General features: G+C 44.8%; 3 protein-coding genes across 11 annotated transcripts in view; 1 reads left to right on the forward strand and 2 right to left on the reverse strand.

Moving 5' to 3' along the window:
- Nucleotides 1-5,622: 5,622 nt before the first annotated feature.
- Nucleotides 5,623-69,957, reverse strand: LOC118396450 (dual specificity protein phosphatase 8-like). 5 transcript variants are annotated; one of them, XM_035790676.2, is made up of 7 exons: nt 69,611-69,957; nt 57,375-57,841; nt 42,978-43,116; nt 11,062-11,222; nt 10,578-10,737; nt 10,068-10,191; nt 5,623-9,393 (listed from the first exon to the last, which is right to left on the reverse strand). In XM_035790676.2, the coding sequence occupies exons 2-7, from the start codon at nt 57,609-57,611 to the stop codon at nt 8,172-8,174; spliced, it is 2,043 nt and encodes a 680-aa protein (XP_035646569.1). In that variant the 5' UTR covers nt 57,612-57,841; nt 69,611-69,957; the 3' UTR covers nt 5,623-8,171. The 5 variants fall into 5 exon arrangements, with proteins under 5 accessions (XP_035646569.1, XP_035646571.1, XP_052321450.1 ...); XM_035790678.2 differs by lacking the exon at nt 69,611-69,957 and adding an exon at nt 69,163-69,297; XM_052465490.1 differs by lacking the exon at nt 69,611-69,957 and adding an exon at nt 65,542-65,676.
- Nucleotides 69,958-71,352: 1,395 nt separating this feature from the next.
- On the reverse strand, nt 71,353-105,661 carry LOC118396109 (tyrosine-protein phosphatase non-receptor type 5). 3 transcript variants are annotated; one of them, XM_052465492.1, is made up of 14 exons: nt 105,444-105,661; nt 96,697-96,802; nt 93,566-93,851; nt 92,684-92,806; nt 91,871-91,963; nt 80,795-81,054; nt 80,405-80,597; nt 76,986-77,070; nt 76,775-76,854; nt 76,375-76,512; nt 76,156-76,266; nt 75,522-75,682; nt 74,759-74,872; nt 71,353-74,564 (listed from the first exon to the last, which is right to left on the reverse strand). In XM_052465492.1, exons 3-14 carry the CDS (start codon nt 93,842-93,844, stop codon nt 74,471-74,473), a joined length of 1,731 nt encoding a protein of 576 aa, XP_052321452.1. In that variant the 5' UTR covers nt 93,845-93,851; nt 96,697-96,802; nt 105,444-105,661; the 3' UTR covers nt 71,353-74,470. The 3 variants fall into 3 exon arrangements, with proteins under 3 accessions (XP_052321452.1, XP_035646123.1, XP_052321453.1); XM_035790230.2 differs by lacking the exon at nt 105,444-105,661 and adding an exon at nt 105,218-105,351; XM_052465493.1 differs by lacking the exon at nt 96,697-96,802.
- Nucleotides 105,662-122,014: 16,353 nt separating this feature from the next.
- Nucleotides 122,015-144,179, forward strand: part of ptprja (protein tyrosine phosphatase receptor type Ja) — a 64,649-nt gene continuing 42,484 nt past the window's right edge. For 2 of the 3 annotated variants that reach the window (XM_035790680.2, XM_035790681.2), the window contains exons 1-3: nt 122,015-122,335; nt 143,682-143,697; nt 143,905-144,117. In XM_035790680.2, the coding sequence (XP_035646573.1) occupies nt 122,258-122,335; nt 143,682-143,697; nt 143,905-144,117 (307 nt within the window). In that variant the 5' untranslated portion in view covers nt 122,015-122,257. The remainder of the gene's footprint in view (nt 122,336-143,681; nt 143,698-143,904; nt 144,118-144,179) is intronic. The other variant, XM_035790682.2, reaches the window with a different exon arrangement.

Below are 144,179 nucleotides of genomic sequence, written 5' to 3' on the forward strand. Positions count from 1 at the left end.
TCCATTGCGTTACCATTAAAAACGTGAAAAAAAAACGTTTTTAATCTCTGTGAATAATGTGATACGCTTTCGCCTGTTATATTTGATTTAGATTTATAAGGGCGGGGTCCAGTTTACCAGTCGGGTTCTGGTGAGGATGCAGTGTTGGAGGCCAAACCGTCTCCTTCCTGCTCCTCTGCTGTTCCTATGGGGGGGGGGGATTGTCTGTTCTATGATAGGGTGTGTGACTGACTCTGAATTGATTATGACCGAGCTCTCTCCGTAGCCTGTAGAGGAGACGGTGTGCACTGACTCTTTCCCCTGTGATTGGAGAGAAAATGACCGCACCCGCAAAATGTTCCTGTGTGTGGCACGGAAATTGTATCAATGCTGGTTGGGTCTGGAGACAACCCCAGTGTCCACTGTGCACCATTCGGAAGAGAATGCTCCCTTACCTACTACAACAAAGGCCCCAGTGCCCACGTATCGCCAAAAGGTTAGTGGACAGTGTTCAGGGCCAGGGCAATTTTTCATCTGCCTCGAGGCAACTTAACTTAATTGCATTTACCAATTGAATGTCAATTTCTTTGTTTTCTTTGTTTGGAGAGCACGTGTCCGGTTTCTCTATCATGTTTAATGTTGTGTGAATGCGTGCTTTAGCGTGCATAGATATACCTGGCCTGCATGCCAAGAATAGGGATGGCCAAATGTATTTAAGTGCCTATTTGGTGATGCTCTATTTAGTCATATCTGAGCCTGGTAGCCCCACCAGCGCCGTGCAAATAAATCCCACACTCACTTTGCACCTCTACCTGCCTGCCTGCATATATCGACGTTCTCGTGGCCTTTTCAAACGTCCGAAGTCAAAGTCTATTTCTAGTGATCAGGCTGCGCTTGCACACACACACACACACACACACACACACACACACACACACACACACACACACACACACACACACACACACACACGCACACCAGCAGCTGGCTATGATGGTAGTCGTGGACAGACCAAGTACACATAAACGATACCGTAGAACAGCATTAGTTTCCGGTGCTTTGCACAAATCACGATTTCGCAGGTGTTAGCGTCTTCTGAATTTCGGAAGGGGAGGGGACACAAGGCCGTAACGTGCAAAGAGAGACAGTGGGCTCTTCCTTCCAGTTCCGATCGTCGTTGTATCTCTTCTCTTAACAGATATAGACCAGAACTTAATCGAGGAACTGACCAATTATGCTAGACTTTAGTTCTCTGTTAACCCGAGATTAATAATGCATCACCCCTGCCAGTCTTCTTTCTGTTGGTTGCAATTTAACCTGTTGCGACGAGCAATCCCGTATCCGGGATCGTAATTATAGCCTCAAGCTCATTACCATAACGCAACGTTAACTATTCATGAAAATCGCAAATGAAATTAAATAAATATATTGGCTCTCAAGCTTAGCCTTTTGTTAACAACACTGTCATCTCAGATTTTCAAAATATGTTTTTCAACCATAGCAAAACAAGTATTTGTGTAAGAGTATTGATAGCTAGCATAGCATTAAGCCTAGCATTCAGCAGGCAACATTTTCACAAAAACAAGAAAAGCATTCAAATAAAATAATTTACCTTTGAAGAACTTTGGATGTTTTCAATGAGACTCTCAGTTAGATAGCAAATGTTCAGTTTTTCCAAAAAGATTATTCGTTTAGGAGAAATTGCTCTGTTTTGTTCATCACGTTTAGCTGAGAAAACCCCCTGAAAATTCAGTCATCAAAACGCCGAACTTTTTTCCAAATTAACTCCATAATATCGACAGAAACATGGCAAACGTTGTTTAGAATCAATCCTCAAGGTGTTTTTCACATATCTATTCGATGATAAGTCATTCGTGGCAGTTTGGTTTCTCCTCTTAATCACATGGGAAAATACATGCAGCTGGAGATTACGCACCAATTTCGACGGAGGACACCAGGCGGACACCTGGTAAATGTAGTCTCTTATGGTCAATCTTCCAATGATATGCCTACAAATACGTCAAAATGCTGCAGACACCTTGGGGAAATGACAGAAAGTGTAGGCTCGTTCCTGGCCATATAAGGAGACATTGGAACACAGCGCCTCAAAAATCTGGCTCACTTCCTGTTTGAAGTTTCATCTTGGTTTCGCCTGTAGCATTAGTTCTGTGGCACTCACAGACAATATCTTTGCAGTTTTGGAAACGTCAGAGTGTTTTCTTTCCAAAGCTGTCAATTATATGCATAGTCAAGCATCTTTTCCTGACAAAATATCTTGTTTAAAATGGGAAGTTTTTTTATCCATAAATTAAAAGAGCGCCCCCTATATCCAAGAAGTTAACGCTCATTGAGACATTATTGTGCTGAGCAGAAAAGGCTGGGGGCCAATTGGAAATATGTGTGCTCCGAGAAGACATACATTTCTCCAATTCGTTCATGGTTTGGGTTTCGCTCTCAGCTGACTAAACATTCATACTGTGCCCTAGGCGGAACTTCTCTGAAACGGCAATGATATTACATTTTCAAACTGCGCCATTTTAAATGCGTGCCTCAGTGCATACACACAACACATTAGATGTTACGATCAAGTCGGTAAAAAGTAACATTTGTTGATGTTTCAATGGAAAGTGTTCTGAAATTCCTGACGTCATGAAACCAAAATGGCTATTGTCTCATTCAACCATTCAATTCATACAGAGATGCTTGTAATAACATGGTACCTTATGTCAAACTTGCTGAGGGCAAATGTTTTTTTCTCTCTCTCTCTCTCTCTCTCTCTCTCTCTCTCATGCACACTGAAATATACACACGCATGCAGACGGACACATACACAGAAAAAACATTCGCACGCACGCACACATACACACACCTATTCTCTCATCCTGTGAAGGTAATCACTATTCAAACACATCACATCATGGGGAAAACACCGCACCCATCCAACCATCCTCCCTTCGCTGGAAGCTGGAAGATAACGAGGAACAAGGAAACAGAGGAGTTTCACATTTGGCCAGAGGTGTGTGTGTGTGTGCGTGCGTGTGTGTGTGCGTGTGTGTGCGTGTGCGTGTGCGTGTGCGTGTGTGTGTGTGTGTGTGTGTGTGATCAAAATCGGATCACATGCACATAAAACAGTACAGTGAAATGCTTACTTGCAAGCCCTTTCCAAACAATGCAGCAATAGCAAGGTAAGGGTAAATAATATAAAATAAATAAGAGAAATAAGAAAAGTACCATCATTTCAATGTGCAGGGATACTGAAGTAGTGAGATATGTACATGTCAGCAGAGGTACAACAGTGGCTGTTAGCAGGATAAATAATAATAGTGTGTGTGTGTGTGAGAGAGAGAGAGAGAGGAAATGAAGGGATAACACTGACAATGAACCAATGTCAGAGAGAGAGTGAGAGGAGAACATAAATTCCACAGTGACTTGGCCGTAGATCCACTCTCTATTCCCACATCCTCTCCCTCCCTCTCTGGCTCTCGGGCTGTCTCTCCTCTTTCCTGTGGGACAGAGCCATGGAATTCACCTTGAACCCTTTCACATCCTGACTATGATTATAACCCTAGCACTACACCTTGCCAGGTTTTATTCTATTGTTAGAATGTGATGTATGTATGGGCACTATGTGTAATGTAGATGGGCTCCATTGACAGCATCTATTTGGTCTATATCTACAGTACCAGTCAATAGTTTGGACACACCTACTCAGTCCCCATCTGTACTCCCTGTTCACCCACGACTGCGTGGCCAAACACGACTCCAACACCATCGTTAAGTTTGCTGACGACACAACAGTGGTAGGCCTGATCATCGACAACGAGGAGACTACAGGGAGGAGGTCAGAGAACTGGCAGTGTGGTGCCAGGACAACAACCTCTCCCTCAACGTGATCAAGACAAAGTTGCTATAGGAAAAGGAGGGCCGAACAGGCCCTCATTAACATCAACAGGGCTGTAGTGAAGCGGGTCGAGAGTTTTAAGTTCCTTGGTGTCCACATCACCAACAAACTATCATGGTCCAAACACACCGAGACAGTCGTGAAGAGGGCACGCCAAAACCTTTTCCCGCTCAGTACATCACCGCCTGGTATGGCAACTGCTCGTTATCTGACAAGGCACCCCTGTTAATTTAAATGCATTCCAGGTGACTACCTCATGAGGCTGGTTGAGAGAATGCCAAGTGTGAAAAGCAGTCACCAAGGCAAAGGGTCGCTACGTTGACACTTTTTTTGGTTACTACTCTGTGTCTCACAAAGCCATGTCGGTTGGGACCAAAAATCTCAAATTTGGACTCATCAGAACCAAGGACAGATTTCCACCAGTCTAATGTCCATTGCTCGTGTTTCTTGGCCCAAGCAAGTCTCTTCTTATTATTGGTGTCTTTTAGTTGTGGTTTCTTTGTAGCAATTCAACCATGAAGTCAGTACCTCCAGGCTCTGATCAGGCCCTACACCCAAACAAGGGCACTGCGTTCATCCACCTCTGGCCTGCTCGCCTCCCTACCACTGAGGAAGTACAGTTCCCGCTCAGCCCAGTCAAAACTGTTCGCTGCTCTGGCTCCCCAATGGTGGAACACACTCCCTCACGACGCCAGGACAGCGGAGTCAATCACCACCTTCCGGAGACACCTGAAACTCCACCTCTTTAAGGAATACCTAGGATAGGATAAAGTAATCCTTCTCACCCCCCTTAAAAGATTTAGATGCACTATTGTAAAGTGGCTGTTCCACTGGATGTCATAAGGTGAATGCACCAATTTGTAAGTCGCTCTGGATAAGAGCGTCTGCTAAATGACTTAAATGTAAATGTAATGAAGGCCTGATTCACGCAGTCTCCTCTGAACAGTTGATGTTGAGATGTGTCTGTCACTTGAACTCTGTGAAGCATTTATTTGGGCTGCAATCAGAGGTGCAGTTAACTCTAATGAACTTATCCTCTGCAGCAGAGGTAACTCTGGGTCTTCCTTTCCTGAAGCGGTCTTCAAATTTCTTTACATTTTCCGGATTGACTGACCTTCATGTCTTAAAGTAATGATGGACTGTCGTTTCTCTTTGTTATTTGAGCTGTTCTTGCCATAATATGGACTCGGTCTTTTCTCAAATAGGGCTATCTTCTGTATACCACCCCTACCTTGTCACCACACAACTGACTGGCTCAAACTTATTAAAGATGGAAAGAAATTCCACAAATGAACTTTTAACCAGGTACAACTGTTAATTGAAATGTGTTCCAGGTGACTACCTCTGAAGCTGGTTGAGAGAATGCCAAGAGTGTGCAAAGCTGTCGTCAAGGAAAACGGTGGCTACTTTGAAAGATGTATTTTGATTTGTTTAGCAACTTTATTTTTGGTAACTACATGATTCCATATGTGTTATTTCATAGTTTTGATGTCTTCACTATTATTCTACAATGTAGAACATAGTCAAAATAAAGAAAAACCCTTGAATGAGTAGGTGTGTCCCAACGTTTGACTGGTACTGTATGCGTATTTCATGTGTTGTGGTGATTGTGCAGCTAAGACGTTGAAGACACATTTCCCTTAGGGATAAAGACAGTCTGGTCATGGCTTTGTTTTGTCCTACAGCTGTGCACCACCACCCCAAGAAGGACTCACGTAAAACCCCCAAAAAGAGAGTCAGAGAACAGTTCATATTTTTGTAATGTTTGCATTTTTGTCTCATTTTCACAAAACAGGTACAGGGGAAGGAAAAGCCTTTCAAAGGAACCTGAGGTATTTTGCGTCAAGCAGCCTAAGGTATCAGGATTTTCTTTTCAAAACTTACCTAAACTCATCAATGTTCTTAGATACGTTGCTATTTACACAACATAATAATAATTATATAATAATAATAATAATAATAATAATAATACATCAATACCAACAATTATAGCAATCGGGACAGCCTGCATCTTCTCTTAACATGTTTTAAAATAATTATAACATCTTTTAAAAAATAGAGAGAGTAGAAGGAAAGGCTAGGAAGAGAACTGAACACAGGAAATCCAGGTCTGACCTTACAGCAGCACAAAGGTATAGGTCAAAGGTCAACGTTCGCCATAGAGAAAAGATAACCGAAGAAAAAGAAAAGAAACACATATACGTACATCATAAATAAATAGACAATCTCGCACCAGGAGAGCAATAGCATTCATTCATTCACCTCTGAATCACAACAAATTCCATTCGAGTTTCATCCCTTCCATTTTGTTTTTTTTATCATACCTTTGGAAAACAAGAGTGAGCGCGATAGAGAGAGAGCGAGGGAGTGAGGGGGACATGCATTGTGCTGATGTGCCAGCAGTTGTGTATCCTGCTCCGGGCTTGGCTCACTGAAAGATCCCCTGAGAACAAACGAATGGTGGCGGTGTATCTTCGTGTGTGTGGAGGGGGTTTGTTTCAGCTTTGGGCTCCTCTCACATCCCAACACTGTGTGTGTGTGTGTGTGTGTGGGTGTGTGGAAACTAGCCAACAGAATGAGTCTAGCACTCTTAGGTGGATGTCTCTAATATTGTCAAATGTGTGGATCTACTTGCATATACCAGTAGTTGTTGTCCGTAGCCCTCGAGAAATCAACAGTCCTTCCTACAATAATGCTGCTCTTTAGAAGAGCACTGGGTTGAATAAGGTTCTTCAGTCTCCTCACACGAACAGTCTCCCAGTAGATAACCCTAATAACTGTAGGAGCCCACGATCACAAAAAAATAACATCATAAATACACACAACTGAAGAGTCGACACAGTGAGCACAAGACGTGGAAAATATGTATTTCAGCGTCTTTACAAGCCAAAATACATGTTTTTGTACGTCTTTTCAATGTCTTTCAAACGTGTTGTGCTCATAGGGAAGTAGCTAGAAACCCCTCAGATGACTGTTCTTCACCATACCACGCGTCTGGTTATATCACCAGGGGTTCGAGCGTGTTGGTGCCCTTAGGAAGTGGATGGGATACTTGTTTTTGAAGAGAGTGACAGAAAAGTGCATTTTAATGTCAGATGAAACCCAAAATAAATCACTCTCCCTCCAAATAATGAACATCACATATTGCTTGTAGTTTTGTGTGTGTTGTTGCATGTGTATGTGTTTCATAAATACCATTCAACAAAAACTGAGATTAACAAAGGAAAAAGTCCACAAAACATGATTATTTCTCATTACCAGAATGAACAGATAAAATAAATTAAAACTATGAGAAAAACAAATGTTGATTAAAAGTCCATTAAAATTGCTATATATATTCATATAGTATTTGTCTGTCTGTCGGCCAGCCACTCTGGAGCATGCTCAGTAGAGGCTGGGAGAAGGGGGGGCATGGGTGGGGGGTATACACAGGGGGGTGGGGTGTGTGGAGGGAGACATGCGTGTACAGAACGCCACTACAGGGAGGTCGTAACTTAGACCTAACCCCTCCCCTCCCCACCGCCCCAAACCTCAGTCACGTCACACCGTTTAACACTGGAAATAAGGGAGCAGAAGAGGATTGTGGGGAAAATACACTGTCAGTCTTTATCGGTCACCATGAGTCCTCGTGGACCATGCTGGGCTGACACGCCAACATGGAGGATCCTTCACTGTTTTGATGCAGTATCACCGGTATAGTCACTTAGTAGACACTGAATGGTATCTCACTGCAGTGTGATGTGCTGTGTTTCTGGGGTACGTAGCGCTTTCAAAGTCTTTTTAATGAATGGTGGGGCAGACTGAGCCATGCTGGGGTTCACTGGGGCTGAAGTCAAGCTTTAGGAGGAAACCGCTTGGCTATACGTCTCAAATGACACCCTATAACCTAACTAGTGCTATACTTTTGGTGACATTTGTTCAAAAGTAGTGCACTATATGGGGGATAGGGAGCCCTTTGTGACTTGCCCCAGGGTCCCTTTTTGTCTAGCTGACACCATACAGAGGAAATAGTTCATAGTTCAGTGTCAGGCCCCACAGCCTCCATCTTCCCCAGAGTTTCTCTCTTTAGAGCTTAGTTTGGTAGTACTGCAGATGTACAGTAGTAGTAAATTGACAGTTGAACCTCATGTCTAGTCACAGAAACTCTCTTTCCATTTGTTTGTCTTCTCAAGAGTTTGAGTCTTTAACACGGTCTGCGTAGGGATTATAAATCTCCCCCCTATGTCCTCCCCCCTCAGGTCCATTTGCCCCCCTCCCTGGGCGAGCAGGTTGTGGTCCGGAGTCCGGTTTGTCAAGATACCTCGATGATCTCCATGCTCCCGGAGAAGCTAGACTGCTTCCCAATCTTCCCTAGCTCCTCCCGGGAATGTGTCTCGGAGATGCCCTCCTCAAACTCCATCTGACAGCTGCGCCGCTTGAACTGCTTGTCGTTGCTGTTGGAGCCCGTCCCATTAGCAACGGTCGTCGAGGATGACGACGACGCTGACGACGACGCCGTTTTGTCCCGCGGCACTTTCTCCCGTAGCCGCACCCCTTCGCTACACCCGAACGCCACGTAAGCTGAGCTGCTTCCGAATCGCACTTCCACCCCTCCTCCACCGCCGCCTCCGAGTTCCATCCCTCCTTCCCCTACCTCTTCTGTCCCAAAGTACCAGGGGGTGTCGGTGGTAGGGGTGACTGGGGTGGTCGCCTGGACTGTGTCTCTGTGTTTGGTCCACATGGTCCCAGATCCCATGGTGGGCAGGGAGAGAAGCATGGAGCCCTTCAGGCTGTCGTCCAGGCTGGGGCTCTTGTGGACGGGCAGGGAGCGTCCCAGAGCCAGGCTGAGGGACTGGGGGTGTGGGAGGTAGGAGTGGACCGGGGAGTTGCTTGTGGATCCAGCTCCACCAGATCCAGAGCCGTGCTTGGCTTTCCTCCTGGGCCTGGACAATGAGGGACCTCCAGAGCGAACGCCCCCTTCACTGGGACCCCCGACGCCGAGACCCCCGATGCTACCGCCGCACCCCGGGGAGGGGAAGGGCGACTCGGCTGAGCCAGGGCTGTCCGGGGCGGGGGAGAACTGGGGACAGATGCCGTTGACAGGGGGGCTGTCCAGTTTACACAGCTTGGGCACATCCTCGGAGTGTGTGGGCGCTGCCAGGCGTGGGCAGTGTGGGCTGCTAGGGGAGTACACAGACTTGATGTCCAGGGAGAAAGAGCGCTTCAGCCGGTTAGTGTCCAGGATGCGCTCGGCTGACAGGTGGAGGCCGTTGAAGCCCTGCTGGAGGGAGGTCGGCGAGGGGAGCTTGGGTTCTGAAGGGGTCGGGGGCTCTGCTAATGAAAAGTCATGATGACCGTTGACCTCTGAACCTGAGCTGACCCCGTTGACCTCTGAACCCTGGGATTGACCTTTGCCCTCAGAGGTCTTGTCATCCGACAGCGCTTGGAGGAGCCGCAGCCCCTTCTCGAACTCCAGCAGCTGGCCCAGGAAGTTGAAGTTGGGCGATATCGAAGGCCGCCGGTCCTTCACAAACCTGGTTAGGGGGGAAACAAGTGAGCGGAATGTTAGTTCCAGTTAGAGTTGGGGATCCAGTTGCAAAGTAAAGCAAAACAAATATTTTGTAAAGTTCCTCGAAGCTACTTCCTGTGTGAACCTAATATTGATTGTTGGGTTGCATGCAGGGATACTCTGTGATTCTATCACCTTCCCCAGAGTCAGGTGAACTCGAGGATACCATTTTTCTGTCTCGGTGTCCAGCATGAAGGAAGTTAGAGGTCGTTTAGCAAGCCAATGCTAACTAGCATTAGCTAGCAGATACCCATAGACTTCCAGTTATTGCGCTGATGCTAGTTATTAATTGCGCTGGCGCTAGTTCGCAATTTCCTTCAAACTGCACACAGAGAAATAAAAATGGGATCCATTGGTTAATTTGACTCCGGGGAAGTAGATAAAGGGGCTCATCGCCAAAATCCTGAAGTATCCCTTTAAGTAGCAGGTTAACCCCCAGATGAACTGGTGTGAACTAACTGAAAAGATGATCCTAGGTCTATGTTCTCCAGACAACACCGCTAGTTCCTATTGTACACTTTTGTACAGTTCCTCTGGCAACCATAACAATTTCATTTCTCACGACTGGGGAGTAGAGTTGACTGTCTAGCGTTTCCTCAAACACTTGAGTCGCCTTTTTAAAAGACGGGGAGAGTGTACCTGTAGGCGTCATCCGATGACAGGCCCATTGTCTTCATGATGTATGCGATGGCGATGGTTGCCGAGCGTGAGATTCCAGCCAGGCAGTGCACAATGACTCTGCAGTTTGACACCTTGGCTTTGTCTGTTGGGAGGGGGAACAAACACGTGTGAACACACACAGCTGTACACAAAACCCAGGAACAGTTAGTCAGAACAGAGAGTCCCGAGAGAATGGAAAGCCCATTGAAAACGATCCGCCACTTCCTGTTCAGCACTGGGGGTCGTTGCCATGGCGATTAACATGGCTTCGGGAGTGTCGCTATTGATGCAGTTTATTGTACGTGTTCAAGTACCACTTGTTAAAGCAAGGAGAATTGTATGGTGCTGTACATTGTGACTGTGATACTTTGAATATGAGGGCTGTTTCACTATGTTCTGTGACATACACTACCGCTCGGGCTACTAGCGCATATTACCGTTGCATATTCTCCCGCACATACAAAAGACACACAGAGAATCTTGACTTACCAATGAATTCATTGGTTTTCTCCAGCCAGGGCAGTAGCTTCTCGCAGTAGTTGTCGTTGACAGGGATCCGCATGAAGTGGCTCTCGCTGATGAAGTCCGGCTTGGGACAGGTGTTACTGGCATTCAGCACGTACGTGATGCCATTCTGAACCATCAGGTCCTACAGACAGACACGACGAGAGACACAGACGGGGGGACTGTTAGGAAAGGCAATAACAAACCAAAAAATGGACAGCAAAGGTAACACTTCATATTTCTGCTCACAGTCCCTCTACTCCGACTCAGAGTGTTCAATAGTCACATGTATTGGGGTTGCGGGTGTAATTGCAGGGGTTGCGGGTACATGCAGGACTAGTGAAATAACATCATGGAAATGGTCATGTAAAACAATATGACTATAAATAGCACTACAGACACAGCGACAACTGTGGCCGTGATGAATAAACACATGTCCATATTCCCCCCTTCTCTGCTACGGGCTCACCTGGTTGAGGACGTCTTTCTGCGACCCCAGGTAGAGGTGTGGTAGGATGCGTGTGGGGCCTACGTTAGCTACAGGCAGGCAGGGCTGGGATATGCTCATAGGCAAAGCTGGCTTGCCCTCACACAGCCCGGGGAAACAGGAGGAGAATGCAGCAAAGCCCCCTACAGGAGAAGAGAGAGAGAGGGACAGAGAGAGAGAGAGAGAGAGGGACAGAGGGACAGAGAGAGAGAGAGACAGGAGAAAAAATATCAGTTATACTCTACAATACAACTTTCCCCAAAAATTGGCAAAACGTTTGGGCGCCAATGCGTTTGGTTCAGCCGCACATACAGAACTCACGCCCCAATACACAGCATCTCTTAGTGCACTGAATCCCCTCATGTTACAAACGTGTGTTCCAACAACGTCGCCTAACCATTTGAAACTGTGGACATATTGTAGACAACAGTTGGAGCTAGAATGCGAGATAGTGCCTCAGCTCCCAGATCAGTAGGAAAAATGTCTCTGTCGCATCTTTGACTGTGGGTTAGTTTGGCTGCTGGGCGCTGAGGAATGTGTGTAGCTGGCCCTTTAAGAGCAGGCGGATCCACTTTTGGCCTGTGTGTGCATTAGTGTGTGTTAGAGACTGTGTGTGTGTGTGTGCAGCTCTGTTTCCTGCATGAGCTCATGTCCTGTAGCAGAGAATTGCGTCAGGGCTGGGGAATGAGAGAGGCCACAGGTGCAGGGCCAGCACAGAGGCCCAGTAACACCCCCCCCCCCTCCGACGACCGCGCAGTACACGCGCACACAGACGCACACTTGCACGCACACAGCATACAAACGCACACACATGCGCGTCCAGTGTGCACACAACCGCGCGGTACACAAAACACACAGACTCACACACACACACACCACAGTCATTTGTACAGAAGCCTGCATACACACGCAAAACCACACAAAGACAATCTTACACAATCTTGCTCACTCTCGCTTTCCAAGTCTGACTCACACACACATGAACAAACACACACTCGCTCATCATTACTCTGCATTACCACGGTTGTATAACTTCTGGGCGGGGCTAAGGGGGGAGGGGAGGGGGGTGAATGACCTCGCCGAGCAAAGGAAAGGTGGGAGGGAGCGAAGAGAAGGAGGGAGAGACGGAGGAGTGCTTCAAGGAAACCCTGAGCCCCAGCCCAAGGATTAGAACCTAATCTAGGTTCAGCCCTGCCTGCCCCAATCTGGCCTACTGCCACACACACACACACACACACACCAAAGTGCTGCTGTGCTGAATATGGGTCGTAGCGGAGTCAGTGTGAGCAGAGTGTATTCTGACCCACTGATAGGCAGGCAGACATAGGGCTATATCTGGCGCCCGTCTCTTTAAGAGTAGAGAGGATTGGGAGGAGGGCCTGCCTGTTTCCAGCTATTAATGGCAACCCGGGCAAAAAAGATGACATCACCTCTCCACACGCAGTCGGGCAGGCAGAGAGAGAAAGGCCGCAAAACAAATGAAGAAAGAGAGGGACAGAAAGAGTACGCTCTTACTATGACTAAGGGAGTCCCCCCTTCCCTCAATTAGCACACTTCCTTTCAGCAGTAGTCTACGCCTGCACAGATATAATAACTTCTGGAATATTCCTCACTCCGAGCCACCCCCATCCATATGCACTTTATTCACACGGCATAGAACAGAACAGTGGAAGGAAGGAGGGAAGGAAGGATCTCTTTCAGGTTGTTCTTTGAAGGCTATCTTCCTGGTCGTGCTCATGCTCTCTCACTCTCTCTAAGCTCCTCTGACCGAGGAAGGAGTGTGTTCCTGAAAAACAGGAAAACCCCCACGTCACGTTAAGAAACATTTCCTTTTTCATTTAAGAGGACATTTGTCAGAGGGTTGTTGAGAGGATCAAGTCAGCATGGGACAGTGGGTGTTCAATAGCTAGTGCTGCCTTCGTGCAAAATGACCTACTCTCCTCCTGAGGTACAGAGAGCAGAGATAACACAACAGGATTGTGTGGCCGTGGGTCTATTGAGGGCTATTACGTTTCAGCAGCGTTATGTCAACGCCTATCAAACACACACACACACACCACTGAGCTGTCCAAAGGTTTTACCGTGGGCCTGTGCGGCGTTCGTTGGCTCTCAGTCAGCACTGATAACACACACTCACTCACTGTCACCGGTCACCTGACCTTCAGACTTAATGTTGCTACGGCAATCACACGGGGACGATGTGGCCCGACCGCTGGGCCTATTGTCCCTGGGGTGCTGTCACTATGGGAAAACTCACCATGCGCCCACACACACATATACAGAGTGCCATCATACACACACTCTTGAGAACCTGATGATGTGCCAGAGACATGCACTCACATCCTCCCAAAAAGTACCAGATGACACATCTCTCCATTCCAATCCAAACCCATTGAAAAACAACCATGACACACTCTGGTCCAGCTGACTGATGCGATGACATCATAAAGTCAACTGTCCGTAAGCGCGGAGAAACACAGTCACAGACCAGGTCTGCTTCCCAAATCGCGCAGTATTCCCTATGCAGTGCACTACTTTTAGCCCGGGGCCCAAAGTAGTGCGCAGTATTCCCTATGCAGTGCACTACTTTTAGCCCGGGGCCCAAAGTAGTGCACTGCGTAGGGAATAGGGTGCCATTTTGGATGCACTTCACCTCAGGCAACAGCCTGTTCTGGTCGGGGCTCCTGTTCCACTTTAGTTTCTGGCTAAGACAACTGCTCTAGGACCAGTTGCCTGTTCCCCCAGGGTCTCACCTTCCCCATTATCAGCTGAATAGCTAAACTGACCCTGGCTGTTGAGTAGCCACCTTTCAGTCTGGTAGCCAACTCACTGGGCACGGGGAAAAGAGGGCACTGTGTCGCTCGCCATCAGCTTCGCCAGCCAGTGTCGACTTCCTTCCTCCCGCTCTATTATGTCATGTGTTTTATTCTCTCCTCTCTCGGAGCGCCCCGGCCCTCCCTTGTTTGGTATCTCTCTCCCTTTCCCCCTTTTGTTTCTCCATCCCTCCACAGGGAACTCTGAGGGAGAAGTAGAGTAACGCACACAAATCGACACGCCACCCCATATGAATGAAGTTCATAGAGAAATACGTGTCAATGAGTGTAACATAACATCTATCAATGTTGAAGAGTTGAAGAAAGAAATGGAAAGCTTGTGTTTGTAGCAAGGTCATGGGGACAAAGGATCCCCCCCCCCACAGAACACATGGCGTGTGTGTTGCCATATTTGGAAAGCAGCACACACGCTTTTCCACCAAAAACAAATCACATTCTCCATTACTACAAAACAGTCTCAGTTATGATAAAAAGGTCTGTTTGTATGGCCTGAAATCACTGAGATATTGACTGAACACAGAGAGAGAGAGACAGAGAGAGACAGACAGAGAGAGAGAGAGAGACAGAGAGAGAGACAGAGAGAGAGGGGAGAGAGAGAGGAGAGAGAGAGAGGGGAGAGAGAGAGGAGAGAGAGAGAGGGGACAGAGAGAGAGACAGAGAGAGAGACAGAGAGAGAGAGAGAGAGAGAGGGGAGAGAGAGAAAGAGAGAGAGAGAGACAGAGAGAGAGGGAGAGACGAAGAGAGTGAGAGAGAGAGGGGGAGAGAGAGAGGGAGAGGGGAGAGAGAGAGAGACAGAGAGACAGAGAGAGAGAGGGAGAGGGAGAGAGAGAGAGAGACAGAGAGAGACAGAGAGAGAGGGAGAGGGAGAGAGAGAGAGAGAGAGAGAGAGAGAGAGAGACAGAGTGAGAGAGGGGAGAGAGAGAAAGAGACAGAGAGAGAGGGAGAGACGAAGAGAGTGAGAGAGAGAGGGGGAGAGAGGGAGAGAGAGAGAGGCACACTATATTGGTACTATTGATTGGCGCTCAAACCAACCCCCCAGCATTATGTCTTACTGGAGGGGAACACACACACGCTGTGGTATTTGAATGACTGTTGTATTACACTGGGTTGAACTACACTCCAGTGCATTTTTTGAAAGCTGTAATTGGTATTGTCAAAATACCCCAAAACGTTTATATACCATATATTTCTACACAATATATTTCGTGGCCCCCTTTCACACCCTACATTAGTATCAAAAGTCTGATAAGAGCGTCTGCTAAATAAACGGAGTATACATGTATATGTAATATAATAATAATAATATGTAAAAATAAATATATTACATATAAATATATGTAAAAATGACATTCGCAAAACGTGCTCAGTATTACTCTGACAAGCTCCGCCCCGAAACGAGGCCCGTGACAATGACAATACCCAGTGATCCAGAGTGGTTTTTCTATTTTAAAATCCTCCATACATGTATTTGAATTAGGTACAATACTTTGCAAAAGCAGTTCATTTTGGTTAAATACTTCAGGGTGTTTTGTAGCTGTATTTTGTAATTGACGCCCATCACCATGCACACGCATGCACGTACACTCCCCCTCCCTTCTCCACCCCGGGGGAATTGATTTGTCTGAATGACTGCCCTCCCTCCATCTCCTCTCTTCTATCATTCATATGGGGGGAGACATGACGCCATCCTCTGTGCCCCTCCAGCTGTCCCCTCTGCTCTGTAGGGGACATTAGCATTTCAATGTGTGTGCCCCCCCACCCACTATGACATCATTGCACACATGCCCCACTCCACTCTGCTCCACAAAGAGTCTGCTAAAGCAGCAGGGGGCCAAGCGTAGCCACTAGATCAGCGTATCACAAAGGACAACAAGATTGCAATGTAGCAGATTGAAGGGCAACCGGTATCAATCCGTTTGTGCCTATGTTATGTTTACGGTAGCGTTAGCATGTGGCTATGTGTGTTTGAGTGTAAGTAGTGGGGGTGGTTTGTAGCAGCCAGGCAGCTTACTTCCTGAGCACAACACAATCTGAGAATAACCACTATGACACTAACAACACCTCTATTGAATAACAATAATAATTTGGTGGGTGCCTGTATTTGTCCTTTTTCACACATGTACAAGTGTGTAGTAATATATTGGTACTGGACATTTTTTTTGTGCATATCCCACTCTCCCTGAGACACCCTCGGAGAGTGGAGTCACGGCCAAAGTCTGCCATTATCAACGGCGACCCTGGAGCATAAGGTTTAAGTGCCTTGCTCAAGGCCACGTCGGGCAGATTTTTCACCTTGTCGGCTCGGGGATTCCAACAAGCAACCTTTCGGTTTACTGGCCTGACGCTCTATCCGCTCGGATACCTTCCGCTCATTTTCAACAGGAGATGACAAACGTGTAATTGTCTCGATCTTGACTAACGAGTTTGACGGCTCCTGCCTTGAAGCCATTGCACAGCGTGAACAGGACCAGGTGTGGAGTGCTGGGCTCACGGCACTGAACCAGCTCACGGCACTGAACCAGCTCAATGCACTGAACCAGCTCACGGCACTGAACCAGCTCACGGCACTGAACCAGCTCACTGCACTGAACCAGCTCACGGCACTGAACCAGCTCACGGCACTGAACCAGCTCACTGCACTGAACCAGCTCACGGCACTGAACCAGCTCACGGCACTGAACCAGCTCACGGCACTGAACCAGCTCACTGCACTGAACCAGCTCACGGCACTGAACCAGCTCACGGCACTGAACCAGCTCGCGGCACTGAACCAGCTCGCGGCACTGAACCAGCTCGCGGCACTGAACCAGTTCACGGCACTGAACCAGCTCACGGCACTGAACCAGCTCAAGGCACTGAACCAGCTCGCGGCACTGAACCAGCTCGCGGCACTGAACCAGCTCACTGCACTGAACCAGCTCACTGCACTGAACCAGCTCACTGCACTGAACCATCTCACAGCACTGAACCAGTTCACTGCACTGAACAAGCTCACTGCACTGAACCAGCTCACTGCACTGAACCAGCTCACTGCACTGAACCAACTCGCGGCACTGAACCAGCTCGCGGCACTGAACCAGCTCACAGCACTGAACCAGCTCACAGCACTGAACCAGCTCACTGCACTGAACCAGCTCACAGCACTGAACCAGTTCACTGCACTGAACCAGCTCACTGCACTGAACCAGCTCACTGCACTGAACCAGCTCACAGCACTGAACCAGCTCACTGCACTGAACCAGCTCACGGCACTGAACCAGCTCACTACACTGAACAAGCTCACTGCACTGAACCAGCTCACAGCACTGAACCAGTTCACTGCACTGAACCACATGCAGAGCATACACACTCTCCAGCACATCTAATATATAGCTACACACACACACACATAATTCATGTTGGAAATACACAAACTGTACATTATATCAGTGCACACTGTGCAACACACACTACACACGCACGCACGCAAACACACAACACACACACACACACACACACACACACACACACACACACACACACACACACACACACACACACACACACACACACACACACACAGTGACACCTCGGCATTGTCTACTCCTGCTGTGTGAAATGTGTAATATAAAACACCTGGCTTCAGTGCACACACAAATCGATAAAACTGTCAATGCAGAAGAGAGAGAAAGAGAGGAAAGAGAGAGAGAGGCAGAATGTTCAGAGAAAGGGGCCTTTGTGATAGTTTTACATGTCAATGACCACAGGCAGAGAGAGTGAGCACTATGTCACGCTGCAGAGCTGAGCTCTCTCTCATCGCTTTCTATCCCTCCGATAAATCCCTCTACTCTGCTTGTCCATCTTATATTTCATTCGCTTTCTTCAAGCCTCTGCGAATCCCAGACTTCAAGGGATGCCTGGATCTCCAGTAAGTCAGCCATAGCCCCAAACCTCAATACTGTTTTACCCACCTAAACCCCTACCCTTATACCTTGTACAGTTGTACACCACAACCTCTGCAACATACCCCTTGTGCCCCCAGCTCCCCCATTGTCCAATACCCCCATGTGAGGGTCCCCCCCCCCCCCCCACCCCCCCACAAAGCCCCCCACAAACCCCCCAGCCTGGGTCAGTACACACCTCGTAACTCCCTCCCTTCTTTGGTCCTGCGGACTCTGATCTTCAGCCTCCTGTCTGACTCCTGCAGGACAGGCCAGAAACAGTCCTCCGCCGGGGCTATGACCACGTCCAGAGGCATCGCCCTCAACACGCTCAACATACACGCGTTCTGGTGTGCTCAGATCTGGTGTACACTGACTGGACGTCCAGACCGGGGGAGTCCCCCAGGAATAAGTCGGCAGAACGGGTGAACAAACAAATCACTTCCCGAAAAAGGTCCAAAACTCGACACCACAAAGTCCCGAGTCGTCACTACTCTACACACTGGTGGTGTCGACTCAACTCAGACGGTCCCCAAGTCCAAGGAGCAGAACCTTAGTCCCAGAACTCAAGAGAATGGACGGAACCCGCTAACAGAAAGCAAGCTACTCCCAAACATCTGTAGATGTACTGTCCACAAGTTCCACAAGCCAGTTCTAGAACTCATTCAGATCAAAATCCACCCAGAATGAGATGTATCCTATAATATCTAACAAAGTCATAGAGGTCCAGCAGTATTTTGAGGAATAATTAAATAAATAACTATGGAGAAAACAAATGGTGGTCATGTATCTCTATCTCTCTCTGTCAGTCCTGTGCTGTATTGCCTGCAGTTCCTACAGTGTGTCTCTCCGTGCCTTCTCTCCGTGTGTGTGTGTGTGTGTGTGAGCCCACAGCCAGAAGAGCAGTACCCTATTGTTGTGCTGCTTCGCTCTCCCAGTCTCTCATTCGCTCACACTCCTCCCTCCTCCCTCTCTTCCTTTCCTCTGTATAGAGGATGACGTAGTTGTTCGCTCTTTCCTCTCGCTCTCGCTTGCCCGGGGAGGGGGTGGGGGGGGGTGAATGAGCTCACTTGCCGACCCCCTCCTCCTCTCCCTCCCCTCCTCCCTCACATGGTCCCTCCCTCCTCCTCCCTTGCTCCCTCCTTCCCTCTCTTGTGGAGCCAGCGCTCTGTCATAGCTAATGTCGAAGGCATGTAACCACATTCCTTACTCACCAGACAAATATGTGGCTACCTCAGGGGCCTAGCGAGCTGGAGCAGAGAGAGACAGCAACTACTGCTCAATGGGTTTTAGCAAAATACACTGTGTCTCCGTGTGTTTAATTAAATAGTGTGTGATTTATAATGTGCAGTGTGTGTGCATACAACAAGTAGGAGATATCACTCCCTCTGAAACACATCACTCAATCTGCCTTAGCAACCCACACAATCAATGTGTGTGTGTGTGTGTATGTATATATATACACACACACACACACACACACACACACACACACACACACACACACACACACACACACACACACACACACACACACACACACACACACACACACACACACACACACACACTAACATTCGAAAGTTTGGGGTCACCTAGAAATGTCCTTGTTTTTGAAAGAAAAGCACAATTTTTGACCATTAAAATAACATCAAACTGATCAGACTTTACAGAAGCCTCACAAGTCCTCAACTGACAGCTTCATTAAATAGTACCCGCAAAATACCAGTCTCAATGTCAACAGTGAAGAGGCGACTCCGGGATGCTGGCTTTCTAGGCAGAGTTCCTCTGTACAGTGTCTGTGTTCTTTTGCCCATCTTTTCTTTTTATTGACTAGTCTGAGATATGGCTTTTTCTTTGCAACTCTGCCTAGAAGGCCAGCATCCTGGAGTAGCCTTTTCATTGTTGACGTTGAGACTGGTGTTTTGCGGGTACTATTTAATCAAGCTGGCAGTTGAGGACTTGTGAGGCGTCTGTTTCTCAAACTAGACACTAAGGGACTTGTCCTCTTGCTCAGTTGTTCACCGGGGCCTCCCACTTCTCTTTCTATTCTGGTAAGAACCAGTTTGCGCTGTTCTGTGATGGGAGCAGTACACAGCATTGTACCAGATCTTCAGTTTCTTGGCAATTTCTCGCATGGAATAGCCTTCATTTCTCAGAACAAGCATAGACTGACGAGTTTCAGAAGAAAGTGCTTTGTTTCTGGCCATTCTGAGCCTGTAATCGAACCCACAAATGCTGATGCTCCAGATACTCAACTAGTCTAAAGAAGGCCAGTTTTAATTGCTTCTTTAATCAGAACAACAGTTTTCAGCTGTGCTAACATAATTGCAAAGGGTTTTTCTAATGATCAATTAGCCTTTTAAAATGATAAACTTGGATTAGCTAACACACCGTTCCATTGGAACACAGGAGTGATGGTTGCTGATAATGGGCCTCTGTACGTCTATGTAGATATTCATGAACAAATCTGCTGTTTCCAGCTACACTGTATTTCCAATTAATTTGATGTTATTTTAATGAAGACATTTAAAAAAAATCTTTCAAAAACAAGGTTATTTCTAAGTGACCCCAAACTTTTGAACGGTAGTGTATATATACTGTATATACATACATATACAGTACAAGTCAAATGTTTGGACACACCTACTCATCCAAAGGTTTTTCTTTATTTGACTATTTTCTACATTGTAGAATAATAGTGAAGACATCAAAACTATGAAATAACACATATGGAATCATGTAGTAACCAAAAAAAGTGGTGAATCTTGAAAGTAGCCTCCCTTTGCCTTGATGACAGCTCTGCACACTCTTGGCATTCGCTCAACCAGCTTCACCTGGAATGCTTTTTCCAACAGTCTTGAAGGAGTTCCCACATATGCTGAGAACTTGTTGGCTGCTTTTCCTTTACTCTGCGGTCCAACTCATCCCAAACCATCTCAATTGGTTTGAGGTCGGGGGATTGTGGAGGCCAGGTCATCTGATGCAGCACTCCATCACTCTCCTTCTTGGTCAAATAGCCCTTACGCAGCCTGGAGGTGTGTTGTGTCATTGTCCTGTTGAAAAACAAATGATAGTCCCACTAAGCCCAAACCAGATGGAATGGCAAATCACTGCAGATCTGCTAAGGCAGATTGAGTGATGTGTTTCAGAGGGAGTGATATCTCCTACTTGTTGTATGCACACACACTGCACATTATAAATCACACACTATTTAATTAAACACACTGAGACTAAAACATCACACCTCCTCCTCCATGCTTCACGGTGGGAACCACACATGCAGAGATCATCCGTTCACCTACCCTGTGTCTAACAAAGACACAGCGGTTGGAACCAAACATCTAGAATTTGGACTCATCAGACCAAAAGACAGATTTCCACCAGTCTAATGTCCATTGCTCTTGTTTCTTGGCCAAAAGGAAGTCTCTTCTTATTATTGGTATCCTTTAGTTGTGGTTTCTTTGCAGAAATTTGACCATGAATGCCTAATTCATGTCGTCTCCTCTGAACAGTTGATGTTGAGATGTGTCTGTCACTTGAACTCTATGAAGCATTTATTTGGGCTACAATTTCTGAGGCTGGTAACACTAATGAACGTATCCTCTGCAGTAGAGGTAACTCTGGGTCTTCCTTTCTTGTGGCGGTCCTCATGAGAGCCAGTTTCATCATAGCGCTTGATGCTTTTTGTGATTGCACTTGAAGAAATGTTCAAAGTTCCTGAAATTTTCCGGATTGACTAACCCACATGTCTTAAACTGTCGTTCTCTTTGTTATTTGAGCTGTTCTTGACATAATATAGACTTGGTCTTTTACCAAATAGGACTATCTTCTGTATACCCCCCCTACCTTGTCACAACACAACTGATAAACAAATGCATTTGTTTCACCCTTTTTTTGGTTACTACATCATTCCCTATGTGTTATTTCATAGTTTTGATGTCTTCACTTATTATTCTACAATGTAGAAAATAGTCAAAATAAAGATAAACCCTTGAATGAGTAGGTGTTCTAAAACTTTTGTCCAACATTTTTGCCACCCGTGACGAAGATTATTATCATTTCAGTAATTTATCCATGATTACTACAAATTTAGATTACTGGCTAGACTAATTTACCAATCTTACAATTGTTAGCTGACATGAGCTAATTGAGTAACAGTCAGTGATTGAAAAAACAAGCGATAAACTGCTGATGCCAACCAAATTCTGAAATTGCACCTTGTGAATTCTACTATTCTAGATGAATCCACGGACCTACAAAAGGGGGGCCCAGTTGCCCTTCCCTGTCTTAGCCATTCCTCCATGCATCATCTTTCTAGATCTTTGATATCCCTTGTGTGTACTTATGGACTTACCTCTTCAATTCAATGCACAGGATTTCAATGGGGTTCAAGTCCGGAGACTGTGATGGCCATTGCAAATTGTAGATTTTGTGGTCAATTAGCACTTATTTTTTGCAGATTTTGATTTGTGCTTAGGGTTGTCTTGCTGGAAGATCCACTTCTGGCCAAGTGTCAGCCTCCTAGCAGAGGCAACCGGGGTTTGGGCAAAAATGTCCTGGTACTTAGTAAAGTTCACGATGCCGTTGACCTTAACAAGGGCCCCAGGAACAGTGGAAGCAAAATAACCCCATAACATCAAAGATCCACCACCATATTTTACAGTAGGTATGAGGTACTTTTCTGCATACGTTTCTGTTTTTCGACGACAAACCCACAACTGGTGTGCGTGTTCAAAGATCTTCATGTCATCTGATCATAGCACCGCCTGGAGCTTGCTAAACGGCATTGGCACTTGGATTGGAACCGGTGTTATGTTCATATGACATGAAAATAGAGCTCTTTGGCCACGCAGAGATCTCTCCCGATGTCTCATAAAACATTTGAGAAAAAGGCTGAGTGGCGTTATCCGGGTGCTGGAGTTTTGACCCCCCTCACCCTCACCATGTGAGTGTGTGTGTTGAAAAGGGATGTTAATTAAACAGTGTGTGTTTTAGAACGTGCATGCACTGAACAATTTGTATATGTCCTTCATTAGATAGTGTGTGGGTTGTGTATCACGTACGAGTGTTAAAAAGCTTAGTCTGAGTGTGGAATGTATCAAACGATGTGTGTGTGCTTCAGAGAATATTTACACGCATATATGTGTGTGTGTTGCAGACAGATTCAAATACTATTTATGGTATTTCAACTACATTTTAAAGTAAGTATTTCTATATATGTATTTTGAAAGCACAAGTAGTTGAGTATTGGAATGTATTTGGAAAGTATTGGCAAGTATTTTAAAATACTCAAATACACAGTATTAAAAAAAAAAGTAAATTACTCCCATGAATTTGAACCAGATCTGTTTGGTATTTGAAATAATGTATTTGGAAAAAGACTTCTGCAAATATTTTAAAACAGTGGGTTATGTATAGTATTTGAAAAAACTTCCAAATACTTCCAATAGAAACATTATTTGAGAAAACTCAAATACACAGAAAAGTATTTAAATATATAATGAAAGAGAACATGTTAACGTGTTTTGAATTCCAGTATGATTACATCATCTTGTGTAAAGTGTGTTGCCTGTATGCAAAGAAAGAGATAATGGGTATATGCGTGCGCGATGAGTAATTGCTCCACATTTCCTGCTCTGGCCCTTATCTTAAGCGCCTGTGTTTGCACGCACACACCAGTAATAAGCCACAGTCAGAGCGATCTCAGAGCTTTACTTTTGCATCACAAACGTTACCTTGATCAAGTTAAAGTTGACCTTAATCATACAATTCAAACCTCTCCTCGTGGACCCCCAGATGTCTCAAATGGTTTTTGTAGCCCTTAACTAGCTCGCCTGATTCACCTAATCAAGGGCTTGATAAGGAATTGACAAGTTGAATCCGGTATGCTACTTCTGGGAAATATCAAATACATGGAACGGCTGTGGGAGGAGAGTAGCGGTTCGAAAACCCCTGATCTAGATGATCAAACTAATGCCAGCTGCTATCTGAATAGGTCTATCGGACAATTTTCTTGGATCACTATATCTATTTTGACAATTGGATTGGTCCCCTCTTCCACACGGAACCCCACTAATCTACCGACGGAAACGCACGAGGTGGCTAAAAACAGACCTCCATCCTCTGCCAGCTTGCTACCCATGGCACGGCTAGCTGTCTAAATCACCGTGACCCCAACCAACCTCACTACTCACTAGACCCTTATGACCACTCGACTAAGCATGCCTCTCCTTAATGTCAATATGCCTTGTCCATTGCTGTTCTGGTTCGTGTTTATTGGCTTATTTCACTGTAGAGCCTCTAGTCCTGCTCACTATACCTTATACAACCTTTCAGTTCTACCACCCACACATGGGATGACATCACCTGGTTTCAATAATGTTTCTAGAGACAATATCTCTCTCATCATCACTCAATGCCTAGGTTTGTCCCCACTGTATTCACATCCTACCATACCTTTGTCTGTACATTATACCTTGTAACTATTTTATCTCCCCAAATTATCAATGAACCTACCAGGTACAACCTCAAAGCCATAAACACAGGCACCCTCATAGATATCATCCTAACCAATTTGCCCTCTAAATACACCTCTGCTGTTTTCAACCAAGATCTCAGCGAACACTGCCTCATTGCCTGCATCCGTAATGGGTCAGCGGTCAAGCGACCTCCACTCATTACTGCCAAGCGCTCCCTGAAACACTTCAGCAAGCAGGCCTTTCTAATCAACCTGGCCGGGGTATCCTGGAAGGATATTGACCTCATCCCGTCAGTAGAGGATGCCTGGGTATTTAAAAAATGCCTTCCTTACCATCTTAAATAAGCATGCCCCATTCAAGAAATTTAGAACCAGGAACAGATATACAGTGGGGCAAAAAAGTATTTAGTCAGCCACCCATTGTGCAAGTTCTCCCACTTAAAAATATGAGAGAGGCCTGTAATTTTCATCATAGGTACACTTCAACCATGACAGACAAAATGAGGGAAGAAAATCCAGAAAATCACATTGTAGGATTTTTTATGAATTTATTTGCAAATTGTGGTTGTTGTATGTGTCGAGCTGCTTTGCTTTATCTTGGCCAGGTCGTAATTGCAAATGAGAACTTGTTCTCAACTAGCCTACCTGGTTAAATAAAGGTGAAATAAAATAAATAGTCTTCATGTAGGATCACAGAACTGTAAATATCCTACTATGTTGCAGTGAAAATGGTTAACTGAATGAGCTACATTGTTCAGTTTCGTTTGTGGCCTGCTAATAGTTGAGGTTAGGATTGGGGCAGGTCAGACTGGTCCCAGATCTGCGATTAGAGTCCAGTTGTTCCTCAAGTGGCTGAGCTCACCTCATGCTATAAGGCTGTGAGTGAGTTAGTGAGTGACTACAGTGATAGAACTAGCAGTAGGTAAACATCTGTAGTCCACGTGGTGAGTGAGTTAGTGAGAGACGACAGTGATGGAACTAGCAGTAGGTAAACATCTGTAGTCCACGTGGTGAGTGAGTGAGTGAGTGAGTGAGTGAGTGAGTGAGTGAGTGAGTGAAAGAAGAACTAGGTCAATTGGAAATAGGCCATGCATCTTCTTGGAGAATTATCACTCATCACACTCACCCCCTCAATTACACGTACAGTTGAAGTCAGAAGTTTACATACCTTATCCAAATAGATTTAAACTCAGTGTTTCACAATTCCTGACATTTAATCCTAGTAAAAATGCCCTGTTAGGATCACCACTTTATTTTAAGAATGTGAAATGTCAGAATAATAGTAGAGGGTGATTTATTTCAGCTTTTATTTCTTTCATCACATTCCCAGTGGGTCAGAAGTTTACATACACTCAATTAGTATTTGGTAGCATTGCCTTTAAATTGTTCAACTTGGGTCAAACTTTTTGGGTAGCCTTCCACAAGCTTCCCACAATAAGTTGGGTGAATTTTGGCCCATTCCTCCTGACAGAGCTGGTGTAACTGAGTCAGGTTTGTAGACCTCCTTGCTTATACACTTTTTCTCAGTTCTGCCCACAAATTTTCTATAGGATTGAGATCAGGGCTTTGTGATGGCCATTTTAATAAATTTCTCCACAACTTTGGAAGTATGCTTGGGGTCATTGTCCATTTGGAAGACCCATTTGCGACCAAACTTCAACTTCCTGACTGATTTCTTGAGATGTTGCTTCAATATATCCACATAATTTTCCTGCCTCATGATGCCATCTATTTTGTGAAGTGCACCAGTCCCTCCTGTAGCAAAGCACCTCCACAACATGATGCTGCCACCCCCGTGCTTCACGGTTAGGATGGTGTTCTTTGGCTTGCAAGCCTCCCCCTTTTTCCTCCAAACATAACAATGGTCATCATTTAAAGGCACAGTCAATTTAGTGTATGTAAACTTCTGACCCACTGGAATTGTGATACAGTAAATTATAAGTGAAAAAAATCTGTCTGTAAACAATTGTTTGAAAAATGACTTGTGTCATGCACAAAGTAGATGTCCTAACCAACTTGCCAAAACTATAGTTTGTTAACAAGAAATTTGTGGAGTGGTTGAAAAAATAGTTTTAATGACTCCAACCTAAGTGTATGTAAACTTCCGACTTCAACTGTATCTATCCAACCATCTGGAAATGATATCAAACTCAGTTGGTATCATAGGTGGCACTCCCTATTGGCCATCTAGTGTCACTTTTGTCACCAACACTAACTCACCAGCCACCAACTTAGTGTCCATTACGTTCATGTACATTTCTTTGAGCAGCAAACTAAGTGATCCTCAGTAGATTAACATAAATATTTTTTGTCCTCTCTCCCTTTCTCCTCCCCTTACCCACTCCCCCCTACTCTGCTCCCCCCAGCAGGGTAACAAGACCCAGAATAGCAGGTGTTTAATTAGGGGATTGCAGGCAGGGTGCTAAAAACGCCAGGGAATTGCTTTTATTTACTGCACACGTGTGTGTGCCTGCCTGGCCATAAATAGGTGTGCTGGTCACTCTGTCCCCCCCCCTCCCCTCCCCAAGCCAGACCAGCTAAGACTGGGCTTTTATGGGAGAGGGCCTGTTACTGGGACAACACCACAAAGTTTATACACACAGAGAGAGAGAGCGAGATGGAGACGAGAGAAATAGATAGAAGAGGAGTAAAGGCCTTATGGGAACATAGAGACCAATAACTTACAAATAAACATCAGGAGCGGTTTTGAAAGCGTGTTACTTCCACCAATGCGTTGAAAATGTCTGTTGAACCAAAAAAAAACGTATTTTCAACATCTTTTCCATGCCTTGGGCTCATAGGGATATTGTTTCTTGGTGGTTGAGTGAACATAACCAGGGACCGATAAAGACAATTCTCCTGGCAGTTGTAACAAACATGGTGTTGTTCCTTTAGTGGATCACAGGAGACTACATAAAACACAACACCCTGCTACAGTATTTCCACCAATGCAATGCGAAGGTATATTTCCCTCTGTTTGTTATTGGCTGAGTGATGGTTTCCTTCCTCTTCTAGTTAGGCCTTAGTGAGCAGAGAGAGGAGAGCAGAGCTATGACCTGTTCCTCATGCCATGAAGTTTGTTAGGTTGTGTTAGCACAGCAGGGCTAGGATAGATTGCCGGCTAACGAGCTGCACCACCTGCCTGCCTGTCTCACACCCACAGCCCACACACTTGACAGGGAAGGCAGGGAGGGAGGGGCAATAGAGTACAGTACATTTAGGGCTCGTACAGACAGAGACAGATCAAATTGTGCATGAAGGACACACAAATCTCTCTCTCAAAAGTTGCAACTTCTAACGCTCCTAAAAGTACGTTTGAACAGGGTTGAAAGTCTGAAAGGATATGCTTTCTATGAGAAAGCACGCAGTGGCAAAACACGATGCGTAACTTACTTACAGCAACAAGTTCAACAGTCAAAATACACGACCTATAGCCGACGTGCAAGTTCTGTGAACGTGAATATAGTGTGCCGGTTTACTATTATGTGCTCTCTCTCTCTCTCACCTGTCTCTCTCACCTGTCTCTCTCTCCTGTCTCTCTCTCCTGTCTCTCTCTCCTGTCTCTCTCTCCTGTCTCTCCACAGGATCATCTGTCAGGATACCAGCGGAAAGAGACATCACCTCCAGGCCAGACTACACAACAGGAGGCAGGCGTCCACAACAGGAGGTGTGTGTGTGCAGATATCAGGGGAAAGCGCCATCGCCTCAGGGTAGACTACAGAACAGGAGGGGGGGTAGGTTAATGAAGGTTAATGAAGTGTGTGAAGTGTGTGTGTGTGTGTGTGTGTGTTGATAGGGCTGGTTGTCAGGGGATCAGTAATAGGGCTGCTCCATCAGTGACGTAATGCCAAACAGGAGAACAGAACACAGCTGCCATGCCTGGGGGGTGAGGTAGTCACTGGGGGAGGAGGGAGAGGGATATATGGGGGGAGGAGAGATGGTGAGGTACCATGAGGATAAGGGAGAGATAGAGGGGCGAGAGGGGGGTTGGTGAGGTAGTCCTCCATAGAGGGGGTCGGTATACTGGAGGGTAGTAAGGACAGTAATCTGTGTGTGTGTGTCTCTGTGTGTGCAATACTAAGACAGTAACCCTGGGGTGTTGGGACGCACTCTGGTGGTTAAGTTGTGTTCTAGGATGCGTCTGCTTGATTGATGCTAGACCCCCTCCCCATCTAATCTACCCCCCCATGAAATGGACCTTGGAAGCAGACTGCACAAATATACAGACGTAAACTCCATCAACCATGGGGCAAGGGAGGATGAATCACACACACACACACAGACACACAGGGGGTAGGGAAAGCCATCACACACTCTGTTGGGGGCCAGTCAGGACCATACTGCCTTTCATCAGCCAGATGAGCTCCTTTAAAATCCCAGTGTGAGGTGTTCACTGTGTATGTGTCGTATGTTTGCATTTTGTGTTTATCCCCATTAGAGTTTGTGGATGGGGGAAGGTGTGTGTGTGTGTGTGTGTGTGTGTGTGTGTGTGTGTGTGTGTGTGTGTGTGTGTGTTGTGATGGGGTGTGTGTGTGTGTGTGTGTGTGTGTGTGTGTGTGTGTGTGTGTGTGTGTGTGTGTGTGTGTGTGTGTGTGTGTGTGTGTGTGTGTGTGTGTGTGTGTGTGTGTGTGTGTGTGTGTGTGTCTGTCTGTATGCTTACCATATGATAATTGGGGATGGGTTAACGGCCAGATCACCCGTGATACAAGTCAGTATTTGACGTTCATCCATGTCTGAGGACATCGGGAGATGACGTGGAACCCGGCCACTAGGGGCAACAGTGAGCTCTGTTACCTTCAAGTAAGTTTCAGGGATGGCAGATGTGCATAAGCATCTGCCTCTGGTGCCAAAGGTTCCATGTTCAAATTCAGCCATAGAAAGTTGTTATTATAGATTTTTTTTTAATACTTTCCCAAACCTTAACCATTTGGAGTTAATGCCTAACCTTAACATTTCTGAGTTAATGCCTAAACATAACCAAAATCTCTCGTGCCAAAAATTTGACGTCTGAGAAACAAGGATGAACGTCTCATTCTGACGTGAGACTGTGAGAACTTGTTGTGGTTAAATGGTTTACGTCGCTGTGTGTGTGTGTGTGGTTCAGGTCTGATTTCCCTAGAGGAGACTGGCTATCAGGGTGTGCTCTAGCATAACGGATATGGTTTATTCATTATAATGCTCATAGGAAGCTGTAACACACTGGTCACTAAGGGAGAGAGGCAGAGGTTGATCTAATGTAAATATTAATTGGCATTTCTACGATGGCAAATATTGATTCAATCGATTATGGAAATATGGCTTAACGGTTGTGGTCCGCATGGAAATAAGACTCTTTCTTTATGCTTTTCTCTTTCCGTCTTTCTCTGACAGTGTTCTTTAAGTTTACGACCTCGCTGACTATGCCAGATGGAGGGATGTCTGCACACACACACACACACCAATGAGTGTGCTGACATGGTCGGGATAGACTTGGGCTGAAGCCAGGTCAGACTAGTGTTAATTAGCTCCTATCAACGCTGCAGGCAGCTGACAGACAAAGAGGTCCCAGAACAGAACTTACTGTGCTACAGGCCACACAGGCCCTTCTGCTCCTCTAGTTAGTTAGTTAGATAATCTATCATGGAAACCCTACCCAATAGGCTCTCTCTGGCTCTCGCTCTCTCTCGCTCTCTCTCTCTCTCGCTCTCTCTCTCTCTCTCTCTCTCTCTCTCTCTCTCTCTCTCTCTCTCTCTCTCTCTCTCTCTCTCTCTCTCTCTCTCTCTCTCTCTCTCTCTCTCTCTCTCTCTCTCTCTCTCTCTCTCTCCTCTCTCTCTCTCTCTCTCTCTCTCTCTCTCTCTCTCTCTCTCTCTCTCTCTCTCTCTCTCTCTCTCCTTATTTTCCTCTCATCTTCTCTGTTTTTCTACCTGATTCTCTTTTTCCTTACCCCCCACCCTCTCCCCTCCCCCCAGGAGGGCTGTGCTTTGGGTGGAGATGAAGACAGTGGCCATCCCTGTGCCCTGGGTTTAGGGTGTGCTTTCCTGTCATGGCAGCCCCTATAGAGACAGAACGGCATTTGGCTCTGGTTGTTCTAAGTCTCCGGTCACATCCACCCAGCAGTGAGTGACATTATTAGCAGAGTGCCCTGACAGAGAACAATGGAGCCAGAGGAGTCGGACCTCTATGGCCCTGACACACACACACACACACACACACACGGCATCTCCCTCTCCCACTGTGGGGGACCCTAATGTCACTTCGCCACATCTGAAACAGGAAGTGGTTGCACAACCCTTACGGAAAGAAATACATTTCAAATCTATTTTAAATTAGCCAAATCAATGTCCACTGAACAAATATATAAACGCTACCTGCAGTAACAGCTCATAAGGAAATCAGTCAATTGACATAAATTCATTAGGCCCTACTCTATGGATTTTGCATGACTAGGAAAACAGATATGCATCTGTTGCTCACAGATCCTTAAAAAAAAGATATGGATGTGGATCAGAAAACCAGTCAGTATCTGGTGTGACCACCATTTGCCTCATGCAGCGCAACACATCTCCTTCACATAGAGTTGGTTAGGCTGTTTCTTGTATTTGTATTTATTATGGTCCCCATTAGCTGCTGCCAAGGTAGTAGCTAATCTCCCTGGGGTCCAGCAAAATAAAGGCAGTTTGATTGTGGCCTGTGGAATGTTGTCCCACTCCTCTTGCTGTATATTGGCGGGAATTGGAACAAGCTGTCGTACACGTTGATCCAGAACATCCCAAACATGCTCAACGGGTGTCTGGTGAGAATGCAGGCCATGGAAAAACGGGGACATTTTCAGCTTCCACGAATTGTGTACAAAATTAAGTTGGAGGCGGCTTATGGTAGAGAAATGAACATTCAGATCTCTGGTAACAGCTCTGGTAGACATTCCTGCAGTCAGCATGTCAATTGCACTCTATGTCAAAACTGTGGCATTGTGTTGTGTTAAAAAACTGCATATTTTAGACTGGCCGTTTATTGTCCCAAGCACAAGGTGAACCTGTGTAATGATCATGCTGTTTAATCAGCTTCTTGATATGCCACACCTGTCAGATGGATGGATTACATTGGCAAAGGAGAAATGCTCATTAACAGGGATCTGAACACATTTGTGCACAACATCTTAGAGAAATAAGCTTTTGTGCTTATGGAATATGTCTGCGAAAATGTCTCTTCTCGGCAGAGTTGCAAAGAAAAAGCCATATCTCCGACTGGCCAATAAAAATAAAAGATTAAGATGGGCAAAAGAACAGACACTGGACAGAGGAACTCTGCCTAGAAGGCCAGCATCCCGAAGTCGCCTATTCACTGTTGATGTTGAGACTGGTGTTTTGCCGGTACTATTTAATGAAGCTGCCAGTTGAGGACTTGTTAAAAAAAAAAAAAAATTCACCTTTATTTAACCAGGTAGGCCAGTTGAGAACAAGTTCTCATTTACAACTGCGACCTGGCCAAGATAAATCAAAGCAGTGCAACACAAACAACAACACAGAGTTACACATGGAATAAACAAACATACAGTCAATGATACAATACAAAAAGTATATATACAGTGTGTGCAAATGAGGTAGGATAAGGGAGGTGAGGCAATAAATAGACCATAGTGGCGAAATAATTACAGTATAGCAATTCAACACTGGAGTGATAGATGTGCAGAAGATGAGTGTGCAAGTAGAGATAATGGGGTGCAAAGGAGCAAAATAAATAAAATAAATAACAGTATGGGGAAGAGGTAGTTGGATAGGCTATTTACAGATGGGCTATGTACAAGTGCAGTAATCTGTGAGCTGCTCTGATAGCTGGTGCTTAAATTTAGTGAGGGAGATATGAGTCTCCTGCTTCAGTGATTTTTGCAGTTCGTTCCAGTCATTGGCAGCAGAGAACTGGAAGGAAAGGCGGCCAAAGGAGGAATTGGCTTTGGGGGTGACCAGTGAAATATACCTGCTGGAGCGCGTGCTACGGGTAGTGCTGCTATTGTGACCAGTGAGCTGAGATACGGCGTGGCTTTACCTAGCAAATACTTATAGATGATCTGGAGCCAGTGGGTTTGGCGGCGAAAATGAACTGAAGGCCAGCAAACGAGAGCATGCAGGTCGCAGTGGTGGGTAGTGTATGTGGCTTTGGTGACAAAACGGATGGCACTGTGATAGACTGCATCCAATTTGCTGAGTAGTGTTGAAGGCTATTTTGTAAATGACATCGCCGAAGTCAAGGATAGGTAGGATAGTCAGTTTTACAAGGGTATGTTTGGCAGCATGAGTGAAGGAGGCTCTGTTGCGAAATAGGAAGCCGATATTAGATTTAATTTTGGATTGGAGATGCTTAATGTGAGTCTGGAAGGAGAGTTTACAGTCTAACCAGACACCTAGTTATTTGTAGTTGTCCACATATTCTGAGTCAGAACCGTCCAGATTAGTGATGCTGGACGGGCGGGCAGGTGTGGGCAGCGGTTAAAGAGTATGCATTTAGTTTTACTTGCATTTAAGAGCAGTTGGAGGCCACGGAAGGAGAGTTGTATGGCATTAAAGCTCGTCTAGAGGTTAGTTAACACCGTGTCCAAAGAAGGGTCAGAAGTATACAGAATGGTGTCGTCTGCGTAGAGGTGGATCAGAGAATCACCAGCAGCAAGAGGGACATCACTGATGTATACAGAGAAAAGAGTCGGACCGAGGGTTGAACCCTGTGGCAGCCCCATAGAGACTTGTGAGGCGTCTGTTTCTCAAACTAGACACTCTAATGGACTTATCCTCTTGCTCAGTTGTGCACCGGGGCCTCCCACTCCTCTTTCTATTCTGGTTAGAGCCAGTTTGTGCTGTTCTGTGAAGGGAGCAGTACACAGCGTTGTACGAAATCTTCAGTTTCTTGGCAATTTCTCGCATGGAATAGCCTTCATTTCTCAGAACAAGCATAGACTGATGAGTTTCAGAAGAAAGTTATTTGTTTCTGGCCATTCTGAGCCTGTAATCGAACCCACAACTGCTGATGCTCCAGATACTCAACTAGTCTAAAGAAGGTCAGTTTTATTACTTCTTTAATCAGGACAACACTTTTCAGCTGTGCTAACATAATTGCAAAGGGTTTTTCTAATTATTGGATGAGCTAACACAACGTGCCATTGGAACACAGGAGTGATGGTTGCTGATAATGGGCCTCTGTACGCCTATGTAGATATTCCATTAAATAAATTATCCGTTTCCAGCTACAATAGTCATTTACAACAGTAACAATGTCTACACTGTATTTCTGATCAATTTGATGTTGTTTTAATGGACAAAAAAAAATTGCTTTTCTTTCAAAAACAAGGACATTTCTAAGTGACCCCAAACTTTTGAACGGTTAGTGTGTATTTATATATATATACTGTACACACACACACACACACACACACACACACACACACACACACACACACACACACACACACACACACACACACACACACACACACACAAATGTACATCACAATATATGCTAAATGCATTGGAAGATGTATTTAATGTTTCAAAATACATTCTGAAATACATAATGTATTTTAACATGTATTTATCAATATATTTGGTTCATATATTTTCAAATGTCTAGTGAAATGCAGTATGTTACATTTGATTGTAATTGTAAGAAATATCTGATTCCATGACAATGTAAAACCTGGTCTCAGCATATGGCAAAAGGTGTCATGCCAATTAATTTGTTATGTTGTACTCTGCTTATAAAGATTAAGCTTGAACACTGCCAGTTCAGTAGTGTTAATGAGACTGCCATACAGTACCCGTCAGAAGTTTGGACACACCTACTCATTCAAGGGTTTTTCTATATTTATATGATTTTCTACATTGTAGAATAATAGTGAAGACATCAAACCTATGAAATAACACATATGGAATTATGTAGTAACCAAAAAAGTGTTAAAGAAATAAAAATATATATCATATTTGAGATTCTTGAAAGTAGCCACCCTTTGCCTTGGTGACAGCTTTGCACACTCTTGGCATTCTCTCAACCAGCTTCATGAGGAATGCTTTTCCAACCGTCTTGAAGGAGTTCCCACATATGCTAAGCACTCCTCTTCCTTCACTCCACGGTCCCTCCCTCCCAAACCATCCCAAACCATCTCAATTGGGTTGTGGTAAGGTGATTGTGGAGGCCAGGTCATCTGATGCAGCACTCCATCACTCTCCTTTTTGGTCAAATAGCCATTACACAGCCTGGAGGTGTGTTTTGGATCATTGGAGGTGTGTTTTGGATCAAGGCAACCCTGTTTTTTAAATGCATTCCAGGTGACTACCTCACGAAGCTGGTTGAGAGAATGCCAAGAGTGTGCAAAGCTGTCATCAAGGCAAAGGGTGGCTACTTTGACACTTTTTTGGTTACTACATGATTCCATATGTGTTATTTCATAGTTTTCTATGTCTTCACTATTAATCTACAATGTAGAAAATAGTTTTAAAAAACTTTTAAAATACTGGAATGCGTTGGTGTGTCTAAACTTTTGACTGGTACTGGTAGTACAAGTAATACTAAAGAGCTCCATTGTTATCAGTCACCATTTCATTACAATATGATTTTAGGTGAAGAGCCACTTACTGTTGTATTTTTTTTTTCTCTCTTGAGATTGGAAAACATGCTTATCATGAAATGTAACATTTATGAACATTTATGACAGAATGTTAATATTACGTGAAATAAAAAGTTATAAAAAAATAAAATAAAAAAAAGTTTCATGAAAGGATATCACCGTCAAAGTTTTGGGCTTGGTTGCCAAACAAATCATCTCCATTTATCAATACGTAAAGAGTGTGCGTGTTTTTTGTGTGTACTGTATATGTGAGTTTGGGTATGGTTATGTCTACTGTGTGTGTGTGTGTGTGTGTGTGTGTGTGTGTGTGTGTGTGTGTGTGTGTGTGTGTGAGAGACAGAGAGAAAGGAGGAGGGATATGAGGAATGATGACGAACTGCAGCATTCCTCACCAGGGTCCTTGGGCTTGACAGGAACTCCAAATTTAGCCTGCTGTTTCCGCGGTGATGGAAAATCTCCCGCCTTTATCAGGAAACCGAATTCCAGGAGGGTCAACGGGAGTGTGTGTATTTAACATGTATTTACAATACCAGTTCCTCTGTGTGTGTGTGTGTGTGTGTGTGTATGTGTGTGTGTATGTGTGGACTATATACTCACAGTACTCTATGAATGAACTAGTGAGTTACAATCCTTTCTACATGCCCCACATCTTTTTTGGCCAAGACACTCATCTCCGTATGGTGTAAATCCATATGCTCTCTCGTCTCTCGTACAGTATGCCGCTACTCTGACTCTGGCATGCACCAATTCTGGGAAGACAAGCCTGAAATCATCCCCACCATGGATGAAGTGTGTTCCAGATGGGACCAAAACGATCCGCTGGCTACTGCATAAACACCATGGCAACCACCCAAGTAAACAAGGAAGGGGTTTTGGTGGCATGCCAGAGATAAAGTGGATCAAAGTCAGGCATGAGGGCAAACAGGAATCCGCCATTGTTCTATGGAATGACGCAGTCGCGACTAAAGTGGTAGAGAATGAATGGAATCTAATGGACCCGGGCCAGGCCAAGGTAGAACAGGGCTGGATGTTCATCTAGCCTCATTCTGCTACTGTTATTTTCCACTGAAGATGCACGCCAACCCCGACGTGAACATCGCCTGGCCTAGACCACTGTCCATGTTTTAGAGTGTATAGCAGCAGTCTGTTCAACAGTGGCATGTCTAAATCACATTGTCACGTGGCTGTTGAAGCAAAGCGCGAAGAAACAGACTGTGAGCGGGAAGGCGGGTGAAGGGTTTATGTGTCCAAGTGTGTGACCGCTGTGTTTGTTCATGTGTATGCATCTAATGTAAAGCATGCGTGCCTACTGCCCGTTTCTCTGTGTCTACGTGTGTCTCCCTGTGCGTGGCCCCTTTAAGCCAGTGGGGGTGTGAGGAAGAGGGGGAAGAGGGAGAGCAGGAACACAGCTAGACCACGTCACGTTGGAAACATTTGGCAGCAGCAGACACACACACACGCGCTGGCCTGCATGTTTTCATGCTGCAGTTTTGAGGGGGAAAAGGGAAGATGACATCAAGCACATCATGTGAGGCCACGAAGACGGGGGATGATGAGAACACTGGCAGAAACACAACACTGTTACATAAAACGTACAGGGGACGGTTGGGGAAAACCAGGACCTCTGGGGTATGTGTGTGCACACAGGCGAGTATTTGTGCCCTTGCATTGTATGTCAACCACTGTGTCTGTCTTTGTGACTGTTTGTAGCCATAGAGTATGCAACTCATGTACGCAAGTCTGTCATTGTGTAAGGTATTCAAGAGAGGTGATGTCATTGGCATTCTTACAGGTCATCGGTTTGACCTTTCCGCTCCTCGGGCAGGGGCTGACTGGGGTGGGGTCAGGTGTGTGTGTGTGTGTGTGTGTGTGTGTGTGTGTGTGTCTACGGGCCAGGGGTGAGAGTACACAGGCCACTGGCGCCAGATGTGACGACCGCAGGAGTCTGAAGAGAAATATTGGAAGGAGGAGCGGATGAAGGTAAGAGAGGAAGGGAGGAAAGGGGAGGTGGAGGAGAGTGAGCGGGTAGGAGAGGTATAAGAGGAGGGGATCATTAGAGGAGAGGAAAAGGGGAGCTAAGAGAGGAGGAGAGGGAAAGACACAGAGAGACAGAGAAAGGGGGAGGGAAAAGAGGGAGCAGGGGAGAGGGAGAAGGTCATTGAGTATAATGTGCCAGACCTCCCTCGGGGAAGGTGAGCTCACCTCTTAATGGCACCACTGGCTCCTTCTCAATGAAATCATTGATCGGCCAAGAGTCCCCGGTACGTAATGGATACGGAGCAGATAGGAAGCGAGGGAGAGTGGAGGGGTGAATGGGGAGAAGGGGAAGGAGAGCTGGATGAGAGGGGTGAGGGAAAGAGAGAGAGAGAGAGAGAAAAAAAGGGCAGGACCATGACCCCTGGCAGCCAACCATCAGGTCACTGTGACCTCAATGACCTCAACTGTGACCAATCAAAATACAGCGGTGAACATAAACAATCCAATCCCATACGTCCATTTCAGGCCACACACACATCCAATCGCTGTTCAGCTTGGTACTCCATAATGTAGTGAGTGTGTTAGAGAACATTTAAAATGTCTACGCAATTCAATAGCAAATTATGCGCCAAATGGAAATATGCTCAATGTATTACAGGGGAGCTAAGAGTGGTCTGGGATTATTATTTGGCTATTGCTTCCGATTGGCTCAGTGGGTTAGAGCACTGCCTGTGGAACACCAGGGTCGTGGGTTCGAATCCCACATAAGCCATGTGCTGAATAGAAATGCTCAGATTTGGCCACATTATTCTGCTCCTCAGGCCGTCCATAGCCACAGAGATTACCACCCAGTACTGGGAACGAAAGAGAAACATAAAGCCTTCATTCTGAGAGAGCTCAGGCAGGTCATGCTACAGTCCGACATTAAGAATGACGTCTACACACAGACCGTCATTCATCAGGATGGAAGGAGGTGAATTACCTCACCTCCTCAATAGGTCTGTCTAACCAACACATACATGCACACACACAGACCTCCTTATGTAGTGCACTGGAATGTCTCTGAACGGCTGCATTGTGAGAGTCTGCCTCCCACGATTACCTCACTTCCTCAGCGTCTCTCTCACACACACACACACACACACACACACACACACACACACACACACACACACACACACACACACACACACACACACACACACACGCAGGGGCCGCCGCCCAGTTGTATAACAGCACAACTGGATTGACCTTTGTACTGTAGACTGTGCAGTTACACCCAAACCTGATCTCATCAAAGCCTAGAGGCCCCCACACTGCGGCTTCTGTGTGTGTAAGCGGTATCTTTCATTACCTAATATCTGGCTCAAAATGGCTGCCACTCTAGCCAATGAGAGGGCAGATACACGGCTGAACAACAGGGCATAGAGATATATAGAATACTTATTTTTGTATCTGTGCCGTTATAGCATCTGTGAAACCATTTTAAAGTAGTCAATTTTCTACTTCTTCATTGGCTGCTTGCTCCCAACTTTTCCAAAGTTGTAGAAATGCCATGTGCGTCCACTTGTATCAGTGCAATTTAAACCAACTCACGAAACCAATGCGAAAATGTATATTCGTTCAAATAAGCCTCACGAAGTAAATAAGCAAAAATATATATTGGGGACCAAATTCGACACTAGTTGACCTCCCTACAGTTCGTGGGCTTATATTCGTGGCCAGATTTTGGGCAGAGTAAAGCCTCTCGTTTCGCCACTTCCTCTCTGGTGATACACATTGGTGGATGTGGAGTAATGATCACACACAATGTAAAGCGCTTTGGATGGATCTGGCATGCAGCACAGATTTGATGATCACAATCTATTTTCCATTCCATCCTCGTCGCCAGTGTAGGGCATCTAGGCACCTGCTCTCTCTCACTTGCTTTACTGATCTCTCTCTCTCTGTGGCCCAATGGTATGTAGCTTTAGTAATCCTGGGGGGAAAAAAACACTGGCAGATGGCACTAGGAGAGATTAGGAACAGTCACTGCACATCTGTAGACCGCACACACACACACACACACACACACACACCCCTGCATCTCTCTCTACCTTTCTCTCTCTCCGTACCTATACGTCTACCTCTCTCTCTCTCCGTCCTCTCCCTTCCTTACCCACTCTCCACATCTGCAGAGCTTGCACACCTGACAGCTGGACCTCTGCCTCGTTCTCTCGCCATTCTCTCCTGTTCTCGCTCTCTCTTCACACACTCATCTCCAGAGGGTGCATTTCTCAACACTTACATCTCTACCTTTCTCTTTCCTCGATCGTTTAATCTCTCGTTGTGCATACAAACAACCCCCCCCCCCCCCTCTCTCTGTCTCATAACAACATCAGGATAAGAGCTATGCTCCAGTGCACTCTGTTCTCAGTATAGCCAACGTGAGAAACAAACAAGCTGGGGACCTTAACCCACTGGGGACTGGACTGGCTCTGGCTGGGCTGTGTATGTGTGTCTGGCACTGCCTGCGTTCTACTGATGCTAAGCTTTCCTCTCTCAAGCATGGTTCTCACACACTCAAGAGCACGCACGCACGCACGCACGCACGCACACACACACACACACACACACAAATACTGTGAAGAGTCATCTGGCCATACAAGTAATCTTCTTAGTGAGTAAAAAAACAACCCTATGGGGACTGGACCTCACATGACACTCGTGACATCATCCGCAACATAGGGAAGGAAGCACTTACAGCATAGATTAGATCCATTGATTGATTTGACTTCTACGTCTGCACTTAAAGCACCATTCGCGGTTTCCAGCCCTCCCAAACACCACCTCCTATGGGCTCCATAAAGTCCCAAGCTGTTATGAACTATTCTGTTATGACAAGCCTGAGTAGGGCCTCAGAATGTATTAAAAGAGCATTACCATTTGGTGTTTTGGCGGCATCAACACTATAGCACAGGCTACTTCTGGATGTGTGTGTGTGTGGGTTTTGCGTATCTCTGTGTGTGTGTGTGTGTTTAGCAGCACGCGTGTGTGTTCTAATCCTTCATTTAGCATGCCTGTGTGTACATAACCGTTTAGGCAGTAAATCCTCTCTCCCCCAGACAGCGAGACCAAGCTGCTGTAATTATTCCTGTATTCACTCTGTCTATCCCATTTAAGGCTTCTTTTCATCCCTCTATCATAGCCTCCCCTCCTCCGCTTCTCTCCCTCCCTCCCTCCATCCATCCATCCTCTCCTCTTGATGCTCGGAGCACTTGTGCATAGCTGTGCGTGCATGTGTGTGAGTCGAGAGGGCCACACCAAGCAGTCGGCTTAGATCATGATGTCATTGGCGCTGTTAATGACGGGCGTGGGGGGGCAGGGAATTGTATTGGAGGAGGGAAGTGAGGAAAAAATGGAAAGAAATGGGGTTGAGGAGGGGTGATTCCCCAGGTATTCTGAGCCAATTAAACTACAAGAACTGCTAAATGAATCCGGGGAATCGGAAAGGTGGACGGAGAAAATACATTAACTTTGTTAACTGAAGGTCTGAAGAAACAGAATGAAGTGGAAAACGGGCAGAAACACACGCGTGACCAGATGCTCGAGCCAATGCCATAAGACGTGTGACCAGATTGACTTTTGACCCGGGCACATCCTGCCGCCCTGCTGTGCTGCCATGACGACTGGCTGCCAACAGGCCGGCGCTGCCGACCTCAGAACAGCAGGGGAGCTCGCATCTCTCTCTCGCTTTGTCGGCACCTCTCACTCTCTCTTTCTCCCCCACATTGTCACTCTGTTTTGTGTGCGCCATCTCTCTCTCTCTCTCACACACACGCGGTACTCTAAACAGGAAGTGACATCATTACAGGTGGTGGACGGGCTCAGAAAACTAGTCGTGTTTATGACCCAGTGAAGCTCAGCTGGGGACAGAGACCACTGTTATCGCCCATGACCCCGATATACACACACACACACACACACACACACTTCTTATTTTTATTTCTTGTGTGTTTTTGTTTTACCTTAATGTTGTTTTTAGAGCTACATTGATTACCGCATTGCTGGGTTTAGAGCTACATTGATTACCGCATTGCTGGGTTTAGAGCTACATTGATTACCGCATTGCTGGGTTTAGAGCTACATTGATTACCGCATTGCTGGGTTTAGAGCTACATTGATTACCGCATTGCTGGGTTTAGAGCTACATTGATTACCGCATTGCTGGGTTTAGAGCTACATTGATTTCCGCATTGCTGGGTTTAGAGCTACATTGATTACCGCATTGCTGGGTTTAGAGCTACATTGATTACCGCATTGCTGGGTTTAGAGCTACATTGATTACCGCATTGCTGGGTTTAGAGCTACATTGATTACTGCATTGCTGGGTTTAGAGCTTGCAAGAAAGGCATTTCACTGTACTTGTACACGTGACATTAAAACACACACACACGTTATTCTGCTATGACTTAAAACCACTGACACCGACACTACACAGCAACAGTCATTCTCATTGGCTGAATCATATCCCACAGGATATTCTCTTCCTCTGTTGTCGTGGAAACAGCAGAGAAGGGGACAGAAATGGAAGTAATGTGAGAGAGAGAGAACCGCTGACAGGGGGATCTTTCTTCTTCAGGCTTACATGGTACATGTGTGTGTGCGTGTGTGTCTGTGACAAATTGGGGATCTTAAGTACATTAAGGTAGAGTGAACCTCTATGAATGACTCATGGAAAGTGTAATCTGACTATGCTATTGGAGATTTATAGGAGTAGGACACATCTTTACACACACACACACACACACACACACACACACACACACACACACACACACACACACACACACACACACACACACACACACACACACACACACACACACACACACACACACACACACACACACTCTCTCTCTCGCTCTCCCAAGCCTGAGTGAGGGAGATTATCCATTTGACACATTTGAGCCAGGGTCCTAAGCCTCCCTGTGTGTGTCTATGTGTGTTTGTGCGTCTGTGTATCCATGTGTGTGTGTGTGCACGCATAAGCCTCTGTGTGCTTACTGCCACTGTCTCTCCGCAGCGCTGCAGTCCCATACTGAGAAGTTATTAAGCCTCTGCAGAGCCAGCTAATACACATGTCAGGCCTCCAATCTAACTTTGAGGGTGCTTAGCAGCCAATATGACAAGCTGTTAAGCATGGTAAATAAGACTGGTTGATAAGAATGCCGCCCCCCCAAAAAAAGGTAAAAAGACTGGCTGATTTGATAGACAGGTATTAGTTTAACTTAAGCTTAATCCCCAATTTTAAAGGGCTAGGAGAGAGAAGTGTTTGGTGTGTGGACGTGGGGTTGGGGGGGGTTCTTTGGTGAGGCCTGTACCACAAAACTCATCGGTGTCCACAATTACTCGGTATTGCTTATTTTCTTCATTCTTCCTTTCCTAACTCCTTCCTCCCTCACTTCCTCCTTAAGAGTGAAAAAGTATGTTTGTGGATCATGATGGATGACACTATTACAGATGATGTTCACTAGTGACACCTGCTGCCCAAATAGACACATGGCACTCTGCTCCACTCAAAGCAGCTGCAGAGATCTAGGCCTTCTCTCAATTGGATTTGCTCAACTCCTGTCCTCTCTTCTCCGTCCTCTCTCGACTCCTTTTGAAAAAGGTCAAAGGTAATCGAGGAGAGACGGCGAGGTGAGGGAACGTGAACGGAAATGCGATTTTTAAAATCAGACAGTCCTCCACTGTGCGTCATCAGGCAAATTACTTTTACAGGGGTAGAATTGCTAAATAACTTTGTAAAGTGTTACAAACTAATTTGGTAGATGACAGGATAAGTAGCACACAGTTCTTAAATGTTTGCATGCTTTTCTCTTTTGAGAAAGCAATAGCTGATCCCAACAGTGAAATACCTACTTGTTCAATGCAGACCACATCTTAACATACACACAACATACACACTAACTTCAGGATGGTGGTTTCTATTATCACACACACACACACACACACACACACACACACACACACACACACACACACACACACACACACACACACACACACACACACACACACACACACACACACACACACACACAGTAAGTGCCTACCGGTGAGCAGGGAGACTCGGTGGAAGGTGCCCTCCAGCTTGCCCAGTAGGATGTGGACAAAGCTATCTTTGGATAGTTGCCCCGCCTCTTTGGAACTCTGGTCGTACATCACCACTTCCTGTTTCCTGCCCATCTCAACCTGCAGAAACACGAATGAGGAAGAAGACGTCAGAGATCAATGGCGGTATGGCAGTATCAATGGATGCAGGTGTGAAGGTCTCGTAACGAATGAGTAAAACAAGGCTATGTTGCACAGATAAAAAAAGACCACAGAAATGCTGTTTGCATTAAAGCATACATTTATGTTAATTTCTTTGTACAGGTTGATACATTTCTCATTAGGGCTAACCAAGTCTGACATTTAAAAGTGGAAATTGCAAAACTTTGGAAACCTTTTAAACCTTGAATACACCACAAAATGTGTATTTCCTACTATGCAGGAACATTTTCAGCACCAAAAGAGTGATCAAATTAAGATCCTACATCTGTACTTTCAAAGACAGAGGCTTACTGCTTTTGTTCATCTGGAGGGAAAAATGCCCCTAACAAACGTACCTATACATTTACAGAGCATTCGGAAAGTATTCAGACCCCTTGACTTTTTCCACATTTTGTTACGTTACAGTCTTATTCTAAAATGGATTAAAATGGTTTTCCCCCCTCATCAATCTCCACACAATACCCCATAATGACAAAGCAAAAACAGTTTTTTTTAATCAATTTTGGCAAATATATATATAAAAAAACTGAAGTACGACATTTACATAAGTATTCAGACCCTTTACTGAGTACTTTGTTGAAGCACCTTTGGCAGCAATTACAGCACAGAGTCTTCTTGGTTATGATGCTACAAGCATACCTGTATTTGGGGAGTTTCTCCATTCTTCTTTGCAGATAATTTCAAACTCTATCAGGTTGGATGGGGAGTGTCGCTGCAAAGCTATTTTTAGGTCTCTCCAGAGATGTCAGATCGCTCCAGTCCAGCCCAGGGGTGCCACTCAAGGACATTCAGAGACTTTTCCCGAAGCCACTCCTGCGTGGTCTTGGCTGTGTGCTTAGGGTCGTGGTCCTGTTGGAAGGTGAACCTTCGCCTCAGTCTGAGGTCCTGAGCGCTCTGGAGCAGGTTTTCATCAAGGATCTGTACTTTACCCTGTTCATCTTTCCCTCGATCCTGACTAGTCTCCCAGTCCCTGCCGGTGAAAAACATCCCCACAGCATGATGCTGCCACCACCATGCTTCACCGTAGGGATGGTGCCAGGTTTCCCCGAGACGTGAAACTTGGTTATCAGGCCAAAGAGTTCAATCTTGGTTTCATCAGACCAGATAATCTTGTTTCTCATGGTCTGAGTCCTTTAGGTGCCTTTTGGCAAACTCCAAGTGGGCTGTAATGTGTCTTTTACTGAGGAGTGGCTACAGTCTGGCCACTCTACCATAAAGGCCTGATTGGTGGAGTGCTGCTGAGATGGTTGTCCTTCTGGAAGGTTCTCTCATCTCCGCAGAGGAACTCTGGAGCTCTGTAAGAGTGGCCATCGGGTCTTGGTCACCTCCCTGACCAAGGCCCTTCTCCCCTGATGGCTCAGTTTGGCCTGGCGGCCAGCTCTCGGAAGAGTCTTGGTGGTTTCAAACTTCTTCCATTTAGAATGATGGAGGCCACTGTGTTCTTGGGGACCTTCAATGCTGCAGAATTGTTTTGGTACCCTTCCCCAGATCTGTGCCTCGACACAACCCTGTCTCGGAGCTCTACGGACAATTCCTTCGACCTCATGGCTTGGTTTTTGCTCTGACATGCACTGTCAACTGTGGGACCTTATATAGACAGGTGTGTGTCTTTCCAAATCATGTCCAATCAGGTGACTTTACCACAGGTCGACTCCAATCAAGTTGTAGAAACATCTGAAGGATGATCGATGGAAGCAGGATGCATCTGGGCTCAATTTCGAGTCTCATAGCAAAGGGTCTGAATATTTATACTTCTGTTTTTTTTATTTGATTAATTTCCAAACATTTAGAACAAACTTTTTTGGCTTTGTCATTATGGGCTATTGCATGTAAATTGATGAGGAAAAAAATTGGGCGGGTGGTAGAGTTACTGGAACAAAATGTGCAAACACAGCAAAATATTACACAACGTGGACACGGAGTTGTAAAAAAAATTGTGAGGTGTTTTCGCATTGATAACCATGAATTGACGCTGTAACAGTAAATAATGGCAATAGAATTATACAAGTCCTATCTGTCAAAAACAAAACTCAGAATCCAAATGCACGGGTGAAAGTGGACAGCAGCCCTCTTCAGTGCGTCAGCACGCTGTATATGCTTTGTCACAATGTGTTTGTCAGAGAGGAGGAGAGGCGAGCATGCGCCTGTGTTTTTGTCTACGCGCTTGTGTGTACGTGTGGGTGTGTGTGCGAGACACGCCAGCCAGGCTCCTTCTCCATGTTGTCAGGCAAGTTTAGGTCACATGACCAGCAGCCAGCGCCTAGCCTACTGCGGCTCGGAAACACCGCATCACTAAACAACCGCTTGACAGCACCAGGAGAGAGAGGGGAGGCAGACAGGAGAGAGAGAGAGAGAGAGAGAGAGAGAGAGAGAGAGAGGAGGAGAGAAGAGAGGAGAGCAAGAAGAAACGGAAGGTGAAGATGGCTGAGAAAAGAGATGGAAAAAAAGAGTGAGCCAAGGAGAAGGAGATGGAAGCGAGAGAGAGAAGGGAGGAGAAAAAGAGACTAGAATAACCCTTTTCTTCTTGTTGTTTTCATGCACTCCCTCCATCCTTCAGATAGCATAAAGGCGGCACTATACTGTAGATGCTGGGCAAAACTGCACAGGAACACTGTTCACTGAGCCTCACAGTGTTATGGGGCATGGTACCCACCCATGCTGATACTGTGGACGGTACACAGTTCTAGCAATGTGGTGGACGAGTGTGTGTATTTGAGAGTGTATTACTCTGCAATATTGTGTGTTTGTGTGCGTGCCTCAGTGTGTGACAGTGTGTGTTTGTGCTTACCGTTACACATTAGCCTTCTCAGAATGTATGGGCCAACAACCACACACGTGACTGAGGCAGGCCAAGGTCAGACAGACACACAGATGGCTGGTATGGGTACAGCCAGACTGAGCCATATATACTGTGTGTATATATATATATACAGTACCAGTCAAAGGTTGGGACACACCTACTCAGTCAAGTGTTTTTCTTTATTTGTACTATGTTCTACATTGTAGAATAATAGTGAAGACATCAAAACTATGAAATAACACATATGGAATCATGTAGTAACCAAAAAAGTGTTAAACAAATCTAAATATATTTTATATTTGAGATTCTTCAAAGTAGCCATCCTTTGCTGTGACGACAGCTTTGCACACTCTTGGCATTCTCTCAACCAGCTTCAGAAGTAGTCACATGGAATTCATTTAAATTAACAGGTGCGCCTTGTTAAAAGTTCATTTGTGCAATTTCTATCCTTCTTAATGTGTTTGAGGCAATCAGTTGTGTTGTGACAAGGTAGGGGAGGTATACAGAAGATAGCGCTATTTGGTAAAAGACCAAGTTCATATTATGGCAAGAACAGCTCAAATAAGAAGAGAAACGACAGTCCATCATTACTTTAAGACATGAAGGTCAGTCAATACGGAACATTTCAAGAACTATGTCTGCTGTTTGAAGGAAGTTGCTAACTAGAACTAGCGAAATTGCTAACTAGCATTAGCACAATGACTGGAAGTCTATGGGTATCTGCTAGCTAACGCTAGTTAGCATTGGCTCGCGAAACTACCTCTAACTTCCTTCATACTGGACACAGAGACATAAGAATGGTATCCAAGAGTTCACCTGACTCTGGGGAAGTAGATATGGGGTATTGCTGCCAAAAATCCCAAAGTATCCCTTTTTTTAAAAGACCCCTGTGACATGTTTATAACACATCTACAAAACATGCATAACACCTCTTTTACACTGTTGTCACCAGTCTTTTTCCTCGTGCGTGTTCAGTGAGCCAAGAGAGCGGCGATAGCATCTCAACCTGAGCGTCTACTCTGTGTTTCAACACAACAGGGCCTCCACCCTAAACCCTACTGAGACACTCCCATCTCCCCCTCCTCTCACCCCTGATATCCCCCCTGCACAAGGTGTTCCATCCTTATGGGATCAGAGCTACAGCTAGAGGGTGAAATCACCACCTGAGGATTACAGAACATAAGTGTAAATGGGTCACTGTCACTGTTAAGGTGATGTCCCCAGTTTCCTTTCCCAAATGATCACATTCACCTGCACAGGTATCCCAAGATGCATCGTTGCTGTACGGGGGTTCAGATAATTGTACAATATTCCTAATTCATGAATATATAAATCTTCACTTTCCCCCTTAGACCACCTTCCTTCTTCTGAGAATGCCTCACATTCCAATTCAATGATTCAATTTGAATTGAAGTAGTAAGCAGAATACAGAATTGTAATTTGAATGAAAGGAAATATCATTTAATTCACTGAAATCCAAATGCCTATTCTATTCCATATTAGGTGTGGTCTATATAAATATTCATATTGTACATAAAACATGTCGTTATATACATGAATATAAAATGTTGTTGAAATGAATTATTAAGGAAAACAAAACCTGTATGCAAATATACTAAGTTATTATATTTAATTAATCACTAACATTTTGTTCAATATTGGGAAAATACAACATTTCCCAGAATGCATTAGTTGATCCGTCAAGTTGACCCTGAGGTCCTCTAAAGTGCGAACTGTCATATTCAATGAAACTGATGTTATATGACTGAGTGGAATTTCTTTGAATTGCACTGAAATTCTACTTCCCGTCACTCAAATTCCAATTCTACATCCTGTGGGGTGTGGCCAATTCAATTAGAATTTCAAGCCATGAGTTGAATGGGAGTCAATTCCAAAATTCTGATTTGAGCCCAACCCTGGTACAGAGACAGTACTACAGTATCTGCACGATTACTGCATTGTTAGAGGTTAATAACCTCTGGAGTCGACCTACTGCAGCATACGAACCAGCTCAGTCCCTCACCTTCGCCAGCCTGCAGGCTGCAGCACTACACTACTATACTGCTGTTCTACCACTAACACTGCAGGTGTTACATACGAATAACAGAGAAGGAGAGACAGTTAAAAGGTTGGAGAAGAGAAAGAGAGGTGGAGAGAGAGTTTCACGGCAGTTGAAAGAAGAGGACCAAGGTGCAGCGTGGTGAGCGTACATTTTCTTTTTATGAGAAAAGACGCCCGAACAAAACAATGAACACTACAAAGCAAACCGTGACGCTAAAGGATATGTGCCATAAACAAAGTCAACTTCCCACAAAGACAGGTGGGACAAAGGGCCACCTAAGTATGGTTCTCAATCAGAGACAACGATTGACAGCTGTCCCTGATTGAGAACCCTACCCAGCCAGACATAGAAATACAAATAATAGAACCTAGAATACCCACCCCAAATCACACCCCGACCAAACCAAATAGAGACATAAAAAGGATCTCTAAGGTCGGGGCGTGACAGAGAGCGAGAGAGAGAAACAGCGCGAGAGAGAGAGGGGCAAAAAAAACGATAGAGCGTGGAAGTCAAAATGCCAACAGTGAGCTGGCATCACAGCAGGATGTAAATAGAGAAAAGTGGCTAATCATGTCGTCTGCATTCCCACCTCCGCAGAGATAAGGAGGGAGGGGGAACGAGAGAAGCAGAGAAATAGAGAGGACTGTGTCCTCACATTGCCTGGGAAATGAGCAATATAAAAAATGTACGACAGAAGATAAAAAACCTTTTCCCTCTGTGACTCTAAGACCTCACCCTCTCAGCTGAAGTACTATCTGTGTACAACAGCGAGACGTCTGGCTTCAAATATAACTGTATGAGCAACAAACATGACACAGGCAAGTAGGGGGAAATGGCATGCAGTGAGAGCTTAAAATGTTCTGGGTAGAAACGCAATGGTTTCAGCTGCTACTGCAGAGAAGACGGGAGTGCTATAGAGCAGAAACAGGTGTATTGTTGCAGAGAAGACGGGAGTGCTATAGAGCAGAAACAGGTGTATTGTTGCAGAGAAGACGGGAGTGCTATAGAGCAGAAACAGGTGTATTGTTGCAGAGAAGACGGGAGTGCTATAGAGCAGAAACAGGTGTATTGTTGCAGAGAAGACGGGAGTGCTATAGAGCAGAAACAGGTGTATTGTTGCAGAGAAGACGGGAGTGCTATAGAGCAGAAACAGGTGTATTGTTGCAGAGAAGACGGGAGTGCTATAGAGCAGAAACAGGTGTATTGTTGCAGAGAAGACGGGAGTGCTATAGAGCAGAAACAGGTGTATTGTTGCAGAGAAGACGGGAGTGCTATAGAGCAGAAACAGGTGTATTGTTGCAGAGAAGACGGGAGTGCTATAGAGCAGAAACAGGTGTATTGTTGCAGAGAAGACGGGAGTGCTATAGAGCAGAAACAGGTGTATTGTTGCAGAGAAGACGGGAGTGCTATAGAGCAGAAACAGGTGTATTGTTGCAGAGAAGACGGGAGTGCTATAGAGCAGAAACAGGTGTATTGTTGCAGAGAAGATGGACAGGAGAAACGTGAGATTAGGTGCTGCAGAGAGGACCTTGGAATGCCAAACACAGATACACACACAGATACACACACACACACACACACACACACACACACACACACACACACACACACACACACACACACACACACACACAGGGTCATTGGTCACAAGGGTAATGCAGAGCTGAGTGTGTGTGTGTGTGTGTGTGTGTGTGTGTGTGTGTGTGTGTGTGTGTGTGTGTGTGTGTGTGTGTGTGTGTGTGTGTGTGTGTGTGTGTGTGTGTGTGTGTGTATCTGTGTTTGGCATTCCAAGGTCCTCTCTGCAGCACCTAATCTCACGTTTCTCCTGTCCCCACAGTGCTACTATCAGACATGAAAACCTCAGAGGTCAGGAATTCATGGAACAAGTTCAGTGATCTGTTGCCTCCCAGTCCCCACAGGCAGTTATTATCTGTCCATGTGATTCCCAGTAGATTGTTGCAGGTGGGTGACGGTTCTAACCATCAAAGCGCTGTAGCAGAGTCCACTAGCAGGGTGTGATACATACAGCCCGTCAGTAAAGATAACACTCAATGGTGATATGATGTCATTGATTGGCACTGGCAGCTGGCACTGCTGTGTATGTGTGTGTGTGTGTGTGTGTGTGTGTGTGTGTGTGTGTGTGTGTGTGTTTGCTCAGACGTGTTTGGGCAAAGGTCCCCTCTATCATTTGCTGCGAGAGGGTGTGACAGATCGAGTGACCCAAATCACTCCAATGACCGATGATGACCGTACACCACGAATGGGCACCATAAAGGGACTTTCCCACTGCCCCTCACCCACAATCTCTCTCTCTCACACACACACACACACACACACACACACACACACACACACACACACACACACACACACACACACACACACACACACACACACACACCTGTCCAATAAAAGGGGCACGTGCATCTTGTAGTTCAAGAGGTAATGTGTCACATGGGCCAACCATGTCACACCAGCATGGCCATGTTTCACATCACAGGACAACACATCTCTCCCACACTCCTTCTCTGTCATTCTCTACCTTCTTCTCCATACCCCCCCTTTCCCTTCGTTGCCGTTCACTGTGTGCGTCTCGCTCAGGCCACTTTTAAACCGAACCGCATATACACCGGTTGGCCTCGTTCAAGAAAATGGTTCGCCCCTACAGACAATGAAAAATGTGACCGTGGCGTGCTATATGAAGCGGGCAGACAGGCATCAAGGCAGTCAGTTACTGTTTGATTGAACGCTGGGCAAAACAAGTGACCCGAGCGACTTTTCACACACCGACAGTATGTAAGGTTGACCAAGAATGGCGCAACAAACTAAAAAACATCCAATCAGCAGCAGTCCCGTGGGTGAAAACTTGAAGGAGAATGGAAAGAATCGTGCAAGCTGACAGGCAAGCTGACAGGCAAGCTGACAGGCAAGCTGACAGGCAAGCTGACAGGCAAGCTGACAGGCAAGCTGACAGGCAAGCTAACAGGCAAGCTAACAGGCAAGCTAACAGGGCCACAAACAGCGCAGTACAACAGTGGTGTGCAGAACGGCATCTCGGGAACGAGCAACTCGTCAGTCCTTGTCATGGATGGGCTATCGCAGCAGACGACCACAGCGGGTTCCACTCCTGTCAACTAGAAACAAGAAGAAGCAACTCCAGTGGGCACGCGATCACCATCACTGGACAATTGAGGAGTGGAAAAACATTGCCGCTCCGACAAATCCCGGTTCCTGTTGCGTAATGCCGATGGCAGAGTCAGGATTTGGCGTAAGCAGCATGAGTCCATGGCCCCATCCTGCCTGGTGTCAACGGTACAGGCTGGTAGCGGTGGTGTAATGGTGTGGGGAATGTTTTCCTGGATACAAATTGAGCAACGTCTTCATGCCCCAAAGAACGCAGGCTGTTCTGGAGGCAAATGGGGTTCTGACCCGGTAGTAGATGGGTGTACCTAATAAACTGGCCATCTGAGTGCATTTTCATCCAAGCTCTTCTGGCTCTGGAGTGACCCTTTAGTCTCTCCCTGTTGTTGTGTGTCTTAACCAGGCTTTACCAGCATCAACACATCCTGTTTCTCGTCAGTCAGGTCAAGTCAGGTTCACCGTGTGACAAACCACACACCGTATGACACGTGACTCACCACTTGATGACATCACTTGTGGGAATGAAAACACAGCGTCGGTCACGGCTGGGCTAAAATGTAAGGTTGACTGAATCGTCTGCCCTAAAGGAAATCCCCCAAAACCCTGCTGTGCCCTCCTTACGGTCAACATGGCTGTGACACACACTGGGTTACCCTGAGTGGTGCAATAGGCATGTTACTGTAAACCTAATTAGAACGAACTGGAAAGGGACCTAAAAACTGTCTACACTGCTGTACCTGGATGGACATCAGTAAGACACTATCCTCGGGTACGCTTACTCCGTCACCACCACTACCTGGAAATAACATATCAACGGGTCAGAATATGACACCTGTGCAACCTATTGTATACTGGAGTCTCGGGTTGAAATACGTAGAATGTATGCACACATGGACTGTAAGTCGCTTTGGATAAAAGCGTCAGCTAAATGGCATATATTATTATTATTATTATTATAAATGAGAATTACACCGTGAACTGACAATCCACTTTCAGTCACTACTACCTAGAGTGAATGCAAATAACACACATCTATGGTTCGGGATATGGTACTTATCATACGCATCATGTAAATATATCTTTTTTTTTTTAAATGTCTCATCCATATTCAAAACAAATTATGGAAGATATTTGTCATGTCTAGTAAGGGCACGACAACGCATCTCTGCACTACATTAAGTCATTACCCAGGATCCTTAGCTGGGAGGTGGCATATGGTGGACCTTAAGTAGAAGTTACTGAGATCCTTATTTGGTAAACGGCTTTATGGGACACGTGCTGCCGGAACCCAGTCTTCGGCCAAATGGACCAATTACCATCAAAGACCAAACGGTGACAACTGAACCTCAGTAAAGGGTCGTCAGTAGAGACTGAAACAACTGCTGATGAACTGGAGAGAGAGGGGCAAAAAACAAGCATGTGCGACTTTAGTTTTATTGTCTGAGCTACACTGTGTCTGTCAGTCTACATAGTACAATATAGTACTACAGTAGAGAACAGGAGAGTATAGTGGCTTCCCTAAAGGGCGGCTCTAAGTGTCTCCATGACCCTGACTGGAGCTAGTCAATCTCCACGCCATCTGTCAGGCCTTGCGCTGGTCCAGGCTCACTCTTACACCACATTCAGCAACATTGAGCAGTGTGGAGGGATTAGCGTCGCTTAAGCCAAGAAACCACCCAGCCTAACCATAAAACTTTGACTAGGAAGCCATGATGCTGTGGAGCTCAAGGTTCACCCACACACCACACACAAATACGGTCACACACAGCCTACTGTATTTAACTGACCTAGTTTACTAGAGCCTGCCAGTGAACTACATGGGGGTTATGTAGGGAGGGAGGGGAGACACCATTTTGATTCCAGTCCATACACAGAGTTCACTGAACCTAACCCTGTGATGATGAAATCTGAAAGGGCCGCGCATAGAGCCTTGGGGGACGCCTGCCATTTTCACTCAATGGGATGCAGGCAGGAGGTAGCCCACCCATGACTACACCCTCTCTCGCTCCCTCCCCCTTCAGCTTCCTACATTCAATCCCACAAAGACCCACTATGGTGTCCTTTGCTTCCTTGGCAGGCTGTGTGGGGGTGTTTGTGGTGGGTTGGGCGGGAGCCTGCATTAACACCACACAGCCGGTCTGCACGTGCCCAACTCGCGGCCTGCCAGTGGCCACACAAAGGGGGATGATGTCATGCTTAGCCAATAACAAAGGACTCTCTGGGGCCGTGTGGACCTTCCCTCTCACCCGGCTAATTCCAGCTTTATCCAGCCTACCATTAAATCGGCAGCATTATACTCTTTACTGTGGGGGGGGATAATAACAACAGCTAGCCAGCCACAGGGCAATGCTGGGAAGAAAGAGAGAAAAGAGGAACAGAGAAAGAGCGGAAAGTGGGATGTTGATAGAGAGATGATGAAATAGAGGCAGGGGGGCACCAGGACAGAGACAGAGTGTGTGAGAGAGCAGTGCAGCTAAAATATAAACAGAGAAAGAGAAAGGATGAAATGAAACAGATAGCGTGTGAGGAAGATGGAGAGAGAGAGAGAGAGAAGGAAAGAGAGACACCCCACAGGGTGCCTTACCACTGTGAGACCTGTCAGCCTCTCAACCCCATTAGAAATGAATGATTCATCATGTATTATTGTGACATTTTGGAGTCCCTTTTATTCTAGATAAGAATAGAATATGTTTCTAAACACTTCTACATTAATGTGGATGCTACCATGATTACGGATAACCCTGAATAAATAGTGAATAATGATGGAGTGGGAAAGTTACAGACGCATGTTTACATACTGTTTTACCCACTTCATATGTACACTGAGTATACAAAACAATAAGAGCACCTGCTCTTCCCATGACATAGGCATCATCCTGGACTTCTTGACGGGCCACCCCCAGGTGGTACGGGTAGGCAACAACAAATTCGCCACGCTGATCCTTAACACAGGGGCCCCTCATGGGTGCGTGCTCAGCCTCCTCCTGTACTCCCTATTTACTCATGACTGCACGGCAAGGCACGACTCCAACACCATCATTACATTTGCAGATGACACAACAGTGGTAGGCCTGATCACGACAACAACGAGACAGCCTATAGGGAGGAGGTCAGAGACCTGGCCGTGAGGTGCCGGGACAACAACCTTTCCCTCAACGTGATCAAGACAAAGGAGATGAAGAGGACTGAAAAAGGAACTGTGTGGTGCCAGGAAAAAGAGGACAGAGTAAGCCCCCATTCTCATCGACGGGGCTGCAGTGGAGCAGGTTGAGAGCTTCAAGTTCCTTGGTGTCCACGTCACCTAAAACTAACATGGTCTAAGCACACCAAGACAGTCGTGAAGAGGGCACGGCAAAGCCTAGTCCCCCTCAGGAGACCGAAAAGATTTGTCATGGATCCTCAGATCCTCAAAAGGTTCTACAGCTGCACCATCGAGAGCTTCCTGACTGTTTGTATCACCGCCAGGTATGGCAACAGCTCGGCCTCTGACCGCAAGGCGCTACAGAGGGTAGTACATCCCTGGGGCCAAGCCTCCTGCCATCCAGAGGAAGGCCCTAAAAATTGTCAATGGTCCAAGAGGCATACAACCTCAACTAACTGGTGCGCCCGCACAATGACTCTGTACCGGCACCCCCTGGTATATATTGTTATTATTTACTGCTGCTCTTTAATTACTTGTCACTTTTATCTCTTATTCTTATCCGTATTTATTTTAACTGCACTGTTGGTTAGGGGCTCGTAAGTGAGCATTTCACTTTACCTGTTGAATTCGGCGCATGTGACTAATAAAATTTGATTTGATAAGGTGAATCCAGGTGAACGCCATGATCTCTTACGGATGTCACTTGTGAAATCTACATCAATCAGTATAGATGAAGGGGAGGAGATGGGTTCAAGAAGGATGGACGTGGATTTTGTATGTGTGCCATTCAAAGGGTGAATGGGCAAGACAAAGGGGGTGGGGGGGTGGGGGGTGCCACTCAATATTAGGAAGGTGTTCCTAATATTTGGTATACTCAGTGTATCGTCACTGTCAATCACAAAATAGTTCTATAAGAGGCTTTGTCAGATTAAATGACTATGTTTACAACTTCTAGCATCCCAACCAGACCAAGGTCTCTACACACTGACTGGAGGGCCTTAGCCATTGGTCTATTAAAAGAAGGGTTGCGCAACAACATCCTGCTCAGGATAATAATGGCTCTAACCTAACCAGGTTGTAAGCCTGAGCATTGGCAGTATGCCAATGCAGCATATTTGAATCTGAAAATGAGTGAGAGAGAGAGAGAGAGAGAGAGAGAGAGAGAGAGAGAGAGAGAGAGAGAGAGAAAGAGAGAGAGGGTGAGAGAAAAAGAAAGAGGGTGAGAGAGAGAAAGAAAGAAAGAGGGTGAGAGAGAGAAAGAAAGAGGGTGAGGGTGAGAGAGAAAGAGAGAAAGAAAGAGGGTGAGAGAGAGAGAGTGTGAGGGGGGGAGAAAAATATAGACGAAGAGAGGAGGCGAGAGAGTGAGTATGTCAAGCTTAGGGTATCTTTCAATCCCAGGGAACAATGACATCCAGAAGTATTGAAAATAAAGCATATTTTAATTAAGTTAACTGGAGGTCGAAGGCGATGCTGCTTCCACTCATGTCAGACACCTCTAATTTTCACAGTTAATTTACATTTACAGGCTGCGTTGGAGAGAGTGACTCCAGGTGATTAAAGCATTAATATAACCTGCTAAGGAAGGGAAAGAGAGAACGAGAGGGAGCACGAGACACACTCATACATGCTAGGTCAGGCATCCAGGGTCAGGTAGTTCACATCAGGAAGTAGACCACTGGTTTTTATGAGCTACCACTCAAACTGCCTGTGTCACACCTAAAAAGGAAATCCCACCAAATGTTTCCGTCTTCATGATACTAAAGGGCAATGTGTCATCTGGCTCCGATAGCATCGCAGAAGCAATGCTCTGGCCGTGTTCTTTGGCATTTTTGGTTGGATTACGTTCAAACTATGCCACTACAGCACTGTGTCTGTCTTGGTGCCGCTGTAGGAAGGAGGATGGAATTCCCACAGCTCTGTTGTGATGGATTCCTTTTTTTCTCCAAATCTTTGCATTGTTGGGAAGGGCCAGTGCGTATACGTTTCACTGTTAGTCTACCTTTTGTTTCCTAAGTATGTGACAAATTATATTTTATGTGTCAGGTAAAACCCCTGGATAGAGCACACACACACACACACACACACACACACACACACACACACACACGCACAAACAGGCAGACACACATCATACACACTTGGGATTCCCCGCTGAGTTTCTCCAGTTTCACACAGTGACTAAAAATACAGGAGTTATGTCGCATGCCATGGCCGTGCTACGGGGGGACAAAAGGCTGTCGTATTGGGAGCAGAAGTCATGGAAAAAGGGAGGATCCAGTTTCAGGGCCACTAATAAGCAATAAAACCTACAGTACAACTGCCCGCCAGCCAAATATAGCACCCAGAGATCCAGGGCAGAGAAGACGCTCGCCAGAGAGATCCAGACTAACCACACAACACAGAACAGCACGTAACAGACTCCTACCGGAGCAGCATCGGAGAACATTAATGGATGTCTGGTACTGGACTCCTAGAACAGTGTTTCCTGGTCCGCGACTATCTCCAACAGTACACATTTTCATTGTAGCCCTGGACAAAACGCACCTCATTCAGCTCATTAAGGGCCTGATGATTAGTTGACAAGTTGAATCAGGTGTGCTTGTCCAGGGTTACAGTAAAAATGTGTAGTGTTTGGGGTATTTTTATTTATTTGACCTTTATTTAACTAGGCAGGTCAGTTAAGAACAAATTCTTAATTTCAATGACGGCCTAGGAACAGTGGGTTAACTGCCTGTTCAGGGGCAGAACGACAGATTTTGTACCTTGTCAGCTCGGAGATATGAACTTGCAACCTTTCGGTTACCATCCCAACGCTCTAACCACTAGGCTACCCTGCCTCCCCAAGGTACTTGAGGACGAGGGTTGGGAAACACTGTCCTAGAACATAGACATAAAGTGATACGACGTGGGCAGACCCTTGGCCAGCATGACCATCATACCTGGTGAACTGTTGAACAAATTTCTTCTTGAAGGACAATAAATGGGGACTCACATCCACCCTCAGACCTCTAACCCCTGACCCCTTGACCTACCTTGACCTTGCCATTGGGCTGCAGTAGCTCGGTGACGGACACCTTGTCTTGCTGCAAACGCCGCTTCACCAGCTTGGAGCAGCACACGTTGACCGCCCCCTGTATGTGGGACGCGTTGTACTCCGAGAAGGTCCTGCTGTCAATCACCAGCAGGCGCCCTGCCCCCCTCTGGATCAACCCTGCCAGGCGCTTTATGTCCATGGCGCTCCGCCTGGCTGGTCCCTTCTCCCCCGCCATGATGCCACAACGAGGGGTCGCAAGAGGATGGGTGGATGGACGGGGGAGGGGTGGCGTTGAGGGGGGAGGGGTGGATGAGTGGAGAGAGGGAGTATCGGCGGAGGAAGAGGAGACGAGAGCAGAGGAGGTCAATGGAGGAGAGCAGAGGAGGTCAATGGAGGAGAGCAGAAGAGGTCAATGGAGGAGAGCAGAAGAGGTCAATGGAGGAGGCCTCAGGAGATCCATGGTGTCTGAGGAGAGAAGCAAAGAGGGGAAAAAAGCGAGAGAAGAAGGTCAATAAAGTCCCTTTTCATGTGGATGGCTATAAATGAAGTGCTTTGTAACACTAAACGATTGGCAACTGAGCTGCCACTAACTTTAAGGAGATGAAACCTTAAAGGGAAAATGTCACAATTCTTGTCGTAAAAATATATAGAAGAAAACTGTTTCCAATGACATCATCAACCAATTATAATTGGTAAAAAAAAAAAAATAATCACATGATGCACACCGATGATGTCATTGGAAACACATATCTTCCTCTATCTTTTTTTATCACAACAAAATATAGAAACGCGCAATTTTCACATACGTTGATGCTGAGGTGGTCCTGGAGATGTTGGATATGAAGTAGAAGATTTTTTAAAACTTTTGCTGGAGTTTTGAAACGCATGGGTGTAAGGGTTACAAGCCAGATTTAAGGTGAACTGAAACATTCATCCTGAGAAGTTTGGAAACATGACATGGTGATTGATGATTGACACCACACAGTAACCTATTGTCCTCCATGTTTCCATCACGTATACCAGACTCTGGGCTGCTACCAGAGCAACATAAAACAAACCACATCAGCCATCAGTCCCATTATCTCAATGTCAAGTGTGCGCAGTATTTTTTGCATTTACAGTCTTATGTGCAGACTTCGCTCACCTCGCATATAAAAATAACTGGAGTACTAAACATGGATATAAAATGTTATTTTAAGACTTCACAAGGGCTCTGGATCATCCACTGGGCTCAATCTGTCCTGAGATCTGAGGGAGCTATCGTAAAGACTAGCAGGTGAGATCACAACAATAGACAGGCGCTTTATATACGGACTAGTACGCACGGTATAATTGAAACTGTGTGGTGTGTTTGTTGTGGCGGGTGCAGGGTCTCTTTTGTGGCATCTCGTGAAACAGGAAACTGAGAGGCTGAGATAAATTAAGCTGAGGGGGGAATTCACAGAGCAGGTCTGGGCACAGATGAACAGCCTGTGTGTGTGTGTGTGTGTGTGTGTCCCTGTGTGTGCGTCATTTATCACAGAGAACCCTCTACAAACTTGATGGGCTGCCTCCTCTCATCTATCACACATAATCACTTTCACTCCCACCACCACCCCCGCAACTGTCGAGACTGTCAACTGACACACACACACACACACACACTTCATGCATATACATGTGAACATACACACTGCAGTACCTGTCAGGTGGGTTGCGTGAATAACCCAGCATGTTGGGTGGTTTAGATTACCCAAACATGGGTTAATTTAACCATCGGTTGTTGATGTTTCATTTTAATAAAATAAAATAAAAATTCTACCTCTATTTCTCCCTAATTTCGTGATATCCAATTGGTAGTTACAGTCTTGTCAAATCAAAATGAAATCAAATTGTATTTGATTGAGAGCCGTGCGTCCTCCGAAACACGACCCCGTCAAGCCGTGCTGCTTCTTCACACACTGCTCGCTTTAACCCGGAAGCCTGTCGCACCAACGTGTCGGAGGAAACGCCGTCCAGCTGGCGACCGATGTCAGCGTGCATGCGCTCGGCTCGCTACAAGGAGTCGCTAGAGCCCAATGGGACAAGGGCATCCTATCCGGGCCAAACCCCTAACCTGGACAGCGCTGGGCCAATTGTGCGCCGCCTCATGGGTCTCCTGGTTGCGGAACCCAGGTCTGTAGTGATGCCTCTAGCACAGCAATGCAGTGCCTTAGACCGCTGCGCCACTCGGGAGGCCCAGTTAGGTTGACCCAGTAGCTGGGTCTTTAAAAAAAAATGTAATCCATACTCCGAGTCCCTATTCACGTAATAACAAGGAATTCCCCTCCACCATGCCCACAAATTGGGGGGAAAAGGATGTCCTATTGACCCCTATTGTAAAAAAGCAAACTTCGTCGTCAACTTTTAGTCATACAAAACATTCCGATAAGCTGCTGTCTTCATTTTTTAAAAACCAAGCAGGTCAAAAATCCCGACCTACGAGTTACGGTTTGCAATGCTTCCACGTGGGGAAATGAAGCCTGAGAGAAGAGCCCTGTGGCTTCAGGCTATTAGGCATGGGAGAGTGGGAAATGTGGGGGCCCGGTGTCCAAGTAGGCTACACCTAGCTACTGGATGGGTGTGGAAAACATTTCATTACAGGGAAGACATTTAACTTGACAAGTATAGTCCATTTGCAACTCCACTCGCTACTTGTAGCTGTGGCTAGAGTCCGTTGGTCTTGGCTAGCTAACTAGCACTCACGTGGCTGCTAGCACCGTCATGAAAAGGGGCAAAAAGGGAGCACTACAATATTACGTTTTTCTAAGCAGTGAGAACGCTCGAGAGCAGGCAATGTTGAAAAAGTCATCTTTAGACATGTTGTACTTTTCTTAAATGTAGTTTCGTAATTGACTAAAACAAGCACACGACAAGGAAATTGCGTTTGAAAAAGGCGACCGAAGTAACCACGGGTTGTTTTCCCCACTGGCAGGCAGGACCGCGACATTCTATCTAATACAGACTGGGACAATAAGTTATTTTCAGGAGGTGTGGCCTATTACGCATGTCTTGTATTCAAGATCCTTAATGGCCTGGCTCCCCCTCCACTCAATATTTTTGTTAAACAGAAAACCCAGACATATGGCAGCAGATCCACAAGGTCTGCCATGAGAGGTGACTGTATAGTTCCCCTAAGGAAAAGCACCTTTAGTAAATCTGCATTCTCTGTGAGAGCTTCCCATGTCTGGAATACACTGCCATCAGACACACATAACTGCACCACATATCACACTTTCACAAAATGCTTGAAGACATGGCTAAAGGTCAATCAGATTTGTGAACATGGTCCCTAGCTGTGTGTTGCCGCTTTCCATGTTGTCTGTAGCTTGTGAGGTATGGAAACACTTTGTTGCTTTTATGAATTTTGTCTTGCTGCTTTTTGTTCTATGTTGCTCTGTCTGTATGCTTTGTCTTGCTTGTCCTATGTTGCTATGTTGCTATGTCTATGGTGCTATTGTCTATATTGTAATTGTTTTTAATAACCTGCCCAGGGACTGCGGTTGAAAATTAGCCGGCTGGCTAAAACCGGCACTTTTACTGAAACGTTGATTAATGTGCACTGTCCCTGTAAAAATAAAATAAACTAAACTAAACTATTAGGGGCACGGCTTTCTGACTGATCCACCCGGTTACATCACCTTAATTAGAGGTGACACGTGCAGAATGCTGAACGAAGGAGAGCTCGGTTTGTTGTTTTGAAAGTCTCTGAAGAAGTGTTATTTAAAAAAATGTTTGATTACCAGCTACCTTTTGAATTTGGATCCCATGACGAGGCCAACCAAAAGTCTGAAGAGCCGCTTGGCGTAGCAGCTAGCCTAGCTGCTAACTAGCTATCAAGCTAGCAAAGGTTTCCTGAACGCTTGAACAAAGCATTGTGGCTGTCTAAATCTCTGCTATTTGTTGCTGTTTCCATCTGCCCTGCAATCTGCCCTGTCTGCGTAGAGTACCAGCGTTAGCCTAAATTGCTACCATTACATCCGAAACCAAAGCCGGTAGGAATAACATTGGAGGACAGTGTTTCTCTATCACAAGTGAAGGACATTTTAAACAAACAAAGAGGGTTCTACAAGCAGTTGCTATAAGCAGTTGAAAATAGCTTCAAAGAGCTTTGTCCAAATACTGATGGACTTGACCAGAGAGGTCCAGGACCTTAAGAACTTAAGAACCGTTTACTAGTCTCCCAAGATGGGGTGGATGTCCTAAAAGAGACTTTCAGAAATATTACAAACTGTAAGTCCACACCCTTTACTCTTCTCTATTTTATTTTTTACTAATGACCTGTCCCTAGCATTTAACAAAGCCCGTCTGTCTATGTATGCTGATGATTCAACCCTATATGCGTCAGCAACCACAGATAGTGGAATCACTGCATTCCTAAACAAAGAGTTGCAGTCAGTTTTGGAATGGGTGGCTAGTAATAAACTAGTCCTGAACATCTCTTAAACTAAGACCATTGTATTTGGTACAAATTATTCTAGACCTCAGCTGAAGCAAGTTGAGACTAAATTACTTGGTGTTACATTGTATTGTAAACTGTCATGGTCAAAACATATTGGTTCAATGGTTGTAAAGATTGGGAGAGGTCTGTCCGTGATAAAGAGATGCTCAACTTTTTTGATGCCACACTCCAGAAGTGCAAGTCCTGCAGGCTCTAGTTTGATCTTATCTTGATTATTGCCCAGTCATATGGTCAGGTGCTGCAAAGGACATAGAAAAGCTCAAATTGGCCCAGAACAGAGCGGCATGTATTCATCTTCACTGTAATCACTGGTCTAATATTAATACTATGCCTGCCAGTCTCTCTTGGCCAAAAGTAGAGGAGAGACTAACTGCATCACTTATTTTTATAAGAAACATTAAGGTGTTGAAAATCCCAAATTGTTTGCATAGTCCACTTACGCACAGCTCTGACACACACACTTACCCCACCAGACATGCCACCAGGGGTCTTTTCACAGTCCCCAAATTCAAGAAAACAGTACAGTATTATATAGAGCCATGATTGCACGGAACTCCCATCTCAAATTTCTCAAGTGAACAGCAATTCTTGTTTAAAAAAACAACAACATTTAATGCAACACCTCACGACACAACCCCTGTTCCCTATTTGACCTAGATATTTTGTGTGTATTTTGTCACGTTGGTATAAAGGGATCGGGAGACAGGCGCAGGAATGCGTGATAGGGTTTTTTGTTGACCCAAATTACAGTGTGCCGCGTAAAGGCATGGGGACGAAGACCAAACAAACACGTACACAAAACACAGGGTTGAAACCCAAACAAAAGAGCAGGTACTCGCACACCCAAAGGACATTGGAACATCAATCGGCAGCCCAATGGTGAAACAAAGGGCACATTTATACAAATACAGTCAGTGAGGAATTGGAACCAGGTGTGCGTAATGACACAGTTCAGTGCCTAGAGGCCGGTGACGTAGACCTTCTGAAACTGGTGCACGGAACGAGCAACGGTACCGGAGGGATCCGGAACATATTTACTAATATGCAGGCTATGTGTGATGTTTTAAAGGTATGTAGTTCTGTCCTTGAACTGTTCTTGCCTATATTCTGTATTATGTCATGTTTCATATTTTGTGTGGACCGAAAGGAAGAGTAGCTGCTGCTTTCGCAACATATAATGGTGATCCTAATAAAAAATGAAAAAATACCAATAATAATTTTTGGCCACCTGTAAATGTCATTCAATTTCATCAAATGTTAAGTTTTTACACTGAAAATTTTAATTTTACTTTCACATGAAATGTTCTAATATGAAATGTATAACATTAGTATTTACATATTCCAACATTGGGATATACATAGGTTTTTGGAGAACTCATACACTCGTGTAAGCCTTATCAAAGCTTCAAAAGTGTCAGCGTTCAACCTTAACATGTGATAACAATACAACCGAGCAAATGAACCGGAATGACTGTCTCACGGGTGGCCAAAAATAACTAACTATCTGAAAGCAACGCTCATACTAAGCCACACCTCTGGTCTTCTGAGCTGACCCGCTGGATCTTATCGCAATAACCCAGCAGTCAATCACTCAGCACCCAGCATCAATAACCCAGCAGTCAATAACTCAGCACACAGCATCAATAACCCAGCAGTTTTTAAAGAAAACAACCCAACTAAGTGACCCAACGTCTGCAAACCAGCAGTTGGGTCAACCAACCAACCCAGCATTTTTTTTGCGGAATGCACCATTCACCATACACACACACTGACAACCATGTACAACACAGAGAGGAAGGGAGGAAGAGAGAGGGGGAAGAGATGGAGACAGAGAGAAAGAAAGGCAGCATGTGTGTAAGGAGTGGGAGTGGGGATGAAAGACTATGCGAGAGAGAAAGAGAAAGAATTTGTGTGTGTATGTGTGAGAGAGAGGTGGGAGAGAGAAAAAGCGTGCGCGAGAGAGACAGAGAGCGAGAGAAACAAGAAGCATTCAGTCCTGTCCAGTAGAATAGTGGGGACTTGGTGGGTGACAGAAAGAGAGACAGACAAAATAGAAAGAGAGCGCTCTGGTCAGCAGCCAGTCAGTCAGCAGTGTCCGTGGACGGGGGCCATGATCTACTCAACAACCTTTAACCCCTACTATGACATATCGCCCCCGCACAGGGAGGGTAGGAGAAGAGGGATTGTTATTCCGAAAAGGACCTCTCAGCCTAGCAACACAACTAGCTCCAGGCTAGGGGAGGGGTAGAGAGCCGTTTAGATGGAGCATAGAGGAGAGATTGAAGAGAGAGAGAGAGGAAGATAGAAGAGAGGGCAAATAGAAGAGAGGAGAGATAGAAAAGAGATATATAGACGATAGGAGGTTGCTTGGCAATGCGCCCAGTGCTAGCACGGCATCTCGACCACGGAAGAACTAACTAACCTCCATACGTAGACAGCTAGAGCTAACGGACTCCTCCAGCATAACACAAAGTCACTGGGACTACTATGAGCAAAATACTTTGAAGGCGTTGGAAGTACATCTTTTGGGGTTGAAAAGATGTTGAAAATAAGTATTTTTCAACGTCTTGTAATGTCTTTTTCAACATCTTGTGCTCGCTATTCCCTGCTCTACTCTACTGTGTCTTGACGTGAAAGAGTAGACACACGTATACGCAATATGCATGGTTACAAATCTAAAGCACACACAACAACAAATCAAATCTTATTGGTTGCGTACACATACAGTATTTTGCAATTATTATCGCAGGTGCAGCAAAATGCTTATGCCCCCAAAAAAAAAAAAAAAAAATTAACAAACATCACAATGAGCAATGTCAGAGTCTGGAATACAAATATATATGTATATGACACAGTATGGACAGTATATGAATAGAAAAGATGTGTACAGCAGCAGTTATATAAGATGACACTGAACACTAGGAATAACTTCCTAATATTGAGTTGCAACCCCCACCTCTTTTGCCCTCAGAACAGCCTCAATTCGTCAGGGCATGGACTCAACAAGGTTGTCGAAATCTTTCCACAGGGATGATGGCCCATGTTGACTCCAATGCTTCCCACAGTCGTGTCAAGTTGGCTGGATGACATTTGGGTGGTGGACCATTCTTGATACACACGGAAAACTGTTGAGCGTGAAAAACCCAGCAGCGTTGCAGTTCTTGACACAAACCAGTGCGCCTGGCACCTACTACCGTACCCCGTTCAAAGGCACTTAAATATTTTGCCTTGCCCATTCTTCCTCTGATTGGCACACACACAATCCATGTCTCACTTGTCTCAAGACTTTAAAATTATGTTTTAACCCGTCTCTTCTATTTCATCTACACTGATTGAAGTGGATTTAACAAGTGACATTCAATAAGGGATCACAGCGTTCCCCTGGATTCACCTGGTCAGCCTATGTCACGGGAAGAGCAGGAGTTCTTCATGTTTTGTACACTCAGTCTACATAGGAGGTGGGTAAAACAGTATGTAAAAAAACATGATTAAAGTGACCAGTGTTTAATGTATATAGGGCAGCAGTCTCTAAGGTGCAGCGTAGAGTATCGGGTGATAACATGTGACTAACCCATAGTAGGCTGACAAAAGACATCACATGCCATGCATGTCAACAAAAATCCACACGTGCCCCCCTCCTCTCTCTCCCACACAAATACAAAAAAAAACAGTTTGGTTTCCTCACCTGAGCTAGCAGCTAGTGTAGCCTCACTGCACCAAGGATGTTAGCATCCCTATGCCATTCTTACGACGCTTTATAACAACACATTGCATAGCATGTCTATGGCAGTCGAGTCGTTCAGACAGACAGTGCAGTGTACTAAAGAACAGGCTGAGCACAACACACACGGACGCTGCTTATGTCTAATGGCGCCAGAGCCCGCCCTCCCATCTCCCATCTCCCTCCCTCCCTCACTCTCTCGTTTTCTTATGCAGACAACAAGGACGGCAGGGAGGGGAGGGGTGTGCAGGTTACATCTGTAACAGGGAGGAGAGAGGTACCAGCTATCACGCCATCGTTGCACCACAGCCTACCCCTCATTCCCTTCTGTTTGTCTAGACTGAGAGGGAGGTAAGAGATCAGAGAACGGGGAGGCCCCAACCTCAGCATCCTCCACCATCCAATATGGCAACGCAGCATCCTTATTGAACATGGCAACTTCATTCCCTCTCCTGCATAACAAGTCTCCTCCACTTGTATTTAGAAACCTTTTTTTTTTTTAATCAGGGATTTAGAAGGAAAAAAAACGAACTATCTAAAATAGCCAATGGGAGTCTGTTTTTATTTTTAAATCTTGGATGTACAGAAGAGAAGTTGGAAACAGAAGAGTGGAACAGGTGGAACTGACTGGAGCAGATTCTCGGGTTGCCATAGAAACAGCCGTATAGGGTAGAGCAGGGGGCACAGGGAGGACAGAGGGATGGAGGATGCTGTTTAGTGGGTACTGGTAGGGTAAGGTACCTCCACTTAGGCTGGCTCCAACACAACAAACCAATTACTAGTGATCGGAACAGGTTCATATATTGTCAGGTCGAGGCTAACAAAAATATGCAACTTTAGGTCCTGTAGTAGCCCAGGAGAAACTAAACATGAATTAAAAAATAACCAACACTCTCAAACTGAGTAAATGATTTTAGTTGTTACATTTAGTAATAAAGTAATTTCTATTCAATACATTTAAAATAAACAACTCAATGCTGGCTGTCTTCTTAAGGCCAATAATTACACATAACCCTGTGGTTAAACAAAGAGATCAACTGGAGGACACCCAACGACGAGGTAACTTCATCCGGGTTAATCATCTACTCCCAATAACGTCATCCACAGACCTCATAGGAATCTGTGGAACACAAACAGTCGCTTCATCCCATGTCATCTTTCCCTTTTATTGTACTGACCAGCAATCACCTATAACAACTCAACCAAAACATGGGAATCTGTAGAGCACAATAAACATATGACTTCAGAGCCGTCTCCTCTTTCCCTTCACCTATATGACAACTCCACCAAAACATGAGTGCATCTCAATAGTCCTCCCCTTGACTCCTTTCCTTCATCTGCACGGATGTGGAAAAACTATAGATAAGGGCCTGAGTGGCGATGAAGGGAGGAGGAAAGGAAGCCACTGCAGACTATTGAGATGCAGCCCAGGCAGGTCTCCTCCAGGCCTGGGGCCTAAGGCCAGTGCTCCTGCTGTGATAATCAGTTCAATATGGACACCAGTGTAACATAACCAGTGTAACATCTGACAAGACTATTTTGCTCCGACAAATGCCACAGTGGTGACCACAGCAAGATCCAACCCTGGCTCAACAAAGAACACAATCTTCATTGAACACTATGGTCATTGATCACGAGGCGATCATGTTTCTATAAATAATGCCATATCTCATGTGTGGTTAACCTACAATCCCAAGCTCTCATTTCCTTAACCCAAACCCACAATGATTTCCAATAGAAAATACCCAAAATGTAAATAAATACTAGCTACCCTCCCTTATGAACGAATATAGTTTCACTGACAGCGTACACGTATACAGGCAATACTGTTAAGCGTGTTGATTAGAGAACTTCCCTGCAGGATTCAATCTGACTCTAGACTCCATGCCCATTGTGTGGGTGTGGATACTAATGACAGGGGTATGACAACAGGGTCAGTGAGCTGAGCTGACAGATACAGAGACATGTAGAACTCCAGTTGATCTCTCAACCCCGCTGTGTGTGTGTGTGTGTGTGTGTGTGTGTGTGTGTGTGTGTGTGTGTGTGTGTGTGTGTGTGTGTGTGTGTGTGTGTGTGTGTGTGTGTGTCGGCACTTATCTACCATCTACCCCCCTGTCCCTGGGCCATCATAGTAGAATAATAACATATGCAATTTAGCAGAAACGTCTATCCAAAGCAACTTACATTGTAAGCAACATGCTCTACCAACTGAGCCACAGGAGACCACCATCACACAGGACTTATTCACTGCTGCTACCAATGAACCGCCTAGGATCCAGTGAGGCACAGGGCCACACATCTGAGGGACAGGTAAAGTACACGGTACACAGTTGCTGTTTAATGTTTACAAACACACACACTCAGAAACGCCCGCACACACACCGTGTTCAGTGTAGCGCTCCCTCGGAACTCAAACAGCACAATAACCATATACTGTAACGACCGGCTGTTATTACAGCACCTTCTCGGAGGGGAAAGCAGACCGTACAGACATTGCATCACCACCCTCAGTGCTGTAGCTGCACCTGCCGTGACACACAGGACACGCACAAACAGTATGCAATGATGTTCATCATCTCCACATCATCTCCACTAGTCTTACATAGCCCACTCGGTCTACATTTCAGGTGAACCTACAAGCGAAGGTCCTATATCTGGTTCAACGCGTGAATGCTGCCAACAGCACCTACAGCTTTATCTGCTTAGCATACAACATGATAGCACTGGTTTGAACGGGAGTATCTGCTCTACCAACGTTATAAGGGCTGTCTCCAGGTACCGATAGTGCAGGAGGTAGGCCAACTCCGAATTCTTTGATAAACAGGGTAAGGAACACATTGCCTCAGGAAGTAGTTTGGGGGTGGTGTGATTTTTTTTTTTTTGGGGGGGGTAGCACCCCTACTCCCTGTGGCTAAGAAGGGACAGCGTCGTCAGGAGATAACATCACACAGGGCTGCTCTCCGTGATCAATACAGCTGTATCTCAGCGACACTAGCATTCATATCTCAACTTAAACAATCACGTAACGAAGACAACATTAGCAGTAGCCTATAGTGTTATTACCTCACGTTGTTATAAAATCACAGGTCAATAACATGATCATAACAATAAAAGGCAGGGAAATGATAGAAGGGGGGAATATCCACAAATAAAATGTTAAGACATATAGCCTATGTCGATGTATTTCTGGTTTTGAGCACGATGAAAACCACGGGGTGTTCTGGCCTGGTGACAATACCCGCTCCCCCACGATCCAGTATAAATAGAGACGCGACAATAAAACCGAGCCGCAACACAAAAATAACGCACCGCAATACACCCAATGGAGATATTGCCACAATAAAGACCAGATATGGAATATACATATTTGTGGTCAAATGTTTAGTAGTATATTTTGGGGGGACAATTAGACTACATTATAGGCTACAGGCGCGGGCGCGTCAATTGAGAATGACAGTGCGGTGCAGTAGATTTACTGTTCTGTTGTGACGTGTGGATATCTACATGCGAAACGACCACCCTTTCATCGCGCACATGATTAATAGCCCCAAAATAAAAACAGAAAAATAACTGCATTCCACCTACCGTAAAATGAAAAGAAAAAATGCGATGATACCAGGTATTTGTAACAATAAAGAAGAAATAAGCCCAGGTTTGATTATTTTCCATTATACGGGGCTGCGCACTAACAGACGGCAGGGGGACGTAACCACGCCGCACTACTGTAGCAAGCCAACTAACTAACGTTAGCCCCCTGCTAACGTAATAGGCAAGGGGAGGAATTATTTGACAAATAGCTGACCGATCACTGGAAAACAAACAGGGAAAACTATTTTCACGCCACTTTAAAACCGAAGTGACTTTTTCGTAGTAGGTTAGGATAACTTACATAGCATGTTAGGATAATTAACGTAGCAGGTTAGGAGACTGGGGTTAAGTTTAGGAAAGGGGTAAGGGTTAGGGAAAAATCACCTTATACTGAAGTGATTGATCACACGCTGCACAAGAGGGGGGTGGCTCCACAAATACTCACCTCTGTGTCCCCGGCTTGGTGATTTGTGATCAGCTAACCTCCATGTGTGAAGGAACAGTGTGTCACGGCAGCCCTCTTCAAAGCGCTTTAACTTTGGTCACTGTTTACTTGTCATGGGTCGAGGGTAATGAAACACTGTGCGACAGCAGAGCCACTGTGGTCACAGCGCAAAGTTGACAGCGCTGGGAATGTAAAGGAAATTAACACATTAAAGCACTACAATTGTTTCGCTTGTATATAGGTCATGCAGTGTGGCCGCAATTACAGATAAGCAATCTGCATTTACTAGGCATTAACGTCCCTGGAAAACAGAAGGTGCCTTTAGCACTAAAATGAACTAAGGATGAGGTCATGGTTCAGAAGGGAGAGAGAAAAAAAATCAGGTTGACGTCATTTTCAGCCAATCGGGGTCCGCGGCTTAGGGGTTAGTTGACGTCAGCCTTCTGAGCCGTGGATTAAAGGGACACTGGTTTTAAAGGAGACGTGCACGATTATTTCTTGATCTCGCGTGCGGCGCAACATGCTGTCAAGAGCTCACACGCTTCAGGGACCGTAGGGGTCATGCACTGTCGCTTAGAGAGGAAAAGGCTCTTTTGTGCAACCGCGATTCAAAGGTTGCTGGATGGGTGTGCAGAATCCTGGGCCCAGGAGGCTGCTGAGGGGAGGACGGCTCGTAATAATGGCTGGAATGGAGTGAATGGAATGGAGCCGTCCTAATTAAGGTGCCACCAGCTGGCCAGCCGGCTGTCTGTGATCCTAGGACATGTCTAGGTTTGGTCTGTGTGATGTCCCTCTTCATCTCCCCCTTGTCTGTAATACCACGGAATGAATGAAAAAAATCAACTCTCTTTAACCGCCATTTTGAATTGTAAAGAATTTAGGATTTTTTTCGGGTTATTTTGACATTAGTGAAATAAAGACGCATCTCATGAGAATGTTAAGAGCCACAAAATTGGATCCATTTAAAAAAAATGTATCTAGAGCCAAGACAAATACGAACTCTAATAGGGCTCAATACAGGGTGAATGAAAATAAAGAATAGCCAGTTCACCAAAAAAGGAACAAAAAGGAAAAAAATGGCATATACCCGAGAGAACCAAAACATACAATACAGTCTAATAAAAGGCCTACCCAAGAAATACAGTAACATCAACACTAGATCCATATATTTATAGGCATACAATCCTACAATTGTAGTGGTGGTCAATGCTCATTGTGAGTTATTTTGCTCTCATAATAAAATGGGATGGTCTTTATGTGTCATAGCACAGATGATATATTAACAAGTGACTGCTCTAACAATGGAAATTCATGTCCTCAACGATGGAAGGCAGGCAGGGGGAGGTGAGATCCTTCCAGCCAATGAAAGGGCAGATACAGTCACAACTCCGATATGAAGTTTTTTTTTTTTTAAGTTGCAGAAATGCCAGGTGTCCACTTATATCAGTGCATTCGTAACAACATAACCATTACGAAACTTCTATTCAATCAAATAAGCCGGGCGTAGCAAATGAGGAATGACATTTTAAATTGACTAAATTCGACTCTCTCTCATTGACCTCCATACAAAAAATTCCGTGGACAGATTTTGAGTCGAGTAAACCCTCTCGCTTCGCCTCTTTCTCTGGTTGTAGTCGTTGTATATGGCACTGTATTACATTGTATAGTCTGGCATCTAGTGGTTATAGTTGTGTACTGACAACTGCTACAGCAGGCATTCTAAAGAGAAATGACAACACAGATTCATGAAAATCTACTTTTATTTGGATGCAAAAACTCACAATTTAAAAGCAATACTGTAGTAGCAGAGGAGAGTAGGCTGTTTGCTGGTTGGTTGGAGTATGTCTGATAGTTTCCCCAGTGAGCAAAACTGTTTGAGAAGAGATTTCAACCAAAAAGACATATTCAAAGTATTTTCAACCAATTTTGTTCACTGGGTTGGCTATTTCAATTATCTTCTCCCTCACTATGATCACCAGAATAAGACCTGGCAGCACAGACAACAAGCACTCAAAATAAAGCGGTTGGATCAATTGCAACGAGCGTTATCAGGAAAGGATTTCATAGTTGAATTCCAACTTCTCCAAGTTCCTAGCGGTTCCACTTTAGCTTTTTTTCCCCATCTGCAAAACTCGACGTGTCACGGCCGTTTCAATCAGAGGATGAAATGCTCATTTTTAGTTTGCGAGATGCCCATTTAAAACAAACCAGTGACATTGTCTCCTGCTGGGTGTTCGCTGTAATGGACCAGTTGCATTCAATCAAGATGAGAGTCGTTAAAGGTTTCTTCCATACAACTCTTAATCCCATTGTTTTAGCTGTCCTACGTGTAGTTGATATTTCTCATGTCGATGTGAGGTCAGTCTGGCCTGGAGTTCACAGGTCACAATGCAATCAATTACGCGCCAAGGGGAAACCATGCAGTCGGTCAATGTTAAGTATCGGAGGTGTCAACCACATTCAAATCCTGGCCCGGAAGCTGTTCGTCATTGGCATACACATTTAGAGTGAACCCATAGTGTGGTTTTCCTTGATATGCGATTGAATTAAATTGAAACCACAGATGAGGACTGTGTAAAAACTGGGTCTGGGGTAAAACTCGTAAAGAAAACGAGAAAAAAAAACTCAAGGACACACAAAGCAAAGCATATTGAAGCGAAGCCTAGAGGCATCAAAGTCATACTGAAGACAAAACAATCAATGGTTTTTTGTTGTAAGGTAACTTGGGTAGTTGTCACATTTGTTTCTGTCAAATCTTGCGATATAAACCAATGGTTTGACCACAGTATGAGCTACATTCCATTGTGGTGTAAATGGAAAATATACACAAGGCATCTACTCGAAAGGATTGTATAAAAAACGGTTCTAAAAATATCTCTGGTTGGTTTCACAAAAGCAAACTGTATCAAAAGCATTGGCAGAGAGCAAGCAAGATAATCGGAGAACCCTTATTACAACAGAAAGCTGGACAACCAATCACTTTCGCTTTGATTGCGGACATATGAGAGTCCCATACAGCACATGCAATCCATTTAAGTCAACACAGTCAAAACACGACACAGAGAAATGAACATTTTACAGCTGAACATCAGAGAGACAACCATAGTTGGTCTATTGTGCTTTATACGGAGTAGGCTTGGCCTGTCTACACAACAATCATGGGCTGCTAACGTCACGCACGTGTTCAGGGTACTGTTGTCAGCAGAGGTTATCATCATCCCAACCCCACAGAGAGGGCGCTGATGGGCAGGGTCAGGAGGGTCAGGTTTACCCATCATCAGTAACACCTGGATCCTTTGTTAGAGGGGAATAATAACGTTTAAAGGAAAGCTAAACCATTAAAGTCCAGTTTAGAGGTTTTGTTTCTTCTTGCAGCCTTTTTACATTTGTGCCCTTTTGCACTTTCATGTTCATCTTCTAGCCTGGTCCCAGATCTGTTTTGTTGTTGTTGCTTTTGCAGACTATATTTGAATTGACAAAACATGACAATACCATAAGGAGTTTGGCAAGCGAGCCAAAACAGACTGGCACCCAGGCTATTTGACTCCCGCGAGGGGGAGAAAAAAAAAGTAACAGGTGCACGTTCCACTAGTAGATCTGCACCTCAGTCTCTGGATACCTATGCTACTGTATGTGCCAGTCATTACTTCTCATGTGTGAACTCAGAAGTTGAGACACCCCTCCCCCCTCAAGTCTCGGTGGTCACCTGACAACGCTGGTGAAAGTCTATGAGGCTATGATGTCTGATGAATTACCATGGAGATCATGATGACCGACTGACTGACTGCACATACGCACGGTACTGTAATACTGAAGAGACTGCACACAATGCCTAGTTACCCAACGGTTACATTCCTCGGTGTTTCCGTAGAGATCTATGGTACATGCCTCAGTCAGTGGTAATGAACACGGAGCACCATGAAACCTGAAGATGAGGTGGCTCCTGAGAAGCACCAGGAGTTTTGAAAGGCCTGCTGTACTGTGTTTATTTGAAGAGGTCAAGTGAGCACAAGACTTTGAACATTGACATTTTCTACGTCTTTTGCTCGTATGGAGATGGTTTTGTTGTAACAGGAGAGAAAAGCTAGTTGGCGGTTTACGTTTCAGATGAACTGGTGGTCCCTCACTGTGAGATTGTAGGCTTCACACCGTGAATATAGGCTGGACCTTTTCTTATGTTGAGAAGTCTGAATAATCTAACATGGCACTTGACGGGACATATCTTATCAAATATCCTACTGGACAGACCTCTGCCATGTGTGACAACAAATGTCTGCGTTAGAAGTGGGGCCAGACAGACATGTAGTCATTGCTACTCTTAGAGCATGGTCTGCAAATCAAATCAGTCAAATTCTTGCCGAATTAAGGAATATTACGTCAGGATTGGGCTTCTCGTACGTGGGCCTCTGAAATGGAAGGGGGCTGGATGAGGCTGACATAGTCTGTTATTGTTTTTGTGGTTGTGTGTGCTAAAGAGATGGGTGTACAGTACAGTAGGTACAGTGTACAATACAGTAGGTACAGTACAGTAGCTATCAGTGTACAATACAGTAGGTACAGTAGGTACAGTGTACAATACAGTAGGTACATTGTACAGTATAGTAGGCACATTGTACAGTACAGTAGACACAGTGTACAGTACAGTAGGTACAGTGTACAATACAGTAGGTACAGTGTACAGTACGTACATTGTACAATACAGTAGGTACAGTGTACAGTACGTACATTGTACAATACAGTAGGTACAGTGTACAGTACAGTAGGTACAGTGTACAGTACGTACAGAGTACAGTGTACAGTAGGTACATTGTGCAATACAGTAGGTACATTGTGCAATACAGTAGGTACAGTGATGTGTCTCTACTCCTCTACAATGTGGGACAGCTGCTTCTCGTAGAGGCTGAGGACATGGTGAACAAACTGGTACTGCTCACCCGTCTGGATCATCCCGCCTCTACAACACACACACACACACACACACACACACACACACACACACACACACACACACACACACACACACACACACACACACACACACACACACACACACACACACACAGGAGAGAAAGAACAGACCGGTGTCAGGAAAAAGACGAAGACAGACAGGTGTGAAGCAAGAGAGCCCAAGACAGACTGGAGACTCACCTGTCAAGGCGGAGCTGGCAGGTGGTCCTCAGGATGTCGACCACGCCCTCACTCCTCAGCTGTTTACACAGGATGGAGGTGGCGATGAAACAGCCTGTCCGACCTATCCCAGCACTGCAGGAAGGAAGAGGAACCATGAATGTAGTACACCTGTATTTCTGACCTGACTAACTACTAATGCACCGAAAGCCATGAGAGCTGCATTGCTGCCAAGTCGTCCGTCTTTAGGGGCATAGACCTTCCAAAGATTCCACTGAGACACCCGCCCCATTGATGGTACCGACCAGAGATTGAAAGAGGACTCATCTCTGTATCTGTGCCATTATGGCGTCTGTGACAGCACGGACAGAGCCATTGTGTCTATCTCCATTTCAAAACAGTCCATTTTCTTCTTCTCATGTTTATTAAAAGCGTAAAGCTAATATTGGTGATTTACAGCCACCTGCAGTGCTGAAGTCCTGAACCAAATCTTGTGTGTCATTCATTTATTGTGGCCACTAGATGGCGGATATGGCATTACATCATTTACAAACCATAGGCAACCCTATTTGAAGAAGAAGGCAATGCTCTGAACATTGGCTGTTTGCTCCCAACCCATAGGAATCCCCACCCAGTTGACTACTTTGAAATGGTGGAATCCCTCAATGGCAATGTCCATGCTAGAATGGGTTATATCCATCTAGAGCCCTAATTCTACCTCTATGGTACAGACTAACCCTCCTGGACTATCATGTGTGTATCATATCTGTGTTTCCAACTCTACCTGCAGTGGACGATGACAGGGCCGCTGGTGGGCGGAGCTTCCGCTCTGGCCTGCTCCACTTCCTCTACCAGCTCCAGGAGGGGCGGGGCTTTGTCTGGGGTCTTCTGGTCAGGCCAGGAGGTGTACCAGTACTGCCGGAGGCTGCGCTCCTCTCCATCAAACTGACACACACGCGCACACATTAACACATACATGCACATGCACATGCATGGGCACACGCAGAGACAAACAGAGACACAGAGACATTTTTTCAGCCTCATCCTCTGCATGTACATACAAACTGTTACCTAGGTGTTAGTTGCTACGACAACAACGATTGCAGAGCCAGACTGTGACAGGAACGCAGAGTGACTTTTTAAAATATATATATTTTTTTTTACAAATGGTGTTGTTTTTCATTGTGTGATTTCATAAGCATATTATTAGCCAACAGCTGTACTTGTGGCAGCTTTTCTATCTCTCTTCATTCAGAGGCCAGTGCTTAGTGGATGAGAAGTGAGTCCATAATCCAAAAGGGTCAATGTAATAACTCAAACTGCTTTTTCTCATTGTCATTTTATATAATCATTTATACATGTCCATGGCAGTGGTGTACAGATGTATACTGTACGTGTCTGTCTGCTATCAGTCTCACCTTCAGAGTGAAGACCCTCAGGCTGTAGTCGTCCTCCTGGGTTACCGTGACAACCTTGATCTCGATGCCCTCGTGGGTCACAGAGTCCTCAGGCCAGTACTCTGCACATTTCTGGTAAGGCGGCAACACACAGCCAGGGTTTCACATTGGACATTTACTGGGAAGAGTGGGCTCCTACCACACCATCCTCCCCTATCCATCCCTCTTCTCCCTCCTCACCTCATTCTTCTCCTCTAGGTTCGTGATCATGACGATGATGGGACAGCGCTCCTGCCACACCATCCTCCAGAAGTCTCCCACTGTGTTCACTGTAGGACCCTGGGTAGCGATGTACGCCCGCTCCTCACCCCCGTAACCCTGAGGAAGGCAACACAGTAGTTCAAGTGAGAGCACGTAGAAGGCCTCACAGGACCCTTGATGGGAACAACTTGTACACAGGGCCGACCCAAGCCTCTTGCCCCCAAAAACAAACACGTTAGGGTTTTACCCATGCTAGTGTTTTTGCCCTAGCGGCCGCTGGGCCCGAAGCGGCCACTTGCCGTATGTTTCTTATTGGCTGGGCTGGCACTGTTTGTACAGGAAGTAGCTGAGAGGGAGCAGTAGGCAGACAAAGACGTACCTGTAGGTAGTTAGCGTTGATGTAGGTACTGAGGAACTCCTCTTCATCTGCTGTCCGGAGTATCACTCGGCTGTGTGCGTCTGGAAAACAACGGATCCCGTTACAAGGTGTGTGTCCAGCGTTGTCGCTCACCTCTACTCTACATACCAATTTGTGACAGAGGTTCAGAGATGGATTCAAAATGGCTGCCGTTTGTAGTGTCTCTACTCACTGGGGAGGATGGTCTTGTAGCGGTTCTTCCTCACCAGGCCCGGGTAGTTATACTCCTTTGGGTCCACAAAGTTCATGGGAGTTTCCTGTCAATGGCAACAGAACAATGGATGTGGCTTAGCGATGTATGGCTGTGTAGAGGAAGTGAGGACCCTACTGAATTGTGTGTGCAATGGGCATGATTGTGTGAGTGTCACTGTTTGCGTGTGTTGTAAACTATGTAGGGTTGGCCCTGCCAACCCATATGTAGAATGTATGCACACATGACTGTAAGTCGCTTTGGATAAAAGCGTCTGCTAAATGGCATATATTATTATTATATATATTATTATTATATTAACTAATAACCTCAGCAACAACAAAAAAAGAAACAGCCCTTTTTCAGGACCCTGTCTTTCAAAGATAATTCCAAAAATCCTAAATAACTTCACAGATCTTCATTGTAAAGGGTTTAAACACTGTTTCCCATGCTTGTTCAATGAACCATACATAATTAATGAACATGCACCTGTGGAACGGTCGTTAAGACACTAACAGCTTACAGAGACTGTAGACAATTAAGGTCACAGTTATGAAAACTTAGGACACTAAAGAGGCCTATCTACTGACTCTGAAAAACCCAAAAGAAAGATGCCCAGGGTCCCTGCTCATCTGCGTGAACGTGCCTTAGGCATGCTGCAAGTAGGCATGAGGACTACAGATGTGGCCAGGGCAATAAATGGCAAAGTCCGTACTGTAAGACAGCGCTACAGGGAGATAGGACGGACAGCTGATCGTCCTCGCAGTGGCAGACCACGTTGTAACAACTCCTGCACAGGATCGGTACATCCGAACATCACACCTGCGGGACAGGTACAGGATGGCAACAACAACTGCCCGAGTTACACCAGGAACGCACAATCTCTCCATCAGTGCTCAGACTGTCCGCAATAGGCTGAGAGAGGCTGGATTGAGGGCTTGTAGGCCTGTTGTAAGGCAGGTCCTCACCAGACATCACTGGCAACAGCGTCACCTATGGGCACAAACCCATCATCGCTGGACCAGACAGGACTGGCAAAAAGTGCTCTTCACTGATGAGTCGCGGTTTTGTCTCACCAGGGGTGATGGTCGGATTCTCGTTTATCGTCGAAGGAATGAGCGTTACACTGAGGCCTGTACTCTGGAGTGGGATCGATTTGGAGGTGGAGTGTCACAGCATCATCAGACTGAGCTTGTTTTCATTGCAGGCAATCTCAATGCTGTGCGTTACAGGGAAGACATCCTCCTCCCTCATGTGGTACCCTTCCTGCAGCCTCATCCTGACATGACCCTCCAGCATGACAATGCCACCTGCCAAACTGCTCGTTCTGTGCGTGATTTCCTACAAGACAGGAATGTCAGTGTTCTGCCATGGCTAGCGAAGAGCCAGGATCTCGATCTCATTGCACACATCTGGGACCTGTTGGATCGGAGGGTGACGGCTAGAGCCATTCCCCCCAGAAATGTCCGGGAATTTGCAAGTGCTTTGGTGGAAAAGTGGGGGTAACATCTCACAGCAAGAACTGGCAAATCTGGTGCAGTCCATGAGGAGGAGATGCACTACAGTACTTAATGCAGCTGGTGGCCACACCAGATACTGACTGTTATTTTCGATTTTGACCCCCTTCCTTTGTTCAGGGACACATCATTCAATTTCTGTAAGTCACATGTCTGTGGAACTTGTTCAGTTTATGTCTCAGTTACTGAAGCTTGTTATGTTCATACAAATATTAAGTTTACTGAAAATAAACGCAGTTGACAGTGAGAGGACATTTATTTTTTGGATGAGTTTAGATTATACACAAATAGTTTATACACAAATGACAATTCACTCTAATTGAAGGAAATGTGACTCTGCCACAGATAACATTTGGTCCCGCTCTAAAAAGAGTCAAACGTGGCTCTGGCTAGGTTGTTTTTTCAGAGTTGTGTATGATCAATTTAGTGTTGATATTTAACTCTGCATTTCACTCAGGACAGGATTAACTGAAAATAACTTTCAGTGTTGTTCAGTATTCTAAAGTAAATTATTTAGAGTAATGTTTACTCACAACATAATCGCAAGAGTTCATTCAACTCCTACGGACTCGAACTCAGCAATATTTTGGTGTTTAAACGGTGCCATTTGAGGTGGAAGGTGTAAAGTCTCATTCACATATTTCTTAATGTGCCATATTATGGAGGCTTAGAATGTGACATCCAATCTCGATTGGTATCCATTTAAGAGGAAGGATGTCCTGCAATTTTGCATCAGCCATGACTCTGCATGTCAGGGAAGACAGTACTTTTGTTAGAGACCTAGATCATCTAAACTCCAACTGCCTTCTCAGTAAATTGCAATAAATCCAACCATTTACAGGTTAGATTTGTTTAGGAAAATGTATGTTACATATTGTGTAGCATAAAATCAAACATGCAAAAACAGAGATATTGAAACAAACAATTCTAATAATCTACCTGCAACAGAGCATGCTGGGAAATATGACAATGACGCTCCCTCCCACATCTGTGGCTACTCCATAGTTCTAACTCCCAATCAACTCCAGTTATCATCACTAACTCCAGGGAGCGTATCACTCGGTTGAGGGTTATGATAACTCCAGGAGAGTCAATTCAAAAACAAAAAAATTACTCAGACATTTCAACTGTCCTTGATTTACCATGTACTAATTGGGAGTGTGCACCTCTACTTTACAGACTTTATTGTCCCATCTACCTTCAGTGGGATTGTGTACAACAGTCCTGCTTCGTGCAATTGTGTGTGTAGACCCACAGTACCTTGGTCTGAGAGAGAGAGAGAGAGACACAGACAGAGAGAGAGACACAGAGAGAGAGACAGACAGGCAGAGAGAGAGACACAGAGAGAGAGACACGCAGAGATAGAGAGAGAGAGAGAGAGAGACACAGAGAGAGAGAGAGAGAGAGACACACAGAGAGAGAGAGAGACAGACTCAGACAGAGAGACAGACACAGACGGAGAGAGAGAGAGAGACAGACACAGACATAGAGAGAGAGAGAGACAGACATAGAGAGAGAGAGAGACAGACACAGAGAGAGAGAGACAGACACAGAGAGAGAGAGACAGACACAGACAGACACAGACAGAGAGAGACAGACACAGACAGAGAGACAGACTCAGACAGAGAGAGAGACTCAGACAGAGAGACAGACACAGACAGAGAGAAAGAGAGAGACAGACACAGACAGAGAGAGAGAGAGAGAGAGACACACAGAGAGAGAGAGAGAGACACAGACACAGAGAGAATCTCAGCCTAAACATGTAATGTATCCTCTATGGAGCTGGGTATGCTAATGCATTTTACTGTGTCCACATCTCACCCACCAACTGTTTCGAGTAGCCTCTGGATGTACAGCACTCCTTGGCGTGTGTGTTTTACTCACATAGAACTCAGCCTGTAGGGCCTGGTCGTCTATAGCGCGTGTGTGGAGCTGGCTAGGGGTGAGAGTGTTTGTTCCCTCCCTCAGGTACTCCTTGGCAGTCTGGTCTCTGGGGGAGAGCTGGGCTCCGTAGCCGTAGGGCTCCGTACAGCCAGGAGAACACATGTCCAGGGTCAGAGACACGTTGGAGCCTCTCCTAACACACACACACACAGACACGCACAGGACGGCACCGACACATACAAAAAGAACGTTGTGCCGTAATTGTGCGCACGCACATGCAGAAGCACAACCCCCACATGCGAGAAAAAGACATGAACGCATACACACACACACACACACAGACATTCCCCCTAGAACACCTCTCCACCACACTTCCATCCCCCCACTGACCTCTCCTGCAGGCCCACAGGTGTAACAGAGAGGGTGGTGATGTCCCCCTCTGTCCTGGTGTCCAGGCCCAGGTCAAAGATGGGGGTCTGGGGTTCAGCTTCCAGGTCCATCAGGTCCTCCTGGGCGTCTGTCCACTCCGACAGGGTGAAGGAAGGCTGGCGACTCACCGACTGACGTCTGTCCCCATGGTCAGCCACCGCCACCGTCGCCGCTGACCACCCCGCATCACCATACTCCAACTTACACACAGTGCGGATGATCTGGAGACGCAGCATCAAAACGCACATTTCAGAACTGTGTCCAATGCCACCGTTTGTCTCAATAATCAAATCATTTCTGGGTAACAATTAAGTACCTGTGACTGTTTTCAATTAAAATGGTCGTTAAAAAATAGAAATATAGCGGTTAAGCAAAGAGCAATTTCTCAAGCAAGAATTTTCCTAGACTGTCTAGGAGTCATCTGAATGGGGAGGGGAACACTGAAAACTATCTGTTACTGGCAGAAAGGTTTAGAACCTATTGGTCTATTAACTAGTTGACATAGGGGGACATGGGAGAGCCACTCTTTATTAAGTTAACTGGAACTGTGATCATTTTTTTCAAGAGCAAACGGCCTGAGTAAGACATCTTCATTTATCCACCATCTTTGACTTTGGCACGGATCCACAAGCCTTTATATTAGTAATTCTACGATTGGCTGTAAGAACAGATTTAGTGTCGCTATCATGTCAAAGCGCAAGGCAGATGATCTCAAACCCAGGACTTGGCCCACAAGTATGGCCACTGCCATAGACGTTTGGGAAAGACAGCATACTATGAACACAAAGCTGAGTTCTATGATAAATGAGCTCATCAATGGACAGTCGATCGACAAGACACAGCCACCTTTCCCAGAGGAATTGCCATTGCAGCAAGAACAGACCAAGAAGTTACTTTGTCAGGATGAACATGGTACGTGCGTGTTCATGATTACAGAGCTGCTTGTGTCTCCTCTGCAAAAGCATTCATCATCTTGTCTAGCGTTTTCTCCAACTAACAACTAAGTGCACATCGATAATATATCATAGCTAGAAGTTGGCTACTTTATTGGCAGGGTTTTCAGGCCCCGTGTTGATTTTCAATGTCATTCTACCAGAAACGTTTATTAGAGAAGTTTTTTTGTTTGTGTCATGTCTTTAACTCATGTGGCCTACTTGGAATTTCACCACCCTCTTGTTATCTGTTCGACAACACAGGTCCAGGTCAAGCACCCACAGGTTGCAAAAAATGGGGGGTGAAAAGAGCCAATTACGCCGCCGTGCACTGGACGGACAACCATGTACTGCAACGTCAGAATGAAGGTCACAAAATGCAAGGAAGTAGGTGGACACAAACAAAGACCAAGGCAGAGAGGAAAACAGTAGAGATTGAAACTGGGGCCAGATTCTCTGAGCTATGTAACAGTGCATTCGGAAAGTAGAGAGACCCTTTGACTTTTTCCTTCTCCCCCCTCCATCAATTTACATACAATATCTCAAAATGACAAAGCAAAAAAACGTTTTGTTTTTTTGAAATATTTGCAATTGTATTTAAAATAAAAACTGAAATGTCACATTTACATAAGTATTCAGACCCTTTACTCAGTCCTTTGTTGAAGCACATTTGGCAGCAATAACCGCCTTGAGTCCTCTTGGGTAAGCTGGGCACACCTGTGTTTGGGGAGTTTCTCCCATTCTTCTCTGCAAATCCTCCCAAGCTCTGTAAGGGTTGGATGGGTGTGTCGCTGCATAGCTATTTTCAGGTCTCTCCAGAGATTTTAGATCTGATTCAAGTCCGGGCTCTGGCTGGGCCACTCAAGGACATTGAGACTTGTCCATAAAGCCACTCCTGTGTTGTCTTGGCCGTGTGCTTAGGGTTGTTCTCCTGTTGGAAGGTGGACCTTTGCCCCAGTCTGAGGGCCTGAGTGCTCTGGAGCATGTTTCCATCAAGGATCTCTCTGTACTTTACATATTTTCCTCGATCCTGACTAGTCTCCTAGTCCCTGCCACTGAAAAACATCTCCACAGCATGATGTTGCCACCACCATGCTTCAACGTAGGGATGGTGCCAGTTTTCCTCCAGAAGTGACACTTGGCAGAGTTCAATCAAGAGTTCAATCTTGGTTTCATTAAACCAGAGAATCTTGTTACTCGTGGTCTGAGATTCCTTTAGTTGCCTTTTGGCAAACTCCATGCGGGCTGTCATGTGACTTTTACTGATGAGTGGCTACAGTCTGGCCACTCTACCATAAAGGCCTGATTGGTGGAGTGTTGCAGAGATGGTTGTCCTTCTGGATGGTTCTCCCATCTCCGCAGAGGAACTCTAGAGCTCCGAGTGACCATCGTATTCTTGTCCACCTCCCTGATCAAGGCCCATCTCCCCCGATTGCTCAGTTTGGCTGGGCGGCCAGCTCTAGGAAGAGTCTTGGGTTGTTCCAAATTTCTTACATTTAAGAATGATGGAGGCCACTGTGTTCTTGGGGACCTTCAATACTGCAGACATTTGTTGGTACTCTTCCCCAGATCTGTGCCTCGACACAATCCTGTCTCGGGGCTCTACGGACAATTCCTTCGACCTCATAGCTTGGTTTTTGCTCTGACATGCACTGTCAACTGTGGGACATTATATAGACAGATGTGATAAATTCAATGGAAAGGCACACAGGTGGACTCCAATAAAGTTGTAGAAACATCTCAAGGAAGTTCAATGCAAACAGGATGCACCTGAGCTCAATTGAGTTCCATTGCAAAGGGTCTGAATACTTATGTAAATAAGGTATCTGTTTTTTATGGTTTCCGTAAACAGATAACCAACAACCACAGCATCTCAGTTCAGTTCATGAAAAGGGTATGTTGTTTATTTGTTTATGATGTTTTAGTAAATTGTAGAAAACAAAAACATATTTACAGTTGAAGTCGGAAGTTTACATACACTTAGGTTGGAGTCAATTAAACTCGTTTCTCAACCACCCCTCAAATTTCTTGTTAACAAACTGTTGTTTTGACAAGTCGGTTAGGACTTCTACTTTGTGCATGACACAAGTCATTTTTCCAACAATTGTTAACAGACAGATTATTTCACTAATAATTCATTATCTCACAATTCCAGTGGGTCAGAAGTTTACATACACTAAGTTGACTGTGCCTTTAAGCAGCTTGGAAAATTCCAGAAAATGATGTCATGTATTATTTAAGCTGGAAAATTGAATGCTTTCACATTTTTTTCTTAGAAAAGGCCATTCAAGACGGTCTAAAGCCTTTTCGGCATCAACAGCCATTATTGATAAATCTACATCTTGTTTTTTTAGCGCATTGCATTATACTGAAACATGTTCTTGTGTTTGTTTGTCTCTATTTTTAATCAACCCTGTTTGATTCATGTGTATCAAGTCTGGTAAGACTTTTGCCATTCGGTTGCGTATGAGTTTTGTTGTTATTTTCTTGTCGTAATTTCATTAAACTTATGGGTCTGTAATATGCGGGGTATTCTCTCTAGTTTCCCTAGTTTTAATATAACGTAAAGAACTGTTGGACACATGGAATTTAGAAGCACTGAATTGAGTGACGTGTGTGTAGTCATTTGAGTAAATGGGGGCACTACTTTGTCCCTGAATGTCAAATAAAAATCTATGGTACAGCTGTCCATACCTGGTGCTTTTCTCTGCGCTAACGTTTGAACAATGTCTAATGTTTCTTTTTGGGGTGATTTCTATTTTTAGTGGTTCTTTTTTTCTGTCTGCTGATAGTTGCTTCAGGGTTACTGAGTCTAAGAAGGCTGTAAGTATCAGTCCAACTGTTGTTGAATTCGGATTTATATAGATTTTCAAAATAAGCTTTCTTTAAATTTTAAATGTGTTGTTTCGAATTAAACCATTTGTATCCTTATCTTTGAAAATTATAAATACAAAAGGTTTAAAATGCCCAAGCGGTCAAGAACATGACCTGGCCAACTGACTTTGATATGAGAAACGTATTAGCAGGCGGTTAGGGGAAAGATGATATACATGTAGGTCCTGATGGTACCAAGTACTTACATGCCATTGATCCGAGTGAGGATAAGGATCTGACCAGTATTGAATTTGCAGTGAGCTCAGCCACAACAACCCTGCCCCCTAAACAGCTGTTTGTTATAGCAAGTGAAGATAGGAACGATCTGTATAGCAGTGGAGGTTCCTCAGAGGAGGATCATTCAACTCAATGAATTTCAACAAAATGTCAATTGTGAAACATAATTTTTTTAAATCATTTTTAGATAAAACTATACTAAATAAATTGAGTGTACAAAACATTAGGAACACCTTCCTAATATTGAGTTGCACCCCCCTTTTCCCTCAGAACAGCCTTAATTCTGGTGCGCCTGGCACCTACTACCATACCCTGTTCAAAGGCACTTCAATCTTTTTCTTGCCCATTCACCCTCTGAATGGCACACATACAACAATCCATGTCTCAATTGATATCAATAAGGGATCATAGCTTTCACCTGGTCAGTCTATGCCATAGAAAGAGCAGTCCTCCTCTGAGTACATTGACTTCAATACAAAACCTAGGGGGCTCGTGGTTCTCACCCTCTTCTATATACTTACACAGTAATTATGACGACTTCCGGAGGACGTCTTTCAACCCTATCAGAGTACTGAAAGGATAAGCTACAGCGAGCTAGCACTGCAGTGCATAAAATGAACTGAGTAGTTGACTCAAAGAGAGAAAAATAAAATAGTTGAGTTTTGAACAAATACATTTCTTAAAAAAGCCATATTTAGTTGTATTTTTTCCCTTTCACTTTCATTTAGCTAATGCAGGTAATTTAGCCTAATCAACAACCTGACTCAGAGAGGAATGCCATTTATGTTAGCTAGCTGGCTAACACTCCGATTCTTCCAAGTCGATGTAAGCTTTCGGTTATAGTCATTTATTGCCAGTGTAACTGCTAACCTGCTTGCTGTACATATGGATTGGAGTTGTGGGTTTACTAACCCATTAGTTATAGTAGCTATGTTGACTATGATGTTAGCTAATACGGTGACAACGATTAAGGGCTGTGTGTAGCGGTTAGCGGTTATGGTATGAAGGTTTGGCTTGGAGAGATTCTTTTAGTCTGGTCACAAACAGCTGTTAAAATGTGAGAGGAGGAGAGCGAGTAGATGTGATGATAGGTGATGTTCAGTTAGCGAACGATTCCTTATTTTTTTAACTACTCTTTCTACTGACTCGAGAATCATGATTCGGGACAGATCAGTGGCAGCAAGTCTTAAAGATCACGAACAGTCAAAATCATGTTGTCATGAAATACGATGATATTTGAAGGAAACCAGATCAAAGTAGGATGACCAAAGTTTGAAAAATGACTGTTGCTTCTACATTGATCAAGTTTGATTTGAAAGTTACTGGTCCCCTCCCCCATGTCAAACACTTTGATTCATTATTAAGGGACAAGGTGACATCACCTTAACTTTCATTTTCATACACCAATATTCTCTTACCTAATTTAAATAAGTAGCGCCTTGTAACCAACATCGGAGAAGGTGTTTTTGCAGAGGACCGTGGTTTATATGGCTAGATAGCTACTCTACTAGTGCCAAAATGTGAGTGTAAGGTGTCAGCAAATATAATTAAAAGTTTACACTATTAATCTATAATCTAAGATACATATGTTAGCCCTTTCATCCTCGTCTGGTGTTAGCTAGTTACTGGCTAGCTAGGTCTTCAGCCAGCATGGAACCAAAGGAAGGGGGGGAGGGGGTCGTTCAAAACTCTGACGCTGTTGGCAAGTCAACACATCCGTAAGTGCTGCTGTGAACCGTATCACAAGAGACATGCCAAACAGGAGTTGTATAAAAACATTTTTTTGATACCATAGATGCAATTTCAACGTTGTTTGAGTTGCTTTGTGTATCACTCAATTAGCTTGAGATAATTTTACTGCAACACCCGCTCACTGAATCCAAGTTGCTTGGCGTTTCAAAGAGCTGTCAGTCAAGGCGAGCTCCTGAATATAAGCTGCCCGCCCACTCAGCCTGTCTTTTCAAACTTTCTGGTAGTTAGACATGAGAGAAAAAGTACTTTTCAGAATGACTGTTCAGGACCTTTAAACCTTTACTGCTTGAGTGCTTTGCCAAGTCCTTTTGGTTTGGAAGCCTTTGTTTAGGCCTCTAGAAGTGCAATTGATATAAAACACAAAATATTCATAAACATTCTGTAATATAAAAATACCTAATAGCCAACCTGCTTGCACCAATCCCATGTAATTACAGTAAAATACTGTAAAATACCAATATTATGATTACAGTAGCATTTACTCTCTTACAGTGTAGTAGGCACATTTTACAGTATTGTACTGTATTGTTGCTCTGATATGACAGTAATTTATAGGAAGCTGGTGGTAAGTTACCGTGAATATTACAGTAAAAGTACTTGGAATTTGCCAGAATTTGGCAAAGATACATCAAAAGGTATCTTGATACAAATACAAAATCCCTGTAAGACCAATGTATCCTTAACTACAACAACATTCTCAGTAACGGTTACAGAAACGTTTGACTGGGATGTGACCTTGTTTTCTTTTAGAAACCAACCTTAGTTTAATGCAATGACTGTAGGTCGCTCTGGACAAGAGCATCTGCTAAATGACCGAACTGTAAATGTAAAAATGAACACTTGCAAAAGCCAGAGCCGGTCCTGACCTCCCTCGGGCCCTAAGCAAGAATTCTGCTAAGGGGCCCTCCTACTTGACCCCGTGAGCCATGTAAACAATCCTCCCTCCTTTAAAACAGTTTGCTCCATCTGTCGGTCTAAGAATAAGTGGACCTATACAGAACAGACAATATTTATTAAATAGAACCTTTTCTATAGAATCTTAAGATAAGTGAATATTAACATGAAATAAATGAGAAATTGTAGAAAATATAAAATGTAGAAAATAATGAAATATAACACTGAGCTTTGGCTGTGCTGCCTGGTAATTAGTCCAGTCCTCACAATATTATACAATTAGCTTTAGCTATACAATGTAAAGACAAGCCTATAAGCAATGGGTGCAGCTATTTATTAACCTTTATTTAACTAGGCAAGTCAGTTAAGAACAAATTCTTATTTTCAATGACAGCCTATGAACAGTGGGTTAACTGCCTGTTCAGGGGCAGAACGACAGAATTGTACCTAGTCAGCTCAGGGGTTTGCAACCTTCCTGTTACTAGTCCAACACTCTAACCACTGGGCTACCCTGCTGTCTCAAAATAGTAAGTTCAAACCTATACAGCTGTGTGATTAATTTTGGTTCCCTCTACAGCCTGGGCATTTTCAGCATCAGCATGGGCACCAGTCTATCTGGCCTGTCTGGAGGAACATGAGAAAGTACGTCACATAGTTAGTGAAGCAGTCATTTACACAAACGCACTTCTTTGCCACACAATCTTAAGTGTTAACTAAGTGTGTAAACATTCTTGATGCAGAATCATCAATGATGTCATCACAGGACACGTGTTTCCCCACGTCATGACTCATGGTCATGATGGCCAGACCACTCAAACATTCCTGTGACGCGGAAGACCTCGGGTAGCTTTTGATGAGCTTTCATTTTGAGAAGCTCCTCTCTGCCGATGCTACTGTTACTGGTAGGGTGACTGCAGTTCTTCGGGCCGTCCAAAGGTTAGCAAAGAGTTCCTCCAGCTTTCTCCTCACAGAGAGAAAGGAAAGCAGCTCAAAAGGCAGTCATCTTATCTAATGGCAGATCAGGTCAATCCTGAATCTCGTGTGCCGGATCCATTCCACCGATGTCACGGTCATCTCTGAAGGATAAAGTGTTTTCAACCTCCATGCAGTGAGCCTTTAAAGATTCACTGGACATCTGAGAGGCAGTGCTGAAGTTCAGCAGCACTCCATATTCGGTTTTCACCTGGTTGAAAGAGTCGGCCACCATGTTGAAGTAGTCGACTTCAAGGTTTTTCAATGCATCAGTCACTGGTTCATCAGGAGCCTCATAGCTGAAATGCCTCTTGCTGTTTCTCAGTCTCTTCTCGTTCAGAACAGCCTCCACATCCGTTTCTGCACAAATGCTTTTGGATGTTGTCTGGGCCTCAGAGAATCCAGTTTCCCGGTATGTAGTGAGGGATGCCTTTGCATTTGAGATTAAATTCACTGTGAAATCCATCTGCATTGAGGCGGACTGGAGGAGTTGTTCACCTTGTCTTGTCATTGTATGTATCTCACGCCACAGCAAATCAAGAAGCGGTAGGACCCAACTTCCTCTGCAAGTGCTCGTGCCTCCACTTTGGCCACAGGATCGTTGAAGCCTGATACCTGATCGCATGAACACTTTGGAGCCTACTCTCCCATCGTGTGTCCCACCTTGACGTCACGGTTATGTTCACGTGTTTCCTCAAAACACTCCCGTCTTTGTGTGCCCCCAAAAAGACCCAACTGCATCTTTTGAAGATTTGGCAGCATCTGCGATGACAAGGTTTAGAGTATGTGCTCCACATGAGACCAACACGGCTCTGGGATTTTTTGGGGGAGCAGTCTGGCTTGTACTCCTTGGTGCTTGGCCTTCATGTCGGCCCCATTATCATAAGCTTGCCCTCTGCCATCTTCAAATGGAATCTTCCGCTCGTTCAGCTAATCTACGATGACAGTGTAACCTCGACGTTCACAAAGCAGAGGAAGTGCTCCTTGATCTCTGGCTTTCCCTTTAAAGCCACGCTTCTCAGAATAATGGACATTTGCTCCTGGCGACTAATGTCAGGTGTACAGTCCAAGATAATGGAGAAGTACTTGGAGTCTCTTACTTGAGTCACTATTGCTTCCAGAATCGTGTCACTCACAATCTGTATCAGCTCATTCTGTGTGCGCTTCCCCGGGTAATGAGCATGCGTCTCGCCATCTTTCATTTTGCTGAGATGATTTTCCATAACGGGGTCAAATTTTGCCCAGTAATTCAACCTCTTTTAGGAAGTTTCCATTACCTGGTTGGAAGAGTTTTGTCTGATGAACCCCTGAATGCTAGGCTTCTTTCAGCCAGAGACTGGGTGATACTTATTAAACGTGTAAGGACATCCCACCATCTCTTTCTTTCAGCCTCCAAAATTGTCATTTGTATCTGGTCGAGAGTCTGTCTCCGTCTTAGGCGCAGATCAAGTTCTCTCCACTTAATCATATTATCTGTGTGTTCAGGACTACCCTCATGGTGTTTCAGAATATTGATATTTGACCAGTCATTCACGCCTGCCTTTATTATGTTGTAGTCTTTGGTAGAAAAGAGCTTACAGCAACAACAACAAAAAAGCCATCTCCTGGTAATCTTTTCCGCTTTTGACAGCTGTCTCTGTAATACGCCTTAATGGAAACCTCTTCTAGAATAGTGTTTAGGGTAAAAAATAAATAAATCCAGTCCTGGTTTGAATGCGCACTGACTCAGTCGTCATAAAGTCTGTTGAGACTGGGGGCCAATCTGATGGGTTATTTGGTGGAGATGCAACTGTTCTATTCGGGTCTGAGCTGCTTGTATCTGATGCTGGCTGAACACCTCTGGTTGGTTAGTACTGGCTGCCTGTACTTCACCTGGGTCTGTGTTAGTACTTGCTGAAGATGGCTGTATTGGGTCTGTGTTAGTACTTGCTGTAGCTGCCAGTACTGGGCCTGTGTTAGTACTTGCTGAAGATGGCTGTATTGGGTCTGTGTTAGTACTTGCTGAAGCTGCCAGTACTGGGTCTGTGTTAGTACTTGCTGAAGATGGCTGTATTGGGTCTGTGTTAGTACTTGCTGAAGCTGCCAGTACTGGGTCTGTGTTAGTATTTGCTGAAGCTGGCTGTATTGGGTCTGTGTTTGTAGTTGCTGAAGATGGCTGTATTGGGTCTGTGTTAGTACTTGCTGAAGATGGCTGTATTGGGTCTGTGTTAGTATTTGCTGGAGCTGGCTGTATTGGGTCTGTGTTAGTACTTGCTGAAGATGGCTGTATTGGGTCTGTGTTAGTACTTGCTGAAGCTGCCAGTACTGGGTCTGTGTTAGTACTGTCTGAGGCTGGATGTGGATCAACTGAGCATGTGCTTGTTACTGGCTGATGATCCAGTATCTCCTCTACTGACAAACATAAGCATAGCACCTGTAAATTATGGATAACATTACTGTTATTAATTTTATCAGCTGCATCATTCAAACTGGCTCCCCAGCTCCCCAGATATCCTTTTATACATTTTCAAATATAATATACTATTTATACTATGGCTTGGCATAATACTTGATGGTTATTATTTACTGAGAGTATGTATGTATGCCCAGTATGTCCAGCTAATCAACATTTTAAATTCAATATAAATCAATAGTCAGTATCAATTCATTGCTTTCCATCTTGCATTAGTCCAGAGTTGTAACTAAACCTTGACTGAGAGACTAGATGATCATTGTCGTTTTAAAATTATGTGCCATCACACCCATATATTGTCTGGACTGGTCCCACACAGAGGTTGCTGTTGGAAAGCGTGAGTTTCATTTCGAGCCCGCGCAAAGGGTATGAATGCATGTTTACGCGAGACGCGGTTATCTTTTCCGAGCTGCACTTTATAAACACCGTTGCCTGTCGGCGTTTATCAAACGTAATAAATAGCTTTATTTCACTGTATCTTTCGTATGGCACAAAGTCACAGAACAAAGCCCTGGAAGTGGCTGGCTGGCAAGCAAGACACAGACAGACCAAGATATGCACTGCCTAGCTAGGTTAGCGAGACAGACAGACAAGAGAGAGAGATGCACTGCAACCTAGCACATCAACTTTAACGTTACTGTTATTTGCGGACATCAAACTTGGAGAGGAGTGAACACAAGTTTACCTGATCGCTGTTCCCGCAATTCACTCTCGTGGTGTTTTTTCTTCTTCTTCTCTTTTCGTGACCAGAAGGATAGTTCTGCTTCACCCTCTCATCCGTGTTGTAAACATTGACACGAGGGGGAGGCGGGGCCCTTGCGTAATTTGCGGGACCCTACGCAACTTGCTTTAGCGTACAGGGCCACCCGGCTCTGTGCAAAGCACGCCGCAGCGTTCATCAGGGTGTGTGTGAGAGGTACCTACCATAAAGACAATGATAGCCATGCCAATGCCTTCGGTGGCCTGGAGGACCCAGTAGTGATTGGTTTTCTCCACCTCCGCCATCACGCACAGGGACTGTTTAACAGACACACAGAGGGGATGTGGGACATACATACCGGTAACATTTATTTTCATATTTTTTTTATGTATTTAACCTTTAGTCTCATTGGGATATATATATATTTATTTATTTATTTTATTTTTCAAAGAGAGACCTGGACCAAGACAGAAGCATCAACACATCAGTATGAGACAAAACCAGACACATGACAGCACGTCAGTAATGGACATGTACACAACACAAAGCAACCGAAGCCAGAAAAACACCAGAGAGCAATATGTTGCCCGGGGCAGGTCGGCGGCACCTTCATTTGGTAGGACGAGCTTGTGGTGACAGCTGGAGCAGAGTAAGTGGAATGGTATCAAATACATTGAACACATGGTTGCCATGTGGTTGCCATGTGTTTGATGCCATTCCATTTGCCCCATTCCAGCCATTATTATGAGCCATCCTCCCCTCAGCAGCCTCCACTGGTCAAGCATTAGAGTTTGCAATCAATCATAGGGTCTCTGCTTTACATGTGGAAATGAGCGAATGCTATGTCCCAACTTTGTAATCTGGCCAGGATTTGTTTTCTCTCCAAACACTATGAACTGGCAAGTCCCTAAAAAAACAACACTTTGTGTAATGTCAACTACAGTTGAAGTCTTTATCAAACTTTCCTCTGCATGCCACCACCTTATAGGCTTGTGTTGTGTTGCAATGTCAGTATACCGGTGGGTCCAATTACTCACGTCCACTCCAAACACAGGGTTGAATGATAGGAGGACGCCCAGGTAGAAGTCTAGGAGCTGTAGGGATTTGTAGAAGGCTGAGAAAAGCCCATTACCATCCACCAGGAAGAAGGCCCAATAACCCTGTGGGGAGGATTGGATTCAGACTGTTCTCAATGAGGCCATTTTGCAGCAACCACAATACATACAAATGAAATCACATACTTAAAAACAACAGATAGCAAGGGATATTTACAAGCAAAGTAGGCTACGTGCAATTTTAAGGAGCAGACACACACGAGGTCTTAATAACATAACGAATATTCAGTATATCATAATAAGGCCCTCATTCACCTAGACTTTTGCATAAGTGCTAATTTCACACCTGTCTTTTTTCCCAGCATGAACACATCATAAACAGACAGTATCCTACAAAAAAGGCCTGGATATTTTCTCGTTCATTCACTTAGGAAACAAGACGGGCAATATTGCATCAGAAGGAACGTTGATCTGCTCCGACACATAGCAAACCAGTAGATAACCTTTATTTAACTAGGCAAGTCAGATAAGAACAAATTCTTATTGAAAATAACAGCCTACCGGAGAACAGTGGGTTAACTGCCTTGTTCAGAAACGACAGGTTTTTACCTTGTCAGCTCGGGGATTCGATCCAGCAACCTTTCAGTTAATGGCCCAACACTCTAAACACTAGGCTACCTGCCACCCCGATGAAGTTGAATAATATATTTTTGTTTCTGACAAGAACAGGTACTTTCACAGCTAGGCCTTTTCGAACCGTGGTTGCACTGCACGTCTATTTACATTTATGAACAATTTTTCTACAACACCCTTTGCCTTAGTGCCCTGTTGTTAATAATGTCAGGAGCATCTCAGCTGACCCACCGTGATTTGGGAAATTGTGCAGAACACGGCACACCAGTGCATCCCCATGACGATGGTGTAAAACTTGTCCCTCCACAGTTCCTCTTGGTGGCCCTGGGGCCCTGGGGGACCTGTACCTGGTCCTGGGGGTTCATCAAGGCCCGGGGGGCCATCTCGTGGTTGAGAGGGGTCGCCGTCTGTCATTGGAGGGTCATCCAGCCATATGGGGTCTTCGTCTGGCTTTAGGAAGACGGAGTCCTCCGTCTGGGAACGAGTCGAGCTGCTCAGTCGTCTGGTCATGATGCCCCTGAGACAAGGAGGGGAGCAGGTAGGTCAACAATACAGGAGGGGAGCAGGTAGGTCAACAATACAGGAGGGGAGCAGGTAGGTCAACAATACAGGAGGGCTGACAGGTAGGTCAACAATACAGGAGGGGAGCAGGTATGGCAACAATACAGGATGGTAGGCAGGTAGGTCAACAATACAGGAGGGGAGCAGGTAGGTCAACAATACAGGAGGGGAGAAGGTAGGTCAACAATACAGGAGGGGAGACAGGTTGGTCAACAATACAGGAGGGGAGAAGGTAGGTCAACAATACAGGAGGGGAGACAGGTTGGTCAACAATACAGGAGGGGAGAAGGTAGGTCAACAATACAGGAGGGGAGCAGGTAGGTCAACAATACAGGAGGGCAGACAGGTAGGTCAACAATACATGCGGGGAGTAGGTAGGGCAACAATACAGGAGGGGAGACAGGTAGGTCAACAATACAGGAGGGGAGACAGGTAGGTCAACAATACAGGAGACAGGTAGGTCAACAATACAGGAGGGGGAGCAGGTAGGTCAACAATACAGGAGGGGGGACAGGTAGGTCAACAATACAGGAGGGGGTGGCATGTAGGTCAACAATACAGGAGGGGAGCAGGTAGGGCAACAATACAGGAGGGGAGCAGGTAGGTCAACAAAACAGGTCAACAATACAGGGGAGCAGGTAGGTCAACAATACAGGAGGAGGCAGGTAGGTCAACAATACAGGAGGGGAGGTAGGTCAACAATACAGGATGGGAGGCAGGGTAGGTCAACAATACAGGAGGGGAGAAGGTAGGTCAACAATACAGGAGGGGAGACAGATAGGTCAACAATACAGGAGGGGAGCAGGTAGGTCAACAATACAGGAGGGGCAGGTAGGTCAACAATACAGGACAAGGTCAACAATACAGGAGGGGAGCAGGTAGGTCAACAATACAGGAGGGGAGACAGATAGGTCAACAATACAGGATGGTAGGCAGGTAGGTCAACAATACAGGAGGGGAGACAGGTAGGTCAACAATACAGGAGGGGAGACAGGTAGGTCAACAATACAGGAGGGGAGACAGATAGGTCAACAATACAGGAGGGGAGCAGGTAGGTCAACAATACAGGAGGGGAGACAGGTAGGTCAACAATACAGGAGGGGAGACAGGTAGGTCAACAATACAGGAAGGGAGCAGGTAGGTCAACAATACAGGAAGGGAGCAGGTAGGTCAACAATACAGGAGGGGAGCAGGTAGGTCAACAATACAGGAAGGGATCAGGTAGGTCAACAATACAGGAAGGGAGCAGGTAGGTCAACAATACAGGAGGGGAGCAGGTAGGTCAACAATACAGGAGGGGAGACAGATAGGTCAACAATACAGGATGGTAGGCAGGTAGGTCAACAATACAGGAGGGGAGACAGATAGGTCAACAATACAGGAGGGAAGCAGGTAGGTCAACAATACAGGAGGGGAGCAGGTAGGTCAACAATACAGGAGGGGAGACAGATAGGTCAACAATACAGGAGGGGAGCAGGTAGGTCAACAATACAGGAGGGGAGCAGGTAGGTCAACAATACAGGAGGGGAGACAGATAGGTCAACAATACAGGAGGGGAGCAGGTAGGTCAACAATACAGGAAGGGAGCAGGTAGGTCAACAATACAGGAGGGGAGCAGGTAGGTCAACAATACAGGAGGGGAGCAGGTAGGTCAACAATACAGTAATGTGATGGGCGCCATGATCTGCACAAATGCAGATGAATCCTCTCAGCGAAACCTCCATCCAGGAAATGAGCCTGTTGCAGTTCAAAAATGTGGACGTTTGTGTGTTACTCGCATTAAGCCTGAAGTGCTTGGTGTGTGTGTGTTACTCGCATTAAGCCTGAAGTGCTTGGTGTGTGTGTGTGTCGGTCTATTCTGCTGGCCTATTCAGGTGTGAGTGGCTGGCATCTCTCGTCTTACTGGGATGGTGCTCGTGTGTGTGTGTGTGTGTGTGTGTGTGTGCTCTATTGCAGAGGGAGGGATGAATCAGGGGAGGAGTTTACAGCTCCATCCATCTTCATGGCAACAGAGTGCCTCTCATCCTTCCCAGGCATAATCATCCACTGACAACACATAAACACACACACATTTACACTAATCATCTCTTTCTTTCTTTCAATCAGCAGTCTATTCAGAGTCCTTTTCTGTACCACTCATCTGTCTTTCCCCATTAGTAAGGGTGCCGCTCATTCGCTTGATTGCTGACACACACACACACACACACACACACACACACACACACACACACACACACACACACACACACACACACGTGTCAGCCAACCCTCCATATGTGTGTGTGTGTGTGTGTGTGTGCGTATGTGCCTGTGTGTGGTTTGTGCTGTGTGTGTCTGTGGCACATTTACACCCCTCACAGAGCTTTATATCAAAGCTCTAAATAACAATATTCCCTATCATATGGAGCAACGTTGGCAGTCAGAGCCATGCTGTCCTCACACAGTGTCCTCCCTGACTGGATGTCTAGGGTGCCACAGAATGACAAATTAGAACTCGCCATTCAATAGGACCTTCGTACGGTACGTCGTGTTCTTCTGTCGAACAAAAGATTCCTCGTCGAAACTAAGATTCTCACAACATGTACAGTAGCATTAAACCAGGTTTGAGAATGTCACAGTCCAGGTCGATTTCCAGTTGTAGCCTATTTCACTTCAGATACTTACCGACACGAATTCACCCATTCTGCTGTTTCACATATTATATCTTTACAGTTTGGTCATTGTTTACTTTTCAGCTGTTTTATTGAATCGCCCGAGTCCATCCAGCCAATGAGGAAGTCTGAGGAGGTCAGGTGACTTACCTCTGGAAAGTCTAAGGGTACAGGAAGGAGGACAGATCACATGATCAAGTCAAATTCTGTATCCTGTGGCAACCACCAGTTGTTGGCCATGCTGTATGAATCAGTCCTGGAAGAAGAGACAAGGTTTTACTCAGTTACACAGATATTTCAAATCTGTGTATGAGTTGAATCCAAAAACCATCCGAACAAATATATAACAGGCAGTAAAATAAAGTGGTCCTTTTGAAGAGGATATTAGTAATCCAGTGTAAGCTCTAGATGTACCAGAGTATCATTCTGGCCAGTCACCAGCTGGGATGTGATTAGAGGAGGATGGAGATGGAAGGTGAACTGTGAACCACTAAACTAAATCTCTCGTTCTCTCATTCACCACGCCAACCAGGCCCAGACTCAGTCAGTCAGTCACAGACAAAAGAGTTAGACACATGAAAACAGTCACCCATAGCAAAACAGTCAGACCGACTATCAAACAGTCAGACAGGCCCAGCCCAATCTGTAGGCTCCGCGTGCTTCAGTTTAGCTCTCTTTATTCCTCTTCTCCTTTCCCTCCTCCTCTACTGCACTGCTGAATGAATGTGGTGAACTCAGTGGAATATGAGACCACACCATGTGTGTGTGTGTGTGAGCGCGAGTGTTGAACAGAGGGATGCTGCTTTCAGTCCTTTTCTCTCTCCGCTCGATGCGAAGGTGGGTTTGAAGTGATGACGCCAGTCGGGCTGGCCAGTAGCCATGGCAACGTACGTACACACACACACACACACACACACACACACACACACGTGTTGCAGCATTGAGGGGTTTGTATCGAAAGTGATGGTTTAAGTTCACAAAGGTCCTTCCTCTCAATGGATGGATGGATGAGCAGAAGGACGTATGAATGAGTGGATGGACAGACGAGTGGATGGACAGACGAGTGGATGGACGGACGAGTGGATGGACGGACGAGTGGATGGACGGACGAGTGGATGGACGGACGAGTGGAAGGATGGACGAGTGGATGGACGGACGAGTGGATGGACGGACGAGTGGAAGGACGGGCGAGTGGATGGACGGACGAGTGGATGGACGGACGAGTGGATGGACGGACGAGTGGATGGACGGACGAGTGGATGGACGGACGAGTGGATGGGGACAGACGAGTGGATGGACGGACGAGTGGATGGACGGACGAGTGGATGGACGGACGAGTGGAAGGACGGACGAGTGGATGGACGGACGAGTGGATGGACGGACGAGTGGAAGGACGGACGAGTGGATGGACGGACGAGTGGAAGGACGGACGAGTGGATGGACGGACGAGTGGATGGACGGACGAGTGGAAGGACGGGCGAGTGGATGGACGGACGAGTGGATGGACAGACAAGTGGATGGACAGGCGAGTGGATGGACAGACGAGTGGATGGACAGATGAGTGGATGGAAAGACGAGTGGATGGGGACAGACGAGTGGAAGGACAGACGATTGGATGGGGACAGACAAGTGGATGGACAGATGAGTGGAAGGAAAGACGAGTGGATGGACAGACGAGTGGATGGGGACAGACGAGTGGATGGACAGATGAGTGGAAGGACAGACGAGTGGAAGGACACATGAGTGGAAGGACAGATGAGTGGATGGACACATGAGTGGAAGGACAGATGAGTGGATGGGGACAGACGAGTGGATGGACAGATGAGTTGAAGTACAGACGAGTGGAAGGACAGACGAGTGGATGGACAGACGAGTGGATGGAAAGACGAGTGGATGGACAGATGGGTGGATGGGACAGATGAGTGGATAAACATATGAGTGGATGGGGACAGACGAGTGGATGAACAGATGAGTGGATGGGGACAGACGAGTGGATGGACAGACGAGTGGATGGACAGACGAGTGGATGGACAGACGAGTGGATGGACAGACGGGTGGATAGACAGACGAGTGGATGGACAGACGAGTGGATGGACGGACGAGTGGATGGACGGATGAGTGGATGGACAGACGAGTGGATGGATGGACGAGTGGATGGATGAATAGGAGGCTAGCAGCACTATTTTGTGTGAAGGTTGTTTAAAGCGCTAACACTGTAAAGCTGGAGTTTCAGTAACCATGGTAATGACGAGCATACAGCACACACACACACCCGTATAAAAGCTTAGCGCGAGGTACAGTATACGGTATGCCACTGAGACAATAGTATGCATACTGCACAAAAATCTAAACGCAACATGTAAAGTATCAGTCCCATGTTTCATGAGCTGAAATAAAATATCTCAGATAAAGTTTTTCTCTCAATTTCTGTGCACAAATTTGATTACATTTCTGTTAGTGAGCATTTCTCCTTTGCCAAGATAATCCATCCACCTGACAGGTGTGGCATATCAAGAAGATGATTAAACAGCATGATCATTACACAGGTGCACCTTGAGTTGGGGGCAATAAAAGGCCACTCTAAAATGTGCAGTTTTGTCACAAAACACCATGCCACAGATGTCTCATGTTTTGAGGGAGCTTGCAATTGGAATGCTGACTGCAGGAATGTCCACCAGAGCTGTTTGATGAGAATTTAATGTTAATTTCTCTACCATAACCCATGCCCAACGTCTTTTTAGAGAATTTGGCAGTACATCCAACCGGCCTCATAACCGCAGACCACGTGTAACCATGCCAGCCCAGGATCTCCACATCCATCTTCTTCACCTGCGGGATCGTCTGAAACCAGCCACCTGGACAGCTTATGAAACCGAATCATTTCTGCACAAACTGTCAGAAACCATCTCAGGGAAGCTCATCTGTGTGCTCATCATCCTCACCAGGGTCTTGACCTGACTGCTGTTTGGTGTTGTAACTGACTTCAGTGGGCAAATGCTCACCTTCAATGACCTCTGGCATACTGGAAAAGTGTGCTCTTCACGGATAAATCCCGGTTTCAACTGTACCGGGAAGATGACAGACTGATGTCAATGTTATGAACAGAGTGCCCCATGGTAGCTGTGGGGTTATGGTATGGGCAGGCATAAGCTACGGACAACGGACACAATTGCATTTTAATCAATGGCAATATGAATGCACAGAGATACCGTGACGGTTCCTGAGGCCTATAGTCATGCTGTCCATCCGCTGTCATAACCTCATGTTTCAGCGTGATAACGCACGGCCCCATGTTGCAAGGATCTCTACACAATTCCTGGAAGCTGAAAATATCTCAGTTCTATGGACTGCATACTCACCAGACATGTCCCCCATTGAGCATGTTGGGGATGCTCTGGATCAACTAGTTTCGACAGCGTGTTCCAGTTCCTGCCAATATCCAGCAACTTCTCACAGCCATTGAATATTGAATATTGAATATTCCACAGGCCACCATCAACAGCCTGATCAACTCTATGTGAAGGAGATGTGTCGCGCTGCATGAGGCAAATGGTGGTCACACCAGATACTGACTGGGTTTCTGATCCAGGCCCCTACTTTTTTTTAAAGCTATCTGTAACCAACAGATGCATATCTGTTTTCCCAGTCATGTGAAATACATGACTGGGATTAGGTTCTAATAAATGTATTTAAATGTACTGATTTCCTTATATGAACTGTAGCTCATTAAAGTCTTTGAAATGACTGCATGTTGCGTTGATATTTCTGTTCGGTGTTAATGTTGGTCCTAACAGTGAGACCACCCTCCTCTTTTGGTCCTGAAGGCAGCGCTCGCTCAGTCATTCATCCCAGTTCAAGACTACAGTACATTGTGTTGATCAGAAAGTAGAGTATGTAGCCCTAAGCACAAGAGCCCCAGTATAGCCTGGTAACTTAATGGTTGCTGCTTCAAACAATGTTGCTTGTTTCTCTATTTGGCAAGAGACCCAGGCTACCATCAGTAGTCCACACCCCAGTAAGCAAGCCATGTGTAGCAACAGCACTGGGTATCTACTCTACAAGGCCAAGGATATGCTGTGCGATTCTTCCATTCCTCTCAAAAAATTTTGAAAAGGCTGTTGCGCAGCAACTCACTGCCTTCCTGAAGACAAACAATGTATACGAAATGCTTCAGTCTGGTTTTAGACCCCATCATAGCACTGAGACGGCACTTGTGAAGGTGGTAAATGACATTTTAATGGCATCGGACCGAGGCTCTGCATCTGTCCTCGTGCTCCTAGACCTTAGTGCTGCTTTTGATACCATCGATCACCACATTCTTTTGGAGAGATTGGAAACCCAAATTGGTCTACACGGACATGTTCTGGCCTGGTTTAGATCTTATCTGTCGGAAAGATATCAGTTTGTCTCTGTGAATGGTTTGTCCTCCGACAAATCAACTGTAAATTTCGGTGTTCCTCAAGGTTCTGTTTTAGGACCACTATTGTTTTCACTATACATTTTACCTCTTGGGGATGTTATTCGAAAACATAATGTTAACTTTCACTGCTATGCAGATGACACACAGCTGTACATTTCAATGAAACATGGTGAAGCCCCAAAATTGCCCTCGCTAGAAGCATGTGTTTCAGACATAAGGAAGTGGATGGCTGCAAACTTTCTACTATTAAACTCGGACAAAACAGAGATGCTTGTTCTAGGTCCCAAGAAACAAAGAGATCTTCTGTTGAATCTGACAATTAATTAATTAATTAATCTTAATGGTTGTACAGTCGTCTCAAATAAAACTGTGAATGACATCGGCGTTACTCTGGACCCTGATCTCTCTTTTGAAGAACATATAAAGACCATTTCGAGGACAGCTTTTTTCCCTCTACGTAATATAGCAAAAATCAGAAAATTTCTGTCCAAAAATGATGCAGAAAAATTTATCCATGCTTTTGACACTTCTAGGTTAGACTACTGCAATGCTCTACTTTCCGGCTACCCGGATAAAGCACTAAATAAACTTCAGTTAGTGCTAAATACGGCTGCTAGAATCCTGACTAGAACCCACAAATTTGATCATATTACTCCAGTGCTAGCCTCTCTACACTGGCTTCCTGTCAAAGCAAGGGCTGATTTCAAGGTTTTACTGCTAACCTACAAAGCATTACATGGGCTTGCTCCTACCTATCTCTCTGATTTGGTCCTGCCGTACATACCTACACGTACGCTACGTTCACAAGACGGTCTCAACCTTTAAGTCTTTACTGAAGACTCATCTCTTCAGTGGTTCATATGATTGAGTGTAGTCTGGCCCAGGAGTGGGAAGGTGAACGGAAAGGCTCTGGAGCAACGAACCGCCCTTGCTGTCTCTGCCTGGCCAGTTCCCCTCTTTCCACTGGGATTCTCTGCCTCTAACCCTATTACAGGGGCTGAGTCACTGGCTTACTGGGGCTCTCTCATGCCGTCCCTGCAGGGGGTGCGTCACCTGAGTGGGTTGATTCACTGTTGTGGTCATCCTGTCTGGGTTGGCGCCCCCCTTGGGTTGTGCCGTGGCGGAGATCTTTGTGGGCTATACTCAGCCTTGTCTCAGGATGGTAAGTTGGTGGTTGAAGATATTCCTCTAGTGGTGTGGGGGCTGTGCTTTGGCAAAGTGTGTGGGGTTATATTCTTCCTGTTTGGCCCTGTCCGGGGGTATCCTCGGATGGGGCCACAGTGTCTCCTGACCCCTCCTGTCTCAGCCTCCAGTATTTATGCTGCAGTAGTTTGTGTCAGGGGGCTAGGGTCAGTTTGTTATATCTGGAGTACTTCTCCTGTCCTATTCGGTGTCCTGTGTGAATCTAAGTGTGCGTTCTCTAATTCTCTCCTTCTTTCTTTCTCTCTCTCGGAGGACCTGAGCCCTAGGACCATGCCCCAGGACTACCTGACATGATGGCTCCTTGCTGTCCCCAAGTCCACCTGGCCATATCTGCTGCTCCAGTTTCAACTGACCTGAGCCCTAGGACCATGCCTATAGGACTACCTGACATGATGACTCCTTGCTGTCCCCAGTCCACCTGGCCATGCTGCTGCTCCAGTTTCAACTGTTCTGCCTTACTATTATTTGACCATGCTGGTCATTTATGAACATTTGAACATCTTGGCCATGTTCTGTTATAATCTCCACCCGGCACAGCCAGAAGAGGACTGGCCACCCCACATATGCTCTCTCTAATTCTCTCTTTCTTTCTCTCTCTCGGAGGACCTGAGCCCAAGGACCGTGCCCCAGGACGACCTGACATGATGACTCCTTGCTGTCCCCAGTCCACTTGACTGTGCTGCTGCTCCAGTTTCAACTGTTCTGCCTTGTTATTATTCGAACATGCTGGTCATTTATGAACATTTGAACATCTTGGCCATGTTCTGTTATAATCTCCACCAGGCACAGCCAGAAGAGGACTGGCCACCCCACATAGCCTGGTTCCCCTCTAGGTTTCTTCCTAGGTTTTGGCCTTTCTAGGGAGTTTTTCCTAGCCACCGTGCTTCTACACCTGCATTGCTTGCTGTTTGGGGTTTTAGGCTGGGTTTCTGTACAGCACTTTGAGATATCAGCTGATGTACGAAGGGCTATATAAATAAAATTTGATTGATTGATTGATTCCTGGCGATAAGTGGGACATGTTCCTCTTGCCGTTTGGTTTCGGCAAGCAGGTAAAAGACCCTCAGTCGTGAAGCACCCAGGTAACTTTTGAATGGGCTCTTTTTTTGGGGGGGGGGGGATCAAACTTTTCCGATTGAGATCCTTCTATAAAATAGACCGACAGCGACGGAAGGTCTGACCGTCTTCTAGAATATGGCAGGTTAGTGGGCTCGATAAACAGTTGATCATCCACAGTTAATGAATTCTGAGCCTGAAAATACTGGAACAAACAAACAAATTAGAGTGGAGATAATTTGGCGTTGAGTAGGACACAAAAAAAACAGCGGAAAGTGACGGCCATTACGGCTAAGCGTTCTGCGATCACAATTCAGATGGTTGAAAATGACCCCCTCAACGACGCTTCTGGACTAATGTGTTTTCGCAGTACGTTCGTCAAAATAATGTTTTAGAATGCGTGCTGCGCGGGCTTCCTGGTCTTGTCGATCACATTATACAATACGCCTAATAACGTGTGATTATGAGAAACAGAGATAGATATCAAAGACAGCCCTCCGTGAGCCTCTCGCATAAAAGACCAGTCACCGTATGAGACGTCCTTGTCCCAGGAGAGAAGGCCTGTATTCACAAATCGGCACAGAGTAGGAGTGCTGATCTAAGATCAGTTTTGCCCTTTTACATCATAGTGAATAAAAGATGATATGGCCAGAGGGGGACCTGATGCTCGTTCAGCACTCGTACTCTGATGCCTGATTCGCACTACAGGTCCAAACCGAGCCAAGCTGAGCTGTACTGGGCATGCCTGGTTATGCATCCACCATAGATGCTGGAACCGTGCTGGAAAGGACACTGTGAAAAGAAAATATCCAAACCAGTTCCGGTTGGCACTAATATGAATAAGGCATGAGACGTCTTGTGAGTACAGGCCCAAGAGCTCTCCAAGGACCAGATGAACTAAGCCTCTCACACACTTGGGCAAGTTTTGCACCTGTTCTTTTTAAAAGACACTACGGCGTGCAAGGTCAGAACTAAAGGTAAAATTGAGTTTAGGAGAAGGATAATTGCACCACCCGGAACCAAATCTTATGTGCACCAGCTAGCTAACTCAATTTAATTCTGGGGGCGGAGGTGCCAACATCTGAACTAGTGAAAACAGCAGATGGCATGCAAGAGAAGACCAAAACTATATTTGAAAGGAATTTCTGAGAAAATAAAATTGAAAATAAGGAAATTGCCTATCACTTTGGTGTTTTCTTCCAGCTGAGACAGTGGGTGAGGAGGTTAGAGGTCGGGAGGTATCGGACAGTGTCGTGTTAATGCTCACATGACAGGCAGGAGCAGGAAGCTCTTACTGAAAGTGATGATAGGACAGTAACAGGAGACATGGTCATGAGAGACAGAGACATGCCTCCCTCAGCAGCTTAAATCCTTCACGCACACACACGCACACAGACACACACACACTGGGTTCCATTCAACAACAGTGCGTTAAAAAAATGGATCAATAAATAAACATAAAATGAATTCCTCCAAGGATGGTTAGTTGGTAAACAAAATATAATAATCAACACTGCGGAGATGTGTGCAGCCAAGAATCATCCTTCGCCATCTCAGAAAATAAAGCATCCTTATCTACAACCTCTCACTTCCTCAATGAGGAAAGATTGCATCCACATTAGGCCTACATCTAACTACAAAGTATACAGAATATTTTCATTCTTTGGTAGTCATTCATACTGAGACAAAACACCATTCATATCACGTACAGCGCTACAGTGAGCCAGAGAGATCAAACTGCACAGAGAGAGCGCTGCATGAAAACATCCGTAATGATTCCCACGGGGATGGGAGCTGTTGCATCTCTCTACAGTAACTCGCATATTTTCGTTTAGGAAAAGATATGCACATACCCAAACAATACAGTTACTGAGACAAACACACTAGATTATACAATGAAAACAGTACTAGATTCAATGCTTAGATTGGAAGGCAACAAAGCATAAGTGTTGAAGGAAAACACACTCGCACACAACATGACTCCCTCCCTACCTTTTACGGTCAGTAGCGCAGCTGGCAGCTGTAAACATTGATATTCACTCCATGTTGTCTCGCAAAGAGGAGGAAGAGAGGGAGAGAGAGGGAGAGAGAGAGAGAGAGAGAGAGAGAGAGAGAGAGAGAGAGAGAGAGAGAGAGAGAGAGAGAGAGAGAGAGAGTAGTGGCAGCTCTAGGCTGTCATTACCCAGTCGTATGGTCCAGTCTGGAAGAGCTTTCTTACCTGGGTGTGTTTCTCTTCACATCACTATCCTTCCTCCCTCTCAGCTCAACCCTTTGACACAACGCAATCTGAAAATACTTTTTTCCTTTATCAGTGTGTGTGTGTGTGTGTGTGTGTGTGTGAGAGAGAGAGTGTATGTGATGGGTTTTCTTTTGTTTGTTTCCTGGAGGAGAGCGAAAGATCCACAAGCGACAGCCTCGTCTAGGTATATGCAGCAAGAGGCTATATGGTAGCCTTGGCAACAGAGCCAGAACGAGGGAGAGGGAGGGATAGAGAGAGGGAGTAGGGAGGAGGGACGAATCATAACACATCGCTGAGCAGTGAGCACCCCCACTGTCCCCTCTCATACCAAGCTGTAGGCTTTGCCACCCACCTCTCCCTTTCCCTGTCTTTTCCCTCTCTCTCTCTCTCTGTTGCTCATCCTTTCCCCCTCCTCTCTCCATCTCTTTATGTCATCCCCTCGCGTTCTCCTACGCTCACTGTCTCCCCCCCCCCCTCTCTCTCTCTCTCTCTCTCTCTCTCTCTCTCTCTCTCTCTCTCTCTCTCTCTCTCTCTCTCTCTCTCTCTCTCTCTCTCTCTCTCTCTCTCTCTCTCTCTCTCTTCAGATATCTCTCTCTTTATTCCTTCCCATCTCTCTCCAGCTATATGTGATGGAATACACATGGTATCTTTTCTTTGGCAGCCCTCTGAACTGACCAGGAGTCCATAAGCCATCAACACAAATACACTACAAGACATGCACTCCCTCTGTCTCTGTGTATGTGTGTGTGTGTGTCCCCCATCACATTAACACCAAAACAGTTCAATAATAATAACAGTGAAGCACATGCTCTCTCTTAGCAGGCTTCAGCTCAGCGGGATACTGCGGTATTGTGACGCACGTAACTGTTTTTTCTTTTATAGCGGGCGGTCATATGCACACACACATACGCACAGACAAACACACGTTGTTCCCTGGAGGTCATCCGCGGGTAGGGCAAACTGGACGACAGGTTAAAGGTACCGAAAAAGGCCTGATACCCAGCAGCCTTGAGTTGACAGGCTCCATGGTCACCATGTTGGAATTCTTACATCACTTTGCCATGACGGAGATGTTATCATGTCCATTTAAATTCCTCGCCAATAACATAGCTGGACATTTAGAAATGACAAGCCTTGAACAATCAAACAGTGCACTGCTCTCTATCCGATTTCCAACCCAATATGTATTTCAAATTACCGTGGGGGTAAAAGTGGAAGTAATGTAAGAGCCAATACTGTGCAACAGTCTACTCTAGTGTATGAATATTTCCTGGTCAAAACAGAACATGGTGAGGTGTTCCTCTAGTGAAAATGTAGGACATCTAGTGGTAAATATCCGTCACTGCAGAAGTATCATTTGTAGACGACTGTAAACACGGGCCTTTACCATACCATCACTATTGATTGATTGTATTCAGCTGGAATATCCAGACCTTATTGGGTCAGTAATTGCACGTTCATTAACATGGTCGGTATCCTCCAATGGTAAACGCACAATGTAACAGGAACAATCAACAACAAAAAACGGCCTGGTAGACAACCCTGTACTCCGTCGTCAGATGTGACATTCACCTCTATCAAACAGCCTCCCTGTCTACCAGTGTCTATGCCAGAAAACACGTGGCTGATGGCCAGGGATGCTAACATATCTACCGGTGGATTTGCATTAGGCTGCGGGCAAATCAAATCAAATCAAATGGATTTATATAGCCCTTTTCTACATCAGCTGGTGTCACAAAGTGCGGTATAGAAATGCAGCCTAAAACCCCCAAAACAGCATGCAATGCAGGTGTAGAAGCACGGTGGCTAGGAAAAACTCTCTAGAAAGGTCAAAACCTAGGAAGAAACCGAGAGAGGAACCAGGCTATGAGGGGTGGCCAGTCCTCTTCTGGCTGTACCGGGTGAAGCCTTCATCTCACTACTGTAGAGATCATCTCACTTCTTCAATGGACGATCAGTTGTTTTGAACTACATTCTGCCACTATAGTCCACGACTAGACTATGCAGTATGGCCTGCTTCCCTGACCTATAGTTTAGTTTCATTCTTAATCTTCATTTTGAAGCTGTTACCTGTGGGCTATGTCCCTTTTCAACACACTAACACAATACATGTAAATCTACATTTCAAAAATGGGGGCGACTCATGTGAGATTCGAACCCTTTCCACTATCTGCAACAATTACGTGGACTAGGCACTTTACACAGAGAGCAATTTGACCAGTCAGTCAAACATAAGTGATTGTTGCTTTGATGATCAGAATGTGCTGTTGAACGGAGGTACTTCTTGTGTAGTGTTTTCACTTCGAACTAAAACAAGGGGGTTGAGCCCTGAGCCACCTTGGGCTGGCCTTCTGGGCATGGTGTGTCTTTGTGTTACTCCCACCTATTCTAATGACCCCGCAGCCCCGGAGATGGAGAGGAAGTGAAAGTCACTTGCAACTTAATGTTAAAGCCACCAGAAACAAACAGAGCAGACAAAGTCAACAAACATCATTCTCTGTTCTTAGATCTGAATCAACTCGACCCCAAAAGAGAAAAAGAAGCGATAAAAAGACTGCTTATGACAAATCATGGAACCGCAAAAACATTGGAATTCATTTGAAAGCTGGAAGAGTTCATTGGCTGGTAACGTTAAGTAAGTGTTGGGTTGCGTTTTTTTAATGCCTGCTAGCTAGTAACCTTAGTGTGTTCAACGTTCAAATTAGCTAACACAGCTACACTACCGTTCAAAATTTGGGGTCAATTAGAAATGTCCTTGTTTTTGAAAGAAAAGTACATTGTTGGTCCATTAAAATAACATCAAATTGATCAGAAATACAGTGGAGACATTGTTAATGTTGTAAATGACTATTGTAGCTGGAAATGGCTGATTTTTAATGGAATATCTACATAGCTATACAGAGGCCCATTATCAGCAACCATCACTACTGTGTTCCAATAGAACGGTGTGTTAGCTAATCCAAGTTTATAATTTTTAAAGGCTAATTGATCATTAGAAGACCCTTTTGGAATTATGTTAGCACAGCTGAAAACTTTTGTCCTGATTAAAGAAACAATAAAGCTGGCCTTCTTTTGACTAGTTGAATATCTGGAGCATCAGCATTTGTGGGTTCGTTTACAGACTCAAAATGGCCAGAAACAAAGCACTTTCTTCTGAAACTTGTCAGTCTATACTTGTTCTGAGAAATGAAGACTATTCCATGTGAGAAATTGAGAAATTGCCAAGAAACTGAAGATCTGGTACAATGCTGTGTACTACTCCCTTCACATAACAGCGCAAACTGGCTCTTACCAGAATAGAAAGAGAAGTGGGAGGCCCCGGTGCACAACTGAGCAAGAGGACAAGTACATTAGAGTGTCTAGTTTGAGAAACAGACTCCTCACAAGTCCACAACTGGCAGCTTGATTAAATAGTACCCGCAAAAACACCAGTCTCAACATCAACAGTGAAGTAGCGACTGCAGGATGCTGGCCTTCTAGACAGAGTTGCAAAGAAAAATCTATATCTCAGACTGGCCAATAACAATAAAAGATTAAGATGGGCAAAAGACCACAGACACTGGACAGAGGTACTCTTCACTTTTGACGTTGAGACTCGTCAATACATGTTAGAATAACCTTTGGCAGTGATTACAGCTGTGTGTCTCTGTAAGAGCTTCGCACACCTGGATTGTACAATATTAAAACATTTCAAGTTCTGTCAAGTTGGTTGTTGATCATTGCTAGACAGCCATATTCAAGTCTTGTCATAGATTTACAAGTCGATTTAAGTCAAAACTGTAACTAGGCCACTCAGGAACAATCAATGTTGTCTTGGTAAGCAATTCCAGTGTATATTTGGACATGTGATTTAGGTTATTGCCCTGCTGAAAGGTGAATTTGTCTCTCAGTGTCTGTTGGAAAGCAGAATTAACCAGGTTTTCCTCTAGGAATTTGCCTGTGCTTAGCTTTCGTTTATTTTTATCCTAAAAAACTCCCTAGTCCTTGCAATAGGAGAAGCATACCCATAACATGATGCAGCCACCACCATGCTTGAGAATATGAAGAATGGTACTCAGTGACGTGCTGTGTTGGATTTGCCCGAAACATAACCATTTGTATTTAGGACTTAAATTTAATTTCTTTGCCACATTTTTTGAAGTTTTACTTTAGTGCCTTACTGCAAACAGGGCACATGTTTTGGAATATTTTTCTTCCGTACAGAATTCCATCTTTTCCTTCTTTTCCCTCGGTCAGATCCACGTTATCTTACCGTCCAGGGTCTAAGAATGTGAAGCCGGATGCCCTTTCTCGCCAGTTCCCCAGCTCCAGTGAGGATCAGCTGCTTGGATCCAACGTCCCCCGATGTCCTGGGGTATAGAGACTGTAGTGAGGCGCAAGGTAGGGAAGGCAGTTCCTGATGGCTGCTCACCTAACAGACTTTTTGTCCCTCTTGGGACACGGTCCAAGGTACTTCAGTGCACTCACTCATTGCGTCTCACCTCTCATCTGGAGGGCAGCGAATGCTAGAGTTTCTGAGGAGGAGGTTTTGGTGGCCAATGGGGGAGGCGGACACTCTCACCTTTGTAGCTGCCTGTCCGACACGCGTCCGGGACAAGACTGCTTGTCAGCAGCCTCTGGGGCTTCTTCATCCGCTGCCAACACCTTCTCGACCCTGGTCTCATCTCTCTATGGATTTCATCACGGGCCTTACATCCTCAGAGGGTCACACTGTCATCCTGGTCATTGTGGACCGCTTCTTCAACAAGACACATTTCATTCCGCTGCCTAAGCTTCCATCTGCCCGTGAGACTGCTCAGCTAGTCATTCAGCATGTTTTCCACCTTCACGGACTTCCTCTGGACATCATCTTCATTTGATTTAGATGTTCAGGAGTCTTATGGCTTGGGGTTTGAAGCTGTTTAGAAACCTCTTGGACCTAGACTTGGCGATCAGGTACCGCTTGCCTTGCGGTAGCAGAGAGACCAATCTATGACTAGGGTGGCTGGAGTCTTTGACACCGCCTGCCTTCCTCTGACACCGCCTGGTATTGAGGTCCTGGATGGTAGGACGCTTGGCCCCAATGATGTACCGGGCTGTACACACTACCCTCTGTAGTGACTTGTGGTTGGAGGCCGAGCAATTGCCATACCAGGCAGTGATGCAACCGGTCTGGATGTTCTCGATGGTGCAGATGTAGAACCTTTTGAGGATCTGAGGACCCATGCCAAATCTTTTCAGTCTCCAGATATGTTTTGTTGTGCCCTCTTCATGAATGTCTTGGTGTGCTTGGAGCATGTTGGTTTGTTGGTGATGTGGCCACCAAGTACCTTGAAGCTCTCAACCTGTTCCACTACAGCCCCACCAATGAGAATGTTGGTGTGCTCGATCCTCCTAATCCCGTAGTTCACAATCATCTCCTTTGTCTTGATCACTTTGAGGGAGAGGTTGTTGTCCTTGCGCCACACGGTCAGGTCTCTGACCTCCTCCCTATAGGATCTCGTCATTGTCGGTGATCAGGCCTACTTCTGTGGTGTCAACGGCAAACTTAATGATGGTGTTGTAGTCATGCCTGGCCGTGCAGGCATGAGTGAACAGGGAGTACAGGAGGGGACTGAGGAAGCACCCCTGAGCGGCCCCCGTGTTGAGGATCAGCGTGGCAAATGTATTGTTACCTACCCTTGCCACCTGGGGGGTGGCCCGTGAGGAAGTCCAGGATCCAGTTGCAGAGGTAGGTGTTCATTTCCAGGGTCTTTAGCTTAGTGATGAGGTATGAGGGCACTATGGTGTTGAACACTGAGCTGTAGTCAATGAATAGCATTCTCACATAGGTGTTCCTTTTGTCCAGATGTGAAAGGGCTGTGTGGAGTGCAATAGAGATTGCATCATCTGTGGATCTGTTGGGGAGGTATGCAAATTGAAGATGGTCTAGGGTTTCTGGCATAATGGTGTTGATGTGAGCCATAACCAGCCTTTCATGGCTACAGACGTGAGTGCTAAGGGTTGGTTGTCATTTTGGCAGGTTACCTTAGTGTTCTTGGACACAGGAACCACAGGGGCTATGGTTGTCTGATTGAAACATGTTGGTATTACAGACTCAGACAGGGAGAGTTTGAAAATGTCAGTGAAGACACTTGCCAGTTGGTCAGCGCATGCTCGGAGTACACGTCCTGGTAATCCGTCTTGCCCTGCGACCTTGTGAATGTTGGTCACATCGGTTGCAGAGAGCGTGATCACACAGTCATCCGGGACAGCTGATGCTCTCATGCGAAGCGAGCATAGAAGTTATTTAGATCGTCTGGTAGGCTTGTGTCACTGGGCAGCTCTCGGTTGTGCGTCCCCTTGTAGTCTGTAACAGTTTTCAAGCCCTGCCACATCCGACGAGCGTCAGAGACTGTGTAGTATGATTAAATCTTAGTCCTGTATTGAGTCTTTGCCTGTTTGATGGTTTGTCGGAGGGCATAGCAGGATTTCTTTTAAGCTTCCGAGTTAGAGTCCCGCTCCTTGAAAGCGACAGCTCTACCCTTTAGCTCAGTGCAAATGTTGCCTGTAATCCATGGCTTCTGGTTGGAGTATGTACGTACAGTCACTGTGGGGACGATGTCATTGATGCACTTATTGATGAAGCCGGTGACTGATGTGGTAATATCCTCAATGCCATTGGAAGAATCCTGGAACATATTCCAGTCTGTGCTCGCAAAATAGTCCTGTAGTTTAGCATCTGCTTCATCTGGCCACCTTTTTTATTGACAGAGTCACTGGTGCTTCCTGGTTTAATTTTAGCTTGTATGCAGGAATCAGGAGGATAGAATTATGATCAGATTTCCCAAATGGAGGGCGGGCGAGAGCTTTGTAGACGTCTCTATTTGTGCAGTAAAGATAGTCTACAGTTTTTTTCCCTCTGGTTGCACATTTAATATGCTGATAGAAATGATGGAAAACAGATTTAAGTTTCCCTGCATTAAAAGTCCCCGGCCACTAGGAGCGCCGCCTCTGGATCCCAGCATCGGTCTGTGATGGTATGTAGACAGCTACGAATACAGATAAACTCTCTAGGTAGATAGTGTGCTTATCATGAGATACTCTACCTTAGGCGAGCAAAACCTCGAGACTCCCGTAGACATTGTGCACCAGCTGTTGTTTACAAATATACATAGACCGACACCCCTTGTCTTACCAGAGGCTGCTGTTCTATTCTTCCGATAATGTATAACCCGCAAGCTGTATGTTATTCATGTCGTCGTTCAGCCTTGACTAGGTGAAACATAAATATTACAGTTATTCATGTCGTTATTCAGCCACGACTCGGTGAAACATAAGATATTACAGTTTTTAATGTCCCGTTGGTAGGATATACGCACTTTTAGTTCATCCCATTTATTTTCTAGCAATTGTAAGTAAGTTGGCTAAGAGTACGGATGGCAAAGGCATATTAGCCACTTGTCACCTGATCCTCACAAGGCACCCCGATCTCCTTTCGCGAAATCTCAGTCTCTTTCTCCTGCAAATGACGGGGATGAGGTGTCACGCCCTGACCTTATTATTCTCTATGTTTGGTTAGGTCAGGGTGTGACTCGGGTTGGAAATGTTATGTCTTCTGTTTCTTTGGCCGAGTGTGGTTCCCAATCCGAAGCAGCTGTCTATCGTTGTCTCTGATTGGGGATCATACTTAGGCAGCCCTTTTTCCCACCATTAGGTTGTGGGATCTTGTTTTCTGTTTAGTTTCTGTAGCCTGACAGAACTGTGCGCTTTCGTTTTTTGACTTTTGTCACGCCCTGACCTGAGTATTCTTTGTTTTCTTTATTGTTTTGGTTAGGTCAGGGTGTGACATGGGTGATGTATGTGTTTTTTGTACTGTCTATGGGTTTTGTAGGTTTATGGGGTTGTTTACCATCTAGGTGTTTATATATGTCTATGGTTACCTAGATTGGTTCTCAATTAGAGGCAGGTGTTTATCGTGGTCTCTGATTGGGAACCATTTCTAGGCAGCCATCTCCTTTGGGTATTTTGTGGGTTATTGTCTATGTCTAGTTGCCTGTGTCTGCACTGTTTATATATAGCGTTACGTTTGTTGTTTTGTAGGTTTGTTTTAGTGTTATTTCTTCATTAAATATAGAACATGTATTCATATCACGCTGCACCTTGGTCTCCTCAATACAACGAGCGTGACAACATTGTTATTTTGTTTGGTGTCATCAATAAAGGTACGATGTACGCCTACCACGATACGCCTTGGTCTCCTTCTACCAACGAGAGCTGTTACATGAGGGGCTGTTCGGGTGTCTGGAGTAAATCCCTTTTGTTCAAACTCAATAAAGAGAACTTCTTTGTCCAATCCAAGGTGAGTAATCGCTGATCTGATGTCCAGGGGCGCTTTTAGGTCATAAGGGACAGTAGCAGCAACATAATTTACAAAATAAGTTACAAACAAGCAAAATAGCTTGGTTGGTGAAGAACCAATAAAACGACAGCCATCCTCTCTGGTGCCATTATACACATGGTTGCTTACGTTTGCAAGTGTGACCCCTATGTGTCTGTTTGTGCTGGAATCTTCTCTGTTTACGCCAAGCTATACTGCCACTGAGTGTGTGTGTATGTATCATTATGTGTGTTTGTGTGTATGTATCATTGTTTGTGTGTATCTGTGTGTGTGTGTGTGTGTATCATTGCATGTCTCTGTGTGTGTTTATACAAGCCTCTCTTTGCTCTACAAGGAACTAGTCTTTAATGGAGTGAAGATCATGTTCTTCCCAAGGGGCCCCACCCTCTCCCTGGGTCCTCTGACAGAGTGATCCCCCCCCCCCCCCACACACAAGGCCACAGTCCTAATATCATCTCTAGTATGCTAATAATGGGTAACACTTTAATTGACACCCAGCGTGGTCATAACCATGTCATAACACTGTCATGACACATATTTAGACCTGTTATGATATATACTGCGTTATATTATGGCTGGTTATGACACCTACATAAGAGTGTAAAACCCACAAAACCTACCACAGAAGTTATTTTATGGCTGGTTATAAGACCTACATAAGAGCGTCAAAAACTACTACACAAGGCAAACTATTCCATTACACCATAGCCTACATGGCAACAGTATGTTTATGTTATAGCATTTTAAAAATTGTATTTATCATATAAAATTACCTTTGTTATTGCGCACACCTTGATGTCAGATATGCACCTACCCCAATGATCTGTTGTTGGTGACTGGGATGAATGCAGGAGCAGATTTCAGGAGCAGGACAAGACACCCTCTTTTTGACTGATGACTGATATAAGGGCATGTACGTGATAGGCCTATCTGGCATATACTGTATGATTAGGATGGTCATAATTCTTCTTGACAGTGTCATGAAGTGTATTTTCTTAGTCCGAGTAAAGTGACACAGGATGGTCATAATTCTGTGATGATGCCAGAGAAGCCGGTGTTTGGAGGATATATTGGCACGGGTGTTTGCAAACGGTGCCAATATATCCTCCAAACACCGGCTTCGAGGGCATTCTCACTTTTATACAACGCGTTACCGACATATTAAAATAATAATTGACATTTTCATAAACATTATTTTTTAGGAATTTATCCACAAGATATAGTGGAGTGGGTCTGATAACATAATTATCTGTACAGAGAGATTGTGAGCCCTGAATATTAAGAGTGTCCAAACTAAACAAGGTAGATATGAACTGGAACATGGTTTTGGCAGTAAAGACGTAAACATCCACAGTCACTGGTCATGATGGGAATTACAGTTTGACAAATGAGGGAGAGAGAGAAAGAGAGAATTCTCAGGGGGGTAGATAGTGGAAAATGACAGTTTCATACAGACTTAAATGAAACTCTATGCCCTTTAATGGATGGTTGGGACAGAGATTTCAAATGTAAAAAGACATTAAAAAGTACTCTCCCTTTAGCCAAGCGTTTGGACATTGAGTACAGAATGGTGTCCTGTGTGAATTTAAGGATTATTCTCTTCTCTCTGAGGACCTCAGGACAACCTGGCCTGATTACTCCTTGTGTCCCCAGTCGACCTGGTCGTGCTGTTGCTCCAGTTTCAACTGTTCTGCCTGCGGCTATGGAACCCTGACCTGTTCACCGGACGTGCTACCTTGTCCTGGACCTGCTGTTTAAGACTCGCTCTATCGCACCTGCTGTTTCTAATATCTGAATGATCGGCTATGAAAAGCCAACTGTCATTCACTCCTGAGGTGCTGACCTGTTGCACCCTCTACAACCACTGGGATTATTATTATTTGACTCTGCTGGTCAACTATGAATGTTTGACCATCTTGTCCATGTACTGTACTGTTATAATCTCCACTCGGCACAGCCAGAAGAGGACTGGCCACCCCTCACAGCCTGGTTCCCCTCTTGGTTTCTTCCTATGTTCCTGCCTTTCTAGGGAGTTTTTCCTAGCCACTGTGCTTCTACATCTGTACTGCTTTCTGTTTGGGGTTTTAGGCTGGGTTTCTGTATAGCACTTTGTGACATCGGCTGATGTAAAAAATGGCATTATAAATACATTTTATTGAGTACAGTCCAATACAACAGAGGGACTCTGTGATCCTGACTGAAGAGGACTTATCCCCCCCTCCCCCGCCTAAAGAATGTATTTTTAACAGAAAACAGGATCCTCCATTATAAGTGAATGGGAAAATGTCAATCTTCGTGTAAACAAAAATATGTTTAGAAAACAGTCATGGTCCCAATGTTTGCTTCTAATACACCAGATGTGTGTCCTTGAACCGATTATTACAGAAGAAGTTATACAGATAATTAAGTTGCTAATGGCAGCCTCTAGTACTCTTGCAATGTCACATCCTGGAGTAGCTCAAACTGCGCGTATTATGAATCCATGAGATGCCATCTTAATCGATAATTTGGCTTCAATGCATCATTGAGTCTTCACATAGGAATGAATGATGTCACGTGATCGATGGCTTTGTCCATCCATATACAGTAATCACTTTCTCCTCTCCTCACCTTCCTCCCTGAACTTAACCTGCCCTGGTTGCCATATCAGGCAACCCGGCTACCCTGAACTCTGTATAAGCTTAAACTACACTTTCTGCAGACACTGAGTGGCCCCGTCCATCTTTTCCTAGGATAGTCATTATGTGGAGTTTCTGGGAGTAAGACATCGTTAAACTCACAAGCACAGTTGATATTCCAGGAAGTGAATAAGAAACATTCCCAGTTTACATTAGTTCCCAATGGGTATTTCCTTCATTGGGCTCCTTGGGGAATATCTAACATGAAATGCTGACACAAGCATCACAAACATTTGTTTTCATAACGTTTTTCTCTCCAAACCAGAGAGGCCCGAGAGTAGTGCAGGGTGCAGAGGGAACAGTCTTAGTTTGCTAGAGTATGTGACAGAGGAAAGGCGAGGCCCATTTGGATCTGACCGTTTTAAAAACATCCTCCCATAATTATCTTATATTTATTTTAATTAAACTCCAGTGGAATCGTTGGGGGAATGTGTCTGCCCATCCGGTGTAAAAGGTGTGATGCAGACAGGCTCAACCTCCATTGTTGACACATGCTCAACTTTCAATCGCCCTGTTAGAGACAGACTCAACCTCTCTACGTCTTGGAGCAAAGTAGCCCTCCTCCTGGAGACCTCCTTTGCTTCCAGGTTTTTGCTCCAGCCGTAATCTAACACATCTGATCCAGCTAATGAATGTCCTGATTGGTAGCTCATTAGTAGAATCAGGTTTGTTAGAGCTGTAACAAACTTTTGCATACCCAGGAGTTTTACAGTTCAAAACCTGCACCCGTACTCTTACAGTTTCATTTGGTGTCGGTTGAAACTCGACTTGTCTTTGCCTACCTGATGAGCTGACCTACTCGTGGAAAAAAAACACCCAATTCTCGCATATCTAAAAGGAAGGGAATCAACGAGGGTAGAAGGAAGGGAGTCAACAAGGGTAGAAAGGAGGGAGCAAGGTTTTTGGATTATAATGCAGCCTAAAGCCCCTTGAAGACACCTCGGGACACGTGTGGCCAGCAGCCAGTATATATAACCCCTTTTCCTTAATTAGGAAAGTCCATTGTGTTCAGTATTTGCTCTGGCTGGAACCTGAGTGCTTTTGTTTCCTTTACTCCCTTCTTCTTTTGAAGGAGGGAAAACATTCATGTACCTAAAAAAATGTACTGAAAAGGCACCCTGGGAAATAAATATGCAAATAAGGCTATTCCCTAGTGTTAGAGCAACACCCCAAAACGAGTTGGGTAACAACACAGGAGTCAATTAACTAACACTGAGAAAGTGTAACAGCATCAGCTCTAATAAAGTGTTTGTTTAAGTAGGAATTTGCAACACCCATGGTGGCTGACCTTTAGACCGTCATAAGAAGGTTCATTTCCATTCTAGTATTCTAATTCTCAATTCTATGATAACTAGGCCCTCAAAGAAAGGCCTTATGATATACAGCATGTAATGTATTGTCAGAAAGAGGTTAATTTTAAAGGCTAATAAGGTCTAGTGGAACCACTCATAAAAGGTCTAGGCCTCCCGAGTGGGGCGCAGAGGTCTAAGGCACAACCGGCCGTGATCGGGAGTCCCATAGGGCGGTGCACAATTGCTTCAGCTTCATCCAGGTTAGGGGAGGGTTTAGGGGAGGGTTTTTGTCAGACGGTTATTGTCATGTTGAGCATCTCCAGGCCTCCACACATACAAGCCAGTGATGAACACCTTTGGAACATCAACATTTTAAAAAGTCTAATAAGTGAAATTAATTTACACCATCAGAATAAATTCATGATTTATTTTTAGTCAGGTCTAAAGAAACATTATGATATGAAGAAAATTTATTTCAGAAGAACAGAATGAGTTTGCCTGCTGTTGTCTAAATTATCTGGCTATGCCCCATGCCATAGGTTTTAGGCTAGTTGATTTAGCTGACAAGATATGCAAGCCTTGTGCTATTATTTTATTTTATATGGTTTTATAGTAAGAAAAGGGTAAATGGACATAGCTGAATAAAATATAAATTATATTTCCCCATTACAGAGTGACTGCTCATATGAAGTGGCTGCTCATATGAAGTGGCTATGTTGAGCATAAAAGTGATCATTTGAAACAGGTCCTATATGCTAGATTTAGAGTTATTTAGCAACTTTAGTTGTGAATGATACAAATCTTACACTCTAAAAATGAGGAGTTCAACAAGGGTTCTTCTAAGATCCTCAAAGTTCTTTGAAGAACCTTATGTCACACCCTGATCTGTTTAACCTGGCTTTGTGCTCGTCTCCACCCCCCTCCAGGTGTCACCCATCTTCCTCATTATCCCCAGTGTATTTATACCTGTGTTCTCTGTTTGATGCCAGTTCGTCTTGTCAGGTCTTACCAGCGTGTTTCTCCGTCTCCCTGCTTTCTCAAGTTATGTTTCATAGTTTCCCACGGTTCTGACCATTCTGCCTGCCCTAACCCTGAACCTGCCTGCCGTTTTGAACCTGTCTGACTCTGGCCTGGATTACAGACCTTTGCCTGCCCCCTGTTTGGGTCAATACGCATGTGACTCTAGCTGTCTGCATCTGGGTCTTATCCTGAGTTCTGATACCTTAGGGTTCTTGGCACTGAAAATGGCCCCCAAAAGGTTCATCGAGGAACCTCCTTATTTGGTATTTGTTGATTGATATCCATTAAATTGTGTCCATTTTGTGTTTTAGAAAAATGTGAACCAATATGAATAGATAGATGGTATGATCAGAAAACAATATCAATGTAGATTATACAGGGGATAAACCTTAAATTTAGGAGATTTCTACATTTTTCAGTGAAGTGCCTATACCTGCTGTCCTTTCAGAATCAAATTCAAATGTTTCAGTTGGGCAGTGAGGTTCCCGCAAGAATCCCCACCAACTAAGGTGTCGTTGGAAGTAGACCAAAGTGCAGCGTGGTTAGCGTACATTTTCTTTTCTTTTAGTCAATGTCTTCAACAAAACAACAAACGACAGAAACAACAGTGAAGATTACAGGGCTATAGTGCCACAAACAAAGTTAACTACCCATACTGAAAGGAGGGAAAAAGGGCTACCTAAGTATGATTCCCAATCAGAGACAACGATAGACAGCTGTCCCTGATTGAGAACCATACCCGGCCAACACATAGAAACACATATCATAGAAATAAAGGACATAGAATGCCCACCCAAATCACACCCTGACCAAACCAAAAAGAGACTCTCTAAGGTCAGGGCGTGACATAAGGAGGTAACTCGATGAACAGAGCTTGAGAGGAAGAACCTTTTGGGGGCCATTTTCAGTGCCAAGAACCTTAAGGTTCTTTCAAAGAACTTTGAGAATCTTAGAAGAACCCTTGTTGAACCTCACCTTTTTAGAGTGTGTTCCTGTAGCTACCCAGAGCTTCATTTGGGAAAACAAGTGAAATCTGGTCAGGAACATCAATAGTAACGTGTTCGCAACGAAACATACAGTGTATTCAGAGTATTCAGACCCTTGACTTTTTCCACATTTTGTTACGCCTTATTCAAAAATGTATTGAATTGTTTTTTCCCCTCATCAATCTACACACACTACCTCATAATGACAAACAGATAAAAAAAGGAAATATTACATTTACATAAGTATTCAGACCCTTTACTCAGTACTTTGTTGAAGAATCTTTGGCAGCGATTACAGCCTCGAGTCTTCTTGGGTATGACGCTACAAGCTTGGCACACCTGTATTTAGGGAGTTTCTCTCATTCTTCTCTGCAGATCCTCTCAAGCTCTGTCAGGTTGGATGGATGGGGAGCGTCGCTGCAGAGCTATATTCAGGTCTCTCCAGAGATGTTCGACCGGATTCAAGTCCGGGCTCTGGCTGGGCCACTAAGGGAAATTCAGAGACTTATCCCGAAGTCACTTCTGCGTTGTCTTGGCTGTGTGCTTAGGGTCGTTGTCCTGGTTAGAAGGGGAACCTTCGCCCCAGTCTGAGCTCCTGAGCGCTCTGGAGCAGGTTTTCAGCAAGGATCTCTCTGTACTTTGCTCCATTCATCTTTCCCTCGATCCTGACTAGTCTCCCAGTCCCTGCCACTGAAAAACATCCCACCATGCTTCACCGTAGGGACAGTGCCAGGTTTCTTCCAGATGTGACGCTTAGCATTCAGGCCAAAGAGTCCAATCTTGTTTCTCATGGTCTGAGAGTCCTTTAGGTGCCTTTTGACAAACTCCAAGCGGGCTGTCATGTGCTTTTTACTGAGGAGTGGCTTCCATCTGGCCAATACCATAAAGGCCTGATTGGTGGAGTGCTGCAGAGATGATTGTCTTTCTGGAAGGTTCTCCCATCTTCACAGAGGAACTCTGAGGCTCTGTCAGATTGACCATCGGGTTCTTGGTCACCAAGGCCCTTCTCCCCCGATTCCTCAGTTTGGCCAGGTGGCCAGCTCTAGGAAGACTTTTGGGGGTTCCAAACTTCGTCCATTTAAGAATGATGGAGGCCATTATGGTCTTGGAGATCTTCAATGCTGCAGACATTTATTGTCACCCTTCCCTAGATCGGTGCTTCGACACAATCCTGTCTCAGAGCTCTACAGACAATTTCTTCAATCTCATGGCTTGTTTTTTGCTCTGACATGCACTGTCAACTGTAGGACCTTATATAGACAGGTGTGTGCCTTTCCAAATAATGTCCAATCAATAGAATTTACCACAGGTGGTCTCCAGTCAAGTTGTAGAAACATCAATGATGATCAATGGAAACAGGATGAACCTGAGCTAAATTTCAAGTCTCATAGCAAAGAGTCCGAAAACGTATGTAAATAAGATTTTTATTTTATTTGATAAATTAGCTGAGATTTCTACAAAACTTGTTTCAGTTTGTCATTATGGGATATTGTGTGTAGATTGATGAGGATTTTTAAAAATGTATTTAATCAATTTAGAATAAGGCTGTAAAGTAACAATGTGGAAAAGGTCAAGGGGTCTGAATACTTCCCGAATTGACTGTATGACAAACACGGTATGTATCTTGTGGATTGGGTCTAGAATTTAAGCTACACTTGATTTAAGGGATTGCACTTTTGGGACTACTCCATGTTTTCCTTAAAATACCGGGCTAACAAAATCAAGCCAGTTCAATAGATTTGGTATATGACTCAGGTCTGGTGTATGCAAATAAGGGACATAAGGCCCATTGTAAACAACCTGTATCAATACACACAACATAAATAATATTAAAATTATTTAGGTGTGGAGATAAGACTTCAAATCAAATGTGATTTGTCATGTATACATGTTTTAGAACATATTCCCGAAAGCTGTGATTTTAGTTTCCATAAACATTTGCCTTGGCTGTGCTTGGAATTGTTGAGGAACCCCGTCATGGATGCATTTCTTAACACTGTTTCGCGGAGTTATGGCAAGAATGTGGGATGTCTACATTTCTGAATGAAAAGACTTCCTCCCCGAAGTCCTCGCGGAGGAAGAGGACCCGGTAACTTTAGCAACAGCATTGATTAAATGACCACAGAGACCATTGCCAGAAAGTGAAGGAGAGGAGGAGGCGCATAGCCAAGCTGACTGCACAGGCATGCACATAACTATAACTTCTGAAAGTGACGCCAGAGGCCACCGCTCCACCCCGCAAAAGGGGACACAGAAAAGTAACTTCTTCCTATAAAACACCACCACTCGTTTGGCGACCGGAGCCAACGCAACAGTTTACAAGACCACACCAGCGACAAGGCTAAACTGTACGCGTCTATAAAATCAAAAGTCGAGGAGATAGTTTGAGAAAAAAAGTGACGTTTGGAATTGCAAGCGCACACCAACCAGCAAGAAACGCCTGTGAGGTTTCTCCCAGATGCTTGGCGCCATGAGCCGAATGTCCTGCTTCGGTGTTCTTCTCAGGACGTCTGTCGTCCTATATCTGTTTCTCAAAGTAAGTGATTGATTTATATTTGACAACATAAACACAACTTGGAGAGGTTTTACGGTCTTGTTTTTTTCTATAGAAAATCCACAATATTGTGTCATAAATGACTATGCTGAACATTGCACCTGTCGCGTCAGGTAAAGTTATGTTATTTTGCCAGCAAGCGGCTGCTGCGTGTAAGACTTAGGCCTATCACTATCAGTCTGTATAGAGAGTCTGTAAACATGAGTCTGTAAAGTCATTGAATAATAATAATAATAATGGAACATCTTATTTTTTTCGATGTTTTTCCTTCTGTCAAATCCATTCAATTTGAAAGGTTACAGAATGTATTCCGTTTATGACAGTGCTTCCATTGTGCAATGAATACACGGTCTTGTTGGAATTGGGACTGTAATCAATTCATGTCACTAAGTAATTAATACATTGACCTTTACGTTTCAACAATATTAAGCTATTTATTCGCATGGGGGCCCAGGATTGTCTTCATTCAGTTGGATGTGAGAGAATGTGTTAATCTCTCTCCAATACCCTCACATTTTTTTGACAATTATTTCATACAGTAAAATGCAAAAATGTCACTCTGGGATTCAGTATTTTATATTTAGGCATAATATGGGTGTGATTCTTATTGTTCTCTTTAGGCTATTTGATATTTATACATATGTCTTTTGTTAAAGGGTCTTTCAATGGACTCAACATGTACAATGGGCTACACAACAAGCGTATTGCCAGCTACTAGATTAGGTACTACAGACCCATCTGTAATAGTAGAACGTCATATTCCTACAAACACCAACAATACCAACATAGACTTAATTCGCAAGGAATAGGCCACAATATACACAAACACAACATTAAACATGCTTTGCACAAACAGTGCTTGCAAAAGTTGTCAGACCCCTTGCATTTCTTCATGTTGTATTGTGTTTCAAAGCCGGATTTAAATTGTTATAATTGTTTACAAAAAATTGTCAACAATCTACACAAAATACTCTAATGTCAAAGTGGAAGAATATTTATTATTTTTTTTTTTAGATAAATAATCATATAGTTGTTGCATCAGTATTCAGCCACTTTGTTTAGGCAACCCAAAATTAGGTCAGGAATCAAATGTTGCTTTACAAATCACATAATAAGTTACATGGACTCACTCAGTGTGGAATAATAGGGGTTGACGTGATTTTTGAATGACGAACCCTTCCTCTGTCCCTCCATACATACATCTGTAAGTATTGAATTTCAAGCACCCATCTGTAAATAGCCCACCCAACTACCTCATCCCCATATTGTTTTTATATACTTTATTTGCTCTTTTGCACACCAGCATTTCTACTTGCACATCATCATCTGCACATCTATCACTTCAGTGTCAATTTGCTAAATTGTAATTACTTCGCTACTATGGCCTATTTATTGCCTTACCTCCTTACTTTATTTGCACACACTGTATATAGTTTTTCTATTGTTTTATTGACTGTACGTTTGTTTATTCCATGTGTAACTCTGTGTTTTTTTTTGTCGCACTGCTTTGCTTTATCTTGGCCAGGTTGCAGTTGTAAATGAGAACTTGTTCTCAACTGGCCTACCTGGTTAAATAAAGGTGAAATATATATGTATATTTTTAATTCAACTACAAAGACCGGGTATCTTTTCAAAAGCCTCATAATGAAGGACAGTGATTGGTGGATGGGTAACAATAACAAATCTGACATTAAATATCTCTAAGTATGGTCAAGTTAATAATTATGCTGTGGATTATGTATATATAAAACCACTTCAAAGATAGTTATTCTTCTGAACTGAGCTGCAGGACCAGAATAAAACTGCTCAGGGATGTTACCATGAGGACATCCGTAATAAAGAAAAATAATTGTAAAAAACAGCTAGAGTTCAATTGCTGTGATGGGAGAAAATTGAGGATGGATCAACAACATTGTAGTGACTCCACAATAATAATAATAATAATGACCTAAATGACAGAGTGAAAAGAAGAATACAAACATACAGAATACAAACATACAGAATACAAACATACAGAATACAAACATACAGAATACAAACATACAGAATACAAACATACAGAATACAAACATACAGAATACAAACATACAGAATACAAACATACAGAATACAAACATACAGAATACAAACATACAGAATACAAACATACAGAATACAAACATACAGAATACAAACATACAGAATACAAACATACAGAATACAAACATACAGAATACAAACATACAGAATACAAATATTCCAAAACATGCAACAACAACAAAAAACACAGCAAAATAATAATTTTTGAGCCTGAATGTAAAGCCCTATTTCTGGGGGGAAATCCAACACAACACATCACAGAGTAACTACCTCCTTATTTTCAAGCTTGGTGGTGGCTGCATCATGGTTTGGGTATGCTTGACATCAGCAAATACTGGGGAGTCTTTCCAGGATAAAAAGAAACAGGATGGAGCTAAGAACAGGCAAAATCCTGGAGGAAAACTTGCTTACCAATAAGACAGTGAGTGAATGGCCAAGTTATAGTTTAGACCTAAATCTGCTTGAAAATCTATGGCAAGACTTGAAAATTGCTGTCTTGCCATGACCCCAACATCTTGACAGGGCTTGAAGAATTTTGAAAATAATAATGGGGAAATATTGCACAATCCAGGTGTGCATAGCTATTTTATAGACTTACCCAAAACTCACAGCTGTAATCGATGCCAAAGGTGTTTTTAACATGTGTTGACTTGGGGAGTTGAATACTTATGCAATGACAATATTTTTGTTATTGAATTTCTATGAATCTTTAAAAAATATATAATTTTTCTTCCACTTTGACAGAGTATTTTGTGTAGATTGTTGACCAAAAAAATGACAATTCAATTAATCCCACGTTGTAACACAATACATTGTGAAGAAATCCAAGGAATAGTTTTGCAAGGCACTGTAGTTGCTGGAGCCCATTAGCCATTTAACCTGTGCTTATCCAACCACTATTTGACTATAAACTAGGTCCACCGCTCTCCAACTGATCTTTCTGGAGAGGGTGAGTGAGAATGGCATGTGAAGATGTGTGAGTCCCACACAAAGGGGTCAGGAATTGAATGAGGACTGTGTGTGTGTGTGTGTGTGTGTGTGTGTGTGTGTGTGTGTGTGTGTGTGTGTGTGTGTGTGTGTGTGTGTGTGTGTGTGTGTGTGTGTGTGTGAGTGAGTGAGTACTTGAGAGGGCTGTGCTTGTATCCTGACATGATCATGCTGTTTTGGACGTGGGTCCTCATATACAGTGGGGCAAAAAGTATTTAGTCAGCCACCAATTGTCCAAGTTCTCCCACTTAAAAAGATGAGAGGCCTGTAATTTTCATCATGGGTACACTTCAACTATGACAAACAAAACCAGAAAAAAATCTAGAAAATCACATTGTAGGATTTTTTAATGAATTTATTTGCAAATTATGGTGGAAAATAAGTATTTGGTCACCTACAAACAAGCAAGATTTCTGTCTCTCACAGACCTGTAACTTCTTCTTTAAGAGGCTCCTCTGTCCTCCACTCGTTACCTGTATTAATGGCACCTGTCTGAACTTGTTATCAGTATAAAAGACACCTGTCCACCACCTCAAACAGTCACACTCCAAACTTCACTATGGCCAAGACCAAAGAGCTGTCAAAGGACACCAGAAACAAAATTGTACATTTACATTTACATTTAAGTCATTTAGCAGACGCTCTTATCCAGAGCGACTTACAAATTGGTGCATTCACCTTATGACATCCAGTGGAACAGCCACTTTACAATAGTGCATCTAAATCTTTTAAGGGGGGTGAGAAGGATTACTTTATCCTATCCTAGGTATTCCTTAAAGAGGTGGGGTTTCAGGTGTCTCCGGAAGGTGGTGATTGACTCCGCTGTCCTGGCGTCGTGAGGGAGTTTGTTCCACCATTGGGGGCCAGAGCAGCGAACAGTTTTGACTGGGCTGAACGGGAACTGTACTTCCTCAGTGGTAGGGAGGCGAGCAGGCCAGAGGTGGATGAACGCAGTGCCCTTGTTTGGGTGTAGGGCCTGATCAGAGCCTGGAGGTACTGAGGTGCCGTTCCCCTCACAGCTCCGTAGGCAAGCACCATGGTCTTGTAGCGGATGCAAGCTTCATATTGGAAGCCAGTGGAGAGAGCGGAGGAGCGGGGTGACGTGAGAGAACTTGGGAAGGTTGAACACCAGACGGGCTGCGGCGTTCTGGATGAGTTGTAGGGGTTTAATGGCACAGGCAGGGAGCCCAGCCAACAGCGAGTTGCAGTAATCCAGACGGGAGATGACAAGTGCCTGGATTAGGACCTGCGCCGCTTCCTGTGTGAGGCAGGGTCGTACTCTGCGGATGTTGTAGAGCATGAACCTACAGGAACGGGCCACCGCCTTGATGTTAGTTGAGAACGACAGGGTGTTGTCCAGGATCACGCCAAGGTTCTTAGCGCTCTGGGAGGAGGACACAATGGAGTTGTCAACCGTGATGGCGAGATCATGGAACGGGCAGTCCTTCCCGGGAGGAAGAGCAGCTCCGTCTTGCCGAGGTTCAGCTTGAGGTGGTGATCCGTCATCCACACTGATATGTCTGCCAGACATGCAGAGATGCGATTCACCACCTGGTCATCAGAAGGGGGAAAGAAGAAGATTAATTGTGTGTCGTCTGCATAGCAATGATAGGAGAGACCATGTGAGGTTATGACAGAGCCAAGTGACTTGGTGTATAGCGAGAATAGGAGAGGGCCTAGAACAGAGCCCTGGGGACACCAGTGGTGAGAGCGCGTGGTGAGGAGACAGATTCTCGCCACGCCACCTGGTAGGAGCGACCTGTCAGGTAGGACGCAATCCAAGCGTGGGCCGCGCCGGAGATGCCCAACTCGGAGAGGGTGGAGAGGAGGATCTGATGGTTCACAGTATCTGCTAAATGACTTTAAATGTAAATGTAAATGTAGTATCGAAGGCAGCCGATAGGTCTAGAAGGATGAGAGCAGAGGAGAGAGAGTTAGCTTTAGCAGTGCGGAGCGCCTCCGTGATACAGAGAAGAGCAGTCTCAGTTGAATGACTAGTCTTGAAACCTGACTGATTTGGATCAAGAAGGTCATTCTGAGAGAGATAGCGGGAGAGCTGGCCAAGGACGGCACGTTCAAGAGTTTTGGAGAGAAAAGAAAGAAGGGATACTGGTCTGTAGTTGTTGACATCGGAGGGATCGAGTGTAGGTTTTTTCAGAAGGGGTGCAACTCTTGCTCTCTTGAAGATGGTAGATCTTGTAGACCTGCACCAGGCAGGAGAGCTGGGACCAAAGTAACCAAGCTTACCATCAGCAAAGGCATTGAAGATGAAACGTGGCTGGGTCTTTCAGCATGACAATAATCCCAAACACACCGCCCGGGCAACGAAGTAGTGGCTTCGTAAGAAGCATTTCAAGGTCCTGGAGTGGCCTAGCCAGTCTCCAGATCTCAACCCCATAGAAAATCTTTGGAGGGAGTTGAAAGTCCGTGTTGCCCAGCAACAGAACCAAAACATCACTGCTCTAGAGGAGATCTGCATGGAGGAATGGGCCAAAATACCAGCAACAGTGTGTGAAAACCTTGTGAAGACTTACAGAAAACGTTTGACCTCTGTCATTGCCAACAAAGGGTATATAACAAAATATTGAGATAAACTTCCACTATTTTCCACCATAATTTGCAAATAAATTCATTAAAAATCCTACAATGTGATTTTCTGGATTGTTTTCTCATTTTGTCTGTCATAGTTGAAGTGTACCTATGATGAAAATTACAGGCCGCTCTCATCTTTTTAAGTGGGAGAACTTGCACAATTGGTGACTGACTAAATACTTTATTGCCCCACTGTATAACGTGTAGGCTACAGGAGTAAGACTTCAGGCTGAGAGAGAGAGCTCAGGGCAACGCTTTACATCTGTAATCTTACATTTACTAAATGATTTATCGAATAATATAACATAATATTGAAAAGTGAATCAAAAGTATCCCACAAACGGCATGTGCTGACTCGCTTGTTACAAGTTAAATACATATGTTATTCCAATGGTAGTTCCACTGGGAGTAGTTTTGAAGGGTGTTGCTGGAAGAGCTGTGCCTATGAAAAATGCCCCAAACAGTGAGAAGCTTTGGTTTGGCGTGTCCACCCAGCCTAAGGGGTTCCCGAGTGGCGCAGCGGTCTAAGGCACTGCGTCTCAGTACTTGAGGCGTCACTACAGACACCCTGTTTCGAATCCAGGCTGTATCACAACCAGCTGTGATCGGGAGTCCCATAGGGCGGCGCCCGATTGGCCCAGCATCGTCCGGGTTTGGCTGGAGTAGGCCGTCATTGTAAATAAGAATTTGTTCTTAATGGACTTGCCTAGTTAAATAAAGGTTACATTTCAAATTAAAACATTTTAAACGGGGTAATTTAAGGGTGATGAGGAAGTGGTGATTTAGTGATGTGGTAAGGCGATGCCTTATCACCTTGCCAACTTCTATGAAGAGTACACACAGTGATCGTGATGAGAAGAGGTCATGGTACATATGCAAAATGGATTTTTAATCCTGTTAATATAACACAGGTAGAAGAGACAGTCCAGCCTCTGAGGTGAACTGCACTATAGTTAAAGGGTAAATATCACAAGGGAAGTTAGCAGAATCTGTTGTTCAATTTAAGCATTATGCTAATTGTATTTGATTTATTTTACTTCACCTTTATTTAACCAGGTAGGCTAGTTGAGAACAAGTTCTCATTTGCAACTGTGACCTGGCCAAGATAAAGCATAGCAATTCGACACATACAACAACACAGAGTTACACATGGAATAAACAAAACATAGTCAATAATACAGTAGAACAAAAGGAAACAAAAAGTCTATATACAGTGAGTGCAAATGAGGTAAGATAAGGGAGTTAAGGTAATAAATAGGCCATGGTGGCGAAGAAATTACAATATAGCAATTAAAACACTGGAATGGTAGATGTGCAGAAGATGAATGTGCAAGTCGAGATACTGCGGGTGCAAAGGAGCAAGATAAATAAATAAATACTGTATGGGGAGGAGGTAGGTAGATAGATGGGCTATGTACAGGTGCAGTGATCTGTGAGCTGCTCTGACAGCTGGTGCTTAAAGCTAGTGAGTGTGATATGAGTCTCCAGCTTCAGAGATTTTTTTGCTAATTAGTTGAATTCATATATAACCAAATCAGCAGAAACATTGGGAAATGGGAGGACTGAGAAGGGTGACCTATAGCACTGGGTGGAAAGTTAAGTAAAACCGTATCATGATCCAATGTTCAACTTTGAATATCAAAGTCGTCCTCTGAAGTGGATAGTGGGAAGAAGGATTGGCCATATTGGATTTAGAGAAAATTAAACCTTTATTCAAAAAAATACAAAATATTTAACAGAATTCTTCACTGAGATTACTTCATAACCTCCACATTTCGCTCTACCGTTAACCTCAGATCTTTTACGGTCAATAAGGAACATTGTTTGAAATAGAGAAAAGCTGTGAGAAATAGACGCTACTATTGCACCCATTTTTCTAATAACCCTCAGTTTTTTCTAGGCTGGCCCCTGGGGGACTGTGGAAGGCTTTGAGATTAGGATTTGTATGTGGTTGAGAGCGAGTTCCTATTGATAGCTCTCGGGTACTGATAACCATGGTTGTGAGAATGTGTGCGTGCATGATTGAACAGTGGCTGGCAGTGCCACCAAAGGGAGAGATTATGGTGATGATGATGGTGGGTAGGGGACCGATAAGATAAGACCCATTTCAGAGGAGGGCACCTTTGTGTTTCACAGCTCAAAGGACCCAGGGGTTGAAAGGTCAATAGGGAAAAGGCACTTGAAAGTATTTTACATAATCTCGTTCCTGTTATTGTTCTTGCTGGCAATTTTTTTTGTTATTTTGCTTTTTCTCTTACTCTCTTTCTCGCCCACTATGAATGTAATGTTCTCCTCCCATACTGACTACATCATTCCCACTTCTCTTCCCCGCTTTCTCATCCTTCCCCTTCCTCTTCCTTCTCTGTGCCCCCTCTCATCTACTGTTTCCCAAGGGTGAAAGTATTCAGACCCATTGACTTTTACCACATGTTGTTACGTTACAGCCTTATTCTAAAATGTATTAAATAATCCCCCCCCCCCCATCAATCTACACACAATACCCCATAATGACAATACAAAAACAGGTTGTTCACATTTTTTTGCACATTTATTTTAAAAAAACGGAAATATCACATTTACATAAGTATTCAGACCCTTTACTCAGTACTTTGTTGAAGCACCTTTGGCAGTGATTACGGCCTCAAGTCTTCTTGGGTATGACGCTACAAGCTTGCCATGCCTGTATTTGGGGAGCTTCTCATATTCTTCTCTGTAGATTCTCTCAAGCTCTGTCAGGTTGGTTGGGGAGCATGGGTCGGGAGCCCTCGCTCCCCTCTAGGGGTCCAATGGAAGGACATGTAAAAATCTGGGCGAGTGATGGAACTGATAGGTTAACATTGGATCTGAAGAGCATCCAGTTTCCCCATTGGCCCATAGGGTCTTTGTGTTTTGTGTTTTTGAGACTGTATGGAAAATAACAGATGAGCGGGAGAGACTGTTTTCGTATTGAAATGCAGAATTCTGAGTTTACAAAACATTAAGAACACCTGCTCTTTCCATGACAGACTAACCAGGTGAAAGCCATGATCCCTTATTGATGTCACTTGTTACATCGACTTCAATCAGTGTAGATGAAGGAGGAGGAGAACGGTTAATGAAGGATTTTTAAGCCTTGAGACAGTTGAGACGTGGATTGTGCCATTCAGAGGGTGAATGGGCAAGACGAATGGTTTAAGTGCCTTTGAATGAGGTATGGTAGTAGGTGCCAGGCGCACCTTTTTGTGTCAAGAACTGCGACGCTGCTGGGTTTTTCATGCTCAACTGTTTCCTGTGTGTATCCACAATGGTCCACCGCCCAAAAGGACATCGAGCCAACTTGCCACAACTGTGGGAAGCATTGGAGTCATCATGGGTCAGCATCCCTGTGGAACACTTTCGACACCTTGTAGAGTCCGTGCCCTGACAAGTTCTTCATGTTTCGTATACTCAGTGTGTGTACTAAAAGCAGGCGAGAAGTTGACATAAAAACAAGGGAGCTAAATTTTGTTCACCGTCAAGTATCGACAGTCAATCTTCCAAATGCGTTTATTTGCATTGAATGCCACCTCCAGCACCCACACAAGCAAAAAGACAGCATCACAATAGACTGTCACATCCCGATTTATTTCGTAACAGGGAAATTTGTATGTGATTTGTACCCATGAAAGGATTTCAGACGGCAGCATCGACATGGCCTCTGAGATCAAATAGCCCTGTTAACTACAGTGTGGGTGGTGAGATAGCAGCTACAGTTCGGAGAGCGAGACCACAGCAATTAAAGACCCAGGAAAAGTACATTTTGCTTTGCATGAGTTTATCATGGAATGATTACTCTCGTCTGTCTGTGTGTGTGAAATGACTTCTCTGCCCGTGAACTCATTTTTGATGGGAAAATTGTGACGTTGCTATCAGTGGGTCCATCTCGGGAACAAGGAAGCGAGTCCTGTCCCCTTTTATAGTTACGTACGCAGCTGTGTACAAGTTGCGGTCACATCTACATTTAGGGGTGTTTTCCTGGAATAAAGAGCATGGGCACACACACACACACACACACACACACACACACACACACACACACACACACACACACACACACACACACACACACACACACACACACACACACACACACACACACACACACACACACACACACACACACACACACACACACACACACACACACACACACAGGTTAGATGGGGACGGAAGACTTTTGAGTAAAGGCTTTACTGTACTTTGTTCCCTAATCAAAATTGTGACACAATACCTCTGTTGAATTCCTCTTTCCATTTACACTAACACAATCACAGCACTTTGAAGTCGTGTTTGGTGCCACGCAACATTGGTGGTGGTCAGTGACGTTTATTATGAGGGAAGACAATGATTTTTTTCACGAGCATGGCCTTATTTCTGTTACATACAGCATGTTGGATGACTATCATTCATATTCCATTCACCCAGTTCAATGTAACATCGATAGGTTTAGGCTACTACATGATACTCAAATGTTCCCTATAACGATCATGAGGTTGCTACAACCCAGCCTGTGAATGAAAGTTTACAACTTAGGTGCACACAGGTCGAGAGAAAAAAATTGAGATGACAGACCGTGACACATGGACAGACAGTGACACATTCAATACCGTCTTGCACACTCTTGCCTGCATCTAGCTTATCTAATCATTAGTCCAACAGTTGCAAACGAGAGTTTCTATTGGACAAATTCAGGTATTTTTTTTATCCCCATTTCGTTTGCTTTCGTTTAACAAACTTCTTTCAACAGAATCGGTGGAATGAATACACCCCTGAGCACGCATAAACACAGTTCACTTTCATAGCAGCCACGTCGTTTTCCCTCTCACCTTCTCCCTTTGTTTGAACCTTTTCCCTTCAATGAACAACACATCAGCTGTATGTGATCAGGCGAAAAAACCTTTCCAAGCCAAACCATGTCATAACCGCTACACACAACCTACAGCTTATGCTTTCAGTACTAGATTCATTCGCTGATCCTTTGATTGGGTGGACAGCATGTCAGTTCATGCTGCAAGAGCTCTGATAGGTTGGAGGACGTCCTCCGGAAGTTGTCAGAATTACTGTGTAACTCCATGGAAGGGGGTGGGAACCAAGAGCCTCCTAGGTTTGTATTGAAGTCAACGTACCAAGAGGAGGACGGAAGCTAGCTGTCCTCCAGCTACACCATGGTGCTATCCTACAGAGTGTGGTTGAGGCTAATATAGGCCTTCATTGCAAAACAGTGTGTTTTAATCAATTCTTTGGTAACGTGAATATATTTAGTATAGTTTTATTTTAAAAGGATTACTTTTTCAAGTTTTAAAATGTTTATTTTTATTCACTAAGGAGGATGGTCCTCCCCTTCCTCCTCTGAGGAGCCTCCAATGCGCAACATATAGAACTGACATCTTATCCTTTACCTTTTGGAAATCAGGACTTATTAAGCCTGATCTCAAACAGCACAGAGGCTCCTGCGTCCATCGCGGGTCAAAAGTACGGCTGTCACAAAACTGGTCATATCAAGTGTGCTTTAATGGAATGCTGCACAGCCCACTCCCTCTATCCCCTATCAGAATCCAGACAGGCCACTTCCAAATTAACAGCCCCAAACATGTTGCCTCCTGAACAGGCCTCTGACTCCTCTGCATGTCTATAACGCCTGACAAAGAGACCCAGGGCTACAGCCCCATGTGAATGAGAGACCAGCTTCTCTCACTGACTGACTGACTGATTCCCCTAAACTGGGATTTAGTGTATGGTTGGGTATGATAAAATTGACACTTCAGCTGTGGATAAACATAGCTCTCAGTATCCAAGATCTTTGTGAACCACCGATTGGCTTCCCTGTTTTACAATGAAAGAAGGAAAATTGCCCAGTATTTCAGTCCCATTAGCGTGCTTCATGCACTATGCCGCTGTGGGTCTGTGGTGGTTTGCTCTCATAGGTATTGTGGTGTGGTGCACAACTGCTGACCGTATCGACACACACACACACACACACACACACACACACACACACACACACACACACACACACACACACACACACACACACACACACACACACACACACACACACACACACACACACACACACACACACACACACACACACACACACACACACACACACACACACGTGTCACAAACACACCCTGTTGTCCACTGTTTGCTGGGCTGCCTGCCTAGCGTTTTTGCGTGAGTGAGGCTGCAGCTTGGGCAGTAACCTGAGCAGGGAGAAGTGGTGCCGACTGTTATACAATAAGGCCAGATAGGCATCTCCACACAGCAAAGCACACTATAGCACCGCCGGCCTGGGACACCAAATACCACTCAGCTGATTTCCATAGATCCCGATCAGAGCCACGATACAGTAGGTGGTGTGGGACACTAGAGTGGGAGGTAGGATGGGATGAAAAAGCACAGGTACATGCACACACATGCATGTACACAGACGCACAAAGGGCTGCATGCACGCACACACACACACACACACACACACACACACACACACACACACACACACACACACACACACACACACACACACACACACACACACACACACACACACACACACACACACACACACACACAAAGGGCTGCACACACACACACACACACACACACACACACACACACACACACACACACACACACACACACACACACACACACACACACACAAATGACCCCCCCTCAAAAAATGACCCCCAAAAAAGAGACAAAAACGACACAGAAGACAACCTAGAAAACAACTAGCTAATCCACTGAAGATACTTGTCTTTTCTTTTCAAAACTTCAATTAAATTACCAATAAGGGATTTTCCTTTTTATTGACTACTTTGGGCCAAAGTAGTGACTGGCTAAACAGTAACTGGAAAACAATCTCTCTGTCACATCTGCCAGCCACTGACTCCGGGAAACTCAGCAAACAAATCCAGAGGCAAATGTATCCGAAAATGGCTGCCATCAAACAGACATTGAACTCTCTCTGGGGGACGTGGTGTGACACAACTGGCTTTTCTCCTAAAACACTTATCTTATCTGCTACACAGTTACAGTCCACAGACAAAATGATCGATTCAGAACGCTTCAGTCAGTAGCGTGGTGTTCGATGATGCTCGTACAGGTTGTAAATGTGATCGTAGAAAGGACATTATAAAATGGTTTTTGGGGTTGTAAAAATTGTTCAAATGTGATTGCTGTTGTGGTGCGCTTGTGCTAGATGGGTATGCTATCACTTAATGTGTCGTCTCTATCATCCTTCAACGTATGACTAGCATAGCATAACAATGGGTGCGATTCATTTTTGGCAGATACAAAATGTCCGCCTGAACGCCCGCTAAAGCGCTGGCAGAAACAGACTGGCATATACGGTGAGACTGTTAATAAAACCTGTAAGCTCAAGTCCTGTATAATACAGACAGAGGCTATCTCGTGTACATCTTATCATGGCTTTGGATGGAGATATCATCCCAAATTTCCCTGCAGGGTTAGTTACCGTTTTAGCTGCAGTTCTTACTTCCTCGTCGCTCACTTCAATTAGCCATTGATGTCTGGCTACCGGTTAATGAACAGTTACAGCCCACAGAGAGAAGCGGACATGGCTGATGCCACGACTGGATGTCTGGATCAGGGACAGAGACCATCCGTGGTGAGAGAATGTCCACACTCGTTTGATAGAAACACCACAGACGTTCACCATGGCATAGTAATTGATTACACTCCAAGCGTTCCAGTCTAACTTGTCGTTCAAAGGAACGTCTCCCGGAGGCGCATCACCTAGCAGCGGTGTCATCACCTCAACCAGATGAAGGAGTCCGAGCGTTGGTTTGTTAGACCATGTCGGGTGGCACTTCTCTTCCTTTGTTTGAGGTGGAGGTCAAAGGTGACTGCCAATATAGAGGAAACATCAACATAAAAGGGTCTTAATAGGCCGTTGGGCCACCGGAACATCTTAATTGTGCCTTGGCATAGGTTCTACAAGTGTCTGGTACTCTATTGGAGGTGTGCAACACCATTCTTCCACGAGAAATCCCATCATTCGTTTTTTTGTTGATGGTGGTAGAGGAAATGTTGTCTCAGGCGCGGCTCCAGAATCTACCATAAGTGTTGGATTTGATTGAGATCTGGTGACTGAGAACCACACCTGTGGGGAAGCACCTGTTTTCAATATTGTTTGTATCCCTCATTTACTCAAGTATTTCCTTTATTTTGTCAGTTACCTGTACATCCCACTGGCTGAGAGGACCTGTGTTCCTTCCATGCTGTTATCAGGGTGTGTCGCAGGCCAGGCCAGGGTGGGCTACTTGGTGCCAGGATGTTGTTTCAGCTTAAAAACAATGACTAGGTCACTCAGGAGAGAGACCGGCTGGCTGGCTGGCTGGGAGAAGTCCACACAATGCATGTGGAAATGTGCCTTTGGCTTCACAGTAAAACGGTACACGTAATGAAAGATACGTTTTTGCAATATCTACAAAGTCAGAATGACATTTGTCATGAACTTCACACATCATAGACACACATAGTGCCTTTTTGAAAGGGAACTGCATTGGGTGAAACATATTTCTGAATGAGTTTTGTGAAAACCTGTTTAAGGTTTTCTATAGCATGGTTATACCTGGGTGATGCTGGTTCCATGACCAGACAGAATTTCACGAGGTCGTGAAAAGTCCAGCATTTCAAGCAATTAGCTAGTTCACAGATAGTGCTTTGCGATCTACGATCTACAAAACATTAGGGACACCTGCTCTTCCATGACACAGACTGACCAGGTAAAATCTATGATCCCTTATTGATGTCACTCGTTGAATCCACTTCAATCAGTGTAGATGAAGGGGAGGAGACAGGTTAAAGAAGGATAGTTTTGGTCATCCAGCCAACTTGACACAACTGTGGTAAGCACTGGAGTCAACATGGGCCAGCATCCCTGTGGAACGCGTTCGAGACCTTGTAGAGTCCATACCCTGACAAGTTGAGGCTGTTCTGAGGGTATGTATCCTGTTTCTAGGATTTCCACCCGCAGTGTAGAATGTAGAACTTCAGCTTCAAAACCACCAGACTCGCTCCCCATGCTCTGTCCACTCCTTCATGTGCACACACACACACACACACACACACACACACACACACACACACACACACACACACACACACACACACACACACACACACACACACACACACACACACACACACACACACACACACACACACACACACACACTTTCAGCTGGCAAACCCCCAAAGACTGTTTTAGCCCGGTGTTTCGCAGGGACTCCATCAATCAATATCAGCCAAGTTACACTAAAATGTATCCACTAAATACTTGAAAATATTAGGTGATTTTTTTCCCTGTCTCAAGGAAGTGTATATATATATATGTTTTTTTCTCAAATCAGAGGAGCTTCACAAGCATAATCTAAGGCATAATCTGTTTTTAGCTCAGTTGGTAAATGGCGCTTGTAACGCCAGGGTAGTGGGGAGCGTAAAATGTATGCACACATGACATAATCTAAAAGGCCGGCATATATTATTATTATATTATTATTATCTGTATGAAATGCACACAAGAATTCATGGACACACACTAACAGAGAGGACATCCAAGGCCAGATTTATTGAGCTTGGCCTACGAAAGATGTCTTCCAGATTGGGTGATGTGTTGGTTAGGGGCCTTTTGTGTCATCTACAAAGACCCCTGTGTCGTCTACAAAGGCCCCTGGGGAGGGGAGGGGAGGGGAGGGGGAGGGCGAGAGCGAGCAGAAATACAGTGAATGACTTCCTCCTACAGTATGTCTCAAGATGCACAAGTATCTGGTGTATGGAACATATAACATTCATAGTATAACATCAACAACCCCATGAAGATGTTTAGACCTCTTGACGTCATGTCTTAGGTGTTTGACTGACAATCACAAAGTTGTGGGTTCAAGTCCCATTTGGACTACTGCAGCCTCTAAATTCAGAATGTTTATCAGAATTAAACACTTTCAGGGGAACATAGACTGTTGGGTCATGTTCATGTCAGTTATATTATTATTATATTATTATTATTATTATATTAACGTCTGTAGCTGTATTTCAAGTCGCCGGCATGTCTGTCTCCTCATTTTCTCACAACGCTAGCACTGCCAGAACTGCATCAAAGAACCTAACCTCCCAAGCCCACACCCTGTGCGGTCCCCCTAGTCTGTCCCCCTAGTCTTTAGGAAGAATAGCAGAACAAAGGGGATGGAGAGAAGAGGGAAGTTGGGAGGGGTGGCAGGCAGGGGGGGAGATGTGGCAGGGTTGGTGATATCAATAGTGATGGCAAGGGTAAGGACAGCGAGAGGGGTCTCCGGGGAGTACCAGGGGAGGCAGTGGTGACCGTAGGCCCAGAGAGGATATCTTCCTGTCCCAGCGGATGGGCTGCTACCTGGAGGTCTGGATCTGAAAGCTCTACATCTGGGTCTGGATGTTGGTCTGAGTCTATGCCTGGCTTTTTATTACACCATTTCAGTCAACGTCCTCGTCAATGTCGTCCCGCGAGTTGTCAAGTGTGCCCAACTGTGGCTAATGTAATGAAGGATATGACTTTTCTAACCAGACCACACCCAGTATGTTAAGTGGAGTTAATGCATCTCCTCATCTGCTGGACTGTATAGCCGAGGCTGTCTTGGCGAGGACCAGGTTTGTATAGGGGACGGGATAATGTGGGTGTGATGTTTAGTCGTCTGGTAAACAGAGTGGACCGCAGGACATCAGTTAAGGCCTGCGGTTTCTATTGGTGGAAGGTTTACTTTTGACTTATCAAAAGTTGTGGTGGACTGGACTAGGAAACTGGCAAGTTGCCATCATACAAAACATTGAATCAAAGTGTATTGGTTGTGTACACAGATTCGTAGGTGTTATAGCAGGTGCAGTGAAATGCTTATGATTTTAGCTCCAACAGTGTATGTTTCGCAAATACAATACCAATACACAAAAAATCTAAACAAGAAATCCGGAGACAGAATGGGTCCAATTAATAATCTAGAGTTGATATATTATTGAGCATGTGTCAGAATCCAGAATATAAACACTGTATGTGGGGTGTACAGACAGTATATACACTGAACAAAAATATACACACAACATGCAAAGTGTCCCTCCGAAACTTTTCATGAGCTGAAATAAAAATCCCAAACATTTTCCACACGCACAAAAAGCTTATTTCTCTCCAATTTTGTGCACACATTTGTTTACATCCCTGTTAGTGAGCATTTCTCCTTTGCCAAGTAGACTCCATCCACCTGACAGGTGTGGCATATCAAGAAGCTGATTAAACAGCATGATCATTACATGAGTGCACCTTGTGCTGGGAGCAATAAAAGGCCACTCTAAAATGTGCAGTTTTGTTATACAGTACAACACAATGCCACAGGTGTCTCAAGTTTTGAGGGAGTGTGCAATTGGCATGCAGACTACAGGAACGTCCACCAGAGTTGTTGCCAGATAATTTTATGTTAATTTCTGTACCATAAGCTGCCTCCGACATCGTTTTAGAGAATTTGGCAGTACGCCCAACCGGCCTCACAAACACAGAACACGTGTAACCACCCCAGCCCATCCGGTTTCTTCACCTGCAGGATCGTATGAGGGGGGGGGGTGCTGAGGAGTATTTCTGTCTGTAATAAAGCCCATCTTGTGTGTAAAAACTCATGCTGATTGGCTGGACCTGGCTCCTCAGTGGGTGGGACTGGCTGCCAAGTGGGTGGGCCTAGCTGCCCAGTCATTTGAAATCCATAGATTAGGGCCTAATGAATGTATTTTAATTGAATGATTTCCTTATTATGAACTGTAACTCAGTAAAATCTTTGAAATGTTTGTGTTTATATTTTTGTTCAGTATAATTTGGAAAGAAAATGGTATCTACAGTAGTAGGTATATTAGGATGGGTTATGTCGGGAACACAGTATATACACAGTGAGTAAACAACAGTTTATAAACAGAGTATGAGGTGGGCAGCGTTCAATGACTCTATATTCATGGGGCATTAGTCTCAAGGTGCAGGGCTGAGAACTGGGCAGGTAGCCAGCTAGTATTGGCTGTTCAACAGTCTGATGGCCAGGAGATAGAAGCTGTTTTTCAGTGTCTGCCTGCCAGAAGGTAGCAGAGTGAACAGACTGTGACTCGGGTGGCTGAAGTCCTAGATGATCATCTTGGCCTTCCTTTGACACCGAGTGCTGTACATTTCCTGGAGGGCAGGCAGCGTGTCCCCAGTGATGCGTTGGGCTGACCACACCACCCTCTGGAGAGCCATGTGCAGTTGCCGTACCAGGCGGCGATGCAGCTCGACAGAATGCTCTCAATGGTGCATCTGTAGAAATTTGTGAGGGTCTTCGTTGGGCCATGCAGAATTTCTTCAGCTGCCTGACGTTGTAGAGGTTGTACATCAGTGGAGGATGCTGAGGGGAGAACAGCTCATAACGAAAGACTGGAATGGAGTCAATGGAGTGGTATCAACCACATGAAAACCCCCATGTTTGATGTGTCTGATACCATTCCTTTGACTCCATTCCAGCCATTATTATGAGCCGTCCTCCTCTCAACAGCCTCCACTGTTGTACATAGGTTATTCCACTGGTAGGTAATGTGCTTGGAGACTTGAGATGGCCTTTGTCATGACCCATCTGGCCCAAAGGGGACACAGACACGTCCAAAATGATTGGCCCTGTTGATAAAGGTGTGCATAAAAGACTGTATAAAATAAACAATACAAATACAAGAGCTACTGTATATTGTATGCTCCAAGAAATGATATTGATATTATTTTATACTAATACAATTGCTCAGAGCAAAATATTTTATGAAATTGAAGAATACATTGGGATGATCAGAGGACATTCCTCCATACAAAATCTTTCCTGATCCTTGACATCCTTCGGTCTGCGCTGACGGACTGCCCTCTTCAATTCAAACCACAGGTTTTCAAAAGTCCAGAGACTGAGAGAAAATTCTGATTTTTGTGGTCAATTAACCATTTCGTTGTGGATGTTGATGGCCTAGGCCCAGGAAACCAGGTTCTTAGCTAAAATGTCCCGGTACTTAGTAAAGTTCACGATGCCGTTGACCTTAACAAGGGCCCCAGGAACAGTGGAAGCAAAACAGACCCATAACATCAAAGATCCACCACCATATTTTACAGTAGGTATGTGGTTATTTTCTGTATTTACATTCTTCTTTCGAAGTACAAACCCACCACTGGCGTATATGGTCAAAGAGCTCTATTTCTGTCTCATCTCTGTTTAGCAAACTACAGGCATTTACATTTGTTGGTTAATATCAATAAAGTTTTTTTTTTAATGGAAACCCTTCCAAATAGCCTATTGGCATGGAGGAGGCGTCTAATTGTAGATTTAGAGACTTGGTGACCCTAAGATGCAAAGTTCTACCATTTTCAAACGTTCGCCCTTGGACTTTTTATTTGCCTTTCTCACTGTGCGTGGGGACAAGATATACTTAGGTCCTTTAGCAGGCAGGTTTACCCCTGCTCCAAGGATTTTAAACTTCTTAATTGTCGCCCTAATAGTGGTAAGTGTAATTGTTTTTCAGTATTTTTGTTTTACCCATTCCCTGATTTATGAATGTCAACAACCATTTCTCTCTTTACATTTGTGATTTCTTTGCCTTTCCCCAAGGTGATGGATAACAAAGGGATTTTACATGCGTGTTACCTCATTTTTATACCCCAGTGAAACAGGAAGCCACGGAAGGCCACAATACAGTTCCTTAAACTGAGATTAATTTAAAGTAGAATGATAATGCAGATTTAATTTTGTTTGATTTTAGTTATAACAATATTTAGGGGTGTCAATCATTTTGAGAAAAATCACTTTTTTTAGATTTAAAAAAAACTTGTTAAACAAAATCTCTTTCTCTGAGCAATTGCATGAAATAAAATACTTTTCAAAATGTTTTGATCATACAATATAGCTCAGTGTTTGTATTATTTATTTTAGTCTTTTTTGCTCATCTTTATCAAGGGTGCCAATCATTTTGGATGTGACTGTAGAATGACTTTATCCAAGTTGTGGAATCTGTAGGAGCCAGAAATGTGGAGCCACACTCTCAAATCAAATCAAATCAAATTGTATTTGTCACATGCACTTTACAGTGAAATGCTAACTTACAGGCCCTTAACCAACAATGCAGTCAATATTTATTTTTAAATATAACAAATAATTAAGGAGCAACAATAAAATAACAGTAGCGAGGCTAATATACAGGGGGTACCGGTACAGAGTCAATGTGTGGGGGAATCGGTTAGTCCAGGTAATTGAGGTAACACCCTATTGTTTTTTTTCCTGCTCCTCTTTAATTACTTGTTACTTTTATCTCTTATCTGTATTTTTTTTTTAACTGCACTGTTGGTTAGGGGCTCGTAAGTAAGTATTTCACTGTAAGGTGTTGTATTCGTCACATGTGACAAATACAATTTGATTTGATTTCAACATGAACATGTAGGTACCCTCTGTAGTGCCTTGCGGTCGGAGGCCGAGCAGTTGCCATACCAGGCGGTGATGCAACCCGTCAGGATGCTCTCGATGGTGCAGCTGTAGAACTTTTTTAGGATCTGAGTACCAATGCCAAATCTTTTCAGTCTCCTGAGGGGGAATAGGCATTGTCGTGCCCTCTTCACGACTGTCTTGGTGTGTTTGGACCATGATAGTTTGTTGGTGTTGTGGACACCAAGGAACTTCAAGCTCTCAACCTGCTCCACTACAGCCCCGTCGATGAGAATGGGGGCGTGCTCAGTCCTCCATTTCCTGTAGGCCACAATCATCTCCTTTGTCTTGATCATGTTGAGGGAGAGGTTGTTATCCTGGCTCCACACTGCCAGGTCTCTGACCTCCTCCCTATAGGCTGTCTCAACGTTGTCAATGATCAGGCCTACCACTGTTGTGTCATCTGCAAACTTAATGATGGTGTTGGAGTCGTGTTTGGCCATCCAATCATGGGTGAACAGGGAGTACAGGAGGGGACTAAGCACGTACCCCTGAGGGGCCCCCGTGCAGAGGGAGGTGTTTAGTCCCAGGGTCATTAGCTTAGTGATGAGTTTTGAAGGCACTATGGTATTGAACACTGAGCTGTAGTCAATGAATAGCATTCTCATGTAGGTGTTCCTTTTGTCCAGGTAGGAAAGGGCGGTGTGGATCTGTTGGGGCGGTATGCAAATTGGAGTGGGTTTTTGGGATAATGGTGTTGATGAGACCCATGACCAGCCTTTCAATGCGTTTCATGGCTACAGAGTGTTACGGGTCAGTAGTCATTTAGGCAGGTTACCTTGGTGTTCTTGGGGACAGGGACTATGGTGGTCTGCTTGAAACATGTTGGTATTACAGACTTGGTCATGGACAGGTTGAAAATGTCAGTGAAGACACTTGCCAGTTGGTCAGCGCATGTTCAGAGTACATGTCCTGGTGATCCGTCTGGCTCTGCGGCATTGTTATTGTTGATTCTGGCCCGTGATGGTAAAAATATATTCTAATGTGGCCCTCCATGGAAAATAATTGCCCAGGCCTGCCCTAGATGGTAAAATTGCTAGAATAGGCCAGGACATGTGGAGGCAACAATTTGATCACTGTTCTGAGTCAATGCTGACCTCTACTGGTATGATTACTAACTGTCCTTTTCATCTTCCTTACAGGGCTCACAAGCTCAATGTAAGTACAGCCATTTCCACTTCAAGAATTTATGAAATATAAATCTGAAGTTAGTAGATGACGATAAATGATAGGAAGTACACTTCATTTCAAAGTTTCAGAAACACAATCAAGGTCCTAATCGTTATTCAAACAGGTACAGTATACACAAGTGCAAACAAGTTCTGATTTGGTTTCCCTCAATCCAAAACTCTCCTACCATTTTAGGCGCTCCCTGTACGAATTTCAAAGCCAGCACAACAGCAACAGAGATTAATATTCAGGTACACGCCAACTGCACCGTGAGCACTGGCAGTACTTCTGTGTTCTCCAACTCAACTATGGCCACCCTGTCTGGACTGGCTCCTGGGTCCACCCACCGTGTGCATGTCCTGTGTAACGATATCCAACAAGTCGACTGCTGCAATAACTTCACAACAAGTAAGTATCTCACTCTAAGGGCTGGTTTTGACCCAGATCAAGCCTGGTCCTGGACTGAAAAT

Source organism: Oncorhynchus keta, chromosome 17 (genome assembly GCF_023373465.1).
Source record: "Oncorhynchus keta strain PuntledgeMale-10-30-2019 chromosome 17, Oket_V2, whole genome shotgun sequence".
Lineage (NCBI taxonomy): Eukaryota > Metazoa > Chordata > Actinopteri > Salmoniformes > Salmonidae > Oncorhynchus > Oncorhynchus keta.

What these genes read in the sequence shown, in the direction of transcription:
- LOC118396450 (XM_035790676.2), bottom strand. Translation starts at nt 57,611, where the DNA reads ATGGCGGGGGAGAAGGGACCAGCCAGGCGGAGCGCCATGGACATAAAG. An exon ending in AGAAAGACGTCCTCAACCAG is followed by an intron (nt 10,738 to 11,061) that starts GTGAGCCCGTAG and finishes GTCTGTCTGTAG; the next exon opens with GACCTGATGGTTCAGAATGG. An exon ending in GAAAACCAATGAATTCATTG is followed by an intron (nt 10,192 to 10,577) that starts GTAAGTCAAGAT and finishes CCCTCCCAACAG; the next exon opens with ACAAAGCCAAGGTGTCAAAC.
- LOC118396109 (XM_052465493.1), bottom strand. Translation starts at nt 93,844, where the DNA reads ATGACCAGACGACTGAGCAGCTCGACTCGTTCCCAGACGGAGGACTCC. An exon ending in GCACAATTTCCCAAATCACG is followed by an intron (nt 92,807 to 93,565) that starts GTGGGTCAGCTG and finishes TCCTCCCCACAG; the next exon opens with GGTTATTGGGCCTTCTTCCT. An exon ending in TGAGGGTCTTCACTCTGAAG is followed by an intron (nt 75,683 to 76,155) that starts GTGAGACTGATA and finishes CGTGTGTGTCAG; the next exon opens with TTTGATGGAGAGGAGCGCAG.